We start from the raw sequence: 144,179 nt of genomic DNA on the forward strand, positions 1-144,179 counted from the left end.
TCAGATCCCTTATGAAAAGAGTTGGAGTGTACAATGGATATCGGTCACAAACACACGTCGGAGACACAGGCCGCTCTGGGACCATTCATGCTGGGAACATTCTGCAGCTAAGGCCTTGGCAAAACAAACACAGTCAGAAGAAGAGTATTTGTGCAGTTTGCTGTTGTATAATAACAGAACCCACCACATGATGTACAGCGTTATAAATACTCCTTGGCAGTAGCCTTGCATCATGGCCCAGTGTTTCCCTTCAACCCACACAGCTTTGTTCAGCCCAAATATCTACCTCTTTCTCTGTGCCTCGGCACAGAAAGCCCTGGCAGGCTGGCAGCTCTCCCTGCTTTCTGTCCCACCTCCCCCTCGTTTTTGGAATGCCGTCCAAGGGGCCTCTATGGACTGGAGGCTCCTAACCTTTTGTCTTCTGTGGATCTGCCACAAATGTCCCTCTCTGTGTTGATCTGTCAGGGCTAGGATTACAAAAAAAAATCCCACCAAAAATATGTCTCCATTGTCCATTATCACAATCTTTGTGCAACTCAACCACCTGGTAGAGCATATTTTTCGAGAGTTCCTAAAAATTGTCAAACAATAACATATTAGTAATTGAATCATTCTTAAATGATGTTTTAGAGGTCAACAATTTTACCACGTCGTAATTTCCCATTTGATACACAATTAGTACAAACAATGTGTTGGTAAATGAGGTTTGGTTTTGCTCAAGCTCTCTTCCTGGTCTTCAACCATATTTGAATGTGTGTTTAAAAAAAATATGGGAGTCCGGTAATGAAAAACACATGATCATTTTACTAAATGGCATTGGTTGAGGTGATGAAACATGCCAAAATGTGTGTTTAATTTCATTTAAAATTTGAAGTCAAAATTACCTCTCCCGCAAGGTTGCCTGTGAAATGGTTATAGTCCTGCTGTAACGATTTTCCTCCTCTTCTGAGGAGGAGTAGGAAAGATCGGACCAATGTGCAGCGTGGTATGTCTCCATATTTTAATGAAATAACTGAACACTGAACACAAAAGAACAGGAGAAATAAATGAAAACCGAAACCATTCTGTATGGCAAAACACAGACACAGAAAACAACTACACACACCCCATAGTGGGAAAACAGGCTGCCTAAGTATGGTTCTCAATCAGAGACAACGATCGACAGCTGCCTCTGATTGGGAACCATACCAGGCCAAACACAGAAACACAAAACCTAGAATACACAACATAGAATGCCCACCCCAACTCACGCCCTGACCAAACTAAAACAGAGACATAAAAAAGGAACTAAGGTCAGGACGTGACACCTGCACTGAAAACATAATAATTGTCTCTGTTAAACTCATACTGATAAAGTATATTGCGGTGCTTCAGTCCACCAAATGTTCTTCCTATATAACCATGTAAGGGGTATTGGAGAAAGGAAACTCTTAAAGAGAGAATAATGATGCAAATGAGGTGCATACATTACCTCAGTGAAAGAGCTTATCTAACATGTTAGATAATGCGAGTGAATGAGCACCATGTATCTAGCCTTCCGGTGAGTTCTGCCATGCATTTCCAAGACTGTAATGAAACAATATATCACCTCCCGCAGCCCACATATCGGGCTTCAGGAAGCGCTTGCTCACACTTCAACTTTCATCTTGAAAACACGGGTGAGAGTATATATAGAGTGCAAATGCTGCTCGTCGTCATATCTACTGTGAAACCAACCTGAGAGGCGGAGGAAAGCTAAAACCAGTCCGCAGAGGGTTCACACACACCGACCAAGAGCATACAGTTGCCTAGAGAAGTGATTGTCAAGCCAATACATTCCTCGGAGAGCAATTCTTTCAACTGTAATAATGAATCATGCTAAGAATATCTGTGGGCCCTCGTCTTTTTAACTTGGTGTTTCTCTGTCATTGCCTTGCTTGCAGATCAGGTGTTAGGTTCAGAGGGTGAGTGGGAATCTTGCAAAAATAATACAAATAACTAAATGATAAGATATGCTGATAAGGCATGACAGGCAAGCCAAGGTGTTGGTTGACCCTGCAATCTCAAAGGATAAGTAGACCCATTAAGATATTTATCTAGACAGAAAACATATTTTATTAACGAGTTGGCAGCTTTTATTTATACCTTTGCCGTTTGGTTATGGCCCAAATGGAAAACGTCATGTCCTGTGACGATGAGAGCCAGTAATAACGGGTGCAGGGGGTGAGTCCTCGGTTTATAGCTTACAGTGCAGATCTAAAAACAGCTGCTCTTTAAAGCTCAGTTCCTTGTGTTTGCTGGCCCTTTAAACCACAGCAAAGGAAAGCTAAGTGAAGACCTAGCTTAACAGGCTTTGGGGTACAGAGGCCAATGCAAGCCAGTTGATCTGGTGGAAAAGGGTTGGGTCGGTGTTTCTATTCTTGTCTCACCTGTGAGTGCTCACCTGCAGACCATTTGTCATAGGTAGAGGGATGGATGATAGTGCCTCCAGCTATACTAGGCTACCACCCACATACATCATGTGAAAAGGTACATAAAAAAACAATAATAAAAAAAACATGAATACGCATGCATTTAAATATGACGATAAGATGCAGAGGCACACACAGACCCGCACGCACGCACGCACGCACGGCACACTCACAGCCCTGATTTGTCCAGCACTTTTAGACTTTACCCAAATTCCTAATTGCCATAGTTTTTTTATTGTAGTGATTCAATTACTCTCTTTAAAAACCTTTGTATCCAGAGGGTATGAACAGAAATAAGGTGTGTCGTATTGTCTATTATGTTTAACGCTGTCTGTGCATAATTGGCTTTGACCGCAACACAAACAGCTTCATCACAATTAGCATATAAGCAATAGGAATGAAGGCCAGCTGGGGGGAAAACAAACAAGTAGACACTTTATTTGTCTCGTACGCCATATAACTTTTCAACTGGAGTTTGCTATGAAATAATGTAGTAAGAGGTTCGCAATCGGTCTGGAATCTTTCACTGTGTATTAATTGGCTCGAATCTGCATGGAAGTGAATGCAGATATTTTGCGAAAGTTTGAATTTCTTCTATCAGCCATGAATTGAGCCTCAGTCGCCGCTCAATTAGGGACCTGGATTAAAAAGACAGAGGTTAGCTTAGTCGCACAAATCAGCAGAAGTTCTTCTCTATGGTACATTCTTTGTAGAATTAGAGGATTTGGGTTGCAATTATGCTCTAGATGACAGCGAGTGTTTGTTATTCGGGAGGAGCTCAAGTAATCTTATTTCGACTGAACTGCAGAGAAGCACTTATTAACACATCATTTTCCAATAAAACCTTTATAAACAGGGGTTTGAACACTGACCTTGACTGTGATGAGAGGTTGTAAACAGCTATCTCAGAGGTCATTGATGGGTTTCACTTTTAGCTGGGGGGGGGGGGTTAATAACAATAAAATAACTTGCCTTGATGACAGCTTTGAACACTCTTGGCATTCTCTCAACCAGCTTCACCTGGAATACTTTTCCAACAGTCTTGAAGGAGTTCCCACATATGCTGAGCACTTGTTGGCTACTTGTCCTTCACTCTGTGGTTAATCTCCTCCCAAAAACTCTAAATTGGGTTGACATCAGGTGATTGTGGAGGCCAGGTGCAGCATTCCATCACTCTCCATCTAGGTCAAATAGACCTTACACAGCTTGGAGGTGCCCTGTTGAAAAACAAATGGTAGTCCCACTAAGCGCAAACCAGATGGGATGGCTTATTGCTGCAGAAGGCTGTTGTAGCCATGTGCCTTGAATTCTAAATAAATCACAGACAGTGTCACCAGAAAAGCACCCCCACACCATCACACCTCCTCCTCCATGCTTCATGGTGGGAAGCACACAAGCGGAGATCATACGTTCACCTGCTCTGTGTCTCACAAAGACAAGGCGGTTTGAACCAAAAATCTTAAGTTTGGACTCATCAGACCAAAGGACAGATTTCCACCGGCCTAACATCTATTGCTTGTGTTTCTTGGTCCAAGCAAGTCTCTTCTTATTATTGGTGTCCTTTAGTAGTGGTTTCTTTGCAGTAATTTGACTATGAAGGCCTGCTTCACGCAGTCTCCTCTAAACAGCTGATGTGGAGATGTGTCTGTTACTTGAACTCTGTGAAGCATTTATTCAGCCTGCAATTTCTGAGGCTGGTAAATCTAATGAACTTATCCTCTTGCCTCAGAGGTAACTCTGGGTCTTCCATTCCTGTGGCGGTCCTCATTAGAGCCAGTTTCATCATAGCACTTGATGGTTTTTGCGACTGCACTTGAAGAAACTTTCACAGTTCTTGAAACTTTCCAGATTGACTTACCTTCATGTCTTAAACAATGATGGACTGTCATTTATCTTTGCTTATTTGATCTGTTCTTGCCATAGTATGGACTTGGTCTTTTACCAAATTGGGCTATCTTCTTCAGACCTTGTCACAACACAACTGATTGGCTCAAATGCATTAAGAAGGAAAGAAATTCCACAAATTAACAAGGCACACCTGTTAATTGAAATGCATTCCGGGTGACTACCTCATGACGCTGGTTGAGAGAATGCCAAGAGTGTGCAAAGCTGTTATCAAGGCAAAGGGTGGCTACTTTGAAGAATCTCAAATATAAATTAAATTTTGATTTGTTTTACAATTTTTTGGTTACTACATGATTCCACACAGTATGTGTTATTTCATAGTTTTGATGTCTTCACTATTATTCTACAATGTAGAAAATAGTCAAAAATACAGAAAAACCCTGGAATGAGTAGGTGTGCCCAATCTTTTGACTGGTACTGTAAGTTGTGCTGTCCACTGTTTGCCACCTTGAGGTGGTACCGCACAGCACATCTAGAGGGGAATTTATTTCATACCTGAACCCCTCTGTTGAGATGAGGTATCGGCACCTTCTCAAGCAGTGGAGGCTGGTGGGCGGAGCTATAGAATGATGGGCTAATTGTGATGGCTGGAATGGAATGAATTGAACGGTATCAAACGCATCAAACATATGGAAGCCACATATTTGACGCTGTTCTACGGATGCCATTCCAGCCTCTCCTGCTATACTACCTCCACTGTTCTCAAGGTGCCTCTGCATCATGATTTCTATTGTAAAGTTGAAACGCTAGAGGCCCCCAAAAAAGCTAGATTTACTACTGAAAGACCAAAATAAACTTAGCGAAAAAATAAATATCCCTTTTTCAGGACCCTGTGTTTTAAAGATAATTTGTAAAAATCCAACTTCACAGATCTTCATTGTAAAGGGTTTAAACACCGTTTCCCATGCTTGTTCAATGACCCATAAACAATTAATGAACATGCACCTGTGGAACGGTCATTAAGACACTAACAGCTTACAGACGGTAGGCAATTAAGGTCACAGCTATGAAAGCGCAGGACACTACAGAGGCCTTTCTGACTCTGAAAAACACCAAAAGAAAGATGCCCAGGGTCCCTGCTCATCTACGTGAACATGCCTTAGGCATGCTGCAAGGAGGCATGAGTACTGCAGATGTGGCCAGGGCAATAAATTCCAATGTCCGTACTGTGAGACGCCTAAGACATCGCTACAGGGAGACAGGACGGACAACTGATCATCCTCGCAGTGGCAGACCACGTGTAACAACACCTGCACAGGATCGGTACAACCGAATAGCACACCTGCGGGACAGGTACAGGATGGCAACAACAACAGACCGAGTTACACCAGGAACGCACAATCCCTCCATCAGTGCTCAGACTGTGAGAGGCTGGACTGATGGCTTGTAGGCCTCTTGTATGTAAGGCAGGTCCTCACCAGACATCACCGGCAACAACGTCGCCTATGGGCACAAACCCATCTTCGCTGGACCAGACAGGACTGGCAAAAAAGTGCTCTTTACTGACGAGTTGCGGTTTTGTCTCACCAGGGGTGATGGTCGGATTCGCGTTTATTGTCGAAGGAATGAGTGTTACACAGAGGCCTGTACTCTGGAGCGGGATCGATTTGGAGGTGGAGGCATCATCGGACTGAGCTTGTTGTCATTGAAGGCAATCTGAACTCTGTACATTACAGGGAAGACATCCTCATCCCTCCAGACCCTCCAGCATGACAATGCCACCAGCCATACTGCCCAGTGTTCTGCCATGGCTAGCGAAGAGCCCCGATCTCAAATCCCATTTTTTGATTTTGAAGTTTGCTGAAAAATAAACGCAGTTGACAGTGAGAGGACATTTCTTTTTTTGCTGAGTTTATATCACTTTTTGCAATGAACTGTCAAAATGAAGCCTGGAATTGACGTGTTTCTCTATAACTAAGCCTAAAACATCTGGTTTTCAATTATTTCATTTTATTTGTGTAATTTTGACTATTTAATGATGCTGATTCTTTCTTCAGCACCATGTCAATGCATGTATTATTCACTTGAGACAACTAATTAACTGAAGAACAAACAAAAAAACACCCTATCCTTTAGACTTGGCCTTAAACAACATTAAAAGGGAGCTCATAAATATGCTGGCGGGCGATTCAAGACCAGGCCTGGTCTTCCATGCCAGAACACAAATATGCAGCTGTTGGACCAATTCAGAATAATGCTTTGTGGAGTTGTTCCCTTGTTTTTTCACTGTGATCAGCACATTTTTAAGCCTGCGGCTGTCTTTATTGTACAAAGACAACAGTGACATGAAAAACTATGGGTTGGTTCCCAAAAAAATCTGTTTTCTATTATTTTGCCCTGAACAGTTGCGCCGTGACGATCACTTTCAAAAATCCTGTTTGGTTCCGGCAGCTTCAGCCAACAAATAAGAGGATATTTCACTGAGACATGGACCATCAGAAATCCTTCTCACAACCACAAACCACCTTTGGGATACTTAAACAAGTGCCATTGGTTGGCACAAGTTCACTGAACACATAGCATGTATTCCAGCGTCCATATAGTACTATGGATGCAAGCGGACAGATGAATGACCTACTTTATGTACTTCATGTCAGTTCAATGTCAACAGACAACATGGGAGCATCATTGGGTGTGACTGTTAAAGGCTTACCAAAGGACAAGGTGTTACAGATGAGGGCAAGGTGTATAGGGTAATAGGATTCTACCTTATCTAACTCTAATTTAGTGGCTCCTTCCTCTGGGACCATGGCTAACAGTCTCCAAGGCAGTCAGACAGCAATGTTGTCCTTGAAAACCACCCTCAAGGTCGCCGGTGGAGTGACATCCATTTGTCAGTCGGACAACAGCTATCGGAGACACACAGGGGCATAAAGCCAGCACACTGTCACTCTGCTGGCCTCATTGTAATTTAGTTTGGATTATGCTTGGGTGGTATATTGTATATATCGTATACCGGGGTATTTGGAAATAGCCACAGGGTGTTTTTTTTTGTGTGCTACTTTTAAGTAAATATCTTCAGTCAAGTTGTGCAATACATTAAGAGATAAAGAAAATTGCGTCACAAATTCACCTGTCACAATTTTTCATTGTGAAGTCCACGGTCACGTGGTGTTTGTTTACAAGCACACAATAATGAGAGACCGAAGCCTTGTGAGTCACTCACTGTTGTGCAGCCAAGTGATATAGGTGATCTAGTTAAACGTTTGTCAGCTCGATATCTCATAACGATTAAATACTGTAAACTGTCTAACATGTGCTAAATGCTCTGCAGTTTTGCATTTGGTTTGCTATCTAGCTACATGATTAGTGTCTTCCAAAACTAATTTTCGCTTGGTAACAACAGAGAATCCCCTCCTGGATCAAGAGCCTTGCTCTTTAGTTAGCATTCTCTATGGGATTTGACATGTACTTGATAACATTGCTAACCTTAGGATTACAATAGCGCCCCCTGTGTTCTGTGTCGGTATTACCAAATATCCCGGTATGGCACAAGGTATGACAATCTGGATACCGCCCAAGCCTAGTCTGGACTAGTAATTAATGCAATTGCAGGTCACATTTCAAAACCCATTAAGGTAATGGTTTCCATTACCTTCGATGTTGAGTGCATCTAATGAATATAGTCTAAATAAAAAAGATAAGGAACGTTTTGCCTATTCAAACATATCGGTGCTATGATGTGCTTGATGCATGATTTGTTACATTGTGTACATAAATACATCCTGTACTGTGCCTGCGCTATTATGTGCTCTTAAGTATCCCCAGAGAAGATGGCATACTTAGCATGTTAACATATATCTTTGTACTGGCTTTTTGTAGTAGTAATTTATTTAGAACGATGTATTCTCATGACTGTATCTGGGAGAGTCAGTGCAGAAGCCTGGCTTAATATCAGCACTTAAACTCCAAGTGATGAAGCCACCATCCACTTGTGAGAAATTACAAATATGAACTTATCGTAACTGTACTGCACTGCAGTTATCTTGGAGACAGGGATATGATTTATAGTGTCTGAGCTTGTGTGTCAAGATCCAAAGCTTGAAACACGTCAGTACTTCCCCCTCAATACTTTAAAGTGACAGGGAATGTTTTACAAAATGGCTTTGAGGAGGGTGAAGTGGTCTGGGTAACACGGAACCCAGGAAAAAAAGAGAACATTCCATTATTCATGGGATGTCCCTGAAAGATGGAGTCTGTGGTTGAGCTATGATTGTTTGAGTATATTGTGGCAGGGTAGTGGCTTCTCCACACACCCCCTTATCAGGGAAGTTAAGACTTCAGCACAAGGCATGTCAGTCTGCCTGACAAAATGTTCCATCCCTTCTCCATTGGGACTCGGCGAGATGTCACCCATCAATTATATACAGTATTTCAGCAAACCACTTTGTTTGTCATTTGGAATTCATATCAGCGGGCAATGAAGTTTTATATTGTGTGGGATGGGCACGTCACAAAGCTCTCCCTTACTCTTTCTTTTTTGAGAAAGCACAAATAGTCCTTGCCATAGTTATTCAAATAAACTATCCCATGACATCATTAGAAGTTTAAATCCCATTACTATGTATTCATGTGCATTCTCATTGGTCAAACACACCAGTTCCAGTAGCACGTTAGTTCATCATAGTCATCTAATGTGGTCAGTGAAGTTGAAGTTGGGTGAGAACCGTCCACAAAGTGAGTAACAGCATTTTCAATTATTTTATACCATTAATGGGTTTTCCGTTAGTGCCTGTGTTTCGTGAAGTGTGGGACAGAGTTAGAGAGTGACAGAGAGAGAGAGAGAGAGAGAGAGAGGCTCCATAATTATGTCTGAAGTACCACGTTTCAAACTCCTTTCATTTGTCTGGTTGTCAAAAGCAAGGTGCAGAGGTACACATTCCCAAAATGCTAATATCTTAATGACATTTACACACTTAATACACAAAGCAAGAGGTGGTCCTCTGTCTCTCCTTGGTGAATATCATTATCCTGCACTCAGGCTGGTAGAATCTGAGAAACAGTAGTGACCTCAGATTGGAAAATCTTTCTCTCTCTGATCACTGGTAGAAGGCTGCTCATCTCAGATCTGAGACATAAGGCTAAATGGCGAAAGGAGATTTTAGCATTTTCTTAACTCCTCTCGTGTGAGTGTGTGTTTGTTTGTGCTAATGTGTCTGGCGTAACCTCAGTCCCTTGATGACACTTTGAAAATCACTGAAAAAAATCCAGATAACATTTAAGTAAGAAAAAATGTATTCAATATTTTGTGTCCAGAAAATTGTGATTCATGTTTACTCCTGAACCAGTCTGCAGAGTGCTGTGTAAATCCACTCTAGCATGCTAAAACCGTGTGTCCCTGCCAGGTACTTGGGCTCCACTATCTACATCAGTTTTCTGGATAAGTGCATCTCAGCTAAGGTCCAGTGGCCTGGTACTGTATGGGCTTAGGCTCAGGGGCTTGTGCATGCATTGTTAACCATATAAATGTCTGACCTACATCATTGTCACGTCCTGACCATAGAAAGCCTGTATTTTCTATGGTAGAGTAGGTCAGGGCGTGACTAGGGGTTTTAGACTAGTTTATTACTTCTATGTTGGTGTTTGTGTACGATTCCCAATTAGAGGCAGCTGGTAATCGTTGTCTCTAATTGGGGATCATACTTAAGTTGCATTTTTCCCACCTGTGGGTTATGGGATATTGATTACGTTTAGTGGCCTGTTAGCACTGCATTGTCGTCACAGTTAGTTTATTCCTTATGGTTTTGTCTTTGCTAAAGTTTCACTTTTTTAAATAAATGATGTGGAACTCAAAGTACGCTGCGCCTTGGTCCGACATTCATTATAGAGAACGTGACAATCATGCAGTACTCCAATTTTCAAATAAGTAGCTTGGTACAGAGTTAAGGTACACGACAGGTTACACATGTATGTATAAAACATTTTAAAAAAGCCTTTGCCCTCTGAAATACTGCTGAATATCACTAGACGGTTTACATATTTTTCTTTTTCCGCAATATTATTGTCGAGATGATCCACTTTAATACTAGAGTTAGCTGAAATGTAAAAGCAATCTCTAAATTAGCCAAACATAAACCCCAATGGCTAATTTGCATCTGGAGTAGGCTGGAAGTCTGTGATTCTGTTCCAGTGAGTGTCCTCTCTCTTAATTGAGTTACAGTCATTTACGTGTCATTTCATAAATGAGACGAGAGCAGAGTAAAGGCACCCGCGGATAAGGCATTAATCATGCGTTTGACCATATGAAAGCTTCGCCGTCGCTTTCGACAAACACTCAGCTTATCGGCGGGCCCATCGCTTGTGTAGATAGCTGGTTAAATCACTCAATTTGAAGCTTGACTGCACTGTGAAATGAGTGTGGGTGAGGGTCAGCCACATCAGCCTATTTGGTTCCAATTAAGGGGGCCCTCACAGGAGTAGGGGTGTAAGGGGCGATGGCAGTATTGTCACAGCTGCAGCTGTGTGGTGGTATTTATAGGTAAAAAGCCTTGTACTGTATGTCCTAACATATTCATGACCAGAACATACCTCTCTGGGTGGCTCTGGGGAGGAGTAAAAAAGGCAGGGAAAGAACAGCCGACCCTCCACCGACCTCATCCGTTGCTGTTGGCAACACATGTGCTATACATTCCCACAGTCACGTTAGTAGAGAGAGTGTCTGATAATGTTAAATGTTGAATGTTGACACATAGCTGTCACTGGGTTGTGTGACGTTGTGGAAGGTTGAGTTCCCCAGTCTTTTTGCACTGTGAGTGGGTTATGGGATATTGTTTATGTTTAGTTGGCTATTGTGTTTTTCTACCCGCAGTCGATGCCTCCGCAATACACGTGCCTGCTGCCATGTGTCTGTGGTACTGCAGTATTGTGGTGTGGTCTCTCCAGAGGTATCGTTGTTCCCACCTGTGGACTACAGGGAGATATATCCACTAATCACGTGGATTTGAGGGAGCTGCTCTAAAGATGCAGCTGATCCCGATCCAGGAAGGTCCCTGGTTCATACCGAGACATAAATTAAGATGACATGTCCAGATGTAGGATCTCAATTTGAGCCAGTTTGCTACAGCAGTAAAATAATCCAGCAGCAACAGGAAATGTGAATTATTATGTGTATTATAATGAATGGACATTTTTTTGTAGTTCAAATCACAAATTTTATTTTATTTTTTTGCAACTTTGCATTTTCTGCCATGCAGGACAGTTCTCAGCAAACAAAAGAGTGGTCAAATTAAGATCCTACGTCTGTAGTTGAAACTAGATAGAGGGCTCCACAACGGCAATCAAGGAAAAACATTTTTTTTCCCTCAGATGTTTTTTTTCCTCTTTCTCGTAGGAAGAATCATGCTGAAAATTCAAACCCTGTAAAGTGCACAAACTCATGCCTGGGTGCTGAAAAAAAGGGAGGAAAAATGTCATGAGTGTGAGCATTTCTTACCTCAGGGTGATAGTATACGAATAGCAGTTTAGTATGTATTCACACACTAACAAGGCTAAACTGTCACTAAAGGTTGCATATTTCAAGAAAAATGTAATTTTGCAAAGGCATTACAAGAACTGAGTTCTAAAATATTTATTAAGCAAAACTTTGTGTGGCTAATATATGGGCAGGTACCCTTTTTTTTAACGGTTTCCAATAACTAATTCTGCAAATGCATATTATTGTAGTATTTAATGTCATGTTCAAAGTATTGTTGCATAGCTCAGAAAGATGAAGACATTTCCTACGACGATGATACATTATACAACTATGGGTTAACGAGTGTGAAATGTGGAAATGTGTTTTCTTTCTGAGAAGGGTGAAGTTCACAGGAAACATATAGGATCCAACCAGGCAACGTGGCACAGAACAGGGATTTTCTGACCGTGTCCTGTTCACATTGTTTTGCAGTACAGCAGACCTTTTTTTCATCGTCACTCTGTCTAAGTCTTGCAAAAAATGTACTGTACTGTACACAACATTGACCGTGTCTACTCTTCAATTAGAGAGAGACAGAAGAGGGTGGGGTTATTGTGTGCTTGGCTCTGTGTACCCCATCCACTTCACCGCCCAATCTCCCTTACCCTACAGTAGACTGGATTCTATGCCACTCTGCCCCATGTGTGCCTCTAGCCTCAATACTCACCACAATCAGTTGATGCTCAACCTCAAAAACAGCTTCATTCAGCAGCTCTGACAACCTTGAAGATGCAATTGGCAACACGTAATCTCAAAGAAAGGTTGCATTTGAAATGATTCACTTCACTTCAGGACCAAATGGAATAATCAAATGGTAGTCATTGACACAGTGTTAAACAGTCCTGCCTTGCTCTCCCCTCATTTCATGGCTATTGAGTTGATTATGATCATGATGTTACTTCTACTGTCTGGCATGTATGAGCGGTGCTCTGGAACAGTTGAATGCAGCATGTGGTGAAGAACAGCGTGAGACTGCGATTCGTCACCTAAGCCACAACAGCTGGTATTATTACTATGAATCTATGCACCTTGTGGCAAGCTATCTTTACCTTCCTGTCAATGAGGTGCAACTTCATTTACAACTGTGGATGAAATCAATTTCAAGTGACAGGCGATAGATGTGCAACAGTGTGAGCAAACACACACATTGGGCAACAAACACGCAAGCTTGTCAACTTAGATTACTGTTTGCAAATTGCATAGTATTGCACAGAGTTGACAAGGACATTGTAGCATAAAATGCTATACCCTCACACCTACAGTAATTGTCCCAAGATGATTTCCATGGAGTCCCATAGTAGCTAACCTCTCCATAAATACCTCCTCAAGTGCAGATTAGTGTTCTCTCCTTATTCATGTGTCTGTCATCAATTACACAGACAGAGGTTTTATGACATTGGGAGACGGTTAGGTACCGGGGAGAAAGAAGGGGAGAAAGAAGAAGGAAGCCCAAAAATAAAATCCTAGATGATCCCATTTAAACGTTAATCTCAGCACAAAAACAGAGATGCAAGCAAATAACGTGATTAAGAGGCACTTTGATTAAAATTGGCAGCCGGCGAATTACTTTCAACACGCTCTTACACCTCTCAAGGAGGACTGTATTTGAAGCTAAATAGCATCCAATTTCTAAACAAGTAGTCTGCAGACCATACGAAAAAGATCCACACACAATTAGGGAGGACACCGAATACGGTACGTAATACAATAACAAGACTCACAATTATCTGTGGTCTGGAAATATACGACAACTGGGCCAGTGAGTTGAACGGAAACAATACTGGATATTTTAATAATTGTGAGTGATTGCTAATGATGAACGCTCTGAGCTGTGTCCCACTACTACGCGCCTCAATCATCATCACCACACTCTGCTGGAAATGGCCAGCGAATCTAGGCCTATGGCATTACAGCAAAACAAATAGGAGAGGCGTATTAGGGCATAGCCGTCGTGACATTGACCTTCTGTCAGCTCCTGTGTTATTTGTAGCCATCCACAGTGGGTGTTTTTCCTCAGATAAAGGGGGCTGTTCTTAGAGCGTAAAGAACAGTGATTGCATTGTGGGGAATAATTGATATCGGATAGTTTGGGATTTACACTGTTGACTTAGAAATTCTGGTGTGTACCTAGTAACCAAAGGCTTGATTTGGACACCTGAAGGCTTTAAAGAGAGATAGTAATTTGGGGGTTTGATCTGTGCTTGGATCAAAGGTGTAATTGGGCAACCTGCTTTGGAGGCTTCATCTTACATGTGCACGGCATGCAACTGGGTTGATACGCCAGCGTTATATTGGAACAGAGTGAGCCGCTCGTAATGCGTTTGAATAAAACATACAGACCTTACATCAATGCTGTGAATTTGCTGACTCCCGTGTTCCCCTCTAGGCGGTAGACAGATGGGTTAATACTAGTCATAATTGCCCACCCCTCCCCTAGTGTCAACATTGGCTTTTTTTTTTTGTTCGCCTGGCAGCCATTTCTAAAAAGCAGTCCCACACACACTATTTTTCCATCACAGCTTTTCCTCTTTCCTTCCCTTTCTAAAGTGACTGGTATGAAAATATCGGCCACCTTTCCATTACCTTAATAACCTGACTTTAACATGAGCAATTAACATGACGCATTTCTTTCCGTTGTCAGCTTGTGGAAAATGGCCCATTTGAAGGAATTTGTTCAGGGCTGTGGCGGAGCAGTGCTCTCAGCCCATGCCCACACGTTTGAAAAGAGGGTGTGTGGCGTAACCGAATCAAACGAGGCAGAGGGTGAGGAAGATTGAATGTTCTCATATCAAACGCGGTGTAACTTCAAAGGGAGTTCACACCAGTCACTCAGTCTTTCAAACAATAATGTATGTGCAGAGCGCTCTATTTGACTCACCAAACCACTTCATTAATGAAGACGTAATATGAATAAGTCGAATAGTGTAAAGAAAAGTGTTCGTTACTTTCCATCCGTTAAGAATGTCTGAAAAAAAGGGGCATTCGGCAAAGATGAGCTGAAAAACATTACTGTGTCTATTTTGTGTCGTTTGACCCTCTGTTAGCAACCAAACTCCTAGAGTAAATGTCTCTGTGGGGAGAAAAATACATTGATACCACTATCTCAGTGAAACACGAATACTCTCTCAATAGTCCGCCGTTGTTTGGGAGGAAGAGCCACACAAAATCAGCCTGCGAATGCACCAAACAGATAGTTGACAGCATGGTCATCCACCCACTCCACAGAAACCACGGGAGGTAGTCTTCCTCTGTCTGTCAATCCGCCAATTAGACTCCTACACCAGGCAAGCCGGCAACTCAGATACAATGGCAATTAATGGAACGGAAACACACTCCAGCAAAGGGAGTAAACACACCCTCTTTTCATGTAAAGAGCTGGCCAAGCTAAACAACAAGGAAACATTCCTCTCTCGGTACTCAGCCCCCTCCTTCAGGTAATACATTTATGCCGCAGCTCACCTGGGTTAAGGTGTTACATTAGAGGCGAGCTCCTATGATGACATGCTGATGAGATAATGCACCACGTCGGCCATTTTATTTACTCGAAACAAGCTCAGCGCCTGTTACCGGGCTGCTGAATGCTTAAATCAATGGTGTTTTACAAGACGCTCTCCACAATTAAAATGCATTGTCCCCGAGCCAGGTTGCTCTTTCATTATTAATTGCTGTGGATATCAAAGGCAACGAAGCACCTCACAAATGTCCGTCTTTACTGAGCTTCACTGGTGTTTCACCAAACAGGTCAGAAGCTAATCTCTGGCAGTGGGAGTGTTGGTCCTCCTAACAACAAATGGAGCCAACTTTACAACATACTGTAGGCTACAGTAAATCACAGGCTCACAAGCGCATAGAGTGTGAAAAGATCTGCAGTGCATGACATTATAATTTGTCCCAGTTTTCAATCTTCCTCCCACTACAAATTCTGCACTGTTGTGGCCCGAGACTAACATTTCCGATAACGGTCCTCAGACCAAGATTTGCCCTATTGTATCTTGTCACGGTAATCTTGTTTTCCTACTTATTCCATGTTGTTTCACAGGTTCGACACCACACACCTTTTCTCACGCCAATCTGTTTAATCTAAATCACCCAAAGAACAAAGAATTCCCTAAAACGGCTTTGGCTAAAACAGAAGCAAAAAAAGAGAAATGTTTTCTTGCTCTCTGAAAAATCGCTGCCTGCCAGCTATTCCAATCTGGGTGAGAAATACCCAGTCTGCGCCACAATGATTACAGTGAATAGCATTAGCCTAATCACGTGGGAGAATGGAGAGCTGCAAAGGCTAACGCCCGAGGCCATGTTTTTATTCACACAGGAGACAGCTGTGGCAGTGGAGGAGAATCCATGTCTCCTGGTTCCATGGTTGGAAGCCATGATAGAGATATGATGACCTTGCATCACAATGTCCATTCCACAAAGGTAGTAGTAGCTAGCCTGCAGCGGTGGACCAGTGCCAGGAATGGCCCTCCAAGGTAATTGAGGCCAATTTGAAGATATAGCAAATCATCCATTTTGGTTGCGTTTATTTCTTAGCCATTTAGGCGAAATCAAACACGAATAAATAATACATTTTGTTTCTAATTCGTTTTTTTGGAGTCAAGTAAATGTAATGAAACGAGGTCAATGTAAATGTATTCCTATTGGACGACGATCTCCAGCAGATCAAGCATCACGTCTCCCTAAATCACTGATTGGAAAATGATTGCTCTTATATTCAAATTAAAGATTTGCAACGAAGCGATAGAGAGAACTGAGAATGAGGAGAGGAGGAGAGGCAAGGCTCCACCAGAGTTTAGCCGAAGTTAAACTCCATCTCAGGAGTTATGACTTTATGGAATCCGACCCTGGTTTATCACCCAGGAGATGCCTATCTATGGAGACAGATTATTTGAGGACGACCATGACAGTGTACTTTGATTGAGATGTGAGTGCCTGTGGCCAGAGCTGTCCCAGACACTTGTCTCTTATCAGTTATTGGATAGATGGCTGGATGTCTATATGTGCTGCTGTCCCAGCTCTATTCCTACACTTCACATCAATCACACTCTTCAATTCAATCTGAAAACACTTTACTTTTTCAAATTTCAAATTTTATCTTCATGTCTTTGTAAGTCTTTCTTGGATTAATCTAAAATTGAATCCATCTCATCAATAGATGGTTGGGGTAATACCTAAACAATATTCAGGTTCATGATTCATGTAGAAGGGAATAGTTACACAAGTTAAATCTGATCATAAAACCTACATCGATAAAATTCAAAGACGACCGTAGCCTGAGGTTCAATGTGAATTCGAAGCAGAACCTTCACTAAAGGTTTTTGGCTAAAACGGAATAATCACATTTGAAATCTTCATTTCACTTTATACACTCCAAACTGAGTTTCAGTGTTTCTATGGACGGTTTATTATTCACATCAGATTTCAGGAGTCTTGACTCCTGTCTGACTCAGTTTAGCATCACAATTGGCTCAGTTTGTGATTTGACAGACTGACACCAGCATTCATGGTCATGCTATCATTGATGCTTGTCTGATTTCAGAATGCATCATCTTAAAGCTGTTTCATGTGTGGTAGGAGCTACTGAGAATGCCATTCTCAGGAAGTGCTCGTTATGCCATGGTTAAGAGCAACACGCAGACACCCCTCAAATCACTGTTTATAATAAAGCCAACAGCAAACTCAGCGATCAATTTACAATTGAATATATTAAAATGTGCACTGTTCAGATAAGCCAGGCACCAACCCACATCCACTCTGTAGATACAAATAATATGAGAGGAACTATAACACCCCCCCCCTGTCCAGATGTTATCCTATTGCACGTGTGCTATACCATTGTCCATACTGTCAATCATGTGCATGGAACTTAATATTATGAAAGAACTGCGTTCAAAACTACAATGGCTCTAGAAGACATCGCACACGTCAATCACAATCATTTGAGGGTTAAAACGTTTTGGAGGTTGATGACAGATAAATTCCTTTGTGTCAAATTTGACGTGCAGTCTGATTAAAAACGCCCTCGCTTTCATTCACTTTAGAATATGGGAAGGTTCCACCAAGCCTTTCAGAGAATCTCCCAGAGCATAGCGTACACAGTTATGGACAGAATGCCCAAAGGGAAATGAGACAATACACTATTGTTGTGAGTATCACACCTTCAGGAAGTGATCCAAACTCATACTCCTACTCCCACACAGAGCCTCAATAGAATTATAAACTGAAAGTCACATACTGTTGAAGTCAGAGCACTCAATGAACTCTCTTAGAATCCTCGTTGATAATATGACAAAGTTATCAGTCAATCATGTGAACAGAAAGGCCCGGGTAGATCCAGCCAATTGTCGTCTATAGTCTCCCTCTGCATATATCCTTATTAAGTGAGAAGGTATTTCATTGAGCTACACAAAAAGGGCAGCTTTCTCTTGATGCTTGGTTAAACTACATCCTTGCTGCTCTCTGCTTAGTGTCATCTGGTAAATGATTTATTCCATCAGTCTTACCTAACAGACGTGCCCACTCCACAACTCCTTACTCCTCTCCGACTCCTTCGCGGCAATTTTTTGTTGCTCAATTCAAAATCATCTGTCTAATTGTAACATGGCACAGGGTACAACTGATATAAAGCCTCCTTATTGTTGCAAGGTTACATTGCCTACCTTAATGATGCTGCAGAAACAGCAGGGTAACCATCTGTAGTGCCTTTCACGATTCAATGCATTTTCCTCAAAAAAATTATAATAACTTTCTCAGTTTTAAACATTCTGTAAAACTCAAGAAGAACCTTGAATTATGATCAAAGGAACATCGTTACATATTTAGCATATTGTGTGCCATTTTTGCAGCGATATGTTAAGTGTACAAGAACTACTTGATAAACGTAATTTTGTTTGTAATGAAGTTATGCAAGAGTTAGCGAATCAAGATGCCATAGGAGATAACAACCGTTCTCTCATTTGTTAAACTTGAAAGAAGAGCTGTGGCGATCTCAAAATATTTTTTTCCATGAACATGTGGTACATAATTTGGTGGCATCAACCCTTTTCCATATCATGTTCCAAATCATCAAGTTCATCAATGACTAGCCTTTTCCTCATACTGGGTCATACTGTGTTTGTGCAAGACAATGCAAGACAATCGACTACAGAACTGTTCTATCAGACTACTTCACACAAACCTTTCTACTGTCATGCGGAGCAGAACAGGTGGACCCAAGAGCAGACTCCGACAAGGAGACTGGGATGAGGTAACCAGGGTATTTATTGAAACACGGGGGGGAAGATTGAGTGCAGGCCAGGGGAAGCTCAGGTGGATTGCTGGAAACCAGGTGCGGAGGCTGAGGCTGGAGCGAGAGGTTTGGGGACAGGGTAAGCATGTCCGGAGGGGAATCCAAGGGAGTGTCGAGTGGGGAATCCAGGACAGAGTAGCAGGACTGACGAGAAGTTGGACTGGAGACAGGGACCATAGTCAGAGCGGGCAGAACTGTAGCGGAGAGGAAAACAGCATCAGACAAGGGAAACCAGGTACAACAGGAACTAATGGCTAGTAACATGGACTGACTGGGCAGAGATTACAAGAGGAAGCGAGCACTGGGGGAGTGGCGGCAGGTCAAGGAGACACCGGATGAGAACGGCAGGAGCAGATGTGACATGCACTCAACAACCCTTTTAATGTATGGAACTAACACAGCCGTTACATACATTACAGTGGGGAAAAAAAGTATTTAGTCAGCCACCAATTGTGCAAGTTCCCTCACTTAAAAAGATGAGAGAGGCCTGTAATTTTCATCATATGTATACTTCAACTATGACAGACAAAACGAGGAAAAAAAATCCAGAAAATCACATTGTAGGATTTTTAATGAATTTATTTGCAAATTATGGTGGAAAATAAGTATTTGGTCACCTACAAACAAGCAAGATTTCTGGCTCTCACAGACCTGTAACTTCTTCTTTAAGAGGCTCCTCTGTCTGCCACTCGTTACCTGTATTAATGGCACCTGTTTGAACTTGTTATCAGTATAAAATACACCTGTCCACAACCTCAAACAGTCACACTCCAAACTCCACTATGGCAAAGACCAAAGAGCTGTCAAAGGACACCAGAAACAAAATTGTAGACCTGCACCAGGCTGGGAAGACTGAATCTGCAATAGGTAAGCAGCTTGGTTTGACGAAATCAACTGTGGGAGCAATTATTAGAAAATGGAAGACATACAAGACCACTGATAATCTCCCTCGATCTGGGGCTCCACGCAAGATCTCACCCCGTGGGGTCAAAATGATCACAAGAACAGTGAGCAAAAATCCCAGAACCACACGGGGGGACCTATTGAATTACCTGCAGAGAGCTGGGACCAAAATAACAAAGCCTACCATCAGCAAGGGCATTGAAGATGAAACGTGGCTGGGTCTTTCAGCATGACAATGATCCCTAACGCAATGAAGGAGTGGCTTCGTAAGAAGCATTTCAAGGTCCTGGAGTGGCCTAGCCAGTCTCCAGATCTCAACTCCATAGAAAATCTTTGGAGGGAGTTGAAAGTCCGTGTTGCCCAGCAACAGCCCCAAAACATCACTGCTCTAGAGGAGATCTGCATAGAGGAATGGGCCAAAATACCAGCAACAGTGTGTGAAAACCTTGTGAAGACTTACAGAAAAGTTTGACCTCTGTCATATATAACAAAGTATTGAGATAAACTTTTGTTATTGACCAAATACTTATTTTCCACCATAATTTGCAAATAAATTCATAAAAAATCCTACAATGTGATTTTCTGGATTAATTGTGTCTGTCATATTTGCAGTGTACCTATGATGCAAATTGCAGGCCTCTCATCTTTTTAAGTGGGAGAACTTGCACAATTGGTGGCTGACTAAATACTTTTTTGCCCCACTGTATCTACATCCCCATCACTTTGGTAAGCATAGCAGTCTTCAAATGGGCTACATGATGACATCAACTCATTCTCTGGACAGAGATCCCCTGGGGACGGTTGGGGCTCTGAAATGGAGTCCTCAAGCCCGGATTGAAGTCCAGAGGAGTTGGGTGCTCACAATGAGGTGGCGGTAGATCTAGTGTTGCGACAGCGGTGTTGGTGTGTTCACCTCTAATCATAGGGATAAACCTGTCAGAAAATGATAGCCAGGGTCCACAGGGACTCCTGTTCCATCCCAGCTCTCCTGTTTCTCTCTGAACCAATTGTTGGCATGGCAACCGGTGTGCAGGTTTTGGGCTGACCTTTTTCCAGTATGCTTTTATTTTGTCCATGGTGTGTTTGTGTCTGTCCATGGATGTGCGTGTAGTATATTAGGTTTTTACGGGGAAAATATGTCTCTGCTCATTAGGCAACTTCCCTTTCGGATGTTTTAGTGTCTGACACATGCGCCTCCTTATTATGATCATTATTGTCCTATTCATCTCCATTATCAGGTAAGGAGCTAATGCATGTGGCTAATGTACAGCATTTCAAATCATGAGCCTTTTCTTGTTTTAAACAAGACAATACAAGCCACACGTGGCTGTTGATGTGTAGCATAATATGCTTATGCGTGAGAAACCTCTTTATGCACACCATTTTCCGGATCAAGCAACATGAGAGATTTTTCGGAAATTGTAGAAATCTACTTAGCAACACATGAAAACACAGAGTGCAGTTTGCAAATCAGGCCGAGATGGTCTGATGGGATCCAGGGAAGTGATGTAAATCAGGTGCAGGGGTCGAGAGGGATCGAATCACACAGATAAATCTTTGTCAAAATGGAACCATCCCATCTTTTGTACTTCTGGAATTGTAAGCATTTATTTTATTATAGAGACACGCAAACTGCCTCTCTCTCTTTCTGGTATAACATCCATGCGGTAACAGCCATATGTATTCTAGCACTACTCATAGTAGATGCTGAAAGACTGCCAAGTGAGGTCAATCTTTATAAGTGCCCTTTACAAGGTCCCATCTCATTGGTCTTACTGTAGATTTCAACCTGATTCTACAAGCCTCCTATCAGCTGAAGGATGTTGGGGCATCCATCTGCCTGTGTTGTTTGTGCTTCGCCCTTGATGCCTCAGTAAGCCGCGCTGCCTGCCTCCACTTGGGGATGTTTACATAATCACAGACGCACAATGAACTCCCAGAACAATCTGCTCCTATCTCAGCACCCGGATTAGCTCCTCCGGCCCCGCCTTTATCTGAGACTCAAGCCAGACTGAGAGATATAGTCTCCGGTGGTGGTGGGTCTTTGTGATGCACCAATCGTGAAGGTTACCATGTCTCTGTTAAGGGACATAATGACCTCCTTCCCCTCACTCGCAACCGATAATGCTGTAATTTGTCTGTCTACACAGGGGGCCTCATAACCCTTTCCTTCATGGTCATTTTGTGTGTGTGTGTGTGTGTGTGTGTGTGTGAGTGAGTGTCCGGAAGACATATGGTCCCCTCTGACAGAACACCTCTGAAAAACCAAAATAATATTTAAAGTTTGAGAACAGGTGGATTTGTCTTTAATAAAAGCACTGGAAGACATTGTGCTTGTATGATCTGAACCTCACACACTCCTACTGCATCATATCAATATAAATCATGATTCATATCAAATTGATGCAGGACAGATTATGTACATAACTACAAAAATCTGCCAAGCATTAAACTGTTTTTAGTATCATAAATTACAGATATTACATTCCATATGCACAAGAGCCTTCCATTATGAGCAATGAAAGACAATTCTCAAAAAAGTGAGATGTGATGATATTATTGTGTCTGAGAGGTCGCATTTACTGTAACTCGGAATGGGTCTGCTTTCATTCATTTGGCTCATCCATTAGAAGCTAATGAGATCCCATTCATCCAGTACGCTCCTTTTAACAGCCATCGAGTGAGCAGCTAGTATAGCCAAACCTCAGAGTAGACGCAATTAACTTGGCATAACCCTGTATGTGGGCTATCGATTTCATAATGCAGGACCCAGGGTTGCGGTGCATTAGCCTGCCAGTCTATACCCGCAACCAACTCGATGGCAGCCTGCCCGCGTGTGTAATAAAGGAAGTGCTTCTTACATTAACAGCTTTGTTCAGGGATCCGTTCACGGATGATTCATATTCTATTGACGTACAGTGTGGTCCAGGGTTTGTTTGGTAATGGCACCAAGTGAAATGGAGCAGCATCTTTGATGGAGTGACTGTGGGGCACGTATCACAGTGAGGCTAACAGGACCTGTCTCTTGTCCTTTAAATGCAGTCCCCAAAGGCAGAGAGAGAGAGAAGGTCACCAGTCGGTGGGTTGGTAGACTGACGGGTGCCGATTTAACAGACATCAAGTGTGTTTCCGCATGCTGGCACGTTATCTCTCACACACACATGCACGCACGCACATGCATACAAACAACAATCACTGTCAAGTACAGGCAAGTAAACACTCTGATCGTCGCACGCACACACATGTCCAGGTCATTTTTTCATACCACTGTCATTTCGATCCCTTGAGTCACTGATGCATGAGACAGGTTCAGTTTCTCATGAGATGTCTTAACAGTGAGGAAAATGCTCCTTAAAGGTGCCTTTGTTTCAAATTCAAGACCATGTTTGAAATCTAGCTTCTTTAATCTAAAAACTGATGCTATTGGGCCATTGTTTTGAATGCTAGCTTCTATAGCTTTTATCCAGCTAAATTACTGTAATATATTACCACTCTGAAACAGAGAAACACATTTATTGTGCAGGGGAAAAGCACAAATGAATTCATCTTACTTTGAAGAGTCAGATGCTCTTTGAAGAGGGGAGCTCTACATTTCATTTAGGGGGCAGACGGCAATGAGGCCTAAGCCTGTTCAGAGCCTGGGCCCAAATTTACAGACATAAGAGGAGACCCATTTTTTACAATCTATAGGGACCATAGCATTTATGACTACATAAACTACTGAGACTATAGACACTGAGAGACTATAGATACGCAAGACTATAGAGAGAAAAGATACTGTAGAGACTACAGCGACTGTTGAGACTGTAGAGGAACCGCGGCAGTGATACGTATGACAGAGAAGACTAGAGCGAGTGTAACGGCAGATCTCCTCTTCGTCTGAAGAGGAGTAAGGATTGGACCAAGATGCAGCGTGGTAAGTGTCCATAATGTTTTTAATACAGACAAATGAACACTCGAACAAAAACAATAAACGATAACGTGAAATCTACAACAACCGCAACAGTACCGTGTGGCGACAAACACACACACGGAAACAAACACCCACAAACCAACAGTGAAACCCAGGCTACCTAAGTATGATTCTCAATCAGAGACAACTAACAACACCTGCCTCTGATTGAGAACCATACTAGGCCGAAACGGAAACCAAACATAGAAAAACAAACAGACTGCCCACCCCAAACTAAATAAAGACAAAACAAAGGAAATAAAGGTCAGAACGTGACAGCGAGGGCAAGTAACGGTAACATGCCCCACTGACAGCTGTCTGAAAATATATGTGTACACTACCAGTCAAAAGTTTGGACACACCTTCTCATTCCAGGGTTTTTCTTTATTTTGACTATTTTCTACATTGTAGAATAATAGTGAAGACATCAAAACTATGAAATAACACATCATGTAGTAACCAAAAAGGTGTTAAACAAATCAAAATGTATTTTACATCTGAGATTCTTCAAATTAGCCACCCTTTAGCAGCTACAATTTGGGACAGATACAGATACTCCTGTTTGCTCCCCGTAAAGCCCAGCTCATTGGTTATCTAGCTAGCTTTGTTTGACCCCCAATTGGTGCTTATGTGACAGGTTAAAGGAAATATTCATAGCCTGTTATACATTAAAAAGTATTAGTAAGTTCATAGTATGTGAGGATCTTAAAAAGATGCATTCAGTATTAGTTGATAGAGATTGATAACATTCATATAATTGTGTTAAAGTTAAAATCTGTCAAAGGGTACGAATTGTGAGAGTAATGTGTAAACGTTATATTGATTACTTTATTTTGTGGTGCCTAAAAGTGTTAATCTGTGATCTACGAAATGCTCTTAATCTATGAGCCGGAGATCGATTGCTCTGGTCTCCACCCATATTCCTGGGGAATATCGCGGTCTTTTCTCATTACACTACGTTGAATTGAGAATACAATACCGTATCACACTCGTGATTATTTCTCCCCTTTTTTCAGGTACTTTATTGATGATAAAAATAGTAATTTAAATGTTATAACTCGCTAACATGTCAAGAGTGTTTAAGGTGTGTCTTAGTAACGTCTTGAGTTAAGTTTGAAGAGAGTAATATTACTGAGAGTAGCTGCCATTTTATGTCGATTGTGAATGAACATGTACGTTGTTAATAAGATATTTTGCTGTGTTAGTTGTATAATGGGTTTTCTGTTGTTTTGTAATGTGTTACTTTTGTGAAATATTACACTACGTTGAATTGAGAATACAACACCGTATCACACTCGTGATTATTTCTCCCCTGTTTTAAGGGGCGTAACACTTATTTGACAAAGTTAGAGTCAATCAAGTGAAGACCTTCCATGTCATTGGCGTGCCATGAAGGCGTCGCTCTTTTACCAAATTTGTCCTATAGGATATACTACACCCCTAATGATATAGTGAAGTCTGATTACAGTCTAGGATCTCTGAGGAATACATACGAATGTGATTTGACTGGTTGAAACAACGTTTAGGGTTAGATTTTCAGATTCCTTTCTTTGCAAATTGAACGCATGGAAATACAAAATCGATCATGCATGCTATATGGACCTTTTAAGGATATGAAAATGTATTTAATCTAACAAAACGACACTTCATGTTATCTCTGGGACCCCTTGGATGATAAATCAGAGCAAGATATCATAACGTAAGCACACATTTCACTTTCAGAGGTGAATTGATCAAACCTATTGCGGTGAAAAAAGTGTTATTAAAAGTGTTCAATATTTTTTTCGCTGTAATAGCTACTGTAAATTGGACAGTGCAGTTACGTTAACAAGAATTTAAGCTTTCAGCCGACACTTATAGGTACCGACATTTATTGTTTCTCTAAAATCTGTGATCGTGACACAGGGCGCTGCCTAAGTTTTAACCATTTTCTTAAAGAAGTGTTTGTGCTTTTCTAATAACCAATTTCTGTGTTCATGCAGGTGACTGATTGAACAAACCCTCACTAACAGTATCTGCAATTTGGCAGTACGCCCAGACCTTTGTTTTGAAAAGCAGACAGCAGAAAGAGAGGGGGAATTAGAACCTCTGACAAACTCTTTTTTTGCCTGGTCACCTGTCTGTGCACATCTCTTTCAAGGTCAGCATTTCACATTGGGGAAAGATGTCTTCTATTACATGAATGGGCCTCCACAGGGTGCTTATTGGAAAAGAAAGAGTGAATAAAAACCTATTTTCCCTGATTCACCATGGCGTAGCAGATCTCCTACCTCTCTGTTGTTTCTTCTCTCCTTCCTTCGCACGCTCCCTTCCCCTTTTTGCCTCTCTCTCATCTCAAATTCCTCCTCTGTAATTCTCCCTTTTCCTTTCGCATTCCTCTTCATCATTTCTTACCTTGTCACCTCTCTCCCCATTTTCACTCTCTCTTCCCTCCCTCTTTCATTTGGTGGTGAATATTCAGGAGGGAGATGGCCTGATAAACATACCCTCCATTTGCTTTTCTCTGCTGGCTTGAGTGGAACAACAAAAAGAGAAATCCAGCCAAAGGCTGATCAAGCGCTCTGCTCCTCCAGTTTTGTCTCCCAGGATGGTTCTCTAAATCCCCCCCATCCCTCTGCTGCTGCCTCCTGCACGGCTCTCCAATGGCATGCTCCTTGGCATCAGCTCAGCCAATCAGCATGTGGGGTTTGTTGACTTTGATGGCTATTTTGCTTGGCCCTGTCCCACTGGCCCTTGGCACGGAGGAGAAGAGAGTGAGAGGCTCAGCCTCTCTCCCTCACTCTGTCCTTCCCTCCTCCCTGTCGTCCTCGGATGTCTACCAGGTGGCTTCACACAGGTGAGAGTCCATGGGGTGGAAGGTGGTGTAGGTCGGCTACATATACACTCTTTGTCTTTAGAAAGAGGTCAGACAGAGTGCTCACTGTGCAGTGAATTAAAAGTAAATCAATTGAAACGGCTCGCATTAGGCCTGCTTTATCGCTAACCTGTGAATTCCTCCTCCTCCTTCATGAGCAGTATTTGTATTTATTATAGATCCCCATAATAGTAGGGGTCCGGCAAAATGAAGGCAATTATACAATTCTAAAAACCAAGGTAACCTGCCTAAATGACTACCGACCCGTAGCACTCACGTCTGTAGCCATGAAGTGCTTTGAAAGACTGGTCATGGCTCACATCAACACCATCATTCCAGAAACAGTTGATCCACTCCAATTTGCGTACCACCCCAACAGATCCACGGATGGCACACGGCCCTTTCCCACCTGGACAAAAGGAACACCTATGTGAGAATGCTGTTCATTGATTACAGCTCAGCGTTCAACACCATAGCGCCCTCAAAGCTCATCACTAAGCTAAGGACTCTGGGACTTAAACACCTCCCTCTGCATTTTTACTTCAGTTTATTTAGTAAATATTTTCTTAACTCTTTCTTGAACTGCATTGTTGGTTAAGGGCTTGTAAGTAAGCATTTCACGGTAAGGTCTACACCTTTTGTATTCGGAGCAAGTGACAAATAAAATTTGATTTGATTCCATTGTTATGGTTCATTGATTAGCTAGCTAGCTACATATCTTAACAAAAGACTCCACTATGCAAGTAACCATTTCGGGCGCTTCGTAAATTCAGTCTGACCGTTTACTCCGATTTCAGAGAGCTCTCTTGTCTGTGTGCCAAAGTTCATAATAATGTATCAATTTATGAACGCTCAACACCCATTGAATAAGGCTGGTGTCAGTAAACAAAGGCAAAAAAGCGTAATTAAATTGTTGCCAGCAGCACAGTTAGTCACCAACGTTCTGGATAACACGGAAACAGCCTAACCAGCTCTGCTACGTCGAGTAAAATAGTCAAAGTGGGGTGTCCTCTCATTATGTGTCTGCAAGTAGCTAGCAACTTAGCCAATGGTAGCCAGTTAGCTTGGGTGCTTGACTGCCGTTGCGATGTCAACCCTACTCATTGGCTAGAGCGTCCGGTGTGCGCTCTGAACGCTCTGAGAGCTACATGTTTTGAATTTACGAATGAACAATCTGACAGCAGAGTTGCAGTCACCAACGATCTGGGTAACATAACAGCCTAACCAGTTATGCTAGGGCAAGTAATGTTCAGTGAGCTGTTCAGTTGTGTCTGGAGGTAGCAAGTTCGCTTGGGTGCTTGACTTCTGTTGTTAGCAGTGGTGTAAAGCACATTTAAGTGAACATACTTTATAGTACTACTTAAGTTGTTTTTGGGGGTATCTGTACTTTGTTTTACTATGAATATTTTTGTCAACTTTTACTTCACTAAATTCCAAAAGAAAATAATGTACTTTTTACTCACACCCATTTTCCCTGACACCCAAAAGTACTCGTTACATTTTGACAGCAAAATGGTCCAATTCACACACTTATCAAGAGAACATCCCTGGTCATCCCTACTCTGATCTGGCGGACTCACTTAACACAAATGCTTCGTTTGTAAATTATTTTGGAGTGTGCCCCTGCTTATCCGCCAATACATGTAAAAAAATAATATGATGCCGTCTGGTTTGCTTAATATAAGGAATTTGAAATGGTTTATACTTTAACTTGTACTTTTGAGACTTAAGTATATATTAGCAATTCCATTTACTTTTGATACTTAAGTATATTTAAAACCAAATACTTTTAGACTTTTACTCAAGTAGCATTTTACTGGACGACATTCACTTTTACTTGAGTCATTTTCTATTAAGGTATCTTTACTTTTACTTAAGTATGACAAATGAGGATTTTTTCCACCACTGATTGTTCGTACAGAACGCTCGGATCAACCCTTAAAGAGATGGTTGGGGCTAAAGATTAAGAGGGTGTGAACTATGCTGAATGGGTGTACAGTAGACAAAGAAGGGCTCTCTGGTAGTAATACCAAAAGTGAGTTTACAAGTTTATCAACTTTCAAAGCTAAAATTACTTTCCCATTGTTCCTCAACTGTAGTGTTTGAAATATAATTTTGTAGCTTTGAGTCTCTACTTTTATCCAATGTAAAAAAAAAACACAATTTCAAATTTTGTTACATAAGACCGATTTGAGCCACGAATTGGTCACAAATTATTTTTTTTTATCATTCTATATGAAAAATGCATTTGTGGAATATTTTTCCAAAGAAAATGTTTTGTAGAATACAAAATGGGTAACATATCAACAATTCCTTCTGGGCAAGTCTGGACACTATATCCAAGGATAACCACACAAGATTTGGTAAATGAGTTGGCGTGTGAGTTTAACTTTCGGGAAAGGGTAGTTAAAGACAAGTACACTGAATTTAGACTACCAAATGCCAAACACCTATTTTGACCCAATCCCCATACCTTTAAAGTAAGTTACTAAATATAGTCCAGTTTGTAACATTCTCTATGAAATGGGCTTTTAAGTTGTGTTAATTAATGTAGGGAACTTTGAAATGATTGATGTGTCCATTTTAAAGTGGTTAAAAATAATTTAAATGTTCATGACGGTAGTATGATACACTAAAGAAAATATACATTTTCATCAAGTTTTTGATTTTTTTTAAATGAACCAAAATAAGAACAATTCTCAAAATTGATACAGTGCCTTCAGAAAGTATACATACCCCTTGACTTATTTCATACGTTGTTGTGTTACAGCCTGAATTAAAAACAGATTCAATTGTTTGTTTTCTGTCCCATCTACACACAATATGAACTTAGCTCTATTCTTTTTCATTTTATCCTAAAAAAAACTCCTCTAGTCCTTGCCGATGACAAGCATACCCATAACATGATGCAGCCACCACCATGCTATGAAGAATGGTACTCAGTGATGTGTTGGATTTTCCCTCAACATAACCCTTTGTATTCAGGGCACAAAGTTATTTGCCAAATTTCTTGCAGTGATGGACTCCATCCTAGCTGGAGGGGTGCTTTCATCTTATCTACCAACATAGACAGGGCTCTAACTCCTAGCCTGTTGCGACGAGCAATCCCGTATCCGGGAGCGTAATTATAGCCTCAAGCGCATTACCATAACGCAACGTTAACTATTCATGAAAATCGCAAATGAAATGAAATAAATATATTGGCTCTCAAGCTTAGCCTTTTGTTAACAACACCGTCATCTCAGATTTTCAAAATATGCTTTTCAACCATAGCAAAACAAGCATTTGTGTAAGAGTATTGATAGCCAGCATAGCATTAAGCCTAGCATTCAGCACGCAACATTTTCACAAAAACAAGAAAAGCATTCAAATAAAATCATTTACCTTTGAAGAACTTCGGATGTTTTCAATGAGGAGACTCTCAGTTAGATAGCAAATGTTCAGTTTTTCCAAAAATATTATTTGTGTAGGAGAAATCGCTCCGTTTTGTTCATCACGTTTGGCTAAGAAAAAACCCCGAAAATCCAGTCATTATAACGCTGAACTTTTTTCCAAATTAACTCCATAATATCGACAGAAACATGGCAAACGTTGTTTAGAATCAATCCTCAAGGTGTTTTTCACATATCTATACAATGTTAAATCCCTCGTGGAAGTTTGGTTTCTCCTCTGAACGACGTGGAAAAATGCCTGCCGCTGGAGATTGCGCACCAATTTCGACGGAGGACACCAGGCGGACACCTGGTAAATGTAGTCTCTTATGGTCAATTTTCCAATGATATGCCTACAAATACGTCACAATGCTGCAAACACCTTGGGGAAACGACAGAAAGTGTAGGCTCATTCATTGCGCATTCACAGCCATATAAGGAGACATTGGAGCACAGCGCCTCCAAAATCTGGGGCACTTCCTGTTTGAAATTTCATCTTGGTTTCGCCTGTAGCATCAGTTCTGTGGCACTCACAGATAATATCTTTGCAGATTTGGAAACGTCAGAGTGTTTTCTTTCCAAAGCTGTCAATTATATGCATAGTCGAGCATCTTTTCGTGACAAAATATCTTGTTTAAAACGGGAACGTTTTTCATCCAAAAATGAAATACTACCCCTAGAGTTTCAAGAGGCTAAGCTCCACAATGAAATAGGGTGCAGGCCAGGCAGTTAGCCAGCCTGCCAGCTTAGTGGAGTCTGCCACTAGCACAGTCAGTGTAGTCAGTTCAGCTATCCCCATTGAGACAGTGTCACTCGACCTAGGTTGGGCAAAACTAAACATGGCGGTATTCGCCTTAGCAATCTCACTAGAATAAAGACCTCCTCCATTCCTGCCAATATTGAAAGAGATTGTGATACCTCACATCTCAAAATAGGGCTACTTAATGTTAGATCCCTCACTTCAAAGGCAGTTATAGTCAATGAACTAATCACTGATCATAATCTTGATGTGATTGGCCTGACTGAAACATGGCTTAAGCCTGATGAATTTACTGTGTTAAATGAGGCCTCACCTCCTGATTACACTAGTGACCATATCCCCCGTGCATCCCGCAAAGGCGGAGGTGTTGCTAACATTTACAATAGCAAATTTCAATTTACACAAAAAAAAAATACGTTTGTCTTTTTTGTAGTCATAGCAAATAATATTCAAATTTTTGGTGATTTTAATATTCACATGGAAAAGGCCACAGACCCACTCCAAAAGACTTTCGGAGCCATCATCGACTCAGTGGGTTTTGTCCAACATGTCTCTGGACCTACTCACTGTCACAGTCATACTCTGGACATAGTTTTGTCCCACGGGATAAATGTTGTGGATCTTAATGTTTTTCTTCATAATCCTGGACTATCGGACCACCATTTTATTACGTTTGCAATTGCAACAAATAATCTGCTCAAACCCCAACCAAGGAGCATCAAAAGTCGTATTATAAATTCTCAGACATCCTAAAGATTCCTTCATGCCCTTCCAGACTCTCTCTGCCTACCCAAGAACGTCAGAAGACAAAAATCAGTTAACCACCTAACTGAGGAAATCAATTTAAACTTACACAATACCCTAGATGCAGTTGCACCCTTAAAAACTAAAAACATTTGTCATAAGAAACTAGCTCCCTGGTATACAGAAAATAGCTTCCAGAAAATTGGAACGGAAATGGCGCCACACCAAACTGGAAGTCTTCCGACTAGCTTGGAAAGACAGTACCGTGCAGTATCGAAGAGCCCTCACTGCTGCTCGATCATCATATTTTTCCAACTTAATTGAGGAAAATAAGAACAATCCGAAATGTATTTTTGATACTGTCTCAAAGCTAACTAAAAAGCAGCATTCCCCAAGAGAGGAAGTCTTTCACTTCAGCAGAAATAAATTCATGAACTTCTTTGAGGAAAATATCATGATCATTAGAAAGCAAATTACGGACTCCTTTTTAAATCTGCGTATTACTCCAAAGCTCAGTGGTCCTGAGTCTGCACAACTCTGCCAGGACCTAGGATCAAGGGAGACACTCAAGTGTTTTAGTACTATATCTCTTGACACAATGATGAAAAAAGTAATGGCCTCTAAACCTTCAAGCTGCATACTGGACCCTATTCCAACTAAACTACTGAAAGAGATGCTTCCTGTGCTTGGCCCTCCTATGTTGAATATAATAAATGGCTCTCTATCCACCGGATGTGTACCAAACTCACTAAAAGTGGCAGTAATAAAGCCTCTCTTGAGAAAGCCCATCCTTGACCCAGAATATATTAAAAACTATAGGCCTATATCGAATCTTCCATTCCTCTCAAATTTTTTGGGAAAAAGCTGTTGCCTTCCTGAAGACAAACAATGTATACAAAATGCTGTCTGGTTTTAGACCCCATCATAGCACTGATACTGTACTTGTGAAGTTGGTAAATTACCTTTTAATGGCATCAGACCGAGGCTCTGCATCTGTACTCGTGCGCCTAGACCTTAGTACTGCTTTAGATACCATCGCTCAACACATTTTTTTGGAGAGATTTGAAACCCAAATTGGTCTACACGGACATGTTCTGGCCTGGTTTAGATCTTACCTGTCGGAAAGATATCAGTTTGTCTCTGTGAATGGTTTGTCCTCTGACAAATCAACTGTAAATTGAGGTTCTGTTTTTAGGACCAATATTGTTTTCACCTCTTGGGGATGCAATCGAAAACATAATGTTAACTTTCACTGCTATGCGGATGACACACAGCTCTACATTTCAATGAAACATGATGAAGCTGTCACGCCCTGACCATAGAGAGCTTTTATTCTCTATGTTGGTTAGGTCGGGTATGATTTAAGGGTGGGTTATCTAGGTGAATTATATTTCTATGTTGGCCTAGTATGGTTCCCAATCAGAGGCAGCTGTTTATCGTTGTCTCTGATTGGGGATCATATTTAGGTAGCCATTTCCCATTGTGCTATGCGGGATCTTGTCTATGTATAGTTGCCTGTGAGCATTATATTGGCTTCACGGTGCGTGTGATCATTTTGTTGTTTAAAGTTCTCTATTCCAATATAAAGGATGGATACATATCACGTTGCATCTTGGTCCACTCCTTATAATGATTGTGACAGAAGATCCCACCACAAACGAACCAAGCTGCGTGGCCAGGAGGAGAAGACATCCTGGACTTGGGAGGAGATTATGGCAGGAGACGAAAGCCTTCCATAGAAGCAGACGCAAGAGGATCAACGGCGACTCCGAAGTTCACAACCACGACGGAAGCCCGAGAGGCAGCCCCAAAACATTTTTGGGGGGGAGCACACGGGTTGGTCGGCGAAGCCAGGGGCGAGTCTGAGAGTGAAGAGGAATATTGGGATAGACTGTGCGAGGAGTAGTTGAGGGGAGTGATGAGGTAGAGTGGATGGTTTGGTGTCAGGAGCAAGAGAGTCGCCGTGAGGAGCATGGGACCACCATGTTTTGTGGAGATATGCAATGTGTCTCAAGTGCGCATCCACAGCCCGGTGCGTTCTGTGCCAGCTCCTCGCACTTGCCGTGCAAAAGTGAGCATCCAGCCAGGACTGGTTGTGCCGGCTCAGCGCTTCTGGTCTCCAGTATGCCTCCTCAGTCCAGGATATCCTGCGCCGGCTCTACGCACTGTGTCGCCAGTGCGCTTCCACAGCCCAGTGGGTCCTGTGCCAGCCCCCGCCCCCGCGTGATTTAAGGGTGGGTTATCAAAGTGAATTATATTTCTATGTTGGCCTAGTATGGTTCCCAATCAGAGGCAGCTGTTTATCGTTGTCTCTGATTGTGGATCATATTTAGGTAGCCATTTTGCCATTGTGCTTTGTGGGATCTTGTCTATGTATAGTTGCCTGTGAACATTATATTGGCTTCACATTTCGTTTGTTCGTTTTGTTGTTTTCTTTTCCAAAATAACGGATGGAAACATACCATGCTGCGTCTTGGCCCACTCCTTATAACGATCGTGACAGAAGCCCCAAAATTGCTCTCGCTAGAAGCCTGTGTTTCAGACATAAGGAAGTGGATGGCTGCAAACTTTCTAGTTTTAAACTCGGACAAAACAGAGATGCTTGTTCTAAGTCCCAAGAAACAAAGAGATCTTCTGTTGAATCTGACAATTCATCTTGATGGTTGTACAGTTGACGTTACTCTGGACCCTGATCTCTCTTTTGACAAACATATCAAGTCTGCTTCAAGGACAGCTTTTTTCCATCTACGTAATATTGCAAAAATGAGAAACTTTCTGTCCAAAAATGATCCAGAAAAATGCATCAATACTTTTGTTACTTCTAACCTACCTAAAGCATTATATGGGCTTGCTCCTACCTATCTGTCCGATTTAGTCCTGCCGTACATATCTACACGTACACTACGGTCACAAGACGCAGGCTTCCTAATTGTCCCTAGAATTTCTAAGCAAACAGCTGGAGGCAGGGCTTTCTCCTATAGAGCTCCATTTTTATGGAATGGTCTGCCAACCCATGTGAGAGACGCAGACTCGGTCTCAATCTTTAAGTCTTTACTGAAGACTAATCTCTTCAGTGGGTAATATGATTAAGTGTAGTCTGGCCCAGGAGTGTGAAGGTGAACGGAAAGGCTCTGGAGCAACGAACCGCCCTTGCTGTCTCTGCCTGGCCGGTTCCCCTCTCTCCACTGGGATTCTCTGCCTCTAACCCTATTACAGGGGCTGAGTCCCTGGCTTACTGGTGCTCTTCCATGCCGTCCCTAGGAGGGGTGCGTGAGTCACTGAAGTGATCTTCCTGTCTGGGTTGGCGACCCCCTTGGGTTGTGCCGTGGCAGAGATCTTTGTGGGCTATACCTGGCCTTGTCTCAGGATGGTAAGTTGGTGGTTGAAGATATCCCTCTAGTGGTGTAGGGGCTGTGCTTTGGCAAAGTGGGTGGGGTTATATCCTGCCTGTTTGGCCTTGTCCGGGGGCATCATCGGATGGGGCCACAGTGTCTCCTGACCCCTCCTGTCTCGGCCTCCAGTATTTATGCTGCAGTAGTTTGTGTCGGGGGGCTAGGGTCAGTCTGTTATATCTGGAGTACTTCTCCTGTCTTATCCAGTCTCCTGTATGAGTTTATGTATGCTCTCTCTATTTCTCTATTTCTCTCTCTCGGAGGACCTGAGCCCTAGGACCATGCCTCAGGACTACCTGGCATGATGACTCCTTGCTGTCCCTGTTCTGCCAGCGGCTATGGAACCCTGAACTGTTCACCGGACGTGCTACCTGTCTCAGACCTGCTGTTTTCAACTCTCTAGAGACAGCAGAGCGGTAGAGATACTCTCAGTGATCGGCTATGAAAAGCCAACTGACATTTACTCCTGAGGTGCTGACTTGTTGCACCCTCGACAACTACTGTGATTATTATTATTATTTGACCATGCTGGTCATTTATGAACATTTGAACATCTTGGCCATGTTCTGTTATAATCTCCACCCGGCACAGCCAGAAGAGGACTGGCCACCCCTCATAGCCTGGTTCCTCTCTAGGTTTCTTCCTAGGTTTTGGCCTTTCTAGGGAGTTTTCCCTAGCCACCGTGCTTCTACACCTGCATTGCTTGCTGTTTGGGGTTTTAGGCTGGGTTTCTGTACAGCACTTTGAGATATCAGCTGATGTAAGAAGGGCTATACAGTATAAATACATTTGATTTGATACATGTTTTGGAATACTTTAATTCTGTACAGGATTCCTTCGTTTCACTCTGTCATTGAGGTTAGTATTGTATACCAACTACAATGTTGTTGATCCATCTTCAGTTCTCTCCAATCACAGCCATTAAATTCTGTAAACTGTTTTAAAGTCACCATTGGCCTCATGGTAAAATCCCTGAGTGGTCTCCTTCCTCTACTGCAAACAGTATCTTTGTGGTGACTGGCTGTATTGATACATCATCCAAAGTGTAATGAATAACTTCACCACGCTCAAAAGGATATTCAATGTCTGTTTTTATTTTGTTGCCCATCTACCAATAGGTGCCCTTCTTTGTGAGGCAGTAGAAAACCTCCCTTGTCTTTGTGGTTGAATCTTTGTTTGAAGTTCAATGCTCGACTGAGGAACCTTACAGATAATTGTATGTGTGGGGTACAGAGATGAGGTAGTCATTAAAAAATCATGTTAAACACTATTATTACACATAGTGAGTCCATGCAACTTATTTTGACTTTTTTTTTCTAAACTTATTTAGCCGTGTCATAACAAAGGGGTTGAATACTTATTGACTCAAAACATTCCTGCTTTTCATTCATTCATTTGTAAAAAATGTCTAAAAGCATAATTCCACTTTGACATTATGGGATATTGCGTGTCAGCCAGTGACACAACATCTCAATTTAATCAATTTGAAAATCAGGTTGTAAGATAATCAAATGTGGATAACGTCAAGGGGTGTGAATACTTTCTAAAGGCACTATACGTAGATGCAAATGTTTTATTTCAGCCAGTGGTGCCTGACTTTAACAGGCCTATTCTTCATTTCGCTCTTCAGAATAAGGTAGCGGTCACTGCTTTTTCAATACAATACACTAAGCATTCCCTTCACACCATTGACAACTTCTCAACAATCTGTTAATGTCACAAAGAACCTCATTCTTCAACTCTGGAGTTACAGCATCTGTTAAACTGGGACAAGAGAGAGAAGGGTAGTGTTTGAGAGGTTTGCCAAGGTCCTTAACAAAGATTATGTTTTACCTTTATTTAACTAGGCAAGTCAGTTAAGAACAAATTCTTATTTTCAATGATGGCCTAGGAACAGTCGGTTAACTGCCTTGTCCAGAGGCAGAACTACAGATTTTTACCTTGTCAGCTCGGGGATTCGACCTTGCAACCTTCCGGTTACGCTCTAACCACTAGGCTACCTGCCGCCCCAAAACTGTGTGGAAATTACATGACCCAGTATATGGTCTGTTTTATGCCAACCAATCCACACTATGCTGAAAATATGCATTCAAGGCCCAGTTTTGTTGAGAAAGAATCCAGGAAATAACTCATTCTGAAAAAGCTTTGGGGGATGTTGTGCGAGCTGTGAATTTGGTGACAAAGTTCAATGTGACAGAGTTCGTAATACATTTTCAGACAATGAAAGGTTTAACTTGAAGATAGAATTAAGTAACCATTTGTTGTCCCAATGTGCATAAACAATAACTTATAGTATAACAGAAATATCTAGCCCACACAGTAAGTACCAATATTGTCCCAAGATGAGTTAGAGCCAGTCTATTACTATCTCGGTATGCTAGCGAATGTAACATCATGTTCAAGATTTAAAATCACCCTATCACAGACGGACTTCTCGAGTCAGCTGATAAGTGCCGATTTCCTCTATGACCGTTGCCTATATTTGCAGAATGGTGCATTACAAAAGTACTGTTGTCTACACAAGTAATGAATACCTCAATAAAGAAATCCAATACACATTCACACGCCTGCTCCCCCTCCCTGGCGCTTGAGGGCGACACGCTGCCCGTCATTACGCACACGTCACCATCATTACGCTCACCAGCGCAATATTGGACTCACCTGGACTTTCCCCTTCTACATCTGTCTGTTCCTCAGTTTCTCCCCAGTGTCAGCATTATTGTCGTAATGTTTCCCCTGTTCAGACGCCATCCTTGTTTGTTTCATGTCAGTTATTTATTAAATGTTCACTCCCTATACTTGCTTCTCGTCTCCTAGCTTCTGTCCTTAAAGAATGTCCTTACACACATGGCTTTCAACCATCTCCTCTGTCCCACATTCCATCAACTGGAAACAAGTACTGTCTGTGGTGGGGAAAAAAGGAAAAGGGAAAATCTAGGGTGAATGTGGACTGTATGTGGGTGTATGTGTGAGAGAGAGTCTAAAATACCATTTCCTAAATCAAAATGTCCCCCCAATACATATAGTACCAGTCAAAAGTTTGCAACTCTCTTCAAGGGTTTTTCTTTATTTGGACGCTTTCCTACATTGTAGAATAATAGTGAAGACATCAAAACTATGAAATAACACATATGGAATCATGTAGTAACCAAAAAAGTGTTAAACAAATCAAAATATATTTTATATTTGAGATTCTTCTAAGTAGTCACTTGATGACAGCTTTGCACACTCTTGGCATTCTCTCAACCAGTTCCATGAGGTAGTCACCTAGAATGCATTTCAGTGGGCCTTGTTAAAAGTTAATTTGTGGAATTTGTTTGCTTCTTAATTAATGTGTTTGAGCCAATCAGTTGTGTTGTGACAATGTGGGGGGGTATACAGAAAATAGCCATATTGGGTAAAAGACCAAGTCCATATTATGGCAAGAACTACAATATGAATGAACTAATAGAAATGACTATTTATAATTAATCACATCACGGGTGAGCTTAGCATTGATCAAAATAATTGAGTAAAACACTCTCTGGAAATCGAAAGTAATCCGACAATGGGTCCGTTTCTGCACGCTGCCATTTTTTCTCTCTCACAGAAACCAAAAATAAGAAGACAAGATGAGTTTGGTCTGTTTATAGTATGCATGTTGAAGGGGTTGTCGTCTACCATCGTTCACAACCCACCATGCATTTCCGGAAGTTCTCAAAAAATGTGTGAACCCTTACTCACCTCATTTTGTTATAACATATTTGGTTCGACAGACGATTACATGAAACCCAGAATGCATTGTATGTCAACAAACATGGCTCCACACACAGCTGGAATTAGCTTAGCTCATCATAATCAGTACAACCTTCAAAAAAGTATTTTACACACATTTGTGCCCATTACAATCTGTGCAAGAATCGGAATGCCTGATTTGTCAATAGAACTTGAAAACGTGAATAAAACAGTAAATATATAAACAATTACCACACAAAACATTTTCTGATAGTCATTTACTGATACAATTGATGCGTGCCGGCAGTCAATCACGTAACCTCTCACTCCCACTCTGAGCCATTCAGTGTTGTTGTTTCTATATGTAGCTAGTGAGATAAGCTGTAGCATTAGCAACGTCTTTCAAAAGGAGACAACTCACAAATGCGTACATTTTGAAGATTTTTTAAAATTCTGACAATGAGTCTGAGTGTGAAAGTCAGGAATCAGATTCTGACAGTGAGGAGCTGCCCCCCACCAACCTCGTAGCCATTGAAAACCCTGAATCTGAGGACTCATTGTCCACTGACGAAGTCCCAGGTCCCTTTGAAGATGCTGTTGGTGATGAAGGCAGACCGACAGTGGATGAAGTACAGGAGTTCTGTGGTAGCTGGAAGGCCGCCAGCCATTTCACCCCTCCTGGCCCTGCGGTTTGCTTTGATGAGTCCCAGTCTGGAGTGCAATGCCCCTTGCCATTTCCATCTGAGGCAGAGTGCTTCAAGTTGTTTCTGACAGAGGAGCTGGTGGGAGACATAGTAGAGGAGACCAATCGCTGTGACTTGGAGCTACAGGAGAAGAGAGAGCCAGGAGTGAGTGGGAAACTCACTAAATGGGTGACAACCACAATTAGTGAAATGTATACCTTCCTGGTGACAGTCCTTCTCATGGGAATAGTAAAGAACTCCCTAAGAGAATACTGGAGCACGGATCCTATGTTTGCAACTCTCTTCTATGCCACCCTCTTTTCCCAAGACCGCTTCCTAGCTCTATTTCATCAACAATGCTACTGCCATCCTAAATGACCCGTTATACAAAATAAGAAATTACATCAGCATTTGGTCGAGTCTTTGTGTCATACAAGAACCTATGCACTGATGAGTCCCTGACGTTCTGTCAATATATTCCCTCCAAAAGGCAAAGGTTTGGTGTCAAGTTCTTTGTCATGTGTGACGTGAAGACAGGATTTGTCCATAAAATTATAGTTTACACAGGGTCCACCAACATTATGAGGGGCTTGGGGTGTCCGGGTCCATGGTGATGACCATGCTGCCTCTTCATCTCAGCAAGGGACACACTTTGTATGTGGACGATTGTTACAGCAGTCCCACATTCTTCCAGCATGTGCTCTCCAACAGAACAGGGGCCTGTGGCACAGTCAGGTCAAACAGGAAGGGGATGCCGGTATTCGGATGCAGGAAGATGCGGAGAGAGGAGGTGGAGTTCAAGGAGAACGGTCTACAGCTGGCAGTAAAGTGTGCATGACAAACGAGACGTCCATGTCCTCTCCACTGCCCATACAGCAACCATGTCGGCCACAGGGAAGGTGGACCACCTGACGGGAGAGAGAAAAATCAAACCAGACCGCGTGCTTGACTAACACCTCAAAATGGGGGCAGTGGATAAGGCGGACATGATAAACAGCTTTGTGGAATACACTCGGAAAAACGACCAAGAAGATATTTTTCCATCTGACCGACACTGCCCTCAATGGCCACATAGTTCACCGCCAAGTAACAGGTGAGATGATTACTGAACAAGGTATTTTTTGTAATTGGACATACAGTTACAAATCACATATAGAAACTACTAACGTAAAAAGGCACTTACTTTGATAGAAACGCAGCCTGGATTTGAGATGCTGTGCCCTAGACCGCTGCGCCACTTGGGAGTCATAAGGCCAGGGTAGCTTCAAAATACAACACAAGCTAAAACTTCTCTGATGCAATTAGCATTGTTTTACAGAGCTAATAGAAGATTGTAGTTAGCACGATAAGCACGATTGAATATAACACCATAAAGGTTATGAAATGAGTAACGTTACCTCGCGTGTCTGCAGTTATAAGGAATATACACAAATATATTATGCTCCATACATACAGTGAGCTGCAGTAGAAACACCATAACACCACATGCAGAAACTATTATAACGTAATAAGGCACTTACTTTGATAGAAACGCACACATTTCCAAAGTTATTATTGGTAACGAAAACAACAATGACTGCGATGCGGGCAACAGGTGGAAAATGTGAACACGTGTGTGCAGATCCTGCTCTGACGAGAGATGCGCAAGTGTCTGCAGACTTGAACTGCACAAATAATTGGGAAGTGCTTGGGGAATTTTGTCCGGGTCAGAAATGTCTAAAGAATTCATTGTCCGCAAAAGTAAAAAGGACTACTTTTATGTACAGTATATGAATGAGGAGGCGGAACACACCTCAATTGAAACTGTTCTTAGAAAATAAAAACTTGTTTGAAAATCATTTGAAATTGACAAGTTGAAAACAAGCCTATAAATAATGGCTTGAGGGCAGCGCGGATTAAATCTACTGCTGCGTAACAATCACATTCTGGAAAGGAGAGAACATTCTAACATCACGTGCATAAAAAAACTCATGCTGGGGCGACCATGAGAGACATTTGGAACTCACACATGAAAAGGTTAACACATGATTCCATATATGTCATTTAATACTTCTGACGTCTTCACTATTATTCTACAATGTAGAAAATAGCAAAAACAAACTGTGTCCAAACGTTTGATTCCAAACTTTTGACTGGTACTGCATATCGAACGCACTTTGACTCTCAAATTGACTGAGGTTAGCATTCATTTTCTGCTAGGCAATCACCTATTTCTGCACCTCGATGTTCCCCTGTGTTGATGACAGTCAGATCGTTCGATCTCCTGTCAAGAGGAAATACTGATGATTTCTCAATTTTATGACGTATGTAATAACGGCATTACGATGATTTAGCACAATGGCAGACAGGCATTACTCTCATGGCACACATCTCTCAGCAAGCCTTTAGGAGGGCTTTAAGGATAGCTGTAAACAGCCATAAACACCAGGGTCTAGCACTTTAAATAAGATATCCCATTCACACGAAGCATTCTGTTGGTTCAATGCCTGACTTGGATCAGATTCACAGGCAACAGACGGTGAAAAACACCACCAGAGAATCTGTGCAAATTGCAGTGTTTGTATTCATGTCGGCTTTGAGGGTCAGGGGGAAAAACACAAAAAGAAGTCTTGGAATTTAGTTTTCAGAAATAAAGCCTACTAGGTAGGGAAGTGAGGCTAACCCCGATACTAATGATGAATAACTCCATTAGGAGAAGGTTGTAGGACTGGTGGGGTAATATATATAGAGAGCTGGACTTTTCAAACCTCATTTATTTTTTACCTCTGGGATCCCTTTTTCCCTCTAAAGTAACTTGGATTGGCTGCCATTGTGTTACAACCATCGGGTAACACAGGTTATTGGCTACATGGTGCCATGAGGCAGAAATAGGCGAGGTGGGGATAGGGTGTGGGTGTAATAGGTTTGTATAGGGATAATAAATGAGGAGGGGATGGAGAGAATAAAACAGGAGAGAAGAAGGTGTAACAAGAAGGTAAATCAGCCACAAACAGGCCTGTTAGTCTCTAGGGAATTAATCCACTTTTTTTATTTTATTAGAAAAATTTCACACACCAGAAAAATTACATGTACAAAACTATAAGATTTGGAATTGCGTTATGTACAGATACAAAAGATAAAGCCAAATAAAAAGTGACGGAGAACACAGAAGGTGAGTCCCCAAGCAGTGAGCGTTTATTCCCCTTTAAGTCTGTCTGTTCGATTCAGTTCTCCCTGGGTTCAGCTCAAAGGTGAGAAAATAAATAAACGCAACACACAGGAGGAGAGGGTGATGAAGACCATTGTGACGAAGAGGTGGTGGTGATGCACAGACATGCGGTTCAGTTTGCTTAGTCCCTTCTGGTTGGAGTTCTTCCTCCTATATATCCTTGGGTCCTCGGAGTCTGGATGGACGAAACACAGCACATACCTGCAGAGAGAGGGGAGAGAGAGACAGGGAAATCAGTGAGGAATATGTTCTATTCTGGCCTAACGTCGGTTACGGTTGACCACACATACAACCCCACTTAATCCAGGTTGATAATTGAAAGGGCTTCATAAAGATCAGCCAACAATTTAGCCCCTGAAGTATAGTGATGATACTGGTTCCCCTTGACCAGTGTTAGATTCATCGAATCCCTGCCATACTAAGGCTTTATATATGTATATATATACATAATGAAACAGAGAACATTCATAACATGTCCATAAAGACAATAGACCCAAGTACATCAGTTTAATACAAACACAGGAAGCTTTCACAAACACTGGCAGCCATACGGCCACCGTGCTTGGACAATGCACTCGGATGGATCCACGCAGTGTTGTGTTCTACTGCTGTTTGATACAAATGTAAAATGACTGGTTGCCATGACTTGCAGCCTCCCTCACAGCACTGGCCAAACCGTGGTGGACATGCCTGCTGTGGCTATGAAACAAAACCGGATGACAAAACAACAACCCAGTGCCATTAAACAGCCATTGAAGTGACCGGATGCTTTCCCCAGTATAACGCAAGATTACATTTGGGACTCCTCGGCCTTAGACTCATCCTCAATGTCTCACGCACTGTCCACAGAACAGTGATAGGAGTTAAGCTGGTCAGCTCAGACAGCCGAGCCTGACTAAGCCTCGCATCGGGCTGGACATATCATGGCCATGGATACCTGGCTGGTGGTGAGCTGAAAACGAGCCTGGCAGACATTTTAAATTAACACTTTTGCTTACACATGGAACTAGGCACTTTGAAAAATGCTGCTGTATAAATCAATTCAAATTGTATTTGTCACATGCGCCGAATACAACGGGTGTGGACCTTACAGTGAAACGCTTACTTACGAGCCGTTAACCAACAGTTTTAAGAAAATACCTAAAAAGAAAATAAAAAAAAAGGTTAAAAAAAATAAGTCTGGGTTTCCGTTTGATTAGCTGTTCAGGAGTCTTATGGCTTGGGGGTAGAACCTGTTTAGAAGCGTCATGGAAATAGACTTGGTGCTCTGGCACCGCTTGCCGTGCGGTAGCAGAGAGAACAGTCTATGACTAGGGAGGCTGGAATCTTTGACAATTGTTTGGGCCTTCTTCTGACACTCCCTGGTATAGAGATCCTGGATGGCAGGAAGCTTGGCCCCGGTGATGTACCGGGCCGTACGCACTACCCTCTATATATAAGCTCTCTGGTGGCGTATCACTGTGTATGGCACCTGGAACTAGCTGGCACTGCAGGTGGTTTGAATTGGAGAGAAGAGGCTGAACAGGTGCGAGAGCAAGAGCTACAATTATGGATGCCATTTTGGAAATGCTGTTCCCTTGTATATCAGGCTAACATGTTTGTGCTGAAAGCACTGAGTGGACTGAGGCCTATAAAGTGGAGGGAGTTCAGAGGGTACTTATTTAAGCTTCTCAGTTGGCTGTATGTACTAGCATGTCAAAAAAACATAACTGCATGACAGTGTTTTCAGTCAATTATTGCTGACTTCACGAGGCAGAAGTAGATCGTCCATTCGAAGCATAGGTGGCCATTACATCTTCACCCCCAACGCATTCAAACAAACAATTTGCTTTTCAATAACAAAGTGTACTATAACAAGTGACTTGAATTGTTATTTTCTTAAACATTCCTTTATCCTGTGAAAAAATGTATGGCTGTAAGTGTGAAATATTCCTCTTCAAGACCTTAGTGACCATGGGTGTTCTCTGCCACTCCCTCCCAGCGTGGGAGCGTTGATAAAGGCAGCTAGCATCTACCCAAAGCAGAACCTGCCTTCTCTACTACTCTCTCATTGACACAGCAGGAGAGTCTCTCTTGAAGCACAACCAGACATTACGAAGCGCTTGGATTCTGCAAAAGTGCAGACATATATTTCTGTACTTCCTTACCCACTTTAAACGTGTAAGTATCAAACTGAGTAAGGGAGACCTATTTGTACACTAGATTATAGCATCGTACCGTAGCTTGCTTTTCATTAGACCTGCCACTTGTTCTAAACCATTCATGGTGTTGCATCACACACTATTTCTAGTGAGTGTATACGAAATAGCTTCGTTTACATCCATTTACAAACAAATGCCTGTTTCCTTGCGCTGAGCGTGCACCATTGAGCTATTTCTATGATCTTCTACCACCATCCGGGAGAAAGGATATTGGACCTGAATGAGGACCGGACCAACATTGCATCCGCCACTCTAGAAATGTTCAAGAAATTTGACAATGTTCCAAGGAGGGGTCAGTCCGATACACATAGTCAGACTCTTTTACTGTCACGCCCTGATTGGTATCACCTGTTTCTGTGATTGTCTCTACCCACTCCAGGTGTCGCTTATTTTCCCTGGTGTATTTATCCCCGTGTTTCCTGTCTCTCTGTGCCAGTTCGTCTTGTATGTTAGTCAAGTCAACCAGCGTGTTTTTCTAGCACTCCTTTTGCCATTCTCTTTTTGATAGTCTTCCCAGATTGACTCTGGACTACTTTCCTGCCTGCCTGATCATCCTGCCTGCCCTAACCTCGATTCTGCCTGCCCTTCGGTACCTTTTGGACTCTGAACTGGTTTTGATCCTTTTGCCTGTCCACGACCATTCTCTTGCCTTACCCTATTGGATTAATAAATATTGTAAGACTCCAACGATCTGCCTCTTGTGTCAGCATCTGGGTCTTGCCTTGTGTCATGATATTTGCACTACCCTAATTATGATTCCCATCATCACGCCTTGCTTCTCATCAGTACCTATTGATTATGCAATTCATTGTGGCCTGAACAGGAGATATAAATTGGGAGCGGCTGTATTATGGATTGCAATCCGCCCACTGGGGCAATCATCCAGTGATCATCTGAAATTAATAACCTCAGTGTGTCTGCCACACAAATCTCTCTCTCTCCGAATGCCATCCAATGCCTGCCGACCCAGACACTGTTCAGGGGGCAGACAGTAATTTATTCTCCACACCACCTTTCATCATCTCACCATTTTACATGGGATGTTGATGTTGTTGCTGTTTCACATTGTCTGGCTAGAGGGCGAGTGATAACAGCAGTATTTTGCCCTTGGTTTTAGGTGTCTTTTAGTCACCAAAACTGGCAAATTCTCTTTAATAAAACCATCACTGTGGTATACTGTGGTATTGTGAAGCTCCCGTAGCCTCCTCTGCATTTGCCCTGATCAGAAGAACATGATAAAGTGACAAAATGAAAACAAATAGAGCCTACAACCTAATGTCCCCTGCCGCCTCGCTTCTGCCCCATGATATCTGAGTCGAACATCATTCTGTCTCCCAAATAATAACAGAGCTTGTTTGCATAATGTTTGCATAGTGATGCCATAGCTGAGACTTCAGACAGTTCAGCACAGACCATTTAGCCTGCTGTTCTTGACTTTTATTAGTGGGGAGACCTCTGTGATCTCACTCTAAACAACCTGATCATTGATGCCAGGGACCTGTGATCATCAGGCGCTATGCCGCTGCTGATACATTGGGTAACAGGCTTTTCACTGCGTCATCAGCTTGAAGCAACGATTAGCCACATCACGATACTTTAATTGCCAGAGAAATGAGGCAGGAGACTTGACACAACTTAATGCTAAGTGTGGGAGGATGGAAAGATGGTTGCCATCAAGCCATACAACACGTCATAATTGATTTCTCCCAGGCCTATTTTAGCAAAGTGGTGATAGCAATCTAAAGTCTGCTGCAATCTCAATTTTGTTTGTTGTTTTTGTGCAGATCTTTTTTTGGGTGGGGGGGGGGGGGGGCGGCCTCCAGAGCAATAAGGATCATAGCACATACAGCCAAAAAATGTCAGCCCCCAACTTGATTCTGTTCTTGCTCAATACAAACACGAAGAGACAAGAATGTATAAATATATTTTTCTGGGCGCAGACCGGCTGTGTGACAAAAATAAACAGAATCCATGTCTTTGCAACTGTTTGGAAATAGGGCCAAGTTTAAATTGAGCTGCAGCACGCCTCCGAGGCCCAATGCTTCATACACACAGAGAGCAGAAACTACGTCCCTGATTAAAGCAGCCATGACAATAAAGAAAGCTGCAACATTTGCTAAATAAATTCCTCTTGCCGGCCTCTTGGTACAGTAGTAATTAATTACATTTGGCAGTGGTTGTGATATATAAAGCATCATCTGATTTTGGTTTGTGTGGTCTATGTATTGTAGGAGCACCATAATTGGCCTGAGGGTGGAATCTTGTGTAAATATGAGAGGCATGGTGTTCTGTTCTCACAACAAACACATACACACACACAGGCATGCACACACACACACGTATGTATGAAAACACATACGCCCCGCACACGTATCCTACAGATTGCTAATCAAAGCAAGGGCGATGAAAAGACAAAAACACTAATTAGGAAATTACACCAGCAGCAGAATTACGATCCTCTTAAAGTGGTTCTTTTTTCCAATCCTCATGTTATTTTGTGAGACAGAATGCTGACGATACCAGGCTGTTTGAACTCGGTTTTAGATGAATGAAATAGACACACACATCTATCTTGGCCTCATCTCTTTCAAGTCTAACCTTAAACCCGTCTCATTTCTCAAACTCATGCTTGATGGTGAGATATGTCTTATCAATAGTGATTTCATGGCCCGGGCCTAGGTACTGACAGCCGGCTGAGCCTTTCCATTTGTCCCCGTCCTCTCTGGGAACAGTGAGAGCTTAGAACAATGGAGTCCCCTGATTTCACACATCACAACACCTCAACCCTCTCCACATTACTATCCAACGAAAAATACAAACAAAAGCACCTGTCCACCCGGCACTCAACATTTTATTAATCAGACAGGCACACAATTAGTTTGCTGATAAAATATATTGATGGTCAGTTTACTCTCAACTATCAAAGGCTAAAGCCATCAGAGTCGGAGCAGGGTGAACCTATTTGTTAATACATAAAGTGATGCTCCAGTGCATGTTCACATTGCACTCTCCTCTTCATTTCCCCTCCCTTCTCGACACGCTTCTGTGCTCTCAGATGTTAGCAGGTAAAAGAAAAGAGTTCGCATGGGAATTGATGGCAAGGTTTACGTCTGAGGCGAGAAATAGCTGCAATTATCAATTATGCATACCTCCCTCCCTTGCTTTGTTTCAGAAAAGCCGATATTTAATAGCAGAGGCCCTTTCACTGTAACATCCCTCCTCTCTACCACACGATAGGGCCAGATCACCTTGTAATCACCTTGTCGTACAAATTGTAGAATGGCCGTCACCCAAGCCCTGTCTGAACACAAGCTGGGCAAGGGTGAGAAATAACCTGCAATGAGTTGTGGGATCAAATGTTCACGGGATTGATTTGTGTTTGGCTGTACTACGGTATACCATGACCACTGCAGTGATCTAAGATAACATAGACCTAAGCCATGACAAGGTCATTGGATAAATCTCTAGAAAGCACAAACCTTTCATTGATTTGAGAATAATTAAAAGTATGATCTCATAGGCCTCCCGGGAAATGACCACCCACTTGCATGCCCTCCAAGAAACGTATTAATTGACTTAAATAAACAAAACATTTCATGTTAGCACGTAAAATAGGGCAGCAGGTAGCCTAGTGGTTAAGGGTCTTGGGCCAGTAACCAAAAGGTTGCTGGATAAAATTCCCAAGCTGACTAGGTGAAAAATCTGTCTATGTGCCCTTGAGCAAAGCACTTAACCATAATTGCTCTTTCAACCCAGCAGACAATTCCAGGCCGTTTGCGGCAACTGTTTAGCACTGCTGGCTTTGCCTCGGCAGCGGCCAGTCCTATGTCGGCCAAATACGGCAAACGAGTCCGTATCCATTATGGCAGGGCAAATTTGGGGCGAATGGGGGCGAATATTATATATATATATATTTGGGGCGAATATTTTATTAAATATGCACTCAATATTTTATCCCTATAATATGTACATATCAATTTCACTGTTATATTTCATTTCTTTTAACTGCCTGTTTGCACATTCTCTGTACCCTTTGATCCATTGTTATTCATCTTTTAGATTTTGTATCAGTATGTTTTGTTCTGTTGGCCTACATGGGAGTAAGCATTTCATTGTAAGGTATTACTCTAGTTCTTCATATGACAAAAAACATACTTTCCATACTTGCCTTGACAATGGATTGAAATTAACCCCCTATTTTGGTGCTATATAAAGTTGAACCTATTTACTGATTTAATGGTTCTTTAGAACCATACAGGTTCCATTCCTAATCTTAAGCATGGCTTTAAATTAAGTACAAATAAAATACACATCAAATAGGGTTTAACTATCTTTAAGGCAAAGAACTTTCACTATTGAAAACTGAAAGAGACACCTGAAAGTGAATACCTCCAACTCTTGGCGCCAGCCCCTAGTCATATGATATAAAAAACCAACTAAACTGCAATACCCCACCTATTTCGAGAGGAGACCCAAGATCAGTTAACAACTTGCAGCATTGCTAGCTAGCTACGTGCGACAATAACACTGTTGTTGGATCGGTTGCATCCAATAGCTAGCTAGTTATCTAGCTAGCTAACTTCATTTAGCTATTTTTCCCTACCTGACCTTTTATATAGCTTAGCTAGCTGTTTATAATATATGTTCGTTATGAAACTGCAATTGGACTGTGAAAATGTAGTGTAGGCAAGGTAACCTGGCAAGGTAACCTGGCAAGTAGGCTGTCAACTGAAATTATTTGGTGTCCGGTTATTTGACTAACATTTGTGAGCTAAATCGAGGAGCTTGTTCTTTGTGATCGCTAGCTTGCTATCTAAGTTAACATGTCCTTAGCTGCCCAGGTGTCACGTTCTGACCTTAGTTCCTTTTTTATGTCTTTGTGTTAGGTTGGTCAGGGCGTGAGTTGGGGTGGTTAGTCTATGCTCTTTTTTCTAGGTTGTTATATTTCTATGTGTTTGGCCTAGTATGGTTCTCAATCAGAGGCAGGTGTCGTTCATTGTCTCTGATTGAGAATCATACTTAGGTAGCCGGTTTTCCCCATTTTGGTTGTGGGTGTTTAATTCCTGTTTAGTGTCTGTTCACCTGCCAGAACTGTTTCGCTTTCTCTTCGTTATTATTTTGTATAGTGTTCAGTTTGTTCTATTAAAACATGACGAACACTTACCACGCTGCATTTCGGCCCTCCTCTACTTCCACCAACGAAAACCGTTACAGAAACACCCACCAACCAAGGACCAAGCTGTGTGGTATCGAGCAGCAGCGTTCTCTGGACTCATGGACTTGGGAGGAGATTTTGGAAGGTAAGGGACCCTGGGCACAGGCTGGGGCGTATCGCCGCCCCAAGGAAGGACTGGAGGCAGCGGCGATATGAGGAGGCAGCACGGCAGCGCGACAGGCACGAGAAGCAGCCCCCAATTTTGTTTGGGGGGGGGGGCACACGGGGAGTGTGGCAGAGTCAGTCAGGCACCGTGTTATGCGGTCAAGCGCACGGTGTCACCAGTACGCGCTCATAGCCCGGTGCGCTATAGGCCAACCCCCTGCAAGTGCCATGCGAGAGTGGGCATCCAGCCAGGGCGTATTGTGCCGGCCCAGCGTGTTTGGTCTCCGGTACGCCGTTTCGGCCCAGGGTATCCTGCACCGGCTCTGTGTGCTCTGTTTCCGGGGCGCTGGGAGGGTGCAGTGCGTCCTATGCCTGCGCTCCGCCCGTGCCGGGCGAATGTGGGTATTGAGCCTAAGGGAGAGGTGCGAGTGGTATGCACCAGATCTCCAGTGCTCACCCACTGCCCGGTTCAACCTGTGCCTGCACTCTGTAGGATCTGGGCTAAAGTGTCATCCAGCCTGGAGGAGTGGTGCCAAGGCTGCGCACCAGAGCTCCAGTGCTCCCCCACAGCCCTGTCCATCCGGTGCCACCCCCACGCACCAGGCCCCCTGTAGTCTCCCCAGCCTAGTGGGTCCTGTGGCAGCCCCACGCACCATGCTCTCTCTCCGTCTCCTCCCTCCAGGTTCTCTCTCCAGGCCAGAGCCGTCCGTCTTACCTGAGCTGCCAGAGCAGCCCGTCAGTCAGGAGCTGCCGGAGTCTCCCGCATGTCCGGCACTGCCGGAGTCTCCCATCTATTCGGGGCCTGCTGCAAGGGTCCCCAGTCCGAGGTCGGCGGCGAGGGTCGCCGCTCCAAAGGCACCACTTAAGCGGGCAAAGACTAGGGTGGAGTGGGGTCCACGTCCCGCGCCAGAGCCACCACCGCGGATAGACGCCCACCCAGACCCTCCCCTATAGGTTAGTTCCTTTTTTATGTCTTTGTGTTAGGTTGGTCAGGGCGTGAGTTGGGGTGGGTAGTCTACGTTATTTTTTCTAGGTTGTTATATTTCTATGTGTTTGGCCTAGTATGGTTCTCAATCAGAGGCAGGTGTCGTTCGTTGTCTCTGATTGAGAATCATTCTTAGGTAGCCGGTTTTCCCCATTTTGGTTGTGGGTGTTTAATTTCTGTTTAGTGTCTGTTCACCTGGCAGAACTGTTTATTTTGTAGTGTTCAGTTTGTTCTATTAAAACATGATGAACACTTACCACGCTGCATTTTGGTCCTCCTCTCCTTCCACCAACGAAAACCATTACACCAGGTAAAATTAGCAGGTGTACTGGCTAACGTTAGTAGCTAGCTACTGTTACTCACTAGCTAGTTAAAATTTTTCTTTTAGGTTGTGTGAGTTAGCTGTCAAGAGGCCACTACTGAGGACACTAGCTATTAAAGGGTGAGTACTGTAGCTAGCTAACTATAGCTAACTCTATTTGATAAACGTTTTATGTTTGTAGCTGTCTAGTAACAGTGCTATGGAACGTTAGATATATGTGTGTGCTTGGCTAGTGTTACCAAGCTAATCAATGTGTGTTAGCTTGGCAAACATTAGCAAGTAGCTGACATTACTGTGTAGACGAGAAGTCGGGAAGAGTGTCTGCCACTTGCCATTTAAGGTAAAGTCTCCCTCTTTACGTCTTTGTTGTTAAAGTTTAGTAGTTTCAAACATAACAGTTTTAGTAGGGCATGTCATAATAATGGTGTATGCCGTTCCCCTTTTGACCCTCCTTCTGACAGTAGGACCTGTTCCTCTCCATTACCAAACATACAGCCCACAGTAAATGTCAATAATATTTATATTCTAAGGTTACCTAAACCTTCCTAAACACAACCAAATATACAGTATAGAATGTTTAATTACTGTTAGAATGTTGCTTTTTTTGTTGCTTGAATCGGCCCAGCAGGTCTTATGTTAACTGTTTAGTGCTGGTAGAGAGGATCATATAATCACATAACCGTGACAAATTAAAGCTAAATAATTGTATTCTTCAATATTAATATCAATACATACTGCACTGTTTATGATTTTTAATACTTATATCTTGAGCTACCTTTTGAATATTTTCATGCCTCCTCACAGCGATTGAAGTGTCCCAAGTGTTGCTTGTTGTTTTGGCCTTGGTTGGAGGTGTTTTTTTTATCTGTAAGGTTTAGCGACATTGTTGGTCTCTTTTTTGCATTTACGTCTCCTGACCTAGTCAGCCATTATAATTATGCCTTAAAGGTTTGTGGAGTTATTAGCAGAAGACAACCAATGTCCAGATCTGTATGGAGCATTAGTTATCCAAAACTAAGATAGCGTTTGTGTTTTTGATATTGTAAAAAAAAACTAGTTACTAGTTTTTCAGCAAGCCAATAGGCTATTAAAATGAAGTGAATTGCTTAATACTGACGTAAAATATACATATCTTATGGTCCCTTTTATGTTGTCTGTGTGGTTACAGATTGACTATTTGGGATTGAAAGGAGGCTGTGATGTGAAAGAGAGTGCGTGGAGGATCATGGCACACATAATCTTCCATGATCTTTCAAAGACCGTGAACTGGAGGGGAATCAATGGAACGATGCCCTTCTGCCAACTGCAGCTCAAACGGAGAGTTCACTGTAATTTAATGTTCTACTGTTGCCAAAGTCCTTCATGAATAATAGAAAGCATAGAAAGAAACATTGAAATAAACCAACGATTCCCCAATTTTAATTTGAAAGCTGCGGTGCGGAGAATAATCAATTCCATTATCAGGAATCTTCCAAGCTGATTAAAGGCACAGTCAACTTAGTGCATGTAAACTTCTGACCCACTGGAATTGTGATACACTGAAATTATTAACCATAACCGGTTGTTGATAAAATGCATGTGTTATGGCTTTTCAACCTCTGCCAAATTTGTGCATTCAGAGCTATCTAGGAAGTAGAACTCATAGGGGTTTCTTTAATGGCAGCTTCTCCAATGTCAAACATGTAAAGTGTGGTGTACCGCAAGGCAGCTCTCTAGGCCCTCTACTCTTTTCTATTTTTCCAATGACCTGCCACTGGCATTAAACAAAGCATGTGTGTCCATGTATGCTGATGATTGAACCATATATGCATCAGCAACCACATATAATGAAGTCACTTCATTGAAGTGAACCCCTTAACAAAGAGTTGGAATGGGTGGCCAGTAATAAACTGGTCATGAACATCTCTAAAACGAGGAGCATTGTATTTGGTACAAATCATTCCCTAAATTCTAGACCTCAGCTGAATCTGGTAATGAATGGTGTGGCTGTTGAACAAGTTGAGGAGACTAAATTACTTGGTGTTACCTTAGATTGTAAACCGTCATGGTCAAAACACAGATTCAATGGTTGTAAAGATGGGGAGAGGTCTGTCGGTAATAAAGAGATGCTCTGCTTTCTTGACACCACACAAAGCAAGTCCTGGAGGCTCTAGTTTTAGCTGATCTTGATTATTGTCATATGGTCAAGTGCTGCAAAGAAAGTCCTAGTTAAGCTGCAGCTGGCCCAGAACATTGTGGCACGCCTTGCTCGTCATTGTAATCAGAGGGCTAATATTAATACTATGCACGCCAGTCTCTCTTGGCTAAGGTTTGACGAAAGGTTGACTGCGTCACTTCTTGTTTTTATAAGAAACAATGTGTTGGAAATTCCAAATTGTCTGCATAGTCAACTTTCACACAGCACTGACACACATACTTTCGCCACCAGGGGTCTTTTCACAGTCCCCAGGTCCAGAAATTCAAGGAAACATACAGTATTATACAGAGCCATGAGTGCATGAACCTCCCTTCCATCTTATAAAGTGCAAGTGAACAGCAAACCTGGTTTCAAAAAACAAATAAAGCAACACCTCACGGCACACCGCCTCTCCCCCATGTGACCTACTTGTTGTGTGTATGTACTGACACGTATCTGAAACTGATAGATGGACACACACACACACACACTACATGTAGCACTGTTTTTAAATGTATGTCAATTGTGAAAAAGAAAGACTAGCTGTCGCCATTGTCGTTGGCTAATGGGGCTCCTAACAAATTAATTTAAAAAACATCTAATTGGGGACAACAGTCAATGGAGTGAGTGGAATAGTAGAGAGTTAAGAGAAAGTAGCCTAATCCAGACAGATCTAGTAATGCCCACCCCTGAGTTGCGGCTGGGGTCCTCTCCCGCTGTGCTCCTCCATCAATGTTTTCAGGGCCTAATTGAGCTGATCACTTATCAAATTTGACTCCTCAATTGCCTGTCTACCCATAATTATCTCCCATCCGTTTAGCCATGTTATTAGTTAAGCCAGAGGAACCAGTAGAGTGGACAAGGAGGAGATGGGAGGCAGACATGAGATGACTCTGGGAGAAAGATTGGGTCCGCCTCCAGAGTACCCCAAGTTTATCCTTCCACACCCTCCCTCTCCTGTTTTTAGTCACAAACTAATCAGATTGGGCCTGTCTGGGGCCTCTAACATGGTTGGTTAAAAGCAACACAGAACACACTCTCACATACAACTCCTAAATTAGAGATATCTGTGGCATGCATCCTTGAAATATATGGTCAACTTGGTTAAATAATGAGGAAGGCCCTGGGCGGTTTCCTGACCTTGTGACCCGACCAGGGAGTGTTTCCTGGTCAACCCACATAGAGTACATAATCCTGTGTACACTCACCTTTGGCTGGGTCCCCATCCTGAGTCTGAAGACAGTCACGTAAAGTAAGGTACATTATGAGCAGGTCCAGGAACAGGTCCAGGTATTGGCAAGTCCTGGTCCCAAGTACAGGGCCAGGAACAGCGGACACACAGACAGTCTGAGCCACAGAGGGATTACAAGGCAATACGTTTCAAAAGCCACTGGCGAGGCCGTTGTCTCGTCTAGCTCCAATCCATTAGATTATGATGGTGAATTGAGTCCTTATTAAATCCATCTTGGGGTGTTTTCATGGGGGGTCTGTAAATACAGTGTGAACTATGGAGGACGCAAGGAGGATGTCTGGCAGGAGTCCTAAAAATGTTCCTGATTTATAATCCAATCTCCTTGATTCCTGGAATCCTGGGAATATTCTGAAAAACAAAAACATGACCAATGGTTACTGATTGAGTGGAATGCATGATACTGTATGTACAATCTAATCAGTGACTGAGTTGAATGCATGACATCAATCACAACTGTTCTCAAGATATGTGCAATAGTTTGAATGGTAATTGGATTTATAATGATGATATTTACTGGAAGGTGGATCAGATGATGTGTTTGTTTGTAATTGCTACTGTGCTAGGATCTGTTTTGTGTTGCTACTATAGTGTATTGGTATAGGAGGAAAATGTAAGTAATTGTAAGTCATGCTCCTGCATTATGTTGTTTGGATGTCTGCTGCTTTCAAAGGGGCAACACTGAGTGTTAAGGGGGTGGGCTCTGCAATTAGTCTCGCTGAATATGCCATATGTATAGGAACCAAATCCTGAGGGAGGTCTCTGGCAGTAACGTGGCTAGCAATATGTTAGCTCTGACTAAGTGACATTTCTCTCCATCTCTTACACTAAAGCCCCCCCCCCCTCTCATATTCTTCTCTCAAGTAGATGAATGGAGAGGAACAGGGAAAGAAGGGAACCATTACTCTTGGAGGTTGATGGCTGCTTCTCGCCCGAAGAAGCAGAAGGAGTCATCAAATTTTAAAGTCACTCCAGTCTCGGTGAGCCCTCTTGTCGTCGTCGGCGGCCACGGGCGCTGGCGTGTCTGGTGGGAGAGACAAATAGAGGTGAGGGATGAGGGGGCTAGAGTTAGTGACAGCCAGGCTGGACGCGGTGAGGTGCGTTCATCACCTCTCGTCTCAGGGACACAGCAGGGAGCCTGCGGACATGGCTGCGGGAATGTGATTCATGGCCCGGTGTCAACTGTACCAAATTGGCACCATTTTGTTTCACACAGGGCAGCTCCACAGGTTTTTGGCACAGATCTGATTTGGAATCCGGGCAAAGTGACTCAGATCACATGGTAGCCTTGCACTTACTGGTTGTGTGTCCGATAGGATTCTACTGGTGGAAGTAAATTGTGATTTTACCGAATGATTACAGAATGTAAGTGTATAGCGTGATTGTTCACTGCAGCACCTTTTCAGAATGAATATATGTGCGTTGCAGTGCAAAGTGTGCATTTACACAGCAATGACTTTGAGAATGTGGTTGCCCACTGCAACGGTTTTGGTCAGGTTCAAGGGCAGCCATATTCAATCGTTTTCATTGACAAAATTATCCTCAGCCTAAATGGATCATTTTGGTTCATTATGCCCCTTACTTTCCACTAAAATCAATGTTGTAGCTGACATGGGTGATTGACGGAATTGAAAGAGAGGGCCTTGTCTCTCCCTGACCCTGATTTAATTCACCATATTGATTTAGTGATTTACAAGGCCATGGCTCTGGAAATCCATGGCCATTCATTCAGAAAGTGCAATTATCCAATTGGAACAATGTATCCAAGTTTCTCACTCTGGCGAGGTTCTTTAAAATATATCTGGCTGTGGCCCATTGAATCAGTTGAATGGCCCTGTTCTTAGCAATTACATGTCTCTGAACTGCCATTTTATGTGATGCAATGAGGTGTGCTGGGTTGGGCTATGCTATGGGTTCATGTTCAGTGGCAGGGCTCTAGCTGCCGATACCTACTGTAGGTCACAGAAGTAACACAAATGAATTACATGCCAGTTGTTTCAGACATGCCATAGAGATACCACATTGAAAATGATGAAAAATTGGGTCACTCTCTCATTCACCCCAATCACAATAATTTGTATCTGCCTCTCTATCTGTATCTGTCTCACTCTCTCAAGTACTTACTTCCCCCCACATCGACGATGGTGGCCTCTCTGGGTGTGAAGGAGGCTCTCCTCTTCATCTCAAAGGCAGTCCTGGAGTGACGCCTCTTACTTGGCGACAGCAGGTCCTCAGCAGTCATGTCTGATATCTGCACCGCCTTCTCACAGTCAACCACCAGCGCCATGGTGTTAGAGTTCTTTAGGGTGGCATTAGGCGATGCCACTCCACTCACACACCCCCCTAACCCTGTCCCTGGTCCCACTCCCACCCCAGCAAAGGCATGATCCTGCTGCTCCTCCTGACTCTCTGTAACTTTAGACCCAGAGTGGGAGACCTGTCCCCCAACCTGTCCTCCATTGGTCTGGGCACGGATGTTGGCCAGGGTGCCCACCTTGCCTGTGTCCATGCCCTGGTGGCTGTAGACCTTGTAGCGGATCATGAGGATGATGATGAAGACGAGCACGGAGGCCACGATGATGCCACCAATAATGATGATCATGGTGCCACCCAGGAACTGGCTGTGGAGGGCCTGGCACTGGCTGTACTCGGTCTCCGTGATGAACTGGACGCAGCCCACCTGCCGCGTGGCCGTCAACGAGGTGATGCCGTCGTCGTACACCGCCAGGACACACAGGTCGTACTCGCGCCCTGACACCAGGTCACGCACCAGGAAGTCCTGACTGGTGGACGGGATCATTCTATTGATTAAGAGAGAGAAACATGTCTTAGGATTGATGATGAACATGGTATATACAAGGAACTAATAATCTGTAGATGGGGAATATTTTGAAAAGATGATTAATTCTGGGTAAAGGAAGGTTGTGTTAAAAAGTAGACTTGTCTATAGGGCTATGAGAATGGATATGGATGGTTCAAATAGACCGCTAAGACATACTTTTTTAAATCTTAAGACATTTTTTCACAGTATTATAATAGCGTTATGTTACACCCCTTGTTTTGAGGTGCGACCGAACTGTTACAGACTATTGGGCTTAGTAGTGGGACCGTCAAAAATGACTAACCTAAAAATCTATATTAAAAAGGTCCATAACAATGGATAACATGGAATGTATTGTGGGTGAAAGTAATCCGTGTAAAGGTCCCTTGTGGATTCTCTGAAGCTTTGCCTCTGCAGAGAGCTTGTGAGCTACATCCACAGTCAACCATCTAACCCTGGTCCAATGAGTTTGTAGAGAAAGACCATATTGAGATCAATGTCCATCCAAGGAGTAAAGCACATGTCCAATAGGTGCCAATACTACCAGATAATATGGTGCATGTAGGCTTCAGAAGCACTGTAGAACCTATCAGCATCAGGAGATACTGTATGCTCCTCCAACACGAGCAATTTCCTCTTTTCCTTTTGGTACCGTATCTTTTCATTCTTACAATCACCCCTTTCAGCACGAAACTGAAAGGATTTGATATGATTGGACTCAATTTTTCAGGAACGCTCCACTTTTCCAGATGATGTCCATTTCCGTGTCCCATTCACGCAGCTGTACAGCAGGGTCAGAAAAACTATGAAGAAAGAGGAAATAAAACTACGCAGTCCTTGGCCCGACACCGTTCCCTGTCATAATAGTCTGGCGAATCAGACCTTTGCAATGACAACAATATGCAGACTGTTGTGACAGAATCTACAAACTTGGCAACACTGTAGAGTAGTGTCGACCCTTGAAAGGCACCGTGACAGTGTGTGGTCATGTGTGTGATTTCTGACAGTGTAAGTGAGCAGTGGATCATCTGTACACAAAGGGATGCCAGCGACATCTTGAGCTGTGATTTAATGTCAGTCCCCATTTTGCATAACTCCCAAAAGCTTCCAAATCTCCCATTTTCATGGTGTGTGTATCACTAACTGGCTAACAAGTCTTGACATTTAAATTCACATCAACAGTTCAAAAAGCTGAGTTTGTAAACAACGCCCAGTGTCATCTCATTAAGCCGCCTTGCTTGAGGTAGAACACAGTAGAACACTTGATATAAATTAAGAAAACTTTCCTGGACATGGCAAAAGAAATGACAATAATTGAATGTTCACCATATATTGTTGACAGTGTTGAGAGAATGGATGATTTAGGCTAGGACCTCACCCTCAATTGACTCAAGTGACTACAGTACTGAGCTGTCCGTCCCGGAAAGTCCTCCCCCGGGACACAGTGACTGAGAATGTGTATGGCTCAGTACAGTGTTAAATCACAAGGTGCTTGGGATCATTAGCACCTCTTTTCATTATAAACCAAGAAATATTCAAACTTTTCTGGTTGGAAAGTTTAACAATAAATTGTAAATATAATAATGGAAATGTCATTTTCATTGGTCAAATACATTTTCTATTAGCGGAGAAATCTGTTATGCAAACCAGACATATTGACACAGTAATTAAATAGGAAGTATTCTCGGGAATAGTTTGCGCCGACTTCCGAATGATCTAGTGCAGACAAGAAAATGAATGAATTGATGTGAATTGACAAAATTAATTACATGGGGGGAAATAACAATAATCGTAACCCCGGCATACGACCGGAAATGTTATTACTGCCACTGCAACCCCTTCCTAATCTTTATTCACCCTGATTATCTTTGCATCTTTTTCTAGAGTATTTTCCAATCCAGCACCAGCTAGAGAAGTGACATGCCAATCGCAAGGTTATGAAAGGTTCACCTCAGCCTTGGTCTTGACCCTGTCTTTTTTTTCCCTCCCAAGAGTCATTGTAGCTAATGCTCTTACAGATGCTCTTGGCTACAATGAAATCTGAGTCCAAGGGATTTCCTCGTTCACATGTAGTACAAAGGTCGTATGGGTTTTCATGACAATACAACACATCACCTCAATGGGGATTGAACAATAGAAGAACATAAATAGGGTTCAGCTCCCTTAGCATGCTTCCATTTATCTTGGTCAACGTTCTCAATATCGCACTTACGTTGGCAGGGAATTGGTTGAGTGTATTCCTGTTGAAAGACGGTGTTTATTAATTGCGGGTCCCCTGAGGTGGCCGTTTGGCTTGGGTAACTCCTCCAACCTATTGACTACTAAAAAGAGAGCACCTGTTAAGAGGAAGCATTATCCTAATCCAACTAGGTTCATGGAAAATTGGCCCACGAGTCTGCACTCTTTTTTTCCTCTCTCTCTCCATCTCGGTCTCTGTGTCCCACTCTCTCCCTCGCTCTCTGTGTCTCTCTGTCTCTTTCTCTTCCTCTCTCTCCTTTAATAGTTCATTTTATGGTCTGCAGGGAAAAAAAGAAGATGACCGTGCAGAAGAGAGTAGCTGGCGGGATCTCAATCCTGGATCCTATTAAAAGCGTGGCAGGGGAGAGGGAGGTTCTCTCCGTCTAACCACTTTAAAGGTGCTTTGAAGTCCTCTCATTTGCCTCACCTTTGCCTGTTAATTTGACTGGGAGCCCAGAGTCTCTCTCTCTCTCTCTCTCTCTGCGAATAGGGATGACATCCAGACTGCCTTTACGGAGATTCATTATAGCACAATGCCGAACAAAGTCGCCTTGATCTGGGCTGTGCAGAGGACCTTTATCTGGTGTTTCTGTGCTTTGGTTTATTACAGGACTTATCATGGACGTGGTGGCTCTGGAATAGGCTATCGGACATGAGACACTTTATGTGTTGGGGGCAAGGACGACATAACAAAACAGTTACAAAAATCAATTGAAAATGGAGGTATTGGAGCGATGCAGGGAGACTGATTCCTGAAACACCCTTGCGGCAGATACCCCCCAAAATGAAATGACTCCGCAATGAAAGCCGGGTGCCAATTGTGAATAGGGGAGGAAATTATTCTCTCTGTGGGGAATTTTAGGGCAGAGAAATGAAACTGCTAGTTGTTTTTGCTTTTTCCATTCGTCACGAGACTGATTGACACCTCTAAATGAAGAGCCTGATGAGATGAGTGGAGCTTGAAATGGAATGTTGCTTTTTTTTGGTAAATACCTACGACAATCCGCTTGTTGATCTCAAAACGCACACGCGGATCACTAATATTGATACATCTGTTTATTTAGTAGGCGTTCAAACACAATTTCCTAATACGCTGATTTCAAATGCACCACACATGCATCCTCTCAACAACATATGGTATCAAACATTGACCCGTAGTAAGAGAAGTCTTGATTGCGTAGACAGGAGGTAATGAAATTATATCTATATACTGTACTTTGTCTGGACTCTTTAGAGGGGTGATAGTTTGTGTGCTACAGGTGCCATCTTTCTATCAGTAACATACACTATTGTTCAAAATGTCATAATATTGGTAGTAGCTCTTACTAAAATCTCTGTTTTCTCAAGAGGAACAAGTAGGAACACAAAATGTCCTTCCCACATAATCCCATCTGCTCGGATGCACTGTATCATTTCCTGAATGATTGGCGTGCTGTCCGGCGGAGAAAACACTGGGGGATTATGCTATGTGGATGATGGTGTATCGGGGATGTAGCGGAGATTTAAGGCATATCACTAGTGAGGTGTGTATGCCTAACTTATTTATTTATACAATTATCAGAGCTAGCTCTAGTCTCAGGCACACCTGACGACTAGGTTACTAATGAACCCCCATTGACTGAGGGGGAAGGGGGTGAGTGGAGCATGCAACTTTGAATCATTGTGCTCTCTCTCTCTCTCTCTCCCCCCCCCCCCCCCCCCCAAGGTTGTGCAACCAGTTTTTTTTATTATAATTCCCCAAATGGGCTTTTCCAAAAGCAAGGTTGAGGATAAGTGACAGTCAATTTCATTTCTCTGACTCTCTTGTGCAGTCCCATTCATATCAAGTACGTCAAGCGGCCCCAGAATGAAATTCAGATGGGAAATATTTAATGCTCTTTGTTAAATAAATGAGCTTGACAGGATTACTCATACCAGGTTGGGATAATAGACAAGCCAGAGGTGAATTCAATTAAAGAGTGACAATAAAAAATACACTTCTCAAGTATTGTTGAGTTAAGCAAAGTTTGACACAGTTTGAGGATAAAAATGTTGGATTCATGGGGCTGAACTTATTTTTCCCTGGTATTTTCTTAGCCAGCCTGGGGTCACCGAGAAGCACTGTTTGGGGACAGATTATGAACACTAACACATAAACACAAATGTATTCTTAAATCTCAACGCATCAGGCTGCATTTCCACTGAGTTACAAACATCCATTTGATACAGTTGAGTCAATGATTTAAATAGAAGTTGTTTGATAAAAGAGGGAAGCATGAAATACTGTTGGTGCCGCTGCTCTCAAGGGTACGTACATACCCGGCGCATACATAAAAACGCACAGGTGCACGCACGCATCCATGAACACACGCACGCTCACACACATAGTTAGACACAGCTGCCTGCCAGCTTCTCTAACAGCATGAAAGGGGACTGTATTGTGCCGACAGGCCTGGTTTTCACAGAGACTCTGTGCCACGCCCCATTATTCATTCCACTCACAGCATCAGTGAAACACTGCCCCTGGGCCCCAGGACGAAGAGCACAGCCAGGTACAATCAGTCTGTGGGTGGTAAAGCCTCTATCCATTTCACTGATGAACTAGGCCTCTCCCCTCCTGATCCTTAGCACAGATCGAATCCTGCCCACAATGTGGTATGTAGGACAAAAAGGTCCTGTTTGGTGAGGAAGCAGGTCATAAATAAAATCTGCAGAGAAGGCAGTGCCCACTACTGCCTGCCAAGCTCCCCATTCACCTGTAAGCAGGGGTCTGATGCATTATCGATGTTGAATGGCATCCACTGTGGTGAGGATCAGGCAGGGGAAAGTTGTCACTTCCCGTTTAATCAGGATCGGTGGGTCCCCCACGGGACCGTTGAGCTAACGTAGGCTTATGCGATTAGCATGAGGTAAGTAAGTAACAAGAACATTTTCCAGGAAGTATTGATATACTGACACATATCTGATATTGGCAGAAAGCTTAAATTATTGTTAATCTAACCGCACTGTCCAATTTGCAGGAGCTATTACAGTGAAATAATACCATGCTATTGTTTGAGGAGAGTGCACAGGGATGAACTTGAAAAGGCACATTTGGGCAGTCTTGATACAACATTTTGAAATGCAATGGTTTGTTGGATCAGTCTAAAATGTTGCACATACACTGCTGCCATCTAGTTGCCAAAATCTAAATTGTGCCTGGGCTGGAATAATACATCTTTCTCTTGCATTTCAAAGACGATGGTATAAAAATTATTTTTTAATCTGTTTTTTTTTTCTTTGTATTCTCTTTTACCAGATCGAATGTGTTATATTCTCCTACATTCATTTCACATTTCCAGAAACTTCAAAGTGTTTCCTTTCAAATGGTATCAAGAATATGCATATCCTTGCTTCAATGCCTAAGTTACAGGAAGTTCGATTTGGGAATATAATTTTAGGCGAAAATTGAAAAAAAGGGGCGGATCCTTAAGAGTTTAACTTCTGGGAGGAATGTGTTGTGAAATTGTGATTTATTTTGTGTGAAGGAAGAAAGGGAAGTCTCCTCCCTCGCAAAAGTAAACTCTCGGGCCAACCCCCTCCCTTGCGCTAATTTCAACCGTGTTTATGATCCGGGTGGACACACGCGAAGCAGTAAACATGGAAGAAGTGAGTGAGGATGTTTTCAACCCAGCTATTTCAATTTCAGCAGTGTCCATTCTATCCCGTCGTTTAAGCCACAGCAACAGTTATGCTTAAAATGTTTGACTAGCAAAAGGGGACGATTTCGCATGCTTGCCAACTGGAAACACACAACAAGTGATGTTTGGAGAACATTTCTACAAGCAAGCATGTTCAGCAAGCGGTTGATAGGACTGGCAGTGGACAAAGTGCGTACCGGTGAGTATACATTTCAGATGAACTCGCGGCTTGCCAGCTGTATCATTCATCCTACATTACTATCAACTGGCCAGCTGTATCAGGCAGCCCAAAAAATATATTTGCTAACTATCCATTTGATTGATGAAGTTGAGAAAATGGCATTAACTAGTTTGCTAGATTGAAACTGCAGGACGGAAAGTTGGCTAACAGTTTTTTTTAGGGGGTAGTTCAGCTTTAATATTGCAGATAGATTGTGACCTCAATGTAATATATATATATATATATAAAATGTAATGTATTACATACAGTGGGGCTAAAAATAGTCAGCCACCAATTGTGCAAGTTCTCCCACTTAAAAAGATGAGAGAGGCCTGTAATTTTCATCGTATGTACACTTCAACTATGACAGACAAAATGAGAAAAACAATCCAGAAAATCAAATTGTAGGATTTTTTATGAATTTATTTGCAAATTATGGTGGAAAATAAGTATTTGGTCAATAACAAAAGTTTATCTCAATACTTTGTTATATACCCTTTGTTGGCAATGACAGAGGTCAAACGTTTTCTGTAAGTCTTCACAAGGTTTTCACACACTGTTGCTGGTATTTTGGCCCATTCCTCCATGCAGATCTCCTCTAGAGCAGTGATGTTTTGGGGCTGTTGCTGGGCAACACAGACTTTCAACTCCCTCCAAAGGTTTTCTATGGGGTTGAGATCTGGAGACTGGCTAGGCCACTCCAAGACCTTGAAATGCTTCTTACAAAGCCACTCCTTCATTGCGCGGGCGGTGTGTTTGGGATCATTGTCATGCTGAAAGACCCAGCCACGTTTCTTCTTCAATGCCCTTGCTGATGGAAGGAGGTTTTCACAAAAAATGTCACGATACATGGCCCCATTCATTCTTTCCTTTACATGGATCAGTCACCCTGGTCCCTTTGCAGAAAAACAGCCCCAAAGCATGATGTTTCCACCCCCATGCTTCACAGTAGGTATGGTGTTCTTTGGATGCAACTCTGGTGAAACTTTGGTTTCATCTGACCATATGACATTCTCCCAATCTTCTTCTGGATCATCCAAATGCTCTCTAGCAACCTTCAGACGGGCCTGGACATGTACTGGCTTAAGCAGGGGGACACGTCTGGCACTGCAGGATTTGAGTCCCTGGCGGCGTATTGTGTTACTGATGGTAGGCTTTGTTACTTTGGTCCCAGCTCTCTGCAGGTCATTCACTAGGTCCCCCCGTGTGGTTCTGGGATTTTTGCTCACTGTTCTTGTGATCATTTTGACCCCACAGGGTGAGATCTTGCGTGGAGCCCCAGATTGAGGGATATTATTAGTGGTCTTGTATGTCTTCCATTTCCTAATAATTGCTCCCACAGTTGATTTCTTCAAACCAAGCTACTTACCTATTGCAGATTCAGTCTTCCCAGCCTGGTGCAGGTCTACAATTTAGTTTCTGGTGTCCTTTGACAGCTCTTTGGTCTTGGCCATAGTGGAGTGTGACTGTTTGAGGTTGTGGACAGGTGTATTTTATACTGATAACAAGTTCAATCAGGTGCCATTAATACAGGTAACGAGTGGAGGACAGAGGAGCCTCTTAAAGAAGAAGTTACAGGTCTGAGAGCCAGAAATCTTGCTTGTTTGAAGGTGACCAAATACATATTTTCCATCATAATTTGCAAATAAATTCATTAAAAATCCTACAATGTGATTTTCTGAATTTTTTTTCTCATTTTGTCTGTCATAGTTGAAGTGTACCTATGATGAAAATTACAGGCCTCTCATCTTTTTAAGTGGGAGAACTTGCACAATTGGTGGCTGACTAAATACTTTTTTTCTCCCCACTGTATGTATATACTGTATTCTGGTAGGGTAGGGGTGGTATACAGAAGACAGCCCGGTTTGGTAAAAGACCATGTCCATATTATGGTAAGAACAGCTCAAATAAGCAAAGAGAAATGACAGTCCGACATGAAGGTCAGTCAATCCGGAAAATTTCAAGAACTTGAAAAGTTTCTTCAAGTGCAGTCGCAAAAACCATCAAGCGCTATGATGAAACTGGCTCTCATGAGGACCACCACAGGAAAGGACGACCCAGAGTTATCTCTGCTGCAGAGGATAAGTTCATTAGAGCTATCAGCCTCAGAAATTGCAGCCCAAATAAATGTTTCACAGAGTTCAAGTAATAAACACATCTCAACATCAACTGCTCAGAGGACACCGTAAGAATCAGGCCTTCATGGTCGAATTGCTGCAAAGAAACCACTACTAAAGGAAACCAATAAGAAGACACTTGCTTGGGCCATGAAACACGAGCAATGGACATTAGACCAGTAGAAATATGTCCTTCTGTCTGATGAGTCCAAAGTTGCGATTTTTGGTTCCAACAGCTGTCTTTTGTGTGACACAGAGTAGGTGAACGGAAGATGGAAGATGTGTGGTTCCCACCGTGAACCATGGAGGAGGAGGTGTGATGGTGTTGGGGTGCTTTGCTGGTGACAATGTCAGTGATTAATTTAGAATTCAAGGCCCACTTGGCCAGTATGGCTACCACAGCATTCTGCAGCAACATGCCATCCCATCTGCTTTGCGCTTAGTGGGATTATCATTATTTCCAATAGTACAATGACCCAAAACACACCTCCAGGCTGTGTAAAGGCTATTTGACCAAGGAGAGCGATGGAGTGCTGCATCAGATGACCTGGCTTCCACAATCACCCAAACTCAACCCAATTGAGATGGTTTGGGATGAGTTGGACCGCAGAGTTAAGGAGAAGCAGCCAACAAGTGCTCAGCATATGTGGGAACTTCTTCAAGACTGCTGGAAAAGAATTCCAGGTGAAGCTGGTTGAGAGAATGCCAAGAGTGTGCAAATCTGTCGTCAAGGCAAAGGGTGGCTACTTTGAAGAATCTCACATATAAAATATATTTTGATTTGTTAACACTTTTTTGGTTAATACATGATTCCATGTTTGTTATTTCATAGTTTTGATGTCTTCACTATTATACTATTAGAGATGTGTCCAAACTTTTGACTGGTACTTTATATTTTCCTATATTATTTTCCCCTAACCCTACCATCCCTCCCCTAATTGGAGTAAACTAATGGACAACAACTCTTAGGCTTCTACTTCCATCTTATACATACTATATATACATTTAAGGACACAGTATAATTTACATTTGTATATTTTGCTTGTTTTTAGTGCCATCCTTCAGCTCCACTCAACCCCTCCCATCTATTTCTGAACACTATCCAGTTTTTAAATCTATTTAGGCATATTTTTCAACTGTGCTGTGATGTTTCACAAAAGTTCTGAACCTTGCTATTCTGACAGATACTACATATTGTAAATTAAATATATATATATATATATATTTGGTAAGAGTATTATTGTGTTATTAATTGATTGACTATGCCTTTTTAATTCACCTGGCATTGCTAGCGTTATCTCCAGGTAAATGTTGCAATTCTTTAGCCTTTTCTGTACCTTTGAACAAGCTACATATGTATGGACAGTACCAAACAAGTGATCTCTTCGCAGGAAAAGCTGCAGAGCTGGGATTGTTGTCTCCCCCATTTACTGTATATAACATTCTATTGCTTGCAAGAATTTTGTATAATAATTTAAATAGAAAAACTCTTAAGTTTGAATCCGGCACTGTTTTGGGTATCAGTTCATAAACCATGTGCCATAGAATAGGGAAATCGGAAATTTCTTCCCAACTATTTTGCGATCGATTTGACACAGCTGTCAATTTTTTGTCCTTAAATGGAACTGTTATACTTTTTTTTATTTATCACAATTTTGGTCTTTAATGCAGGGCCGACAGACAAGACAACTTTCTCCCCTTCCATTTGTGGTAATTCTGCAATTAGTTGGTTGTAATTTTGAGTAGAGCAGACATTTCCATATATTTTTGTTAACAGCAAGTTTGACAACTCCACCAGTCCTATTTATGATATCATTAACACAGATTATACATATTGTTTCAAAAAATGTAGTTTCTCAATTAGTATATTTGAGTGTAATCATATTTGTCTATAAATATACATACACAGATGAAGTTGGATGTTTACATACATCTTAAGCCAAATATATTTAAACTCATTTTTCACAATTCCTGACATTTAATCCCAGGAAAAAATCCCTGTTTTAGGCCAGTTAGGATCACCACTTTATTTTAAGAATGTGAAATGTCAGAATAATAGTAGAGAGAATGATTTATTTCAGCTTTTTTACATACACTCAATTAGTTTTTGGTAGCATTGCCTTTAAATAGTTTAATTTGGGTCAAACGTTTTGGGTAGCCTTCCACAAGCTTCCGACAGTTGGGTAAATTTTGGCCCATTCCTCCTAACAGAGCTGGTGTAACGGAGTCAGATTTGTAGGCCTCCTTGCTCGCACACGCTTTTTCAGTTCTGCCCACAAATTTTCTATAGGGTTGAGGTCCGGGCTTTGGGATGGAATACATTGACTTTGCTGTCCTCAAGCCATTTTGCCACAACTTTGGAAGTATGCTTGGGGTTATTGTCCATTTGGAAGACCCATTTGCGACCAAGCTTTAACTTCCTGACTGATGTCTTGAGATGTTGCTTCAAAATATCCACATAATTTTCCTCCTCATGATGCCATCTATTTTGTGAAGTGCACCAGTCCCTCCTGCAGCAAAGCACCCCCACAACATGATGCTGCCACCCCCGTGCTTCACGGTTGGGATGGTGTCTTCGGCTTGCAAGCCCCTCCCCCCTTTTCCCTCCAAACATAACAATGGTCATTATGACCAAACAGTTCTATTATTGTTTCATCAGACCAGAGGACATTTCTTCTTTTCTTGACATTTCTTACTTGTGTCATGCACCAAGTAGATGTCCTAAACGACTAACAAGAAATGTGTGGAGTGGTTGAAAAACAAGTTTTAATGACTCCAACCTAAGTCTTCAACCGTATAACATATGTTAATTCCCATCAGACTGAGTTGAGTTCACCTTAGCCTAGCTAAGTGGACTGGAGCTAGGCTTCTAGAAAATATGCTGGGTGCACTACATGGGCTTGCTCCTACCTATCTCTCTGATTTGGTCCTGCCGTACATACCTACACGTACGCTACGGTCACAAGACGCAGGCCTCCTAATTGTCCCTAGAATTTCTAAGCAAACAGCTGGAGGCAGGACTTTCTCCTATAGAGCTCCATTTTTATGGAACGGTCTGCCTACCCATGTCAGAGACGCAAACTCGGTCTCAACCTTTAAGTCTCTACTGAAGACTCATCTCTTCAGTGGGTCATATGATTGAGTGTAGTCTGGCCCAGGAGTGGGAGGGTGAACGGAAAGGCCCTGGAGCAACGAACCGCCCTTGCTGTCTCTGCCTGGCCGGTTCCCCTCTTTCCACTAAGATTCTCTGCCTCTAACCCTATTACAGGGGCTGAGTCACTGGCTTACTGGGGCTCTCTCATGCCGTCCCTGGAGGGGGTGCGTCACCTGAGTGGGTTGAGTCACTGATGTGGTCATCCTGTCTGGGTTGGCGCCCCCCCCCCTTGGGTTGTGCCGAGGTCTTTATGGGCTATACTCAGCCTTGTCTCAGGATGGTAAGTTGGTGGTTGAAGATATCCCTCTAGTGGTGTGGGGGCTGTGCTTTGGCAAAGTGGGTGGGGTTATATCCTTCCTGTTTGGCCCTGTCCGGGGGTGTCCTCGGAATGGGCCACAGTGTCTCCTGACCCCTCCTGTCTCAGCCTCCAGTATTTATGCTGCAGTAGTAGTTTGTGTCGGGGGGCTAGGTTCAGTTTGTTATATCTGGAGTACTTCTCCTGTCCTATTCGGTGTCCTGTGTGAATCTAGGTGTGCGTTCTCTAATTCTCTCCTTCTCTCTTTCTCTCTCTCGGAGGACCTGAGCCCTAGGACCATGCCCCAGGACTACCTGACATGATGACTCCTTGCTGTCCCCAGTCCACCTGGCTGTGCTGCTGCTCCAGTTTCAACTGTTCTGCCTTAATATTATTTGACCATGCTGGTCATTTATGAACATTTGAACATCTTGGCCATGTTCTGTTGTAATCTCCACCTGGCACAGCCAGAAGAGGACTGGCCATCCCACATATGCTCTCTCTAATTCTCTCTTTCTTTCTCTCTCTCGGAGGACCTGAGCCCTAGGACCATGCCCCAGGAATACCTGACATGATGACTCCTTGCTGTCCCCAGTCCACCTGACTGTGCTGCTGCTCCAGTTTCAACTGTTCTGCCTTATTATTATTCGACCATGCTGGTCATTTATGAACATTTGAACATCTTGACCATGTTTTGTTATAATCTCCACCCGGCACAGCCAGAAGAGGACTGGCCACCCCACATAGCCTGGTTCCTCTCTAGGTTTCTTCCTAGGTTTTGGCCTTTCTAGGGAGTTTTTCCTAGCCACCGTGCTTCTACACCTGCATTGCTTGCTGTTTGGGGTTTTAGGCTGGGTTTCTGTACAGCACTTTGAGATATCAGCTGATGTAAAATTTACTCAAATTTATGGGAAGAACTATGGGCAATAGCACTGACTTAGTTGATTTGACCTTGACTGGGATATAAAGTCTATTTTAGTTGACATGCCTGTGTGATGTGTCTGAAATACATAAACAAACATGTATTCTCTTTTGAATCATAAGCTCTTACCACAGTAAAGTAAAACAATTTAATAAAGACCATGTACACCAAACATGCTCTGAAAAAGTACGTTTGCAATCTATCAATTGAAAAATGAAAATGAATTGTTTATACAAAACTTTATTGCATTTGGTCACCCCCAAAATTAGGCCATTAAATGGTTAGTTACTTAGTTGCATCCTTCCTCAGGGAACTGTTTGTGGATAGCTGACAACAGGGTGGCAGGTCTTTAGATGTGCTGCTCTATAGTTCCATAGCCCAGAAGACTCGCCTGGGTACAGAGGGATGGACACATGTTAGTTTTTTAAAATAAAAGTCTGGGAAACTTTTACAGGGAGGAGAGAGCATGCGTTTGAGTGAGTACATTAAATCCAATCCCAACCAGTGGCCCAGGACAATATGCTATCACACCGGCAGACTGCCACAGTGAAGGAGATTTACAGAGTGAATCAAGTGTACTGCTATGAGTGGAGCTTACTTCTATGTGCTTTGGAGAGATCTCAGGTAGTTGGTCAGCGGGCTCTGGAGGTCCTTGGACCATTCTGTCGCTATGGTAACTGGAGAGAGACGGAGGTAGTGAGTGTGATTCAAATACGGTCCTCACCCCTGACCTCCCACTGGCCCAGGGCATTCTTCCTAAACCCTGGAATCACAGTCTCTCTGACAGTGAGTTACTCCAGGATTATACAGGTGTATGGTGTACAGGGCTTCTCCACTTATATGAGTTGAGTATTAGTACTCTTGATACTGAAACAGCATCATGCAATTTAAAGAAAAACAATATTATGACTTACTGACAGAGTGTTTGTTCTATGTTCCTGCTGGTAGCAAACCTCAACCTGGATGCAGATAAAATGTCCTGCCTTGTAGAATGGTGGCATCTATCTCCACCAGGCTCAAAGAAAACAGACGACAAACCTGAAGAGATTAACAAAAGAAAATGGTGCCTGCATTTAGGGTTCATGTATTAGTTTGCCTATTTCATGATTCATGTCTGTAAATGACAACAATAGAGCTGATTAAAAAAAAATATGGCATGCCATCCAATCAAATTATATTATGGCACAAGGTCCAGCTCACGAACAATTGCTGCTACCTCAACTTAATCCATCACAACATCATGCTCCTCCTTATTTTACTGTAGTTAGTTAACTTAGATGCCTGTGATTGGCTGCCAAATTGGGTCTAAACAAACTGCCTCAAAGATGGTGATGTTGGAAGAAATTAGGTTGTCAACATGCATTGCTTGCAACAAGTTAGCTAGCTAACTAGATAACCAACAAGCTAGCTAGCTACTGTATCTGGCTTGACACTCACTCCTTAACGTTAGCTTACCATGCTTTTCAGGACAACTCAACATTCTTCTTGCCAATCCCTTCGACTCCTTCTTGCCTACTCCTGTCTCTCAGTCTTCTTCTAGGTTCAAAACGTTATGGATGTAGACAGTCCGGTGTCTTATTGTCAAAGAGCAACCCACTCATTATACAGCCACCTGGTGCAGTCAATGGCTCAGTGTTCCAGAGCTGGTCACTGGCATCGATGTTATCTCCGATTTCCCAACGTCAAATAAAAAAGTGACATATCACATTGATACATATCTGCACTACATATTATTGTTTGGGGGGGGGGGGGGTGCTAATGTCAAACATGGCATTTCACATGACGTGACATGAGTCTTGATGGATTCTCGTTGTTCACGTGTGAATCTGTCCACGAACGATTAGCCAATACAGAACACACCTAAGGACTGCCTGCCTGAGCCAGCGCGCAGGACAGGCATGACCAGCCTCTCAAAACAGACAGCAATTATTTCATCATTTATTCATGGTCTAACCTCGGTGCCCTCTACCTGGTGGAGAGGAAGCACTGTAAACCACGCTAGGTTTCCCCACCATGCTAATCAGAGTGAGCGCTTCAGCTCTGCATCATATGATGAGCAATGCTCAACAGGGGTCAACAACAGGGCTCTTCAAGCTCTACACCATGCACTTCAGGTAAATAGGAATACATATGAATGGTTAGAAAATGTACTTGTCTGAATAATTAATTTCCCTAAGCACTCAGCACAAAATGGCTGTATGTTGACCTTTGCCCTGCAACCTGGTTCTGAAGGTCTGGCTCAGATTGGGGTGTCAGAGTCCCCTGGCCATGCAGATGGTAGGTGTGCGAATGCTATGTTATTGTATATGAGCCTAAACAGTTATTTTGTAATTCTCTCTACCGGCTATTCAGCATGCTACCATTTCTATCCACACATGCTATAATTTCTAACGAGATCTCATCCATGACCCTCCAGGAGACTATCTATGACTCTCCAGCATTTACCTAATCTGTAAAACACACAGATACCGCGTACGTCTTAAACACACACTCTCAAATCGGCAAACTGCAGTAAATAGATATCCAAGGTATTACCGAATTTTAATGTGGCATCTGTACTACCCTCCTAAGTCATGTGTCCTTTTCCTAGTGCAGATTAAGCATCTATTATAAATTCCTTTAGTGTGTACCAGAAGATAAAAGCACCAGAGATACTGTATAGTGATCCAATGGAATGCCCATTCCCCATGTAGCCTTCGATGAATCAGTGGCGGAGTTCGTTTTGCATGGCTCGGTGAAGATTTCAATTAAGGACGAATGGAATGGTCTATAATGAGCAAACTCTCCCTACCCGGGGCACACAATACGAACTCAACCATTGTCACGACGCCGCAATGCAACCAACCAACCAGCCAGCCAATGATAAACATCAGAGACCCGTGAAACCACTGCAACAGCCTTGAGATCCCACAATCTACCCAAATTAACAGCGAGACGATTCCATTCAGCATTTATCCCCAGATGAGAGACTGTCAGTCGCCATCACCCTCAAAAAAAAAACAGAAAAAAACAACCGTCAGTCTATAGAGCCGACAACAGTCAGTCTCGCTAAAATGAACTGGGTGAGAATCACAGGCAGGATGAATAGAGTTTTGATGGCGTATCAGTGCCCCAACATTAGGATTCATATTCCCAGCGCAACGCCGCCTTCAACCGCCGCGGTGTAGGGATGGGATAATTCATTGTCTTTATGGAAGAGGAAGAGATAACAAATCCCCACGTGGAGGATGTGAGATCATTTTAGCTTCAGGTAAACAGTGTGGCCTCGTATCTTCACAGGGGGAGCCAGACTAATTTGAGGGAATTAAAGAAACCCCCTCAGTGACAAACACATGGAACCCACGGCCATAGAGCAGACTGGCACAGTAGACCATGAGAAAGGGCTACGTGGGTTGGATTGCGATGACAATGGCACACAAAGTGAAAGACAAAAGCGTACATTGGTTTCAGTAAGAGACTTTGGCAGAGGCAAGGGTGGTGCTTGTGCCAATTTTAAGATTGGGGGATCTGGGTGAGATGTGTGGTTGGATGTGTGTTGCTGCCCATCTGCCAGTGTCACTCCTCCCCTCCCTCCATGTGAATCACCTGTGGCCTGAGAATGCTGTGGTCCTGCGGGCTCAGCCCACGCTGATAAGAGTTAACTCTCCCCCCCCGCTAATGTGGAATGGTGCAGAGGACGGAGAGTCGTCACCTGCCACGGACAGACATGTTACCGATACGGAGGGGAGAATCACAGGATAGTTTGCCAGACTCTGAGCAAGTCAGAGCGAGTCAGAGCTGGCTGGTATTGCTTTGGGATAGGTTCCTGTAATTGTCATGGCCATCATCCTAATTATAGAAGCCAACAATGTCATTACTGACGTCAGTCATTACTTTCAAGCCCGTCATCTATTTCCTGCTTCTGGTTGTCACCATCAACAGCCAAACCATCACCTGCAATCACCTTACCACCATATGAAAACTCCCTGAATAAAGTTGATCAGATCCATTGTCATCTGTGCGCCGTCGATATCACATAATATATATACACCCGGCAGGTAGAGTAAAATAAAAACACTTAATGGCTTTTATTCCACTGGAAGAGGAGGACATTTGTGTTAGTGCTAAGTGTGCGGTAGCTGATAAAAATGGAGAATACAGTACATACCGGCGGGATGAGAGATTAAGAACAACAGAGGGAATAAAAGTAATGTATCTTTCCTCTCTGCAATCGCTGTAGGCGGTCATGCTAAGAGGGCGCATTTATGCAATTAAAGTCTGTGTGTGCCGTACCGCATGCAAGAGACCCTGCTGACAATGCATTTGGCTATCCTCGCTTCGCGAGTTAGTGAGGAAGCTTTATGTACATCCCATTAGGCTGGGTAAACACATCAGACCCTGAATTATGTGATGAACAACGCCATTAAATAATCTCTTTAATATGTAACTAACGTGTCTGTTCTTTTTGTGATTGAATGTTTTTTTCCCCATTGTTTCTAGTAAGGTACACAAGACAGGAACACATAGACAAAGAAGCAAGTAACAAGATCGAAGAAAACATACAGTTCCCATCCCACAGGACTCCCCCCCCCCCCCCAACCCAAAGTTACATTAGCGGTTCACGATAGCAGTCTTTTTTTACAGTCATATGCTGATGCAAGAGCAGATCTGTTTCTCTCACCCGGCCAATGTATTTGTGCTACAGATATTTCTATGTTTATAATGTAAATGAATGGTAGCACCCACTGTTGTCTGTTTAACGAATGCGGAGCCTGCCAACGTGAGGCTGTCGTCTTCTTGACTGCTGTTAATCCAGCCAGACAAATACGTCGCTGTCTGGCAGATGGGTCTAAAGTAGTGTCATCATTTAACAATAAAACAGATGGTGAACATGGTACACTTCTACACATTATATCAGAGAGATGGGAGGATACAGCCCCAGAAACGTAAAACCTCTGGACATTACCAAACCGTACGAAAGAAAAATCGATTCTCAATTTTGATACGGTTCTAGAAACGTAAAATAATTTCACAAATATATACACTTACTGTACACTGTTTTAAATCGGCTTTATCACGGTTGCAGCCGACAGTATTTTTCAGTGAAAACACGCTTCTGATGGCCTTCAGTTGCACACAGGTGTTCGAGATAGCAAATTAGCACAGCTGGTCCCTCTGTCTCCCGTCTCTCCTCCGTAAACTCACGCTGCAACATGGGAGATATTGGGGTCTTCACAAAAAATGACTTGCAGTCGGTTAGGCCGTCTACTTGGTGTCATTTTCCCAACAAATGTTTACAGGCAGATTATTTCACTTATAATTCAATGTATCACAATTCCAGTGGGTCAGAGGTTTACATACACGAAGTTGACTGTGCCTTTAAACAGCTTGGAAAATTCCAGAAAATTATGTCTTTGTCATGTCTCCACCTCCTATTGGAGTCAATATTTCAAGCCCTACCTTCAAACTCAGTGCCTCTTTGCTTGACATCATGGGAAATCAATAGAATCAGTCAAGAACTCAAGAACTTTACAAATGCCTGACGGTACCACGTTCATCTGTACAAACAATAGTACGCAAGTATAAACACCATGGGACCACGCAGCCGTCATACCGCTCAGGAAGGAGACGCGTTCTGTCTCCTAGAGATGACCACATGACCTTCTCCCATTCCTCTTCTGGATCATCCAGATGGGCCTGGACATGCGCTGGCTTGAGCAGGGGGACCTTGCGTGCGCTGCAGGATTTTAATCCATGACGGCGTAGTGTGTTACTAATGGTTTTCTTTGAGACTGTGGTCCCAGCTCTCTTCAGGTCATTGACCAGGTCCTGCCGTGTAGTTCTGTGCTGATCCCTCACCTTCCTCATGATCATTGATGCCCCACGAGGTGAGATCTTGCATGGAGCCCCAGACCGAGGGTGATTGATCGTCATCTTGAACTTCTTCCATTTTCTAATAATTGCGCCAACAGTTGTTGCCTCCTCACCAAGCTGCTTGCCTATTGTCCTGTAGCCCATCCCAGCCTTGTGCAGGTCTACAATTTTATCCCTGATGTCCTTACACAGCTCTCTGGTCTTGGCCATTGTGGAGAGGTTGGAGTCTGAATTTCACAAAATGTAACAACATAATACATCTGGTTATGAAACAACAAAATGTTAACATGGATGCAACTGGAAGAACCTCTTAAGTAACAATTTCTTAAAGACAATGCAACTGTAGGATAAACCATAAAGGGTGGCAGTAGATATTGGAGGGAGGAGTTTAATGTGCATTTTCTTGCGCCATCTTGTACTTGAATGACCTCTAACCTGTGATCTTCTTCTTGTGGCTTTCTGGCAGACTAAATGCTGTGTTGCACAATTTGGGGAAAACTTAAAATGCACCACCGTCTAACCCTGCACCCTATCCCCCAAAACCCACCACTCCTTCCTGCTACTGTGTCCCTTAACAATCATACACCAGACCGTCGACATGGGAAGAACTTCCTGTAGAATATTCTGCATGACAAGAAACTTCCTGTAGAATCTTCTGCACTAAAATCTCTCACACCCAAATATTTCTCCGCATCTGCAACTACCACATCTATGTTCTCTGATTTCAGCTCCATTTCAGTGCAGTGCAATTGTTCACCATGGCTATAAACGCAACAAATCCAACCATACTAAAACTCATCCTCTCTGGATCTCTCTCTTCAGGCCTACTCACTGGGAGGCTTCCAGTCCACTCACTCACCCTTGGGACATTCTCTACTCTCTTCATTGCCTCAGCATAGGACATTTTCTGCCCCACTCGAACTCGGGCAATCTCAACCTGTCTCTCTCTCTCTCACAGGGTACTTTGGGTCCCCAGCTGCATGGGCACCCCCACAGTTGGCACACAGTGGATTCTCCATCCCGACTATGCCCTCCTGCACATTTCTCACGTCTTGGGATCAGTCTACGCACTGCTACAACATGTCAGAATCCTTGGCACCTAAAGCACCGTAGGGGGTTCGGAACATAGGCCCTCACAGATTAGCAAATATAACCCAACCTGACCTTATCAAGGTAGATACTGTGTCAAAGCTCAACAAGACAGACAGGGTATCCTCAGTCACACCATTGCCGTCGGGTCTACGTCTCACTAGGAATCTATTTAATTTGATCCGCCTCTACACTCTACGCTGCCCCACTGATCATTCCTTTGAGAGGCGCCCTGCTCCGGAGAAAAACATCACACTCCCTCCAAAAGCCCTCTAACCTTGTCACATGACATGAGTCATGGCAAATAAAAGGCAAATATTTGACCAGTAGTTGGCAAGAAGCCACGTGACCACCATTGGTTGAAGTCAGGACATGATCTTTGCAGCACCTGAGTCACACTGGGTCCAGTAGCACTTGCAGTTACTACATTTCTACTCTTCCCCAATGTTTTATGTTTGATGTGTGTGTGTGTGTGTGTGTGTGTGTGTGTGTGTGTGTGTGTGTGTGTGTGTGTGGTGTGTGAATGTGAGAGAGAGTCAGAGAAGGTATTTTTTGTATGTGCCACACACACACGCACATCCACCTACACACCGACGCACACACACAATCGTCCGGAGCATCTGCTTCCCTCTGTTGGGTCCTCAGGTGGCACACAGGGCTAGTTCAGCCCACTTACACTGATGGCCATCTGGCTTAGGCTATATAAGTGGCCCATCACTTTACACATGGCAGAGAGACTCCCTGCTAGGCTGCCCTCAACCCATGGTACACACTCCTGCCACCACTCAGTCTTATGATGTGCATGTTCAACAGACAAAACCTAGTGTCCCAAAACCAAATCCTTCCAGCCATCTCAAACTGCCCATACATTTTAGCAGAGCCACAAGATGGAGACTATTTATCTCTCGTTGTTTCCAGACAATGAGACGTAACTGTACAACGTCAGAGCTACAGTAGGAGCTGCACAGACACATAAAACACAACGACAGTACACCTCTCTCTATGGACGAGTTGCGAATCGATAGATTTGATGAATTGGGGGATAAATATGGCACTGCAAGTGGCTTCCTCAAATCTGCCCGATTACATGAAGTGGCTTTGAGCTGAAAGAGGGTGTAGGGAGTGTGGGGCTCAGAACACCTTAATGCCTTGCAGAGAAATCCCAGTCATCCACAATCACTAAGGGGCTTAGCCACAGACTTTGAGAAGAAACACCCCAAGAGCATATAATGGATTTACTATCAGTGGTCCTCTCACAAGCGGGATTGTACATTGGCTTAGTTAAATTGAGTATTTCACGAATGAAATCTACTTAGAAAAACTCCCTGAAAATCATTGTGGGACACTTTCTGGGAGAGGAGAAATGGACAAAGTCAGCTTAAAAAGTTCATTTGTTTTTGTATGACTTCACAGTGCAGGCGGCTTGTGTGCTTCCTACGTATCAAACTGTTTCTGCGCTGGATTGTAACTTAAAAGAGCAGGTGCGTACTTTGTATAACATTCCCGCTAAACAAATTAGTGTAATGCTTCGTTTGGTCGAAATAGTCAAATGAGTCCTGCAGAGTTTTCCCCCAAAACAAATTAGATCGTCTATTCGATTCACCACAACAGCATCCAAAACGTAATAGCATTGACCTACGCGATACAATGCAAATAGTTTTAAAATCCCATGGAGGACAATTGGATGGCTTGTGTTTGTGTGTGCGCTTGTGAGAGAGCGCGTGAGCGAGGGCGAGAAAGAGAGAGAGCGCATGCGACTGTGTGTGTGTGTGTGTGTGTGTGCATGCATTCACACACGCGTGGGTGGACGTTCATGAAGACGCCGAAACAGGGCGAGTGTTCATATTACTAAAGGGTAATGAAAAAGGCATGGCCTTATCGCCCATCATTTCCGGTGCATCAATACACCTCGACCCATCCTCCTCATTCAATGACGTAGACCTCCGTTATGACATCCACCAATAGGTAACTCGACCAGCGTCTCTCTCACATTCCGCTGCATTAACTCCTTTACAACAGGAGTGGCCCGTCGGCGGCTGCCGTTAAAAAAATAACTAACTGGGGCCAGCGCCTCCCTCCCTCGTTATCGCTACGGCTGTCGCGTGTCTGTCTGCTTAATTAATCGACACACTCTCAGGGATGGAGGAGGTGGCGTGTCAACGCCCATGATTAAAAATTGATCTGGGGCATGGGGAGGATGACGATAACTCTGAGCAAGACGCCGGGGATTAGCACATGATTATGGGCCTGGGGAGGTTACAGGGCCTTTCGCTGAGCTCGGCTGGATTTGGACCAGAGGAGGACAAAGGGAAAAGTGCTGCGGTGACTGTGCAGTACAAAAAGGGCCTCACTCAAGCCCATGTAACTAGCTAGAGCCAAGTGGCGTCTTTGAACTGTCGCCCTTGAATTCATTCATTATTTTTTCATGGCTTGAGTACAATTGGCAGTCATTGAAGCAGGTTTTTGGTAGGACTTGTGTGAATGCCCAGTTGATGCTAGGGGGTGTTATCCAATTAGTTAATACTAAGTGAATCATTTAATTAAGAGACAATAGCCTAATGGTTAAGTAAGTGCGTAATGCCATGTGTGTGTGTGTGTGTGTGTGTGTGCGCGCACACATATTAGTAGAGAATTACAAACAAATTAAATAAGGAAGGCATGAGTTGTGGGTGAACTAACTACAGGCAAGACTCGGTAGAAGAATTAGGGAGAAACACACTGCTCACACATTCCCCCATTGATTGATAAAAAACATACCATGACTGGGGTTACAAAGCTACCTGTAATTTACCAAAGTTACCAGAATCTTGAGTGATTTTGGTCATTAACAGAAAATCTATGGGAATCTATTGTAAGTTCTGTAATGTATACTTGCAAATAGCCTAATTAATGAAGAAAGGATCAAGAATGGCATTATTTTCAATTCCTTCTAACTCGCCCAACTATTGAATTATTTTCACAGCTGTTACCAGTTTGACGCCAAAACATTGACAACAAATACATATTGGCATAGTAAAAAAAATATACGAAGGCTATTTAATGCTGCAGCCCTCATATTAAACCCCAACGGGTATTAATTAAGTTGATGTTTTGTATTTAGGATAATGTTTTACAGCTTTGTCCTATTTTAAATCATCTTATTAAATCATCTCATGTGATAAGGCCGCACAGAGAGCCAGGGATAATTACACACACATAATTCTGAAGTACATAGATATTTTGTGATAGATTACGTAGAATCCATGAAAGATACCAAAATGCTGGTAGTTTACTGGTAAAACCTCGAAAGTTTCCAGTAATATGCCCTGCCTTTGTAACCCGAACCATGACACAACATTCCTTTTTTTTAAATGTTTTTAACTTAAGTTCAGGATATAATTGGATCATTCCAGAGTTGAAACAGGGATACCAGTGTGTGGTTTTAGGGTTATGGGTCATCTTACCACATAGTACACTCCCTGCAGCCTTCCGGCAAGGAGAGTCATGCTAATCATCCCATCAATCATTTACGATGGGGGAGTTACTGGCTTGGAGGGGAAGACTATATATCTAGGCTATTTTCTGCTACACGTTGGGGTTTTGGAGGGGAGAGTCTCTTCTCCACGCTATCTCCCAGTTCGCACATTAACCGTCTGCCAATCACCTCTGAGGAAGTGCAGCTTCCAGAACTATTACTTGGAGCCTAATGACATGCTGCACTTCCTCATCTCCATGCGTGGCCTTGGTTAAGCTCATAGTACCACGTGAGATAAAAGGTCTGGCTTCAAATTGAAAATATCCTCTATGAGAAGTCAAAGGAATCGGTCCACATTTCCAGCTCATTTCGTGTTGAGCTAAAACACTTGATCCCTCTGCAGTCTCGTCATAAACCTCGTTACAATCTCTTTCCAGAGAGTCATCTATTATTTATTCCCCAGCAACGTGATCGTCGCGTAATTGATATGCAGCCATGGTAGCATGCAGAGAACCAGGCCTGTGTACATTTAGGGAGTTGAGTTTTTTGGGGGGGCGGAGATGAGACACCCAGATTGGTTCATGTCTGGGTCTTCTGGTAGGGGATAAAGCCAATCGTCCCCTCGCTGCCCTTTCCAACAGAGGCATACGTGAGGAGAATACACTAAGATGTATAAACCTGGAAAAAGGGGAACATCACCGGATTCTAAGAGGCCAGCCATAGAAAATGTGAGCAACACAGAGGAAGAAGGAACACTTCTAAGGCTAAGCTTATAGATTTAGAGTCAGACGTGGTATGGTACTTTGAAGAGCAGTGTGTGTGTGTGTGTGTGTATGTGAGAGATTGGCTTGCACAACGAGCATAAGTGTAGTGCACATGGTTACGTGCAGATGAGCATATTATGTGTGATCTCACAAACACTAGCTGAAAGCTTCAGCACGGTGGACGCATCCAAATGAGATATCGCACGTGATGGCAGCCTATCAGAATCCCCAACATCTTTTCCAGGCTGTAAATAACTTAAAAATGCCACCATGGGGTGTAACCTTGAATAAAGCGTTTCCGGTTGGTAGGCGGACGAGGAAGAGCAGGTTGGGATAACCATCTGTCCCACCTCAACATGCTCAACACAGCACCTGGTTTCATTTGGATTGGCAGGCCTTTACAACCAACAGCTATTGTCTAATAGAGATTTCACAGCCTTTTTGTTCGTTTCATTTCATCGGTTCAATCGACTGATGTGGACATATGGTCCCTTTTGCTATTAAACACATTTGTGTGTTTTGACTCAAATCTTCGAGAGTCGATTTATACAAAGGCGTGTTTTCCCATCGACATCTTACACAACGGTTCATGTTATACAGTTATTGGCATCTGATGACAGAAAAAAAAATGTGTGTTATGTTGCCATTCTTTGTTGAAATATGCTGTCGAAAGGCAGGCCACAACATTCTCTTTCTTGGATCTCTATTCTATTCTATCTCCATGCGAGAGCCAATACTATGTGAACCTGATGAGTCATCCTTTAAGCTTTGCAGCCCATGCCAGTTTGGAGGTTAGTTCCAATGAAACATAACACCGAAGACTGTAATGTACAGAGTCGTTGACAAAAGAACCAAGGTAGGCCGGCTCGTTCCCTCGGCCAAAACCGAGGGAACTAGTTAACCTTTATCTGTCATTCTCTGTACAGGTGTTATGCTGCACCAATCGTGCACAGTGAGACAGCCACGTTGATGGTATAACCCGTTGCTCGGGAGAAGCTGTGTACAGCAACGTAATGCTCTTCGGTTTGATTCTATTTTGATTTCTCACGAGGCAATGCCGTGAACATGTCATGTACAACACCAAAAGGAAATTACCTGTCACGTTCAAAAATCGGGTGTGGGCAACAAGTCTTATCAAAACCATAATTCGGGGAATTCACTTATGCCACGCTCTGTTCCGCGCCACGCATCCTACTTTGCCAAGCCTTTGTTTAGAAGAATCCCTATGATTTCGTGTTTTTATTTGTTTCGACTATATATAGTCCTTATAAGGACTGTCTGAGAGACATCGCAGGTACACTTCAAGTAGACACGCGTTTGCATAACAAATGATCCCACTGGGCCCAAACGTCCATTCAGCGTCGGTTCAATTGATTCAACCAGCGTGTGCCCAGTGGGATTCTGTAGCAACCCAGAAATGTCAGCTCAGAGGGGCCAACGAAAAGGCCCCAAATAAACAGGCGATGCAAGTTGCATGTATACTGATGAACCACTCCGGTATAAAACGGAATCCAGTCCGTCAAATGAGTGGATTGGCTCCTTAGTCACAAAGTACTAAAACCACCAGTGGTGAAAAAATCACAGCGACAAAATGTCTGCTCCCTCAAATCTTTCTCTTCGCTTCTTCCCTTCTTTCCTTCTTTCACCGTCTCCCCCTACAGTGCTCTTCCACCCATCCCTAATACAACCTCAAGCAGAGGGGACTTAAAAAGTAGAGCATGAATGTGCATGTGCAACGGTGCCATTCTATTGCAGTGGGGCCTTTACTCACCGGGGGGGGGGGGCCGCACCACAGAGCGGGACTGAGACTGAGAGGAGCTCGGAGTAGTCGGCGCGTCCCACAGTCCTGTAAAGTAGAGGCGTTAAGGGGAATTGAGGAGGAGTGACTATTGCCAAATGTCCAGCTGGGTCCAACTGATTCCTGGTGACACCCCGCATGGAGACACCATCAATGGCATCGATGGGCACCGCCCGAGTGACTGTGCCAGCAAATATACAGCGGGCCCTTGACGGACCTCACAGCCGGTCCCGTGTGCTTCAAGCCTCATCCGTCTGATATAAACTGTCAATCACTCTCCGACATCAGAGGAATGGCGGGGGCCGTGTCCCAATACTGTCAAAAGCCTTCCTTTCATAGTCTCATTTTATTTTTTGGCCATTGACATGTGAGAGGAGGGCATTAATCAAATGGCCACCGGACTATTTACATTGACACCCCCCCCCCCCCCCCGCCCCAACTGTTTTTTACACTGCTGCTACTCACTGTTTATTATCTATGCATAGTCACTTCACCCCTACCTACATGTACAAATGACCTTAACTAACCTGTACCCCCGCACATTGACTCGGTACCGGTAACCCCTGTATTTAGCATCGTTATTTTTATTTGACACGTTTTTACTTGAGTTTATTTGGAAAATATCTTTCTTAACTCTTCCTTGAACTGCACTGTCGGTTAAGGGCTTGTAAGTAAGCGCTTCGCGCTAAGGTCTACACTTGTTGTATTTGGCGCATGGGACAAAATAAAGTTTGATTTGATTTACACTGTATCACATACATCTGTCAAGTCATTTTAGATCGGTGGTCTGGAAGGAAAGGACTATCAGGCCCTAATTGGGCCAAAATGAACATTTGCAAGAAACATTTGGACGGAACCTGTTTTTTCTTTTCTTTTATTGTTGTACAGAAATGCCTAAAATTATCAAGAACACATTTCGAGTAGGAGCTGGACCAAACCAAAGCGAACGCAGAAGCTCATTTGCAACGGGCCAAATCAGCAGAAGGGTACCCGACAGACATTTCAATAGCCCTAATGCGTAGCGAGCTGGCAGGACAGACCATTCGTTCGGTTGACCCACTTCCTGTGGGCATGATACTGATTCGCTCTTAATAATCTTTGGGGCTGCAGCGTGTCGCGTACTGGGACCTGGCAGTGGCTGTTACGCCATTCCTCTGCACAGCGTTCGAAAAATTGTCTAGAAATTACAGCTTCAAGGTGTTTGTTGTTCGCTTGAGCTCTTCGTCTCCGAAACGTGTCCTTTATGCACATTCCTCTCTTCTTCCAAACCAATATGGAAGACAAGAGGCAGAGTCGAAACAAAACCTCTGATTCGTCCAAAACAAAAATATTTTTGTTTTTTTTATGATGAGCTGTTTGAGAAATGTACTGTACTTGCGTTTTTTTGCGTGGGTGTGTGTTAGTGTATTGAACATCTTTGAGTGTACTATGTGCTCATAACCCTTCAGTGGGTGTGTAGAGAAGTGCAAGATACATAATATGCTATGTTTACATAACATAGGTGTATGTGTGCGAGCGTGCATATGTTCGTGTGTCTGCAAGCATCCGTGTGTGCTCACGGCTTTCCCGGACCAAGTAAATAAAATCAGACAACTAGTCAATGAGGAACAGGGAGCAATGTTTAAGTACTTAGTCCTAGATAAATTCACCTATAGGAACATCTCTTCTGTCCCAGTCAGTTAATTGGCTGCTGTGTTCATTAGTTTCGGCTCCCCACAATATCTGCTGAGAGAGAGTGTTTATCAGAGCACAGACACATCAGTCTATAGAGACTGTGTACCTGCTCTGAAACCAGCCACAATCCAAACTGTCTCCCTCCGTGCACAACGTTCCTCTACGTGTTCGGCATTCAAAATCATCCCTCCAACTCCCCGTGGTAACAGAAACCCCTCGGTGAATAGGTTTCCCCTGAAAACACCAAAGAGAGTGAAGTTCCCTCTTTCTCTCACTCTGGCTGTGCTTTTTCCCACCGTGGGACAGAACCGCCTATTTTCAGTCACTAGGATTTGCCTCCAGGATCTTGACCCTTCTGCTGATTAGGCCCGTTGCAAATGAGCTTCTATGTTCACTTTGTTAGATTACTCGTTGGTTATTACTGCATTGTCGGAACTAGAAGCACAAGCCTTTCGCTACACTCGCATTAACATCTGCTAACCATGTGTATGTGACAAATAACATTTGATTTGGGATACCCTAAATGAGATCCCAAATCAATATGCCCCCTCAGTGACAGCAGCCATTGATCAGAGCAGAAAAACTAAACAGGCCGCCTGCACACAGGCTTGGGCCAGGCCCTGTAAGACGACGTGAGGAGCCCTGGGCCAGGCCCTGTAAGACGACGTGAGGAACCCTAGGCCAGGCCCTGTAAGACGACGCGAGGAGCCCTGGGCCAGGCCCTGTAAGACAACGTGAGGAGCCCTGGGCCAGGCCCTGTAAGATGACGTGAGGAACCCTAGGCCAGGCCCTGTAAGACGACGTGAGGAGCCCTGGGCCAGGCCCTGTAAGACGACGTGAGGAGCCCTAGGCCAGGCCCTGTAAGACGACGCGAGGAGCCCTGGGCCAGGCCCTGTAAGACAACGTGAGGAGCCCTGGGCCAGGCCCTGTAAGATGACGTGAGGAACCCTAGGCCAGGCCCTGTAAGACGACGTGAGGAGCCCTGGGCCAGGCCCTGCAAGACGACGTGAGGAGCCCTAGGCCAGGCCCTGTAAGACGACGCAAGGAGCCCTAGGCCAGGCCCTGTAAGACGACGTGAGGAGCCCTAGGCCAGGCCCTGTAAGACGACGCGAGGAACCCTAGGCCAGGCCCTGTAAGACGACGCGAGGAGCCCTGGGTCAGGCCCTGTAAGACAACGTGAGGAGCCCTGGGCCAGGCCCTGTAAGACGACGCGAGGAGCCCTGGGCCAGGCCCTGTAAGACGACGCGAGGAGCCCTGGGCCAGGCCCTGTAAGACGACGTGAGGAGCCCTGGGCCAGGAACCGTAAGACGACGTGAGGAGCCCTGGGCCAGGCCCTGTAAGACGACGTGAGGAGCCCTGGGCCAGGCCCTGTAAGACGACGTGAGGAGCCCTGGGCCAGGAACCTGTAAGACAACGTGAGGAGCCCTGGGCCAGGCCCTGTAAGACGACGTGAGGAGCCCTGGGCCAGGCCCTGTAAGACGACGCGAGGAGCCCTGGGCCAGGCCCTGTAAGACGATGTGAGGAGCCCTGGGCCAGGCCCTGTAAGACGACGTGAGGAGCCCTGGGCCAGGCTTTGTAAGACGATGTGAGACTTGGAATGGAAAGAAACACTTTTTGATGACAAAAATAATTCACAAATTACAGAACGGTCCATCAGCATCTATCAGAGTGTTACAAACTCAAAATAATTGATATAAATTGATGTTGGACCTGGCATATGCAATGAGGGAGGCATCAAAACAAAAAATAAATCAGAATAAATCTTGGAACAAGGACGAAGGAGCGAAATAATAAACAAGGAGAGAAGAGAAGAAACATGTCTTCTCAAAGCAAATGAAAAATGTTACCTTTTTTTATCTCTTGCAAATAACGATTAGTAACTACCAACCTAATTTATTAACTCATTATAATTACATAAATGTATACAACATGAAATGTTTCTGGTGTTCTTATGATTGCTACTGTTTAGATGATAGACATCTTGTAATTGTATGTCTGTGAGTCAAAATGTAATTTCATCATAAAACCTTGAGTAACTCATTAACGCACAACAAAAAAAAAAACATTTTGAAAGTTTTTAAACTCATTCTAACCAAGAGACCCCATCAGCCCTGTTCAGATCCCTATCCCTCCTCACCTGTAGATGAGTGTGTCATCCAGGGAACTGTTGTACTGGACCTGGTACATCCTGATCCCAGGGACGTGGTTCTGATATGGCCATTTGATCAGCACTGAGCTAGCTGTCAGCTCCGCCATCAGCACCCTTCCCTCCTGGTTCCTCCGTGTGTCGTTGCCCGTGGCCGTGGTGGACTTGGCCGAAGTGAGGATGTCTGAAGGGCCAGGGTCGGGCTCCCGTAGCCGGTTGGTGCTGTTGGCCAGGTGGGGGAGGAGGTTGACCACCAGCTCCACCTGGCCCGTGGACTCCCCCGCCGCGTTGGAGGCAATGCAGGTGAAAGTTCCAGAGTCCTTCATGGAGGTGATGTTGATGTCCAGGCTGCCATTGCTGAAGGTGACAGTCCTTGATGTGTTGGAGATCAGACGGCCCTCGGGGGAAATCCAGTGAATCTCTGGGTCCGGGTCTCCGTTGGCCTTGCACTTCAGACTGGTTGGCTGGCCCTCCATGGTGAAGGTCTTGGCAGACTTCCTGGTCATGACCGGAGGGTCACAGATGAACTCCTCCTCGGGGATGGTCCAGAAGTACTTGGCTGTGAGGTCTGGAGGAGAGGCACAAGTCTCCAGGTCATCTTCCCTGGTCAGCCTCCTCAGCCACAGCAGCTCACAGTTACAGTGGAGCGGGTTTCCACCAAAACTCATCACCAATGACGACTGAGGGGATCCTTTGGCTTTCGCGTAGACGGGGATGCGCAGAAAAAGTGGATCCGGAGGGATCTTCTTCAGCTTGTTGGAAGTCATGTCTAGACGCGCCAGCTTGTGCAGGTTGGTGAAGATCCCTTGGGGCACGTGCTCTATAAGGTTATGGTCCATGTTAAGGGTGTTGACGTTGGTTAGACGACCTATCGTCTCCCAGGGGATGTCCACCAGGTTGTTGTAGGACAGGTCCAGGTCTTCCAGGGTTCCTGTGAAGTCGTCAAAGGCATGGGGAGAGATATCGTGCAGCTGGTTGTTGGCCAAGATCAGGTGCCTAAGGTTGGTGAGCCCCCGAAAGTGGTCATCCCTGATCACACTCAGCCGGTTGCTGTCCAGGTGCAGCGCTCGCAGCCGCTTGAGGTCCTCGAAGGTGTAAGGCATGATCTGGCTTATGGTGTTGCGGGACAACGTCAGATGGATCAAACTAGTCATGTTGGCAAAGTCCCGCCTCCTTATGGCTGTGATAAAGTTCTCAGTGAGACGCAGCTCCACGGTGCGCCGGTCGATGACGGTGGGCACGAAGAGTAGACCCGTCTTGGCACAGAGAATGGCCAGCGAGGGGGACAGGTTCTGGCACATGCAGCGCTTGGGGCACAACTGCCCCCTGGTGGAGACGGCCAGCACCAACAGGGAGAAGATCAGCCGGTCCATCCTCCCTCGGGCGTTCTGGGGAAACTGCAAGGCAAAGGAGAGAGGCACTGGTCAGGACATGTCAGGATGTGGTACTCCAAGCGGGGAATTGACTGGGTGAATCAAGATTTTATATCTACGTTGAGCTATTACAGTGGTCAAACTGAGATTAAATATCTCTATCAGCCATGATCGGAATGTAAAACAGCCGTGTTCATCTGAGCATTCAGATGATCAAAGCCAGTAAACGTATGCGAATACATTTCAACGAGTGGGCAATGCCCTCAATTAAATGTTTAGCACACACTGAAGCATAAGGCAGAGGTGACGTTACAAGCGAGCCAATTTTATTCACGGCTTGTTTCTTATTTTCCTCCTCATAGATTTTTTCGGGAATCATACACATGGCATGCCAATATGTCCAATGAAGAGATAAGGACAAAGAATAGGTGCGTGTAATTATAGCTTAGCAAATCATTTAACTCAACATGCAATCCCTGGACAACGTTAGCTGGCTGCCATATCACAGTTTAAGGATTTACCACAGCGGGTCTACCTTCTGTGGATTATCTAAAAGCCACTTTATTTTTTATTTTTACATAGCTCCCTCCATCTCCAACATGAGTTAAAACACAAATGAAAAGTGAAAAGACACAAGTGAAAAGACACCAACTGGGAATGCATATACAGTTGTAGCAAAAGCACGCAGTCATCCACCCACCCGCACACTTACAAACTCATTTTATACGAATACACACGCAAATACACAAAACAGCAATGCACACACAACACACAGCACGAGTACATGCGTAACCCACACACACACACACTCTGAAAAAAAAAAAACGATTGGTAGTCCTATTACAAATGGAAAAGATCTTCCTGAAATGAGGTAGCGAGACAGATTTGAAGTGCTGCGAACTGCCGATGGTCGAGATGTTCCCATCTCTCTCGTCGTAAAATGGCACTTGAATGTATTTATCGTGGTAATTCCTTGCTCATGGCAAAGTACCCTAAACACACACACACACACACACTATCTGTATTTACGACAGCCTTTCTGCAGCTACAGTTCTCAGCATTTACAACTCAATGCACCAGGACATGCAATGGGATTTGTCATCGGCCATTAAAAAGGCCTTATGTTCTTCTCTGTGAATTGAATGAAACCATTGAATGGAATTGGAATGGAGATGTAGGATGCCATTGAATAGCTTCTCGCCTGTGACCAAGTGGCCATCCGCCATACAGCATCAGCAGAAACATAGCAGCTGCCCATATGCATCTCATTTCACCCACCCATTTCACAGCTGCACCTTGGATTACGGGCTGATGCTATGGTGAATACCAAACAGACGTAAAGCCATGGAAACCACGTTGAAACTCTTGAAATCTTTTTATTTATTTCACTTTTTGTTTGTACATGAATTCAATTTGATCTAGTGAATAGAGGTGCGGTAGACACTGATGCAGTTAGTCTCAAGGTCAAATCACTGTGTGAGACATTTAAGCTGCCATACATACCGTAATAGCCCACATAGCGTAAGTAGATCAAATGGGGTGGATGCTCTGGCAAACGTTTACCTCCTGGTTCTTCATAATTAAAAAGGAATTAACTGTACTGCCAGCCAACACAAAATCCAACTTAGCTTCCGTCAAGTGCTTATCCTGTAGCAATCCCGTCCTTTTAAAACGACAGGTCAACCGCTATTAGCAACTGTAAATTGCCGTTTTGCAGTGAATACAAATAAAGATGAACAATAAACATGTGTAGCTCCGTTGTTGAATAGATGGCGGGTCAGGTTGCGTTCAATTCGATAAGGGGAGATGCGGGTAAATGGCAAAACAACATGGCTGCTGTTAAATTTCCCTCTGTTAATCATCTCTGTCTCTCAGGCTAAGCTGTTGTAAGACAACACCATCATCTAAAAGGTCAACAATCTGCTCTAAGAATGAGGGCCTGATTTCCAACTCCTCTCATATCACATATACTGAAGCCACAGCCCCGTCAGCTGGGGAAACATCATTATGTGGGCAGAAATCTCCCAAGGTACAGGGCTTAAAATGCCAAGCAGCTAACCGTCAGCTCTCTGGTGAATCTTGGTGTGGAGACTGGAGACAGTTGACACCCCAGAGCTTATTTACGGGATGAGCCTCCACTCTGCCCTGCTCTGACAGAATTCTCTGACCCCCGTGCCACCCCACAATGGAGATGGATTAGGCTGTCGGGCTGTGGAGTGGAACGGTCTGCAGTGCCCCGGGAAGGGCCCAGTCGATGAGAAGGGAGAAGAGAATAGGAGCAAGACCCAGAGCGGTTCACTACGCATGGAGTAAACACAGCCAGGGCGACACTTGATGGCTGCCGTTTCCTCCACTCTTGGGACAAACAGAACACGGGATCGCTTGTCCCTCTGTTATTCAAGGAGTCGAGCTTCTGCTTACTGTCAGTATGTTTTAATGCTGAAGAGTTGTACAGGAGCACTAATGTATTCTGGTTTTGCTCGTACAAGACAGGCTACAAGCGTGTGCAAATACTAAGTCGTTAAAACATGAGCATCGTTCGTTTTTTAATCATATAAATGACCAAGTTCCTACAGTATACATTGAAACATGAGGCAAGATGAAAAGAGCCTGGTAGAACGTGATGTCAGTAGTACACCAATGACCTCACATAGAGGACGACTACAGGAATATATTTCAAGGGAGATGAATTAGTCTTCTCAGAAGGGCCTACCCACATAAATGGACAGAGGAGATCTGGCACACGCAGACGTTTTGTTGTCTCAGCTAACCCATCTGCCTTTAGAGCAGGAATTTCATTGCGAGGACAATCGCATCGGTGCGCGATATTTACTCACGTCGCATGAAGTGTTCGTTTATCACAGCAATGTGGCACCACATCCTGTGTGTCTGGCTGACATGTTTTGACAGATATGCGCTCATGTCATTGTTTTCTGTGGTACGTAATGAGCTACAAATATCACAGTGGTGTTTTTTCCCCCCTACTTGACGGTGTGAAGCCGATATTCAAACAGAAGAGTTCCACAAATATTTTTTTGGGGATAAGTAGACGATTCTGGTTCGTGTGTTTGTTCAGAACGCTGCTCTGGTCTGGAGCTCATCCATTAGCCAACGGACCAAAGGCCTAGCTCTCTCACATCCCATTACACACCACCGCCACTCTCCTCCTCTGATGAAGGGATGGACTGGAAAGAGAGAAAACAAAGTGCTTCAGCAAGACGCTGTGCCATGCAGCTCTGCTATTGGTCGGGGTGACCCTCAGAGTGTGCTCCGAGGTGTTTGGTCTCATAGCAACCGCAGACGAACAGGCAGACTAGGGGTCTAGGAGAAGGAGATTGGGTTTCAAAAACCCCGTAAATTGTATATTTGGAAACTTGTGTTTGTGCTTGGGCCTGTGTAGGATTGAGATGGCGGTGCTCAGAAGGAGGGAGACCGCAAGAGAGTCAATCATTTGACACACTGTCTCAGCCACTGAGTTATTTCAAGAGACACATATACACTGAGGGGCAACATACCAGCATATCCAATATAGTACATTTACGGTATTGCTAGTAGATACCCACAGAGTTCCAGTAATTGCGCTAACGCTAGTTAGCATTGGCTCGCAAAACTACCTCTAGCTTCTGGCTACAGACACAGAAATGGTACCCAATGAGTTCATCTGACTCTGGAGAAGTAGACAAAGGGCCTCAGTGCTAAAATCCCAAAGTATCCTTTGAATCATTAACTCCGCTGAGTGACATCAACTATGCAGTATTAAATGGGGAAACGGGGCAAAAAGGAGCTTCTCGTCGTCTGTGCTCGTCAAATAAAATGGATAACGCACATTACAGTAACTGGGTTCCGTTTGATGCCCGACACCGAGAAGACTTTCCTCGAGGGTATTTTGGATCCATATTCAATGTGCTCCAGCGGTTAAGTTACAGTACGACATTGTGTGATTATTGCAAGGCAAAACAACCTCAGGGTTTAGTATAACCTACCGTACCATAAACCCAGTGAGCCTTCAAAAAAAAACCCTGCTTTGACTGGAGCCTTTAGAGATCAACCATTTTGCTGTGAAACCCTACGATGGGCGTTTATACCTCGAAGTCGACGGACCCCTCGCCACACGTCCCCCACATTGGCCGCGACAAGCTACTGAGATCTAAGCCGCGCAGGGAATACAGTGCACGTCATGGGGATACCACCGCTAACACATAGCACTGCGATTGAATGATCCGCCCGCAATAGCCCCGCAGCATACCGCGACCGTGACGCATACCGCAGCACTAATCGAACGCGACTGGTCAGAATGCATGGGGTGCGTACATTTCCTGCAGAGTCACGGCAGGCCTCAAATGAGGGTGGAAATCAAAGGCGCCAAGAAAATACTCGGTCGGCGGTGGACTTTACGCGGTTGCACCGGCAAGCCGGGTTCCCTTTGAAAGCCCCTTTTTAGCTGAAAGAGGCTAGGCGGGGGGCCCTACTTGGTAGTCAGCCGTGCTAACTGAGCTCCATTCAGGATCACCGCATGCAGCTGTTCCTCTAGGGGCTCGTCCGTTCGAAGAGATGAGACAAACTGTTTAGAGGTGTACACTGCTTGTGGTGTCGGAAGTGGGGCTACCATGCTCTTTTAATTTCATTTGAATATTCCATCTTACTTTGCGGTGAAAAAAATGGAGGAAAATAGTGCAATTGTAGAATGTGAAGCATATAGAATATTGTTTTTTGTTTTACATTGAATCAGACACGGTTAGATTTGCGCATCACAATCTGCCCGATTTTGCACGACTGGCATACTTTTCAGACTGCTGAGTAGGTTCATATTTAAATCCGTGTGCCGTTTCTTCTGCTACACCCCGGCTGCTATTACTTTGGATGAAAGGCAGTGAGACATATTCAATGGTTTTAGAATTGTCAGATCGTTCCTCAAGTCTCACAGTTCCTTCATAGACAAGTCTGTGAGGCCTTTGTCTGACTGTCACATCACTGCATTACTGTGTGGTTCACCCAGATAAAATAACGTAGCTTCCCATAAAGTAAAGTTTTTTTTTTTTTTTTAAATAACAATGAATAAGGTGGTATATGATGCTGTGCTATTCCCAAAATATGGTCATTTAACAGACTTTTATCCAAAGCTGTCAACAGTAAGACATACGCAATACACAGTATGTGGCCCATGTGGGAATGAAACACACAACCCCGCTTGCTGCCTGAACCATTATATTATATTATAACAACCATACACGGAAATCAAGTGATTTTATCCACGTGTGATGCTGGGATAAAAAAAAAAGTTGCATTTCTGTCCGTTGGCCTACTTCTTATTCCTCCATCATGTGAAAAAGAGCCAGTCCTTCAGCCTCAGAGCATTATAAAATCCACTCGAGTATGCTTCATCAACCTTTCCTATGCAAAACTAGCTGAAATCAAGTATTCCATGGCCATACCGTAATGTGAATCTACACTGTTTGCCTAGTATTACTAAAACTAAAAAATGCATAGAGAATATATCAATTCTCCCCTGTCCCGCAGTAGAAAATGTCCTTTATTTTTTTGCCTATGTTTCATGTGATTATAGTTGTGCTGCAAGGGTACCCAAGGGGAAAGGAACTCTGCAGTCTGTGATGGGACCCAGTACAGTTTGATTGAGTCCGATTTCAGAGCCACTCTCTTCTGTCACATCTCCCCGAAAAAGGGTTTGAATAATCTCTAGCAGCTTCAGCAGACTTGCTCCATTTCACAGCGACTCCCAGTGAATTACCTTGGGAGAAGACACACTCCCTCCCTGGATATATCTGCCTTGACTCATCCCTGTCTCCCACTGCCCCCCACCGAACCCATCCATACATGTCCCGCATCTACATCCCTTCATCTCTCTCTCTCTCCTCTTTCACCTTTGCCTCAGCTCCCATATCCATCCATCGTAATCTCCAACATATGGAAAAGAATCATGAGAATGAAATAATCTGATATGGCAGAAGAGGATTATTTGTACAACAATCTAATAAGAATCTGGTAAGATTTTGTTGGTGTTGCCTTATATGACAGTGGTGTATTTGTATATGTTTTGACTTATATGCCTTTATATGTCATACACAATTGAATAAATGAAATGATGCCAACAAAGATATGGTATGACATATTTAAGACAAAATACCATATACGAATTATGAGTCACCTATAAATATTTTATGAAAAGTATCTTCTGAGAATGTAACCTCTACAAAAATAAAGGATTTCCTTAATAGGTTTCACATTGTTTTTTTGAAAGTCAACAATTTAAAAAAAAAAAAGATATATATATATATATATATATATATTTGCATGTATGAGTTTCCATGGTGAAGGTTGGGCAGCACTGGACTGTTGATTTATCTACGCCTTTGGTCTCCCATCCAGGGTTTTAATTAAGCCCATCCCTGCTTAGGTTTGATATCTGTCACCGGCTACTACCAATGTGCTATCGTGAGAATGGCTATTGAGAGATCTCCACTTAATAACCAAATAGATTCACTGCTGCTAGCAAAGTCATTCCTCCTCATCTCCTCACTCCTTCTCTTCCTCCTCTCCTCTTCTTCTTCTGATCATCCTCCTGTCCTCCTCCTGCTCTTCCTCCTCCTGCTCGCTGCAGACTGATTATTTTTTTCAAAAAGTGTCACATTGCATGCGTCAATGATGTCAGACAGTGGTATGCAAGTGCTTTGAAATGGGTATGTCCCATGTACGTGAGACTTCAGACGCTATGCGTTTCATATGACGCATGCAACATTTCTGTTATGTCTAAATGTTAACCACCTCTATAAGTCAGATATTACGAGAATCTTCTAAATGTATTTTCTGCCATATGTATTACTGACAAGTTCCAGGTAAAACATACAGGAATCTTGTTCAATTCTTCTATAGCTTTTCCATATGGGATCCTGCTATCCTACACTCTCTGATCTGCTCTTCATCCCCTACCCTATAGACTATCCATCAACCAATTCAACATTCTACCAATCCACCTATGCATCCACCCATGTATCCATCCACCCTCAAACCCACCCAGCCATCCAACCAGCCACCCCTCTGTAAAGTCAATATTCAAGATGGCTCCAGAATGTACAAATCATTCCAAGGGAATGCTTCTCAGTTTTTCTCCATTAACTCAAAGATGTAGAAATATCAATTTATGCACATTTAACACCACCACCTGCCCCAAAATGACCTGCTGGCATTTCTAGCGCAGTGTTTTCCTTAAATAAAAAATCTTAACAACATGCAAATAGAAAAAGGGCACTTTAGGGTCCGTTACGTGTTTCTACGGAAATGTCAAGGTCTCAGAATAGCTGAGAAATACTTTAAGACCTATCCAGGCAAATGACAAAATGACTCACTCAGACTGCACGCTGTGTTTTCTTCAAGCATTATCCCCATTTCTCTTTTCTGTTACAGCTCATTCAGTGATCAATTCACCGCTAAATGTAGGATGCACATCAATGTTACTGGCTTTTAAAGCAACATCGAAAGTGCCTGAATAAATTAAGACTGGCACACAAGACAACCCTGGGTGCACATAGGCACAGCTACAGTATTCTTTTCAACTTCACAAGTAGTAGTTGAGTTTGTGCTAATGTACAAGCAGATTTGACTTATGTATAATGTTGTGGTAGGTTCTGCCCCATTAAGGGACCATTCACTTTGTGTTAAGGTACAGTTGACTTGTGACCCCAGGCCAGACAGGGGCCGCTGCCTCAGGGGACAGGCTACAGCAGGTCCCTGTACTTGATAGAGGCTGTGACACTGACCTTTGACCTTAAACCTCCACACACTAAGGGCAGCTCTCCCAGAGGGACGTTGTAGCAGGTGCCGCCATGGCAACCGGTTGTGAAAAGTTAAACCGGCCCTTAAACCTCAGCCAAGACGAATAGGAATGGGAAAGGCTTCCTTTAAATTCTGTCAATTCAGTTCTTGGAAATGAGATCCCACAAACCCAACTGGTGGTTTAGGGTTGGGATTTGGACTCATCAAAATCACCATTATTGATGGGCCAGATGGCCAGCAGATTGGAAATTGTGCGGGAGCTGTCTCTTGTCTTGGATATGTCAACGTTCCCCCTTCGTGCCTCTGAAATCAAGACCAAGTCCAAGACAGCTGTCTGCCATCAAGCCACTGCTGCCTCATTACAATATTCAATGGAAAGTCTGTCCATTATGCACACAGTGCTGTTCAATACGAGATGTATCGAGGCACGCTGCACTGACATACATACCTCTATCTGGTGTGGTCTGGCAGGGTCGTGATCCTCATGAAGACTGTGTGGGCTGTGTTGGCCTAGCAGAGGAGGGCAGACATGGGCAGCTATGTGGTCAGGGTGCCGGTGAGCAGGCAGTAAGGTTGACTACCCAAGCAGCATCTGGGTGTCGGTACTGGGAACTAAAGGAAACAACTGAGTCCCTTGTGGAGGATGTCCATTGACCTGTGGGTGAGAGAGAGAGACACAACATGATATACACTGACTGTACAAAACATTAAGAACACCTTCCCAATATTGAGTTGAAATTCGTCAGGGCATGGCAGCGCTCCACAATGCCACTTAATATAATGTTTACATACCTTACATTACTCATCTCATATGTACAGTGCCTTGCGAAAGTATTCGGCCCCCTTGAACTTTGCGACCTTTTGCCACATTTCAGGCTTCAAACATAAAGATATAAAACTGTATTTTTTTGTGAAGAATCAACAACAAGTGGGACACAATCATGAAGTGGAACGACATTTATTGGATATTTCAAACTTTTTTAACAAATCAAAAACTGAAAAATTGGGCGTGCAAAATTATTCAGCCCCCTTAAGTTAATACTTTGTAGCGCCACCTTTTGCTGCGATTACAGCTGTAAGTCGCTTGGGGTATGTCTCTATCAGTTTTGCACATCGAGAGACTGACATTTTTTCCCATTCCTCCTTGCAAAACAGCTCGAGCTCAGTGAGGTTGGATGGAGAGCATTTGTGAACAGCAGTTTTCAGTTCTTTCCACAGATTCTCGATTGGATTCAGGTCTGGACTTTGACTTGGCCATTCTAACACCTGGATATGTTTATTTTTGAACCATTGCATTGTAGATTTTGCTTTATGTTTTGGATCATTGTCTTGTTGGAAGACAAATCTCCGTCCCAGTCTCAGGTCTTTTGCAGACTCCAGGTTTTCTTCCAGAATGGTCCTGTATTTGGCTCCATCCATCTTCCCATTAATTTTAACCATCTTCCCTGTCCCTGCAGAAGAAAAGCAGGCCCAAAACATGATGCTGCCACCACCATGTTTGACAGTGGGGATGGTGTGTTCAGCTGTGTTGCTTTTACGCCAAACATAACGTTTTGCATTGTTGCCAAAAAGTTCAATTTTAGTTTCATCTGACCAGAGCACCTTCTTCCACATGTTTGGTGTGTCTCCCAGGTGGCTTGTGGCAAACTTTAAACAACACTTTTTATGGATATCTTTAAGAAATGGCTTTCTTCTTGCCACTCTTCCATAAAGGCCAGATTTATGCAATATACGACTGATTGTTGTCCTATGGACAGAGTCTCCCACCTCAGCTGTAGATCTCTGCAGTTCATCCAGAGTGATCATGGGCCTCTTGGCTGCATCTCTGATCAGTCTTCTCCTTGTATGAGCTGAAAGTTTAGAGGGACGGCCAGGTCTTGGTAGATTTGCAGTGGTCTGATACTCCTTCCATTTCAATATTATCGCTTGCACAGTGCACCTTGGGATGTTTAAAGCGTGGGAAATATTTTTGTATCCAAATCCGGCTTTAAACTTCTTCACAACAGTATCTCGGACCTGCCTGGTGTGTTCCTTGTTCTTCATGATGCTCTCTGCGCTTTTATTGGACCTCTGAGACTATCACAATGCAGGTGCATTTATATGGAGACTTGATTACACACAGGTGGATTGTATTTATCATCATTAGTCATTTAGGTCAACATTGGATCATTCAGAGATCCTCACTGACCTTCTGGAGAGAGTTTGCTGCACTGAAAGTAAAGGGGCTGAATAATTTTGCACGCCCAATTTTTCAGTTTTTGATTTGTTAAAAAAGTTAGAAATATCCAATGAATGTCGTTCCACTTCATGATTGTGTCCCACTTGTTGTTGATATCTTTATGTTTGAAGCCTGAAATGTGGCAAAAGGTTGCAAAGTTCAAGGGGGCCGAATACTTTCGCAAGGCACTGTATATACTGTACTCGATACCATCTACTGCATCTTGCCTATGCCGTTCTGTACCATCACTCATTCATATATCTTTATGTACATATTCTTCATCCCTTTACACTTGTCTGTATAAGGTAGCTGTTGTGAAATTGTTAGGTTAGATTACTCGTTGGTTATATCTGCATTGTCGGAACTAGAAGCACAAGCATTTCACTACACTCGCATTAACATCTGCTAACCATGTGTGTGTATGTGACAAAGAAAATTGGATTTGATTTGATGTTGACTCCACAGTCCCCATAGTTGTGTCAAGTTGGCTGGATGTCCTTTGGGTGGTGGACCATTCTTGATACACAAGGGAAACTGTTGAGCGTGAAAAACCCAGCAGCATTGCAGTTCAGGACACAAACCGGTGCGCCGGGCACCTACTACCATACCCCGTTCAAGGGCACTTCAGTCTTTTGCCGTGCCCATTCACCCTCTGAATGGCACACATACATACAATCCATGTCTCCATTGTCTCAAAGCTTAAAAATCCTTCTTTAACCTGTATCCTCCCCTTCATCCACACTGATTGAAGTTGATTTAACAAGTGACATCCATAAGGTATCATAGCTTTCACATGGATTCACCCAGTCAGTCTTTGTCACGGAAAGAGCTGGTGTAACGTGCTTGATATGTTTTAAGAAAACAATTGTGGGATCCACTAACATCGGGTAGGTTGTAGAACAATCTACCAACAACGAAATCAAAATCAGAGAACAGTTGTGTGGTACGACGAAACACATTCCACAATTGATTCTAACCCCATTCCAGACTGGATTCGATCTATTCGATTTATTCTATCAACTTATATATGCGCTGCTCAACTTAACTATAATATCCTCATCGTTATTCTATGCTATGTATTCTAATCTGAGAGTACGTGACAGATCTATTCCCCTCTAAAACGGTCCCTTCTCCAGCTGACCTCTCAGGGGGAGAGCCGAGTTCAACTCTGCAGCGACTCCAAATCAGCCCAACTCGCCGCCTCACACTCGGGCTTGGAACTTCTTGCACATGCTGTCGGGAAATATGCCCCCAGAGTAGCAGAGCATATTTGCATTTTGCAGAGAGGAAAAACAGTGCATGATAACAACACACTGATGCACTGTCAAGTCCTTACATACCTCAAGTCCTTACTAACAAAAGGGAGAGGAAAATAACAGACTCGCTCACACACAACCCAAACAAAGAGAATGATGGTTAACTCTGGTGTTATGTACACTGTTGACCTGCTTTCAAACTAGGCGGGAAGGAATTGGGTATTTATTTCATCCGGGTATTTACCTACAAACACATTCCCGTCTTCCACTCCTTCGCTCTTTCCCACCTTCCCATCCAGCTTTCTTCTCTCCTCTCTCCCTCGCTCAGCAATATGATCGTAATTGGACAACCACTCATTAGCGCCTGCATAACAAAACCCCATATGCTCCCATTGGTTTCATGATCTAGCGAGAGGCTTAGTGGTGGCATAGGTTGCCACGAAAAAAGCATTGCCATCATTTACAGAAATACATTCAAATTAGGAGAGGAAGGGAGAAGACACTACCTATGGTATTATTGATAACAATTCATCAGTGTAGCTCATGTTTCCCTGATCTACCATTTCCTGCATTTTTGATCCTCCATGTACTGAGCTGAAAGTTGGAGCTGAAAACTGCTCGATGTGTCACCTGAACTGAAAAGCACAGGCTGGCCCTTTGTCTGTGGCGTGTGCCCTCTGTACCCACATGCTCTGTGTGTTTGAACAGACCTGAATCCAACTCTGGGACGCGTTACACACAGGAATCTGTGACCGTTCACCTGACCCAGATGAGCACAGCGTCATGTCTTGCCTAGTTAAATAAAGGTTAAATAAATACAACAAACAAAAAAATATGGGGGAGCTGAGTGATCAGATGTAACCGTCAGCTCAACAGCCTTGTCAACCAGCAGAAAAACAACACCAGTGGGTTACTTTGATCAGACGGAAAAGACGTTCATTTTCCAAACCACAACACAAACATCAGACAGGAAACACTGGCAGCTGCTGTATGTGGATGAGGGGCGTGTGTGGATAGTGTCGGGTAAACGCGCCTGTTGTGTCTGCGAGGCAGTCTGAAATATCCACTTAGGCACAAGAACCCTGAATAAATAGAGAATGCATTAAGATGTTTTTTTTTTGTTTTTTTTTAAGTGTGTGTTTGTGTGTGTGCATGTGTGTGTGAGTGCACGACTGGGGAATGTGTACAAAGTACACATACGTGTGCGCATCTCACTGACACGTCTCCTAGCCGTGAATTACCAATCTGTCCAAAGGGACATGCTGCGCTGTCTGACCTCGCACAGCTGTTCACGAGGAGAGGATTATACACATCTTAACATACAAAGGAATCGGTCAGCCACATAAATACTACTGGAAAGTCATTCCGGTGTCCATGCATAGTACACACTTAAATACATCAAAGATAAACCACGTCGGTTCTCATATTGGCAGTCAGTGAGACGCTTGTGATTCTGAGTGCGTCACCGTGTCTGGAGATTGGAGAGGGCTCTAGCCAGTCCAGTGGTTTATTCCAGAACAGTGGGCGAAGCACTGTGGGTGGATAGATGCCGAGATGTCACTTTGCATTGAGCAGAAGGAACGCTTTATAATTGGAGCCCACTCTCGCGATCTGCAGGGCGGAGAGCGACGGCCTCGGCGTGGTGTGAATCCAGTCACTCGTATTACAGCAGCGTTCCAAGTCACACACCCCTGTCGCCTCTACTGCAAAACCAACCGAAGGAGTGCGGCACCTCGTGTGAAACTGATGGGTTAGCGCTCACCACGATACATTACAATAAATGTCTCTGAACGCATGCGATGCAAATGGTCCAATCTTGTCTTCTCTCTCCAGCTTTGGTACCAAGGCGACAGATGCAAGACTACTGACAACTGACCGGCAGATGTGAGCCTATCGCAATCCCAAGGGAACATTTCTCCGCATTACTGCCAACAGATACTAATCTGCTTTGCAAGCAGGGGGACAATTCAACTAGGTTTTTAGCAAAGGCATCACATTTACTCCTCATTACGAGTATGCAAACGCATCTCGACACACCCTCACTCCCCAGAATCCAAGCGTCCAGTGGCCTAGCGTTAGGCTTATTGGCGTCTATTATTGGTCTGATTATCTCCCAAGTTAATGTCCTCCCTCCTTGTGGCTGTCATTTGTCAAATGCTGGTGTGGATGTGTTTCTGACACCTCTGGGGTACGGGCCTGTTTTCAGATGATGCAGTCGAGCGTCTCTCTCAGCCTATCCTCTGTCTGTCTCGACAGCGGCTGTAGCAAGGCCCAGCTCGCCTCCCCTCTCTCTCTGACTGCACCGCTAACGATTTAGTCTATATATAACCCCCCCCCGTCTGTCTGTCTGCCTGCCTGGACAGTCTGCATGCGTTTCCCTCCTTTTCTCTTTTCCCCGCACCAGACCCATGCATCTAAACCCCATTTCCATTAAAACTCCACAGCGGGTACCAGAATAAGACACGTTGGTGTGGATAAAGAACGGCGCAGTTTGAGTGAAAGGCTCAATATTTGCTGGTTGCTAGTTTTTGACGGTTGTGGCAAAGATGAAAGAAGAAAACGGAAAATGTGAGCACATGAGGTGCGGTGAACGAGGGGGGGGACGGGGGGGGGGGGGGGGGGGGGGACGTGCCTGTTCTTCTGCCAGATAGCGCCGAGGGCTCTGTGTCTTACTGCAGTCAATCCAGAATGTCTGGCGGAGACGGATGTAATCTTCTGAACACCAGCGTGTTCATGTCAACGGCGTTCCCATCTCGGCTTGTATACAGTCCTCGGCAGTGACATCGTGAACATTCGATTGCCTTCCAACGTCAAACGTGTCATTGCCGTTATGTAAAAGTATAAAAACAAAATGACATCAACGGCATGGTGGCCCAAGTAACACAACTGCTGTATTTTAACACCAATAAACACATCTGTTTAAATATGTCATTTGGTATACGTCAGTGTAGCAAGCCAGGCAACTAAAAGCAACTTTCTTTTTTTGGTTCGTTTCTAGCAAGGTAGCACTCCCTAAAAAACTGCCACTTCCATGCAGCTACGACCGGAAGTTCTCCTAACCTGCTAAAAATAATCACTTCCATTCGTAGCTGTTTCGAAGTGGCGTGTTTTTAGGGAATCTCCTAATGTTCGCCAGTTCAAATAATGACCAAAGCATAGCTGACGACATCTTAACTTTAGCCAATTTGTGTTCATTATTACAGGAAGATAAATCAGAACAAGGTCATTATTTACAAGGTAATGATAATTACCTGATAATGATAGATAATCAAATAAAATCAAATGTTATTGATTGCATACACATATTTAGCAGAATGATAGATAATGACCTGAAATGGTCTCTTCACACAGACAGTGTGGTGAAGACGTCGCAACAGCACATATTGAACCTCAGGAGGCTGAAGAAATTCGGCTTGGCCCCTAAGACCCTCACAAAAATCTCAGATGCACCATTGAGAGCATCCTGCCGGGCAGTTTCACTGCCTGGTACGGTAATTGCACTGTTAGCAACCACAGGGCTTTCCAGAGGGTGGTGCGGTCAGCCCAACGCAATACTGGTGGCGCCCTGCCTGCCTTCCAGAACATCTACAGCACCCGGTGTCACAGGAAGGCCAAGAAGATCATCAAGTACCTCAACCACCCGAGCCACGGCCTTGTTCACCGCGCTACCATCTAAAAGACGAAGACGGTGGAGGTGCATCAAAGCTAGGAGCGAAAGACTATCAATCAAACAGTCACCACTAGCCAGTCTCCGCCCAGTACCTTGCCATGAACCTTAGTCACTGTTCTAGCCGACTACCATTCGGTACTCTACCCTGCTGCCCTATGTGCATAGAGTCATTGAACACTGGTCACTTTAATAGTGTTTACATACTGTTTTACCCACTTTATAGGTACAGTATATTCTGGTCATGGCTCATCCTTAATAACTTATTATTATTGGTAGGTATTACTGCACTGTTGGAGCTAAAAATACAAGCATTTAGGCTACAATCCTTAGGAATCCTCACCCAGTTGACTACTTTAAAATGGCGGAAGCATGGTGGAAGCTGTCAATGCTAAAACGGCCTTCTGGTAACTAGAGGCCTCTATCATTCTCTATGGGTGTGCACTGTCTCGTTGCTGGTAACCATGACAACAGACGCTGCTACATGGTCAGACTTTTCCATTTGAGACATGGAAAACCAACAGTCGCAGGACGGTCTACAGACATTCCACCGTGGAATTAAATTCTATTCTAATTGCCTACGGACATGTTGTTAGACCAAGTATAAACTAGCATTAAGGAACCACTGAAAACGCACACGTTTCTTTCTGTTCCTCATTATAAAAACAAGATGTCAGTCTTTGAGGTGTGTTTCCTGACCGATTCTGGATTTGTCCCCCATGAGACACTGTGGATGGGGAAAGCCTCTTTCATTTCCTCAAAATCCCCAGAATGATAAGATAACTCAAGAAATCTGTAATAAACGTTGACGTGTTGGTCGATGATGTTTCAGTTGCTAAATTTCACATCTAACTAAAGGTGTTTAGTGCAGTGTTTCTCAAGAAAATGTGTGAGGTGTCGTTCTACGTAAACAGTTGGCGCTGCTGGGCAGGTCTGTCTCACTGGGGACAAATTACCTGCCCTCCTGGACACCTACAGCTCCCGATGTCACAGGAAGGCCAAAAAAATCATCAAGGACAACAACCATCCGAGCCACTGCCTATTCACCCCGCTATCATCCAGAAGGCGACAAAGCTGGGACCCGAGAGACTGAAAAACAGCTTCTATCTCAAGGCCATCAGACTGTTAAACAGCCATCACTGCCAACATACAGACTCAAATCTCTGGCCACTTGAATAAATGGACTTAATAAAGGTATCACCAGTCACCTTAAATAATGCCACTTTAATAATGTTTACATATCCTACATTACGCATCTTGTATGTACTGTATTCTATACCATCTACTGCATCTTGCCTATGCCGCACGGCCATCGCTCATCCATATATTTACATGTACATATTCTATTCATCCCTTTACATTTGTGTGCATTTGGGTGTATAAGGTAGTTGTTACTTGTTAGATACTACTGAATAGTCGGAACTAGAAGCACAAGCATTTCGCTACACTAGCATTAACCTCTCTGCGCACGGAACCCGCTAGCGGGCTGAAATTCCACAGCATATGGTGATTGCTACATAAATATTAATATTAACATCTGCTTACCATGTGTATGTGACCAATACAATTTGATATGATTTGACTGTCTATGCGATTGGATCGAGAGCAATCACTGCAGCTGTTCACCCCATGTTAGTGGGCAAACGGACATTGTCAAATCAAAACTCAACCTTAATTTACCCGGTGTGACGCAGGGATTTTCCAAACTCCGTTTTAGACGAGACTGACTTTATGGCCTTAAATGATCCTTTCACACTTTGCAGTCAATCGTGCCACTCGATGAACTGTTTCTGAGTAATATCGATGCCACATCGGCCGTTTTGTAAGCGAGGTGTTGCTTTGTAAAGGCAGTCCCTCTTTAACACCAGATTTATTTTTGAAGGCTGCCATAGTAAATAGACGGTCTCCGTTCCTGTCGTTTTCTTTCAACCTACTGTTGAGACTAGCCTAGGTCCTAATCAGTGGAGGCTGCTCACTCAATCCACTCCAGCCATTGCCACGAGCCCGTCCTCCCCAATTAAGGTGCCACCAACCTCCAATAGTAGAATGAACCAGGTCCCAATTTCAAAATCAGCTAGCCCATGTCAGCTAAATAGATTTAGCTAAGTAGTTAAGTGAGGCTATCCAGCTATCTAAACCTTGTAGTTATGATGGCAAGATTACGTGTCAAGCGGCCTAGACTTCCGAGGGGGTCCCCCCATTTGATTTTGTTGTAATGTTTGAGTCGTGCAGACATCATTAGAACGCACAAAAGACATGGCAAAAAAATGTAGAATTGCAGGAAATAAGCATTACAACTGCAACACTGCCTCTCTGCAAACAAGAGGTGTGTGAACAGTTGAACAGTTGTGTCATGGACAGGTTTTTGAGTGTGTGTGTGTGTGTGTGTGTGTGTGTGTGTGTGTGTGTGTGTGTGTGTGTGTGTGTGTGTGTGTGTGTGTGTGTGTGTGTGTGTGTGTATATTAACACCCCTGTTAATACACTGATAAATGACTATATCCATCTGGGTCGTCTCAAATACTATTTGAGTAGCCCTGCTTTAATTAAGGTTCTACTTTGACCAGGCACATGGACCTCAGTCGATCTGTACAATACAGCCCAGAGATTGTAAACAATTCTAGCTTCCTTTTACTTCTTGAAACCCTTTATCTGATGTATTGTTCGGGCACTTGAAAGTAGGACTATTTTTCTTCATTGACTTCCTCTGCCCTGAAATTGTGGAGGTGCTTCGCCATCGTGTTGTGATATTTTTCCACTAAATTGACTTAATTCGATCAGGCTCGGCACAAGGTCCTCCAGCGTGGGCTATATTTAAGAGCAAATCCTCATGACCTTTTGGGAGCTCTGTGTCCGCTGGATGCCAGCCACTTAGCCTCACTCTCTCCCTCCAAGACTGAGTGCACCAGGGTGGAAGAGTTAAGCTAGCCCGGATCCTCAGGCTGATTGGGACTGAAACCCCTTCATCTCAATGTTGGCACAACACAACGATGTTGTTCCTGCTTTTACCATGTCCCCCATCTCTCTATATCTGTTTGTCTGTCTCACTCTCCTCCTGGGTCCCAGTCTCTCACTTCAGCAAACAGCTTGACCTTGAAATGTCCTGGCCCTCCCTCCCCCACTCCATCCCTCGCCTCAGCCTCCGGCTGCATCTTGTACTGATTAATTTATCCATTTCTTTATTTTGTGACAACCGGCTATCCTCTCCGCCTGAACGGCCATCGTGATGTAACGTGAGTGGTTGCTTGACGAACACCCCTACGCCTCTAACTCCTGGCGCTGTGTCCTCTGCCTCACGTACGTCAGAATCAGCTCCACTAATAGGGACTTTGACGGGCAGAGGAGAGGGAACCCTGGTGAGGCCCCCTATCATTACTGACCGGCAACGTGAGCAGACACGCTAATGGGCTGCGGTGTTGGAACAGACATAAAAACAGGCATTAGAGCACAGGCTATTTACATTCTCTGAAACCTCCATTACAGGACATGCCGTTCAACATTGCACAGTCTTCCAAAGCCCTCCAACCATGTCACATCTTAAAAGCCCTTTATCAACATGCCAACCGCTAAAGTGTCTACATCCAGTATCGCTGCAAGATGGCCAATTACCTTATACACACACAGCTATGCTCCACCTCCTTGGGGATGACATTTCAGGCGAGTTCAGGGGACCCAGTTGACACGAGCACCACCACCTAAGAAAATGTCTGTAAGGGATCACACACAATTTAGGCCGTTTTTATGCCCACAGGCTATGTCAATAATACCCATGAAAACTATGACATCTCATCCAACAGTAGAGTAATGGGAAGCAGTTACAGGAGGATATTTTTATTTTTAACCCCACCTACCTGCAATCAAGCAAAAATAAGGATCTGCTTACGACCCCCACATACAACCACTATTTGAATAGAGCACAACAATACGCCCAATGGCACTAATGGCCCAGCAAAATCTAGCAGACTGCCCAAGAATATGTTTAAGAGGTGGAAAATATAGAGATTTTTAAAGACGCAAAAATGTGTATAGGTGCATGAGGTCTGCGCTGGTTGTCTGCTCTTGTTGCCCACAAGTGACAGTGGCCATTTTACACTGATGTCTAGAAAACAACAAATTATATGTAATAAAAAATAGTAAAAAAATAATGCGAACTGGATGGAATATATGGGGGAAAATGCGTCACTTTTTTAAAAATTCAATGCAACCAAAAAATAATTTACTGAAACGTGTTACAAATGAATGAGTCACCCATGATTCACCAAACAATATGTTGAAAGAGGAAGAAAAGTACTTTAAGCATATGTTTTCGTATCAGTCTCCTCCATCTCCACTAACCAAAGTGAATTTAATAAAGTCAATAAAGGATTTTTTTCCTTATTAATAAGGTCAAATTAACAGCTGTACAGAAAGACTCATGTGAAGGCCAAATTACAGAGGAGGAACTTCTTGATGCCATTAAAGCTTTAAGTCTGGGAAAAATCCAGGGCTGAATGGCATACCATTTGAGGTATACCAAAACTTTATTGATGTACTATTGATGTACTCAGTTACTGGCATGTTTTAACCACTCCAATAAAAATGGTAGATTAACAGATACTCAACAAGAAGGTCTGATTTAAGTATTACTGAAACAGGAACCAAGTGGTAAATATAAAGATCCAGTCCACTAAAAAAAAATGGAGGCCCCTTACACTTCAGTGTTGTGATGCAAAACATTTTGCAAAGTGCATAGCACTTAGAATTAAAATCATCTCTTATACAATGGGTTAAGTTGTGTACAATAACCATAGGTGTAAAATAGTAAATAATGGCCTCTTCTCAGAAAGCCTTAAGCTGTCAAGAGGAGCAAACTATCCAACAATAATATCAAGTGCCAAGAAATCCAGAGCTTAAAAACAGACAAACAGATGTGTCATTGTACACTGATGATTCATGTTTTCTTTTAAATCCACAATTTGTATCCCTCCACAGCCTCATAGAGGATCAAGAAATATGTTTCTAACCTCTCTGGATTAAAACCAAACTATGACAAGTGTACTACTATATAGCTGGTGTGTTCAACCTTCAACTCGTGGTCAAGCTTACTCGGAAGACAGACATTACACAGTACATGCAACTGTATCAGATGGGGCAAAACTAAAACCACTGAGCATCGACCTTATCCACCTGTAGTGTTTCAAACCTTTCACTGTGAAGAAATAGCTTTCCCCTTGCAACTTTTAGAATTTCATATACAGCTCGGTCAAAAGCTTAAATATTGACCCCCCCCCCCCCCCCCCCCAAAAAAAGAAAAAAAGCCACGGTGCTGGTCCCCATCGCTAACAGTAGGTGCTCTGAGGCCCATGCAGAGCATCTGAAGGGCCAAGTTAAGGTTTCATCTGTCAGCAGCCAGGCTCTCTCTTTCTATCTCTCTCAGCAGCCAGCTAGTTTAAAATGTCATTAGTCTGCCTGCAGCCCTGGCCGTCTGGCCTTGTTATGCTCTCTGGCAAACTCCAGGCTTGCTGCATTATGCATTCTTCCCGTCAGCTTCCTGCCACGGAACTAATAACGTGTTTACTCCTCTTTTTCTTCTGGGGAGGTGAAGAAGTACAAGGAGAGGTTGGGAGGGGAGGGTGGAGGGTGAATATGGAGATAAATCAGATGTAGTGGGAACGTGTTCCACTCGAGTGATCGCTCCCAATGGAGACTACCCATCCCCGTGACAGTCTGCAACTCTGCTACTCACTTCCAAACGAGCTACAGTGAAAGTGGAGGGGAGGAGGGAGGGAATGCTTCGGCAAAGGAACGCATGCTTCCAGGATGAGTGGTGCCTCTATGGGACCGGCCTCTGGCTGATATGATATGTATCCGCCTTTCACCACTTCATTTGCATGACAGTGGAACTTTTCAGGGAGAGGAAAGATGTGTTTGCATGGCTTTCCTCTAACTGACATTTGGAGATGACACCCGCATGCTTCTACATTTTCTTTTGTAGATGCTGCCCCATAGCTTGCAAATAGCCCCGTAATATCAACGGTCCACACCATATGTTATAGTAGGAAAGGGGTTATTTTCTGCTCATGCATTCTCCCACTGGTGTGCCTGGCCAAAGAGCTCTATTTTCATGTTATCCAAGAAATGTAAACACCTAGATTTTGCGGAAAGGCATCGGGGACTTGGATTGGAACCGGTGCTTTGGTCCGATGACATAAAAACAGAGTTGTTTCAACCACACACACCAATGAGAAGAAGGTAACCCCACACCTACTGTATGGTGGTGGATCTTTGATGTTACGGGGCTTTTTTTTTCCTGATCACTTCCTGAGGCCCTTGTTTAAGGTCAACGGCATTATGAACTTCACCCAGTACCAGGATTTAGTCCAAAACCTGGTTGCTTCCAGCATGACAATAACCCCAAGCACACATCAAAATCCACAAAGAAATGGTTCATTGGCATTTAAAAAAAAATAATCTCCATCTCTCCGATTCTGTATTGAAGTAATAAGATCCCTCCCAATGGGTTCCTCAACTCATAAAACACTTTAGAAAAAGGCTCAGTGCCGTAATCCTCGCAGTGTGAAGTATTGATGGGTATTGTAAACAGGGGTGTCAATCATTTTGACCCCTACCTTTTTTGAGAAAAAAATAAATACATCTCTTTCTCTGAGCAAATGTATTAGTGTAAAATCATATAATTTCCCCATTTTTTTTTTAGGAGCATACAATATAGCTCAGTATTTGAAGGATATATTTCATGCAGTAATTTCTGCTCATCTTTATCAAGGATGTCAATAATTTCGGACCCCACAGAATACGGTCACATCATATTAAGTAAACATTGGTCTACTGTGATAGATGATTAGCACAATAATTTACGTAATTAACAAGATAATTACAGTCATGTCTTGTGCACTCAGGCTCGCAACCCTTCCGCATGTTGAAGACAACATCATCCTTCACTAATGATCGAATTTCCACCAGATTATTGTAGAAGAAAAAAAAAACATGGAAAGACAGACAAGTTACTGTAAAACGACTCCATGTTATTTTATTCATGCCTGAAACCAGAACAGCAGCACTCCAGCCTCAATAGACTGTTTCATACATCAAAAAAATATATAAAATAAACAAACATCTGCCTCCTTTCCCTTCACACCAGCTTCCTCAATGCAGTCCTTGGGGCATTGCTGCACTACAGAAATAAACCCTGCTGGGAGTCGACACCACATGAATCAATAGACATCGATGACAGAGCAATTCCGAAGGGAATACAGGAGTTCATACGCCACGCTGCATCCCTCATTGCTCATTGGCCGCCGTTTATCTTTTGACTCATCTGACTCACCACCCCATTCCCATACCATCCATCCCTATGTGAATGTACTGTACATGATTGGTTTCTAACTGCAGCTTCACCCTGTCAGCCATTTTTAAAAAGAGTTGCAGTGTAATCCCCATGAGCTAATTGGTTAACCATTTTCCTTTAAAGATACAGATGGCTGCAGGCACAGATGTTTTAATTTAGGCCATTGATTAGCAGTTATCCCCTGCCTGACTCACTAGCTAGCATTAGGTACCTGCTATGATCCAGCAACTCCTTTACTGCAATATGACCAATAACGACATGTGCACAATGGGTTTTCCTGGGCCAATCCATCCATGACATGTAATGAAGCAATCAATCACTCAGGCACGTGTATCTGGCACATAGCCTGTGGCAACTTACACAGTGACACCTGCGGTCATGACTATGAGTTGTGGATCTATGACATGACTCTCACCTGGGTGCATTATGTGTATACTTCCAAGGCCCAACTGTGCTTTGTAAAGAAGAGCATTTAGTTTGAGTATTTTGACCGGCAGGAAGTAAAACATCTCCGTGGTCAATTGATGCAATAGGCTACTTCCAGACAGTTTGTCTTCCCCCTGAGAGGAGGACAAAATGGATCAAAAGAAGAAAAAAAACACATTGGGTTTGTTTCTGTTTTCTCCTCTAAATGATTTGCTGCTCCGGGACTTCAGCTTGCTGAGCTAATCCTTGGACCACTTGTCAACAGTTTGGCAGACATGACATTTGTGGCAGGCGAGGCAGATTTGGGTCTGTCTACTGACTGAAGTCCAACTAGAACTTTCAATATGCTCACCTAATCCGCTGCTCCACATGTCTTCCAAGCACTTCAATTTCCTGCCTCACAATGTCTTTCAAACACTTAATTTGGCCCCTGCAATACCATCAGGTCTGTACAGTAAATGACTGATCCGTAATCTATTAGTGGATATGTCAGTAGTTAATCAGTCTGATCTTATCCTCTTTTACTCTGGTCCCGTCTATTGATACCAAGCAATGTCAATGTCAGTATCACTGATATGTGATTATGGTAATCACCAATGGATCAATTATTCAAAATCACTAAAGTGGCAATCTCTTTTGGGAGATGTCATAAATGCTCATCTAGACCAGTTTGCACAGCATGCCTCTATGGCACAATGATAGAGGAGCAGAGCGTGAGTGCGAGAGAGAGACCATATTAGAGACACATATTTCCATCAGATTACACAGACCCACAATGAATTCGAAAACAAACCCACTATATATAAACTCCCATATCTACTGGGTGAAATACCACAGTGTGCCATCACAGCAGCAAGATGTGTGAGCTGTTCCCACAAGAAAAGGGCAACCAGTGAAGAACAAACACCATTGTAAATACAGCCCATATTTATTTTCCCTTTTGTACTTGAACTATTTGCACATATGACATGTCTTTATTATTTTGGAACTTTTGTGAGTGTAATGTTTACTGCATATTTTTATAGTTTATTTAACTTTTGCTTATTATCTACTTCACTTGCTTTGGCAATGTTAACATAATGTTTCCCATGCCAACAAAGCCCTTAAATATACATTGTATTGAATTGAGAGAGAGAGAGAGAGGGATGGGGGAAGGGGAGAGGAGCTCCTTTCAAACGGGCTGGATTCACATGTGATTTGAGAATCATTAGTCAGAGAGTGAGCCTCTCCTCTGCCTATGTGTGTGTGTGTGTGTGTTTGTCTTCCTTCATGTGTGTCCTCACTGCAATGCAGCACATATCCTTGCCCAAGCTCCTCTCCCTCACCTCACACATGCAATCCCCCCCCCCCCCACTCCTCTCCATACATGTCACCCCTGCCCTATAGCTTCACAGTATTTCTCAGACTCCTCTCCCTCACCCAATCCACCCTCCTCCTGGCTTATAGCAGCCCTCACATTATGCATTCCAAGTTAAGTCACAAGTTCAGTCTCACCTTCACACACACCATACACTGACGAGCACTCTCCCCTTCACACCACAAAAATCCTCCTCTCTCTCACCGTTGCACCCTACACCACCCGCACCTACCTAGCATCACCTTCATAACAGTACAATCCACACCTTGATCCTCTAGCCCGAAGACCTGACATTGAATTGCATAGAATTCTACGTCGGGCAAAAAATAAGCATTTGGATCAGGAAAGTTTGCTCTCACAACCTCAACCAGGCAGAATGCTGAATAAAATGATACTTTGCCGGTTGTCCATGTGGTCGGTCCTTTGCAGGTAGGAATGTGAGACAAAATATCCACAGAGTGGTGTTATCAGCTCAACCTTCAGTGGGCCGGTCTGTATATCGTTTTGTATTTCCGTTTTTTCTTTCCCAATACTGATGCAATTCGCACGTGACAAACACTTGCACAATATGGCCGAGCCTAACCGAAAGGCAAACAGCTCCAGCTGACTGCGAGGAAATGGGATTCGGTCAACTACATTTGGTTAAATTCGGTTAGTGTTGACATATTGTGCACCACGTGCAATGCTTCAACAGATTGAACATACAGTGGGGCAAAAAAGTATTTAGTCAGCCACCAATTGTGCAAGTTCTCCCACTTAAAAAGATGAGAGAGGCCTGTCATTTTCATCATAGGTACACTTCAACTATGACAAACAAAATGATTTAAAAAAATCCAGAAAATCACATTGTAAGATTTTTTATGAATTTATTTGCAAATTATGGTGGAAAATAAGTATTTGGTCAATAACAAAAGTTTATCTCAATACTTTGTTATATACCCTTTGTTGGCAATGACAGAGGTCAAACATTTTCTGTAAGTCTTAACAAGGTTTTCACACACTGTTGCTGGTATTTTGGCCCATTCCTCCATGCAGATCTCCTCTAGAGCAGTGATGTTTTGGGGCGTTTACTGGGCAACACGGACTTTCAACTCCCTCCAAAGATTTTCTATGGGGTTGAGATCTGGAGACTGGCTAGGCCACTCCAGGACCTTGAAATGCTTCTTACGCAGCCACTCCTCCGTTGCCCGGGCGGTGTGTTTGGGATCATTGTCATGCTGAAAGACCCAGCCACGTTTTATCTTCAATGCCCTTGCTGATGGAAGGAGGTTTTCACTCAAAATCTTACGATACATGGCCCCATTCATTCTTTCCTTTACACGGATCAGTCGTCCTGGTCCCTTTGCAGAAAAACAGCCCGAAAGCATGATGTTTCCACCCCCATGCTTCACAGTAGGTATGGTGTTCTTTGGATGCAATTCAGCATTCTTTGTCCTCCAAACACGACGAGTTTACCAAAAAGTTGTATTTTGGTTTCATCTGACCATATGACATTCTCCCAATCATCCAAATGCTGTCTAGCAAACTTCAGACGGGCCTGGACATGTACTGGCTTAAGCAGGGGGACACGTCTGGCACTGCAGGATTTGAGTCCCTGGCGGCGTAGTGTGTTACTGATGGTAGGCTTTGTTACTTTGGTCCCAGCTCTCTGCAGGTCATTCACTAGGTCCACCCCGTGTGGTTCTGGGATTTTTGCTCACCGTTCTTGTGATCATTTTGACCCCACGGGGTGAGATCTTGCGTGGAGCCCCAGATCGAGGGAGATTATCAGTGGTCTTGTATGTCTTCCATTTCCTAATAACTTCTCCCACAGTTGATTGCTTCAAACCAAGCTGCTTACCTATTGCAGATTCAGTATTCCCAGCCTGGTGCAAGTCTACAATTTTGTTTCTGGTGTCCTTTGACAGCTCTTTGGTCTTGGCCACAGTGGAGTTTGGAGTGTGACTGTTTGAGGTTGTGGACAGATGTCTTTTATACTGATAACAAGTTCAAACAGGTGCCATTAATACAGGTAACGAGTGGAGGACAGAGGAGCCTCTTAATAAAGAAGAGAGTGAGAGCCATAAATCTTGCTTGTTTGTAGGTGACCAAATACTTATTTTTCCACCATAATTTGCAAATAAATTCATTAAAAATCCTACAATGTGATTTTCTGGATTTTCCCCCCTCATTTTGTCTGTCATAGTTGAAGTGTACCTATGATGAAAATTACAGGCCTCTCTCATCTTTTTAAGTGGGAGAACTTGCACAACTGGTGGCTGACTAAATACTTTTTTGCCCCACTGTACATATTGACAGAACCTACCGGAGCCACAAAAAGTTGGGTAAACAACACTTTCCTGTGGATACCCTATCGCCACCTCCTACCACCAAAATTACCAACAGCATGTACGGCCGGTAAAGTAAGTGTAAATATTTTATTCAATTTTCAGCCCTTGTAGAGGCTATTACACATATTTTACAGAGTGATATCCATGGGGTAACCGTGGTAACAGTCTGATGTTTAGGCAACCCTACCCCCATTCCTTTCCTCAGTTTCCCCTGGTTCACCTCACTCCTGATGCACCTCACCTGCCCCCTCCCCCCTCCCCCCGTCCCCTGCCAAAGGCTAAAAGATGGTTGCTTTGATGTGACCTCTGAAGAGAAATTACACTTCACACCCGGCCGGGCCGGGCCGCTTCAAACTCTCCTTGAGCACCACTTCTTGACATGTAAGCATTATCAAAAACTGAGCGTGTACGTCGATGCGCGTCGTATGGAATCTTGATCAGTCGTCCATCGTCTGCCTTTCGTAGGAACTGAGCTGGTAGTTTGATATGATTCAGAGCAAGCTTACTGTTTAAGGGATACCCTCCTGTGAAGGATGTTTGCCATAGGAGATATTAAGAGGCTGTCTCTCCCATCTCTGAAGCAGTGGACTCCTGTTGTTAACACCTACACTGTGTTTGCGAGCTCTTACCTACCCCCCCCCCCCCCCCCCTCTCATCCATCAGCCACAGGAGCCTCGTGGAAATGAGAGTTCTCACCTGCTCTTCTTCCAGCCAATCGGATTGCTGGGACTGATCAGTGAGGTGACAGGTAATCTAGGAGGAACTGCAGTGTTATTACTGCCACCATCTTTTACACCACTGGAAGATGGAAGGTCTTCTTCTTTGAAGCTAGATTCTGCACTCCAAACCGTAGAGCGTTTACATTTTTTTTTTTTTGATATTAAATGTACCTTTTAAGTATTAAAAAGCGACCATGGTGAAATACTACTCTAACATTTCCCTAGGTGCACATAATAGGCTGATAATTATCATTATTTGGGAGTTGAAAAACTGAGTGCAGGTTAAGCCGGAATAAATATCTCCCTTCGGTTTTCATTTTTTAACGTTTACTTTCGAATAGAAAGACCTCTTCATTGTCCCCACATAAGTGTTGCATGTTTAATCACCTTTGTTTTTGCTCTAAATTCACACAAGATACTTCAAAAACCACATGTCCAACAGATGCCCTTGAACAAAGAAAGGAGGAGACCATGTGGTGTGAAGCAGAGAGCTCCTTCTCTTTGATATTTCCGGCTCCAGCTCTGGGCTTGTGGGAGAAGGTGTGATCAATCACATTTGAAGTGTTTGATTGCTACCAAAGGTGTGGTGATGCAGAAGGCAACCGAGGCAAGACCACGGCAAAACAACAATACTAGCAATCTCTTATCCTCTATGATTGATTAATTGGACCCCTGGCTTTTGTTTCTTTGTGTCTGACTCAGAAGAAAGGGGAAAGGTGAGGCACTCCACCTCCTACAAAAGGGATGAAATCCAGAGGTCTCTGTGTCTAGCTGTCATGAAAACTGCAGGCAAAATGTAAGATTCGAATCAAACCCTTGATATAATGTGTTTATCTTTCTCATAGAAAAATAAATATCTAATCAGAAACATGTTGGGGATACTAAAGCCTGTCGAGGTGATGTATTCCTCTTTTCTGCCAGCTTCATGCAAATTCCCTGCTCATTAGATATTGCATGCATTCTGATTTCAAAGATTATCATCTCACTCCTAGCACACACACACGCACACGCACACACACACACACGTAGTGCGCATGTGCAACATGAGCAACATAAGCCCTGAAAATAAGACTTCAACGCTCCGTGTCCACACACGTGCATGTTCCACTCGCTAAACTTGCCATGGCGTGCTCTCCCACAGGAGAAGCGGCGTGCTACAGTGTCACCAAAGAGGCTTGTGCGCTGTGCACTGAATGTTTTAGCGAGGTCCCAAGGTTCACCCCACCGCCCGACAACAGAGTGCTGTGGAAATGTGCTTCAGACACAATAACTGTAGATTGACCATGTGTTCCAGGTTCTGGAGGAGCACTATTAGTGAAAGGTTAATGATATTCTGGCTCTGAGACAGTGGGGAGAAGGGGGGACAGAGAGGGGAGGGATGGGGAGAGGAGGAGACGCAAGGATTAAAGGGACGCATGACAGATCGACGTACACAAAGTGCCGGTAGGCGACAAGGGCCTTGGACATTATACAATGTTTTCCAGACAACAGCAGTGTTCCTGCTCCATCTCTGTCCCTCCTCGATCCCCCTTGCCTCCGACCAGCCGTCCCCTCTCGTCCTACTAGGCATGCTCTGCTACAGAGGTGTGAATGGTTGGGAAGAGAGAGAAACGGGTCATAGAAAAATAGGGTAGATAGTGAAAATCCGACCGTACTAAGCTATGTATTCTACCATTCTACCTGTTAGGTTGATGCTGTGTCCAACAGGAACGCTTTGACATACTTCGAGACTTCGACAACAAGTTATAGCCTCTAGCTAGCTATTTATTTAAGCTGTTGTTGCTTGTCTCTGTGGTACTGAGGGAGTAACAACCACCTTGATACGACTGGGGTGTTAGCATGAGCAGATGACAATTCACTTGTGTTGTGTTGATGGCAGGTCTTCTCTGCAAGTCTGCTTCCGTAAATACACTGAGTGTACAAAACATTAGGAAAACCTTCCTATTAACCCCCTTTCCCCTCAAAACAACCACAATTCGTCAGGGTATAGACTCTACAAGCAATCCACAGCGATGATGGTCCTTGTTGACTAATGCTGGCCCATGTTGACTCCAATCCCACTGTTTTGTCAAGCTAGCTGGGTGTTCCTTGAGTGGTGGACCATTCTTGATATCCACAGGAAACTGTTGAGTGTGAAAAACCCAGGAGCGTTGCAGTTCTTAACACACTCAAACCGGAGCGCCTGGCACCTAGTAAAATACTCCGTTCAAAGGCACTTAAATATTTTGTCTTGCCCATTTAACCTTTGAATGGCACACATACAAAATCCACTGCCAAAAATAACCTTGATTGACAAGAATAGTAAAATAAGTATAAAATAGAACCATATTATGTGAAACTGACTAATTGCTTCAAAAGTATAATCCCAAAGCACACAGTGAATTAAACAATTTCTTATGAATGTTTGCATATTTCATATTTGAATATACGCTGAGTGTAAAAAACATTAAGACCACTTTCCTAATATTGAGTTGCACCCATATAGTACAATCCATGTCTCAATTGTCTCGAGGCTTAAAAATCCTTCTTTAACCTGTTTCCTCCCGTTCATCTACACTGATTGAAGTGGATTGGTGACAGCAATATGGATTCACCTTGTCAATCTATGTCATAGAAAGAATGCTCCTAATGTTTTGTACACTCAGTGTCAGTGTGTATGTGTGCATACACTGTGCCTGCATGTGTGTACGTGTGTATATCATAGCATGGGAATGTGTGTGCAGGCTTGTGTGTTTGGTGATGGAAGGATGTACATAGATGATGTTGACATGGATTAACTCATTGCCACGAAGGGACAGCTATAGGCTGGTGAGGCAGCATGGAATACATGTTGTCTCGGCAAACAACATAATGCTTTGACAAATGAGGCTAATAGTATCTACACATTGCAAACCCCTCTGAGCCGATTGCCATCAGTACAGGTGGATTTAGTTCACACTACAGTATTAGAAAAAAAGGTGTTATCTTAAACCGAAAAGGGTTCTTCGGCCTGTCCCCATAAGATAACCCTTTGATTGACCTTTTTGGTTCCAGGTAGAACCCCGTTTAGTTCCATGTAGAGCCCTTTACACAGAGGGTTCTACATTGCTCCCAAAATCGTTCTAAATGGAACCAAAGACTTCTCCTACGGGGATAGCCGAACAACTCTTTTGGAACCCTTTTTTCTTAGTGAAAATGAATTCCTGTCCCGTTTTCTCCTGTGAAATGTTTTCCCATACTGTCCTGATCACCAACAGTGCTATAACCCTGGAACTTTCCTGTCCCTATAAAAATCACTCCAGTCATTTTGCATTTTAGTAACTTAGCAGACATTCTTATCCAGAATGACTTACACTGAACAAAAATATAAATGCAACTAGTAAAGTGTTGGTCCCATGTTTCATAAAAAACAGAAATGTTCCATAAAAAAAAAGCTCATTTCGCTCATATTTTGTGCATAAATTTGATTACATCCCTGTTAGTGAGCATTTCTCCTTTGCCAAGATAATCCATCCACCGTACAGGTGTGGCATATCAAGAAGCGGATTAAACAGCATGATCATTACACAGGTGCACCTTGTGCTGGGTGTAATAAATGGCCTCTCTAAAATGTGCAGTTTTTTCACACAACACCATAGATGTCTCAAGTTTTGAGGGAGCGTGCAATTGGCATGCTGACTGAAGGAAAGTCAACCAGAGCTATTGCCAGATAATTGTATGTTAATTTCTCTACCATATGCCACTTCCAACATCATTTTAGAAAATTTAGCAGTACGTCCAACCGGCCTCACAACCGTAGATCACGTGTAACCACGCCAGCCCAGGACCTCCACTTCCAGCGTCTTTACCTGCGGGATTGTCTGAGACAAGACCCTGATGAAACTGAGGAGTATTTATGTCTGTAATGAAGCCCTCTTCTGGGGGAAAACTCATTCTGATTGCCTCCCAAGTGGGTGGGCCTATGCCCTCCCAGGCCCACCCATCGCTGAGCCCCTGCCCAGTCATGTGAAATCCATAAATTAGGGCCTAATGAATGGATTTCAACTGACTGATTTTCCTTATATTAACTGTAACTCAGTAAAATAGTTGAAATTGTTGCATGTTGCGTTTATATTTTTGTTCATTATACATAAGCAATTAGGGTTAAGTGCCTTGATCAAGGGCACGTCGACAGATTACTTTTCATCTAGTTGGCTTGGGGATTCAAACCAGCAACCTTTAGGTCACTGACCCAATGCTAAGCTACCTGCAGTCCCATCCTGTACTCATTTTTACACGCAGATACCAGAAATAACTTCCTCAGTAAGACACTCATCTGCGTGTGAGTAGCCATAGCAACTGCTCCGTTTGCCTGCTGCTCAGAGCTCATGAGACAAATTGCCTGCACACACATTAGGAGATTTTGTCAATGACCTACTACCTACTTACCCAAAGTCGGATAAACTCATAGATATGGAGATGTGTAATTGTGTATGTCTCCGTGTACATTTTGGAGCGAAATTTAGCATAGTTTCGTGAGTGATTGCTAACTAGCGTTAGCTCAATGACTGGAGTCCTTCGAGATGAGCTAGCACGCTAGCTGACCCTATAGGCTTTTAGTCATTGCGCTGACGCTAGTTAGCAACTTCCTCCAAACTGAGAAATAAAAATGGTATATGTGAGTTCATCTGACTCTGGATAAGTAGAAAAGGGGCATCATTGACAAAATCCTGCACTATCCCTAATGACATAACATATGCCAAATATGTCCAATCGATGCATATAGTTATTATTCAACAACATGGAGGACATGTTTAGCATAACAACTAAACAAACACACTGGGATAGGCTAAAAACAAAACATTCATAGTTCATACCATTCCTCCACAGTATTTTAAACATGTAAATAAAGTATTTGGCACTCATACAGTGCTTTCGGAAAGTATTCAGACCCCTTGAATTTTTCCACTTTTGTTACATTAATTACAGCCTTATTCTGAAATGGATTAAATTGTTTTTTTCCCCCTCATCAATCTACACACAGTACCACATGATGACAAAGCAAAAACAGGTTTGTAGATAATAGATGTAAAATAGATAATCAAATATCACATTTAAATAAGTATTCAGACCCTTTACTCAGTACTTTGTTGAAGCACCTTTGGCAGCGATTACAGCCTCGAGTCTTCTTGGGTATGACACTACAAGCTTGGCACACCTGTATTTAGAGAATTTAACCCATCCTTCTCTATATGTCCTATCAAGCTCTGTCACATTGGATGGTGAGAGTCACTGCACAGCTATTTTCAGGTCTCTCCAGAGATGTTCGATCGGGTTCAAGTCCAGGCTCTGGCTGGCCCGCTCAAGGAAATTCAGAGACTTGTCACGAAGCCACTCCTCATTTGTCTTGGCTGTGTGCTGAGGGTCATTTCCCTGTTGTAAGGATAATCTTCTCCCCAATTGAGGTCCTGCGAGCACTGGAGCAGGTTTTCATCGAAGGTCTCTCTGTACTTTGCTCCGTTCATCTTTCCCTCGATCCTGACAAGTCTCCCAGTCCCTGCCGCTGAAAAACATCCCCACAGCATGATGCTGCCACCACCATGCTTCACCGTAGGGACGGTGCCAGGTTTCCTCCAGATGGCCAAAGAGTTCAATCTTGGTTTCATCAGACCAGATAATCTTGTTTCACATGGTCTGAGAGTCTTTAAGTGTCTTTTGGCAAACTCCAAGCTGGCTGTCATGTGCCTTTTACTGAGGATTGGTTTCCATCTGTCCACTCTACTATAAAGGCCTGATTGGTGGAGTGATGCAGATATGTTTGTCCTTCTGGAAGGTTCCCCCATCTCCACAGAGGAATTCTAGAGCTCTGTCAGCGTGACCATTGGTTTCTTGGTCACCTCCCTGACCAAGGCCCTTTTCCCCCGATTGCTCAGTTTGGTACCCTTCCCCAGATCTGTGCCTCGACACAATCCTGTCTCGGAGCTCTACGGACAATTCCTTTGACCTCATGGCTTTGAATTTGATCTTATATGCATTGTCAACTGTGGGACCTTATATAGACAGGTGTGTGCCTTTCCAAATCATGTCCAATCAATTTAATATACCACAGGTGGACTCCAATCAAGTTGTTGAAACATCTCAAGGATGATCAATGTAAACAGAATGCACCTGAGCTCAATTTCACATCTTATAGCATCGAACGGTCAGAATGCTTATAAATAAGGCATTTGTTAATTTTTTATCAATTTGAACAAAAATCTAAAAAATCTTACTTCACTTTGTCATTATGGGGTATTGTGTGTAGATTGATGAGGAAAACAATTCATTTAATCCATTTTAGAATGAGGCTGTAACGTAACACAATGTGGAAAAAGTCAAGGGGTCTGAATACTTTCCAAATGCACTATCTGCCACCCTACTCTTCACCTCAGATGGCAGTTGAATACGCAAATTGGTCTTGACTGGTATTGTTGTTGGTAGTAGAGCAGCTATGCTGCTTCAGGCCGCTTGTCCTGCTCTCCGGTTGGTATTTGATTAAACTGCTGCATTTATTTTTTTACAAGCCGTGTACCGCTGCACTTTAAAAGACAACTATTTCTGTCCTTCTAATGGCTCTAATGTTAGTGATGGGTCCTCGGCTGCAATGAGACGTCGCAGTTCTTATGTTGAAAGTTTTATAATTCACTGACCGCACGTTGGCATCTGAGGTAAAGTAGGCACCGGCAGTGTCTACAACTCGAGTGAGCTGACGGAAAGGAAAGGGAAGAAAAAAAAAAAAAAAAAAACTATTCCTGTACTGCCCGCTTCTGTGGACTGTCGATCCTGTCTAGTCCTATCCCAAACTTGACTTCCTTTCCTGATGGAATCACAAGGGACCCGCAAGAACCTGCGAGAGTCCTGTTCCCATACCGACCTCTAGTCCTCCACACACCACACAAGGCTACGTATGCACAGGCTCCGTCGGACAACACAGACATAAGCATGACAGTCAGAAATGTTAGATGCAGCCTTTGAGTTTGTTTGAATTGGAGAATGTGCTTGCCATACCATCTCGGCCATTCTGAGCAATCTTCTCCACCCACCGACTGCTACCCGGTCAGTGGTTCATGAAAAAAAATTAAACATTGGTTTCTCATTGCCTTTGTGTTCAAGCTCTTCTAGGTTCTCCTGATGGCAATAACGATACAGGAAGACACCAGAATGCCCTTCTTCCATGTCCTGCTTCATAGGCCCACTAGGGGATGAAGTCATGTCATTTCATTGTCGTTCCTCTCCCTAGCATTTCGTATCACACACTGCATTCGTACTGTATTGCAACCTCTTTCTGCCATGCCTCAAAAGGGCTGCCGGGGGTAATGAGTGAGTTAAGGCACGCAACACATCCCAGTATCTCTCCTTTCAAAAGGGATGTGGGCCTTTCATTCCCAGCTGTCCCTAAGAACTCGGTCATCATACTGTCAAGTCAGAGAGACATCGGTCCGCAGAACACACTTTTTCATTTCTTACATCAACAATCGCTCCTCTACTTATTGGCTTCATTGTGACATGCCCAACAGAGGATTCGGTATGTTTGCGCCATGATGCTCGGGTCACACATTTCCAAGGCCACAAATGTTTTTCTTTTCGGTGTAATTGTGTATTGGTGAAAAATCGAACCGGGCATCTCGTCTCGACATCTCCTCGGCTCAGCTCTGCCCGTCATTTTGACACAGCCAGGCCGTCTTCATACAAGCTTTAGCAATAAAGCTAAAGCCTCATAATGGTAATATTACCAGAGAATAGCTTCCATATCTACTGCTATTGTAGGCTCTCCTCTCCCCCAACCGTGCTACTCTAAAAGGGGCCAATGGTAGATAACAGTGAGTGGTTTAGGCTGGAAGTAGTAAGGAGAAGAACTAGACAGAGGAAAAGCATCTGAGTCGTCAATCAAATTCCACTCGGCAGGCGACGGGGAGAGGGAAGGAACGAGGACAGTCCACAGTTTATCATTTAGATAAAATGAGAAGATAGGCTAAAGGTAAAGCCACATACAATATTAACACGTTATCTGGACTAAGGCACGTGCGCCCCTGATGCTTTGCAAAGCAGCATGAAAGCGAGTGACAGTTATCCACTTTCCCAGGCAGCTTCTCGGAGTAGTAAACCGCTAAAATGCAGAGATTGTCAGGCTGCGGATGGGGTATGAGAAAAAACACGGACCCCCTTCCCTGGGAGCCTCAAGTCAGCCGCTGCTGTCACGGCAATGTAAGCCGCTAGCCCCCATCACACGTGTGGCTCCTGGGGAGGCAGAGCCCGTTCCTAGCCCTATGATCCAGGAACAGATCAGGTTCCTAACAGACGCCCCGTCACGACACACCTCCCCTTTGATCAGCCTGTGGAAGCATTCTCCACCCATCCCCCACCCAACCACCAACGCCCGGGACCCTTTGAAATCAATGACTAAGGCTGTGACAGCGAGAAAACGTAAGAACTCTGCAAAGTTTGCCGTGTGAAAATAACCTAGAAAACAAACACGTCAAACACTTTGTTTGCAGTGTGTAGACTTTGTAGATGAACGATTTTCATTTGATGCTTTTCTTAGTCTCTTTCACCTGTCACTGGGTGATGCCCATTAATTCGAGAGGAAAAAACCCAGAAAATAGAGTAGTTTCGAGACCAGTTTTACTCTGTTTTAGTACAGTACAGAAGTGTGATGAAGTCACCAGAGAAGTCGTGTCAATGTGCAGAGCTAGGTTCCTGTCACTAATAGAAAGAGACTGCTTGGCTCTGCTCGGCCTCAGGCTGAATGTTAGTCCACATTGCAGAACCAACTGTAGGGCAATACAGGCTAGGACTTAAATATATACAGTCCCAGTCAAAGGTTTGGACACACCTACTCCATTCAAGGGTTTTTCCTTTATTTTTTACTATTTTCTACATTGTAGAATAATAGCAAAGACATCTAAACTATGAGATAACGTAATAACCAAAAGTGTTTTTTTTTATACATTTTATATTTGAGATTCTTCAAAGTAGCCACCCTTTGCCTTGATGACAGCTTTGTCCACTCTTGGCATTCTCTCAACCAGCTTCATGAGGTAGTCACCTGGAATGCATTTCAATTAACAGGTGTGCCTTGTTAAAAGTTAATTTGTGGAATTTATTTCCTTAATGTGTTTGAGCCAATCAGTTGTGTTGTGACAAGGTAGGGGTGGTAAACAGAAGCCCTATTTGGTAAAAGACCAAGTCCATATCATGCCAAGAACAGCTCAAATAAGCAAAGGGAAACAACTGTCCATCATTACATCAAGACATGAAGGTCAGTCAATCCGGACAATTTCAAGAACTTTGAACGTTCTTCAAGTGCAGTCACAAAAACCATCAAGTGCTTCCTGGTCTCTCCTTTTTTTTAACTTCAACCAATCACAAAACAGCGAGTTGGTTGCCAGGTAAACACTCAATAACTCAATAATAAATTACCATTCCAAATAACTGATTCCACATTATTCTTAACAAACCAACAGAAAATAACTCTCATAAAACAATCCTACAGGTGTCTCGTGTGCCATACATTTTTGTTATATATTTGCCACTGCTCAACAAAAAAATATCTTTAGAACAACCGCCTATCAACCAAACAATCGACTAGTCAACAAAATGGGGTCAGCCCTAGTAAAAGAAAACATCGGAACACTGCCACAGGCTTCGGACCTGTCTGTCAACCTCAGCATCTAGATGATACCAGAGTTGTCCTTTTCATGTGAATTATCTCATACCATCACAGAACTAGAGATAGCCAGAGCTTATTCTGTTTCTCAGAATCATAAGTCCAGCCTAAACCCTAAATCCACATCAAGTGCATCAATATTTGTTTTATTTTTTAAAAAGGCCACGTAGATTGGCACATCAAACTTTCGTGTCAGCGTCCATTACTAGACATGCATCTGGAGTAAATTAGTAGAGGTTACAGAAGTTACAAAGCCCCCCTTTTACAGAGTCCTCCTTTAAATGTCCACATAAAAGGGTTGAATCAGACAGATGAAGCTTTATACGAGAGTGATTCATCACGAAACCAGGACAAAAAAAGTCCATGATTTTCAAGAAATATAATCCATAGAATAGTCCTTCGGAGGAAGGATTGTTGACATACGTTTGACATTTGCATCTAAAAGTAGCATTGAGAAATAATGAATTAAAGTGTGCTTATTTATGACATCTTGGCCTTACTCAGGCTGTAGGTGCTACAAAGCAAACATTGGTTTCGTATAAAGCTTAGCCGCTTGCTCTGTAATATGAGTAGTATTTTGTGAAAAGAAATAAAAATACAAAAAGAGTACACCCTCACATATTTGTGATCATTGTTGAATGGTCCCTGCAGCTTGCCATTGCAAATATGTGATTGGAACAGTAGAAACAGAACGTATGATACAACAAACGCTTCTAAACAGCATTGTTGTCTGAAAAAGCCTCGAAACAATGTTTTGTACTGATGGGAAATAAAGGTCTTCACAACTCTCTTCCTCAATTTCACCTTTTATTTTATAAGATACATGCGGATTTCATCATCCATGCATCACACGGAACACATCCACAGCCCAAAAAACAAAACATAAGTTAGAGACCTAACAGTTAGACTTGTTTACAATGTACCACATCTCTGGTGAGCACAAGGGAAAAATGTAATATTGTTTAGAAAAGAGATGCGTGTCAACTAAGCTAACAGCAGCTAAATTGCTTATGATGGCAGCCATGTTTGTTTATGTTTGACAAGCGAAAACTCCCATATCCCAGAATGCCATTCATTATAAGATGCAAATAAAAAAGTCAAAGATGGCTGCGCCCATTGCCTGAAAAATATGAACTTAGTTTGGCCACTTTTCAGCATATTACAAATGTTCCAAGAACTTGTTACAGTATATACAAGAACCGGAGCACATCACTTGACAAGTCGTTTACAGTTTTGACAAATCACAAAGCAAATAAAATGTTATCACATCACCCGAAATACAAGCCTACTGCCTAGCCTAACCGTAGTTTGAAAGTTAAACAGGGTTGCCAGATATGGATGAAACAATTTTAGGGGGGGGTGGGTCATTTAATTTTTGGTGAGTTCTCAAGTCCATGGGGGGTAGAAATGGGAGAAGATAACATGGGGGGATATGACACAGGAAATATTAGCATGATGGGGAATTTAACAACAAATAAGGCAAACACATGAGAAGTTTAAAAGCTAAATGAAAATAAAACAGCTGGAAAGGTGGTCTGAGCTGGCAACCCTGAGGTACCATACTTACAATCTGGGACCTCGTAAAAAAAAAAACTAGGGAAAAATCGTTTTGAACGGTCATCCAACTGATTTCCAACTTTGGAACTCGGGCCTCTTTCTAGAGCTACAACTTTCCGACCGGAAGATAACTGACGTCATGATTTTACCTCATATTCCTCCGAGTTCCCAGTTGTCTTGAAAGTACCATAAGTCAGTCGAGGGAACTATCCCTTCACCTTGTTTTGTTATAACATCTTTGGTCTGACAGAAGCTTACATGACAACCAGAATGCATTGTTTGATGTCAACAAACATGCCGCCACACGCCGCTGGCAAATAGCTTAGCATTAGCTCATCAAAATCGGTACAACCATCAAAAAAACATTGTATGTGGCCATTACAATCTATGCAAGAATTGCAATACATGATGATTTGTCACCAGTACTTGAAAACATATGAATAAAACAGTACATACATTAAGCTTCATACATACATACATACATACATTATGCTAAAGTAGAAATGACAAAACAATATACAGAAAACAAGGCACTATGACTACGCACACATGTCCAAAGTTATTTTTTTTAAGGAAAACAATAATGAAGGCAATGCGGGTGCCAGCCAGAAAATGTGCCAGGGGAAAAAGTTTGAGCAAGGCCTGTTCTGACTCGGGATGCACAAGTGTCTGCATACTTGATCTGGGGAAACAATGGGGAAGTGCTTGGGCTCCTGTTGAAGAGAGAAGTTTGTCCAGCTCATTGAAGACTCAAACATAAATTGTCCGCAAAAGTGAAATGTCTATGTGAATAAATGAGGAGGCAAAACACACATCAATTCAAACTTGTTAAAAATAATTAGAAATTGAAGTTGAAACATAGCCTACAGATAATTTGCAGGGAGCATGCCTTGGTTTGAGGGCAGCATGGGTAACAGTCCTGTTGCGTAACAATCACATTTTGGAACAGTGAGTGAATTCTGACATCACGTGCATAAAAAAAACTCACACCGGGGAGACCGTTAGAGATATTTGGAACTCACACGTGAAAAGGTTAATTGATTGATATTGGAAATAAAAATCTACATGAATATTGAAAAAATAATAATAATAACAATAAAATATATACAGTGGGGCAAAAAAGTATTTAGTCAGCCACCAATTGTGCAAGTTCTCCCACTTAAAAAGATGAGAGAGGCCTGTAATTTTCATCATAGGTACACTTCAACTATGACAGACAAAATGAGAAAAAAAATCCAGAAAATCACATTGTAGGATTTTTTATGTATTTATTTGCAAATAATGGTGGAAATAAGTATTTGGTCACCTACAAACAAGCAATATTCCCTGGCTCTCAAAGACCTGTAAATGCTTCTTTAAGAGGCTCCTCTGTCCTCCACTCATTACCTGTATTAATGGCACCTGTTTGAACTTGTTATCAGTATAAAAGACACCTGTCCACAACCTCAAACAGTCACACTCCAAACTCCACTATGGCCAAGACCAAAGAGCTGTCAAAGGACACCAGAAACAAAATTGTAGACCTGCACCAGGCTGGGAAGACTGCTCTGCAATAGGTAAGCAGCTTGGTTTGAAGAAATCAACTGTGGGAGCAATTATTAGGAAATGGAAGACATACAAGACCACTGATAATCTCCCTCGATCTGGGGCTCCACGCAAGATCTCACCCCGTGGGGTCAAAATGATCACAAGAACGGTGAGCAAAAATCCCAGAACCACACGGGGGGACCTAGTGAATGACCTGCAGAGAGCTGGGACCAAATTAACAAAGCCTACCATCAGTAACACACTACGCCGCCAGGGACTCAAATCCTGCAGTGCCAGACGTGTCCCCCTGCTTATTTGAGTCAATACCTTAAACATATACATCATATACATTTCTATATCAGATACGCCATGCCATCTGGTTTGTGCTTAGTTTGTTATCATTTGTTTTTCAACAGAAAAATGACCCAACACACCTCCAGGCTGTGCAAGGGCTATTTGACCAAGGAGGAGAGGGATGGACTGCTGCATCAGATGACTGAATTGAGATGGTTTGGGATGAGTTGGACCGCAGAGTGAAGGAAAAGCAACCAACAAGTGCTCAGCATATGCGGGAACTCCTTCAACACTGTTGGAAAAGCATTCCAAGTGACTACCTCATGAAGCTGGTTGAGAGAATGCCAAGCGTGTGCAAAACTGACATCAAAGCAAATACACTTTTTTGGTTTCAACATGATTCAATATGTCTTATTTCATAGTTGTGATGTCATCACTATTATTCTGAAATGCGGAAAATAGTACAATAATTAAGAAAAACCCTTGAATGAGTAGGTGTGTTCAAACTTTTGACTAGTACTGTATATTTGGCATTTTTTAAATATATTGTTAAATATAATATACTCTACAGGCCTCTCAAAGTTCCAGAGTGCAATCTCTGCTAGTTTTAAAGTTATGTCACATTTTGTACAGAGAAATTGGCATAGGTGGCAATGTAACCAATCCTGCATATCACCAGCAGAGGGAGACCATTGTGAATCCCATTTTCACATTCACTCTTGTTGGTGATGCTTACAAATTCAATCATAACCCTAAAAGTATCAGAGATCCTACTCTGGAACTTACATATTATGTTCAACAATATATTGACATTTTAAAAATAGATATTTTCATATTTACAATATGCAATATTCATAAGTTAATATATATATTTTTTTTAAATCAAAATACCACTCATATATATTACAGAGCAAGCAGTAGAGCTTTATATATTTCAAATAAACATTTTCTTTGTAGCACCTACAGATGAACCATTATTGAGTCTTAAAAGGAGGCGTGGGGAAATATGCCAACTTTGATCAATTAAAGATGCTTTCAGATACGCATTTCAAATATACATGAAGTATCCTTCCCCCCCCAAAAAAATAGATGACTTACTTGTCAGACGAAATGGATCTTACAAAGTCAATATAATTGAGGGATATCCAAAATCCAAATGTGGCCCTCCTTCTAATAGAAATACTGTACTAAGAGGTGTATTTCAATGTGACAATGAATTATGTAGTGTTCGCTAGTCCTTCAATAAACCCATTGATGTGGATACGAACCTTTCTCAACCCACCGGTTGGTGTCAAACACTTATTCTATTAAAGGGGAAAATAGCTCACGATACAAGATACGTTGTTTTATGTCTATTGTTTAGGAGCAATTTCAGATGCGACAGCAATAACCTCCTCTGAATATCATATCACCCGATGAGCCCATTTGTGTATTCTTCTGATTTTACAGGGATAACAACATTGTGCTGTCTCTGCCTTAAAGCCGTCTCCCAGTCCCTCAACGGTGACATGGAGCCAGCTAATGAATGTCTGACCAAACCATAATGGCATCTGAAAACAAAACAAGTGAGAAGGCTCCACCATTTATAACGGACCTCGCGTTGATGTCATTCACTAATATCATGGGTTAGTGAGCAGACAACGTGAAAATATCCACTGCAAAAAAAAAGAACCTTGATTTATAATACAAATAGTAAATTAAGTATAAAATAGAGCCATATGCGAAACTGACTAATCGTTTCAAAGGTATGATCCACAAAGCACACACGGAATTAAACCACTTCTTATGCACGTTTGCATATTTCATATTTGCATATACACTGAGTGTACAAAACATTAAGAACACCTTCCTACTATTCAGTTGCACCCATATAGTACAATCCATGTCTCAATCAATTGTCTCTGATTTGAATATAGCAAGTGAGATCAATAAGGGATCATAGCTCTCACCTAGATTCACCTGGTCAGTCTATGTTATGGAAAGAGCATGCTTTCATAACGTTTGGTACACTCAATGTATCTACATGCATTAGTAATTATTGTATTTTCGGTATGGGAATTGCTACCACTAATCATAACCTTTGTTATGCTAAAACTCATTAAATTATACATTTTCACGGTAGTAAAGCATTTCTAGGCCACTGCATTGGAGACAATGATCAAACAGTCATCTGACAACTCAGTGCAGGGTCTCAACACCGCCTATTCATCTACCCATGAACACATACAACCCAACAACCCTTTCTCAAGCTTCACTTCTGTGAAAAAAAAGGGCAGGGCATTAAACAGAATAATACAACCTGTGCGATATCCCCAAACAGAAATAAATCACAGTGTAAATTTCTCATCTCTTCTCATCGCTCACCACGGCCTCTCCCTCTCTCCCACTGGGGAGCAAAGCAGACAGATGTCACCCTCTGAACGAATCACATCTCTGCTAGTCTAGCAGCACAACTAGACCTGTCATGTGACCGCTACACACAGACTCAGGTCAGTTGAGTTAGTGCCAAGCCCATCGGAAAGTAGGACTGGGAGCCAGGCAACAGAATACATCAAGGTGCGAGCCTGTCACACACACACACACACACACACACACACACACACTCTTACATAACAGCCGTTAGGACCCATTGGATCACACTCACAAACGCATTTTATAGACCTTACGTTACCATGCACTTAGGGTAGAGTTCAAAAGGTGAAAAGGCTCAGACAGATCCAGTGACAGCCCAGCCACTTATGGCCATGAAACAGGAGACGTCAGATGAAATGAAGAGAAAAACAAGTATGTGGTTTGGGCGTGACATGAGGAGTGATGCAATGTGATCTACAGGTCACATGTAATGGGAGTGCAGTACAGGAAATGGCTTTGGTCTTTGGCTGCATTGGCTATATGATCAGGTGACTTTATTTATGACGTATTTAGGTTTACCATTTCAGTTTGCTTGTGAGAGCCATTTCAGAAGGGAAGTGAGGCCAACATAGGGGATCCTGGTTATCCACGGTGTTAACAGCATTAGACCTGTGTCTAAGCCGAGTTAAGCCAGCGAGAGTGGAGCGGATGTTGTTGGTTAAACTACTTTAGGTCCTAGCAAACAAACTATACACTCTAAGGAAAAAAGGGTTCCAAAGGGGTTCTTCAGCTTTCCCCCAAAGGAGAACCTTTTTGGGTTCCACTTGGTAAATATGTTCTTCTTCTTTGAACTGCACTGTGGGTTACCGGGCTTGTACATAAGCATTTCAGGGTAAAGTCTACACTCGTTGTATTCGGCGCAGGTGACAAATGACGTTTGATTTGATTTTGATGTAGACCTGTCCGTTTCTAAGGGTGTACGTATGGGTTAGGAAGAACAAGTGGGGGAGTGAACTCCTATCGCTCAGGAACCATGCATATCTAAGGGCCCTATAAATAAAACACGGCCCTTGTTAAATATGCAACACGTTCCCATGAACATACATTACCCTCGGCAGACAACCACCCAGAGTTAGCGGGAACCTTTTACAGTGGAGATGTGAAGGTGTTGAGTTTCAAATGGTATGACTCCGCAGGAGGTTGGTGGCACCTTAATTGGGGGGAAAGCGGGCTCGTGGTAACGGCTGGAGCGGAACTAGTGGAATGGTATCAAACGCCCCAAACACGTGGCTTCCGTGTGTCTGACGCCATTCCATGCGTTCCATTCCAGCCTCCACTCTATGAGGCCTGATAGAGTGCACTTGGCGAACCGGTTTAAACGAAGCGTCAACATTATCATAGCGAACTTGAGCCGAGGGAACAATAATAAAAACTGAACGTGTGAAATACGGTCCTAGTGTAATAGGACCATTCCATTTTGCCTTACAAAAATAGGGCTTATAAGTCTAAAGTGTAAAAAAATATTTATTTGCTTTCAGTCTGTTAAATGCTAATGTTATTTTAAACACATCTCACACTGCAACAAGAACAGGAGCATCCGTGGGCACATAAATAAGAGAACTGGTATGAAATGTGACATACTGTCACACATCAAGAGGAGAAGGAATGTGGCTTCTCCATTCAGGCTGGCCATGAAAGTCGTATGAAAATCAGCCTGTTTAACCATGCGCCCCCGTTACCCATATCGATGTGCGGAGCGATATCTACCAACAGATCTTTGTCACTTTGACAGTACACTAACTCAATGGGAGCTGTAAATGCCACTATAGAGAAGTGATGTGTCCTGGAGTTGGTAAATCCAGTGGTGTAAAGTACTGAAGTAAAAAATACTTGAAAGTACTACTTAAGTAGTTTTTGGGGGTCTCTGTACTTGACTATTTATATAGTTTTGACTACTTTTTTTTTTACTTCACTACATTCCTAAAGAAAATTGACTCCATACATTTTCCCTGACACCTAAAAGTACTTGTTATATTTTCAATGCTTAACAGGACAGGAAATGGTTCAATTCACACACTTTTCAAGAGAACATCACTGGTCACCCCTACTGCCTCTGATCAGGGGGACTCACTAAACACAAATTCTTTGTTTTTAAATTGCGTCTGTTGGAGTGTGACCCTGGCTGTCTGTAATATATATTATTTTTTTTAATAATTATTTGTGCCTAGTTTGCTTAATATAAGGAATGTTTAATCATTTGTACTTTTACTTTGATACTTAAGCATATTTAAAACCAAATACTTTTAGACTTTTACTCAGGTCGTATTTTACTGGGTGACTTCCACTTTTACTTTTACTCAAGTATGAGAAATGAGTACTTTTTCCACAACTGGGTGTCTCCAAACTTCACACCTTTGCTTGCAGGGGGAAACCTAGAATTATGCTTGGCTAGCAGACACTATCTGTGATTGACTGTAATGTACTCTGAATGTCTAATGGTACAATTATGGCTAGAAATGCTCTATATATTCACTACTATATATAGTACAACTTAGTTATGCTCATACTCTGGATGAGCATGATCTCACGACTCTCCGTGAAAGCCATCAAGAACACTACTAACCTCCTTACCTCCGATGCCCTGGCCTAACCTAAACTATCCTAACTCAACTCAGGGCTCTGGACTGGATCTTTTCTCTAATTACCAAATTGTGAGAAAAAAAAACAAAAGAATGCTATTGATTTCAACTGACTTGAATTACGAAAAGATGCTGACAAAGAATTTCTCCAACTAGCTAGACACAGTGGCCCCAAGCAAGTAATCTCCTCTGCTGCCTGATAGTCAAGGCCCATAAGGGACCTAATTACAGACATGCAATTTACAGCACCCAGTAGAATCACCACACTCCACGTCAGCTACTGTATAATGGATCAGCAAGGAATAACTCACAGCAGTTGTCCTCAATATGTGCAGCACTCAGGTTGACCTCTGGCTAGCGTCTACCCACCCTCTGCCCACACACACACATGCCGAGCCACACAGCTGTTGCAGGGATCATATGCAGGACGCTTGGGGCAATGTGACGACGGGGCAGAGACACTATGGAGAACATTGAACCGCTGACTCAGGGAAATGTGCCAGCGCAGCATCCACCTCTTCACATAGATCTGCATAAACAGACAGAAAACGGGCAACAAAGACAATGCCGCTCCACCGCTCTAATGCACTCCACTGCTGCTTGAGGAGCGGGTTGTGTAATTGTTTAACCTGTTGTAAGAGTGTGCAAGCTTGTGTGCTAACACAGCATGCATAATTTCTCACTGGGGCCAGGGTTAAAAGATTGTCATGATAAGAGCCTCTCGGCAAGCAGCATCTTGTTCCATAAATACTCTGTCAATCAGGAGGCGCTTTGTTTATGTAGCAGCTGTTTGGATGTAAAGCTGGGGGTAGAACAAAGAGAGAGTGGAGCATCCTGGAGCGTTGCACTGTGGGGGGAGGGGTTAAGCGGGATATAGAGAGTACCACGTGCACAACTTTCACTGGGGCCGGGGGTCAGTTGAGTTTGTCCCCCCCCCAGTTTTATCATTGGAATGTGATACAAAACGAGGCGTTGTGTGTTTTAGGACCATGCGGAGGCTTCCGAGTGGTCGGGTAGGCTGTTTGCTGCTCATTGAATGCTGCTCATTGACGATAGCTCAGCATTCAAAACCATAGTACCCTCCAAGCTCATCATGAAGCTTGAGGACCTGGGTCTGAACACCGCCCTGTGCGTCCTAGACTTCCTGACGGGCTGCCCCCAGGTGGTGAAGGCAGGAAACAACACCTCACTATGCTGATCCTCAAGACTGGGGCCCCACAAAGGTGAGTGCTCAGCCCCCTCCTGTACTCCCTGCATGGCAATGCACGCCTCCAACTCAATCACCAAGTTTACAGACGACACAACAGTTGTAGGCTTGATTAACAACAACGACGAGACAGCCAACAGGGAGGAGGTGAGGGCTCTCGGAGTGTGGTGTCAGGGAAATAGCCTCTCACTCAACGTCAACAAAACAAGGAGATGATCGTGGACTCCAGGAAACAGCAGAGGGCACACCCCCCTATCCACAACGACGGGACCACAGTGGAGAAGGTGGAACGTTTTAAGTTCCTCGGCGTACACATCACTGACAAACTGAAATGGTCCACCCACACAGACAGTGTGGTGAAGAAGGTGCAAAAGTGCCTCTTCAACCTCAGGAGGCTGAAGAAATTTTGCTTGTCACCTAAAACCCTCAAAACCACCCACAACCGCAGTGTTCTCCAGAGAGTGGTGCGGTCTGCACAATGCATCACCGGGGGCAAACTACCTGCCCTCCAGGAAACCTATAGCACCGGATGTCACAGGAAGGCCGACAACAATCACCCGAGGCACTGCCTGTTCACCCCGTTACCATCCAGAAGGCGGGGTCAGTACAGGTGCATCAAAGCTGGGACAGAGAGACTGAAAAACAGCTTCTATCTCAAGGCCATCAGACTGTTAAACAGCCGTCACTAACACAGAGAGGCTGCTGCCTACATACAGACTTGAAATCATTGGTCACCTTAATGAATAGAACACTAGTCACTTTAATAATGTCACTTTAATAATGTTTACATATCTTGCATTACTCATCTCATATGTATATACTGTATTCTATACTATCTTAGCCTATGCCGCTCTGTCATTGCTCATCCCTATATTATACAATGGCAAGAAAAAGTATGTGAAGCCTTTGGAATTACCTGGATTTCTGCATAAATTTGTCATCAAATTTGATCTTATCTTCATCTAAGTCACAACAATAAACAAACATAGTGTGCTTAAACTAATAACACAGAAATGATTGTATTTTTCTTGTCCATGTTGAATACATAATTTAAACATTCACATTGTAGGTTGGAAAAAGTATGTGAAGCCCTAGGCTAATGACTTCTCCAAAAGCTAATTGGAGCCAGGAGTCAGCTAAACTGGAGTCCAATCATTGAGACGAGGTTGGAGATGTCAGTTAGCGCTGCCTTGCCCAATACAAAACACTCGCAAAATTTGAGTTTGCTATTCACAAGAAGCATTGCCTGATGTGAACCATGCCTCGAACAAAAGAGATCTCAGGAGACCCAAGATTAAGAATTGTTGACTTGCATAAGGCTGGAAAGGATTACAAAAGTATCTCTAAAAGCCTTGATGTTCATCAGTCCACAGTAAGACAAATTGTCTATAAATGGAGAAAGTTCAGCACTGTTGCTACTCTCCCTAGGAGTGGCCCAAGAGCACAGTGCAGAATGCTCAATGAGGTTAAGAAGAATTGAAGCTCATCAGAAGTTGGGTGATGCAACAGGACAACAACCCAAAACACAGAAGTAAATCAACAATAGAATGGCTTCAACAGAAGAAAATACACCTTCTGGAGTGGCCCAGTCAGAGTCCTGACCTCAACCCGATTGAGATGCTGTGGCATGACCTCAAGAGAACAGTTCACACCAGACATCCCAAGAAAATTGCTGAACTGAAACAGTTTTATAAAGAGGAATGGTCCAAAATTCCTCCTGACCGTTGTGCAGGTCTGATACGCAACTACAGAAAAAGTTTGGTTGAGGTTATTGCTGCCAAAGGAGGGGCAACCAGTTACTAAATCCAAGGGTTCACATACTTGTCCCACCCTGCACTGTGAATGTGTGCATGGTGTGTTAATAAATAAAGACATTAAAACGTATAATTGTCTGTGTTATTAGTTTAAGCACACTGTGTTTGTCTATTGTTGTGACTTAGATGAAGATCAGATGAAATTTACTACCAATTGATGCAGGGTTCACATACTTTTTCTTGCCACTGTAAGTATTTATTCTTATTCCATTACTTTACTTAGATTTGTGCTTGTTAGGTATTTGTTGTGGAATTGTTAGATATTACTTAGCTATTGGATGTTAGATGTTGCTGCACTGTCGGAACTAGAAGCACAAGCATTTCGCTACACTCGCAATACCAACTGCTAACCATGTGTATGTGACCAATACAATTTGATTTGAGGGGAAGTTTCCACAGCAGCAGCTCTCCTTCTTAGTTGAGCACTAAATAATTGAACATGTTATCAAGTGACAAGGCCAGAAAGGATATGATAGAGGAGCAGCTGGCAACAGTCCCCTCCCCTACCCCATCTCTCTCTCTGGCCTCTATAACTCTCTCTCTCTCTCTCTCTCTCTCTCCTCTATAACTCTCTCTCTCTCTGGCCTCTATAACTCTCTCTCTCTCTGTCCTCTATAACTCTCTCTGGCCTCTATAACTATCTCTCTCTCTCTCTCTCTATATAACTCTCTCTCTCTCTGTCCTCTATAACTCTCTCTGGCCTCTATAACTATCTCTCTCTGTCCTCTATAACTCTCTCTCTCTCTCTCTCTAGCCTCTATAACTCTCTCTCTCTGTCCACTATAACTCTCTCTCTCTCTGTCCTCTATAACACTCTCTCTCTGTCCTCTATAACTCTCTCTCTCTGTCCTCTATAACTCTCTCTCTCTGTCCTCTATAACTCTCTCTCTCTGTCCTCTATAACTCTCTCTCTTTGTCCTCTATAACTCTCTCTCTCTGTCCTCTATAACTCTCTCTCTCTCTGGCCTCTATAACTCTCTCTCTCTGTCCTCTATAAAACACTCTCTCTCTCTCTCTCTCTCTGGCCTCTATAACTCTCTCTCTCTCTGGCCTCTATAACTCTCTCTCTCTGTCCTCCATCTCTCTCTCTCTGTCCTCCATCTCTCTCTCTCTCTCTGTCCTCTATATATCTCTCTCTCTGTCCTCTATAACACTCTCTCTATCCTCTATAACTCTCTCTCTCTCTCTCTCTCTGTCCTCCATCTCTCTCTCTGTCCTCTATATATCTCTCTCTCTGTCCTCTATAACACTCTCTCTCTCTCTCTCTCTCTCTGTCCTCTATATCTCTCTCTGTCCTCTATAACTCCCTCTCTCTGTCCTCTCTCTCTCTCTCTCTCTCTCTCTGTCCTCTATAACTCTCTCTCTCTCTGTCCTCTCTCTCTGTCCTCTATAACTCTCTCTCTCTATCCTCTATAACTCTCTCTCTCTGGCCTCTATAACTCTCTCTCTCTCTCTGGCCTCTATTACTCTCTCTCTCTGGCCTCTATAACTGTCTCACATGTTTACTATATTCCTCCCTCTCTCCCTGTTTCTGCCCATCCCTCATCCTCTTGTCATGAATAGATCCTCTGCTTTTTGGGTTATTTATATGTTTTATATTTAGATCTGGACCAATCTACTCGAGTATCTTTGAGGTGAATGAGTTCGGGAATGTGATTCTCCCTGCATAATTCTGATCATAAACCCGGCACCCCCCCCCCACCGTCTGCCTTTTCCGCCCCTTATCCCAACCTGATGTGTGTCAGTAAAGTCTTAGCTCAGGAATCCTCCCGACCAGCACACTAACCTTGGCAGCACTAACGCTAATGTGGATGGATGGATGGATGTACGCAGGCCCAGATGTGGCGTCATGGCCTGCTGACACTGAGCGGGATAGGTCTGCATAGATCCCACCGTCTGATAGGAGAGGATGCAGATGGTGACAGAGAACATTGTTATTTATATCATCCGCCCGGCAGGCTGCACTAGGCTGGGAGGGGGATTGGGAGAACACTGATATTCACAGGGTATTGCTGTGTGTCATGGTTGAGTTGCTGGCCAAGTGCTGCGCCCACTAGGGCTAATATAAAAAGTCCAGACAGAAATATGTGACTTTGGACGTGTACAGCACAGGAGCTGACCTGGCAGTGAGGCCTGTCCCAGCCCGGGCACAGTGCAGTAGCTATCCATTAATACCCCCCCCCCCCCCCATCTAATCAGTGAGTGGCAGCAATCCAGCTGCCTGGCAGCAGAGGTCAGAAGCAGGCTGATTGAGATTCTGGCCGCTCACTAGGCAGGATGCAGCGGGATTGAGTCACCTCGGAATGCGGCAGCCGGGGAGGAGGAGGAACAGCCCCACAGAGCCAGATCTGTTCCCCGGAGGGGATTCGGAAAGGGATTAGTTCAGTCTGTGGCAGTGGTTACAGCAGAGAGAGAGAGACAGGTGGTGGGGCGAGAATATAGAGCACAGAATACAGGCCAGGATATGAAGTCAAAGGAAGGCCAACTGTTGAGATAAAATAAACGAGGCGTAGGAATTTAAGGTTGACTTGTGTAATAACAGGCCGTGGGACTTTTTGAACCCCCATAATCCATCAGCGAATGACGTGGAATCTTCTGTAGCCAAGCCAACCTAGTGAGATAAGATAGGGTTAGGGTAACCCTAACCCCTCACCCATTATCCCATACTTAACCTCTACCTTAGTGTAAAATGGCAAACACAAAGGAACTGAAAGACCCTCATTTGCCTACCTAGTAATTCGGAATTCAAATGAGATCCTTCTTAAACGTTGCAAGCAAATTATTGCAATTACAATTTTACATTTTAACAGTGAGGTGCCATCGATGTGTCATCCTCTCGCTTTGATGTCACCCAAACGAATAAGAAAGGTCAAATAGACAACTGGCGTAATTAGCGAGATAATAATAGTTGTACAATAGATGGAATACGAATTTGTTAATAGAAAAGTTTTGGGGAAATTTGAAAATTATACACAGATGCCACGGTCTCCCTCTTTTTCTTGTACAGCCACAGTAACAACCACCATGAGATGCAGCAGGCTACAGTCCCCAGGTCCAACAATAGCCATAGAGCCCAAGGTTCCATCTTGAAGAATGGCTTCTGGCGTGAGATGGGGGAGCGATGGACCCCCACTTTAGTCATAAGCCTGGTATGCAAATCTGTTCCATCACAGTGGGTGGTAACAGGGGGGCTGATGACTAATAATAATATGACTTGTGATTTGATAAGGATCAATTGGTAAATGACATGCTGGGCTAATTGTGGACCCATAGCTAAAAAGGACCATTGTGATGCAATAGAGCTACACTTAGTGGTGTTAAGTACTGGACGGAGTGGATGGGGTGGGGGGGGGTTAAGGGGTGGCACTAGTGATGGGAGTGGGGTTATGAGCACTGTGGAGCTGACATACATGATGAGCAGGGAAAGCGGTGTCATTTAAGTAAGGGATCTGGTAGCTGGCTGTGATGTTAGTCTTTGTAGAACATAATTATACATGCATAAAACACACTTCCTGTAAATCACGCTCCCTATGCTCGCCGGGGATTAGGACTTCCTGTCGTCATCATGCAGCACAGTGCTCACGACAAGGCCTACTCCGGTGCAGAAATATCTGCCTCAATCCCAGGGAGAAATGCATCAAAAAATGTCATCAAAGAAACACATTTGGTGCTGTGCCCTCTTCTTTTGGAGAAGGCCCAACCCTAACACACATTTGGAAAAGCCTTGTCCAAAAGACTCATTTAACCGATGCAGGGACAGAATCAACAACACATTATTGACTGTCGACGCAAGTAAGCGCGTAGCCATTGTGAAACGATCAACATGAGAGCAGCTAATGGAGGCCAGGCTTCCTGGTGTAGCTGGAAGGAAGCCTCGTCAAAGACGCCAGCTACATCAAGGTACAAAAACAGGAACCCAGGAAAAAGGTATTAAACCGTGTCTGACACATCCATCTCAGCACACTTTCACGTGTGATGAAAACACCTTGCACATTTTGAGGATCACATCACTTCACCAAGTTTTCACATTAGCATACAGCTATTCCTGAAGTTCTGTCCCCCCCCCCTCCCCCCCCTTCTCTATCTTGGAGCATTGTTGGGATTTTCCTGACACCGGGATCCTTGGGGGTGAAGAGACTTAATTACCCCGCTTGAAGTGTTCGGCTAACACGACATCCTGGTTGACAAGCCCAGGCCTACGAGCTAGACTTCGTGGCCTGAAGGACTGGATGGAAGAACACCCGTTTAATCATCACCTCTCGTCGTTCAGTTGATCTGCGATCATAGTGAAATGTTGTTCCAACTGTGTTCATTTTAGACACATTCATTCTGGGAGGAACTCCTCCATTTTGGGAGGAACATTTCAGGAACTAAATCCAACAGTTCCTTGCCATGATTTGCGCTACATGTTTTACGGTCTCCAAGTAGAAAATACAGTTTTAGCTGTAAATCATATCTCTGGAAGATCCAACTGATTTCGGGAAAATCCTTACAAACCCTTCCGAGGCCAGGATGTTCCACCAGGCCTATTCTCACATTTAAATGGTGAACCCAGGAGCAGATGGGGCAGCCATGTGCCGTATTATAGAGTCATGCTGGCACTGACAGCCACAGGCTGGCGGTATGATGTCCTCACCAGCAACATGGAAACTACATGGGCGGAGGGCACTGTCATTTCATGTGTCTTTGAGACAGAAGGTTAGAGGGTGGGAGAAGGGATGGAGGAGGGAGGGGAGAATCTGGCATTCATCATCACGGGACAAAGGACGCCAGACAGCACTAATAGATCTCGAGAGATACAATACCTCGGGAGCGCATACACTCTTTGTTAATTTGAGGACAGCGTATCTCAAGATTTCAAGTGTTTTTTTGTCACCTCCGGGCACACAGCAGAATGATAAAAGAAGGGAGATAACAGTCCAGACATGCACACAGATCCTCGGCAGAGCCAACGTCAGCCTACTCATTAACACACACAGGGAGTGGATCAATGCAAGAATGCAGAGGGCAACAGGTTACTGCCAAAATAAAGAACACACCAACATAAAGTGTCGTAAAAGGACGTCGAGCCACCGTGAGCCAGAACAGCTTCAATGCACGTTGGCATAGATTGTACAAATGTCTGGAGGAATGTTTGAGGAATGTGACAACCTTCTCCCACGAGAAATTCCATCGTTTGGTGTTTTGTTCATAGTGGTGTAAAACACAGTCTCAGGCGCCGCTCCAGAACTACCACTGGGATCGTGCTCCCACCCATCAAGGACATCTACTCGAAACGGTGCCTGAGGAAGGCCTGCAGCATCCTCATCAAGGACCCCACACACACCAGGCATGAGCTGCTCATTCCCTCACCGTCAGGGAGACGATAATCGGAGCACGAGGTCTGATAACAACAGGATCAGAGACCGTCTCAATCTACAAGCCATCAGACTGCTGAACACTTGAACTGGAGTGACCACCTTCACTGACTCTCTGCACCTTAGCACACACACACATATATATATATATACATATATATATATAATACACAGTTGAAGTCGGACGTTTACATACACTTAGGTTGGAGTCATTAAAACTCAACAAATTTCTTGTTAACAAACTATGGTTTTGGCAAGTCGGTTAGGACATCTACTCTGTGCATGACACCATTAATTTTTCCAACAATTGTTTGCAGACAGATTATTTCACTGCATCACAATTCCAGTGGGTCAGAAGTTTACATACACTCATTTGACTGTGCCTTTAAACAGCTTGGTCAATTCCATAAAATGATGTCATGGCTTTAAAAGCTTCTGATTGAATAATTGACATAATTTGAGTCAATTGGAGGTGTACCTGTGGATGTATTTCAAGGCCTACATTCAAACTCAGTGCCTCTTTGCTTGACATCATGTGGAAATCAAAAGAAATCAGCCAATACCTCAGAAAATAACTTGTAGACCTCCACAAGACTGGTTGATCCTTGGGAGCAATTTCCAAACGCCCGAAGGTACCACGTTCATCTGTACAAACAATAGTACGCAAGTATAAACACCATGGGACCATGCAGCCGTCATTCCGCTCAGGAAGGAGACGCGTTCTGTCTCCTAGAGATTAACATACTTTAGTGTGAAAAGTGCAAATCAATCCCAGAACAACAGCAAAGGACCTTGTGAAGATTTCTGGAGGAAACAGGTTCAAAAGTATCTATATCCACAGTAAAACGAGTCCTAAATCAACATAACCTGAAAGGCCGCTCAGCAAGGAAGAAGACACTGCTGCAAAACCACCATAAAAAAGCCAGACTACGGTTTGCAACTGCACATGGGGACAAAGATCGTACTTTTTGGAGAAATGTCCTCTGGTCTGATGAAACAAAAATAGAAGTGTTTGGGCATAATGACCATCGTTATGTTTGGAAGGGGGAGGGGGAGGCTTGCAAACCGAAGAACACCATCCCAACCGTGAAGCATGGGGGTGACAGCATCATGTTGTGAGGGTGCTTTGCTGCAGGAGGGACTGGTGCACTTCACAAAATAGATGGCATCATGAGGAGGGAAATTAAGTGGATATATTGAAGCAACATCTCAAGACATCTTGATCGCAAATGGGACTTCCAAATGGACAATGACCCCAAGCATACTTCCAAACGTGTGGCAAAATGGCTTAAGGACAACAAAGTCGAGGTATTGGAGTGGCCATCACAAAGCCCTGACCTCAATCCCATAGAAAATTTGCGGGAAGAACTGAAAAAAGAGTGTGTGAGCAAGGTCTACAAATCTGACTCAGTTTCACCAGCTATGTCAGGAGGAATGGGCCAAAATTCACCCAATTTATTGTGGGAAGGTTGTGAATGGCTACCCAAAACATTTGACCCAAGTTAAACAATTTAAAGACCATTCTACCAAATACTATTTGAGTGTATGTAAACTTCTGAGCCACTGGGAATGTGATGAAAGAAATAAAAGCTTAAATAAATAATTCTCTCTACTATTATTCTGACATTTCACATTCTTAAAATAAAGTGGCGATCCTAACTGACCTAAAACAGAGAATTTTTACTAGGATTAAATGTCAGGAATTGTGAAAAACTGAGGTTAAATGTATTTGGCTAAGGTGTCTGTAAACTATGGGTTCCTAGGCCGTCATTGAAAATATGAATTTGTTCTTAACTGACTTGCCTAGTTAAATAAAGGTAAATAAAAATGCTTCACCATAGGGATGATGCCAGGTTTCCTCCAGATGTGATGCTTGGCATGCAGGCCAAAGAGTTCAATCTTGGTTTCATCAGACCAGAGAATCTTGTTTCTCATGGTCTGAGAGTCTTTACGTGCCTTTTGGCAAACTCCAAGTGGGCTGTCGTATGCCTTTTACTGAGGAGTGGCTTCCGTCTGACCACTCTACCAGAAAGGCCTGATTGGTGGAGTCCTGCAGAGATGGTTCCCCCATCTCCACAGAGGAACTCTGGAGCTCTGT

The 144,179-nt window shown here is 43.4% G+C and overlaps 1 protein-coding gene across 1 annotated transcript; it reads right to left on the reverse strand.

The window, feature by feature from the left end:
• Nucleotides 1–42,542: 42,542 nt before the first annotated feature.
• Nucleotides 42,543–97,010, reverse strand: LOC139382533 (leucine-rich repeat and fibronectin type III domain-containing protein 1-like protein). The gene is made up of 6 exons (XM_071126631.1): nt 96,804–97,010; nt 87,186–88,591; nt 57,115–57,791; nt 55,896–56,014; nt 54,950–55,341; nt 42,543–42,938 (listed from the first exon to the last, which is right to left on the reverse strand). The coding sequence occupies exons 2-4, from the start codon at nt 88,565–88,567 to the stop codon at nt 55,944–55,946; spliced, it is 2,130 nt and encodes a 709-aa protein (XP_070982732.1). The 5' UTR covers nt 88,568–88,591; nt 96,804–97,010; the 3' UTR covers nt 42,543–42,938; nt 54,950–55,341; nt 55,896–55,943.
• Between the last annotated feature and the right edge of the window lie 47,169 nt (nt 97,011–144,179).

The sequence above is a fragment of the Oncorhynchus clarkii genome, chromosome 24 (genome assembly GCF_045791955.1).
Source record: "Oncorhynchus clarkii lewisi isolate Uvic-CL-2024 chromosome 24, UVic_Ocla_1.0, whole genome shotgun sequence".
NCBI classification, from domain to species: Eukaryota; Metazoa; Chordata; class Actinopteri; order Salmoniformes; family Salmonidae; genus Oncorhynchus; species Oncorhynchus clarkii.

What these genes read in the sequence shown, in the direction of transcription:
- LOC139382533 (XM_071126631.1), bottom strand. Translation starts at nt 88,567, where the DNA reads ATGGACCGGCTGATCTTCTCCCTGTTGGTGCTGGCCGTCTCCACCAGG. An exon ending in GATGACACACTCATCTACAG is followed by an intron (nt 57,792 to 87,185) that starts GTGAGGAGGGAT and finishes CTTAATCAATAG; the next exon opens with AATGATCCCGTCCACCAGTC. An exon ending in CATCGTCGATGTGGGGGGAA is followed by an intron (nt 56,015 to 57,114) that starts GTAAGTACTTGA and finishes CTCTCCCACCAG; the next exon opens with ACACGCCAGCGCCCGTGGCC.